The sequence below is a fragment of the Dermacentor andersoni genome, chromosome 1 (assembly GCF_023375885.2).
Source record: "Dermacentor andersoni chromosome 1, qqDerAnde1_hic_scaffold, whole genome shotgun sequence".
NCBI classification, from domain to species: domain Eukaryota; kingdom Metazoa; phylum Arthropoda; class Arachnida; order Ixodida; family Ixodidae; genus Dermacentor; species Dermacentor andersoni.
The window spans coordinates 171,009,712-171,112,262 of record NC_092814.1 but is presented as its reverse complement, the minus strand read 5'-3'; the positions used below and the strand labels follow the sequence as shown (position 1 = coordinate 171,112,262).

At 44.7% G+C, this 102,551-nt stretch overlaps 1 protein-coding gene and 2 long non-coding RNA genes across 4 annotated transcripts; 1 reads left to right on the top strand and 2 right to left on the bottom strand.

Moving 5' to 3' along the window:
• Positions 1 to 4,075: 4,075 nt before the first annotated feature.
• Positions 4,076 to 7,466, bottom strand: LOC129380797 (uncharacterized). Its single transcript, XR_008608982.2, has 2 exons — positions 7,290 to 7,466; positions 4,076 to 4,242 (listed from the first exon to the last, which is right to left on the bottom strand). It is a non-coding gene; the product is annotated as an uncharacterized lncRNA (long non-coding RNA).
• A 38-nt stretch (positions 7,467 to 7,504) lies between these two features.
• On the top strand, positions 7,505 to 91,663 carry LOC126546984 (cyclin-D1-binding protein 1 homolog). Of its 2 annotated transcripts, XM_050194751.3 has the most exons (10): positions 7,702 to 8,209; positions 8,364 to 8,426; positions 13,387 to 13,548; positions 44,494 to 44,581; positions 54,892 to 54,959; positions 65,035 to 65,111; positions 73,394 to 73,511; positions 86,430 to 86,629; positions 89,692 to 89,738; positions 91,437 to 91,663. In XM_050194751.3, the coding sequence occupies exons 1-10, from the start codon at positions 8,143 to 8,145 to the stop codon at positions 91,540 to 91,542; spliced, it is 996 nt and encodes a 331-aa protein (XP_050050708.2). In that variant the 5' UTR covers positions 7,702 to 8,142; the 3' UTR covers positions 91,543 to 91,663. The 2 variants fall into 2 exon arrangements, with proteins under 2 accessions (XP_050050710.2, XP_050050708.2); XM_050194753.3 differs by lacking the exon at positions 86,430 to 86,629 and having other exon boundaries at positions 7,505 to 8,209.
• On the bottom strand, positions 53,127 to 56,462 carry LOC140218179 (uncharacterized). The gene is made up of 2 exons (XR_011894573.1): positions 55,300 to 56,462; positions 53,127 to 54,662 (listed from the first exon to the last, which is right to left on the bottom strand). It is a non-coding gene; the product is annotated as an uncharacterized lncRNA (long non-coding RNA).
• Positions 91,664 to 102,551: the final 10,888 nt, after the last annotated feature.

Below are 102,551 nucleotides of genomic sequence, written 5' to 3'. Positions count from 1 at the left end.
CTCTAGAGCAGCGTGCGCGGCTGCGTATGCGCTCAGCCGCGTCTCGGCCAGTCATGGCCGAGACGCGCGCCAACTCCCCCCCCCCCCCCCACTCCGCCCCCTCGCGCGCGCTTGATCGCGTTATCGCGAGCTCGCTTTCCTTCCCCACTTTGCCATTGCTCGCGGGGAAGGCCGCACTTATGAAGCCACCATCTTTCTTGTCTCACCCTCGCACACTTTCACTCGCACCTAAAGCACAAGTGCGCGGGGCGCGATAGGATCTGATCGCACTTGGACTTAATTTATACGGAACATGATGCGGCTCCAAGCTATTGTTCTTGTCGCGCTGCACGCAGTTTGAGAGGTGCGTTTGCAAGGAGCCGCTTATAATTCAGTCATTTGACTATCTGCGTCCGCGGAAGTTACCATTGATTGTCTCAAATGGCACTCCTCTGCAGCAGAAGCGAAATTTCGTTATATTGAAATTGCACACAAACACACTTCTTTATATTGAGGCTCTAGATGCATGGTGTTCTATGGAGAAGAGGTTATGAAAAGTTAAATTCTCCGTTATGTCGAGAATTTCGTTATACTGAGGTTTAACTGTATAGAGATTTGAATTTATATACCTTGTTGTGCAGCTCCTTGGGTCATTGTTTCTATGACTATGACTCATATGACTCTGTATCTGTTGTGTAGGAAACCTCTCTCACCCCGTTTCCCTACGGTTCTCCTTTTGGAGGAGGCCCCCTTTTGATGCTATCCTTGTTCCACTCTTGGCCCACATCATTTCATAATCGAGGCATCTAAGGCCACAGTTCCTTATGCTATGCAGCTCTGACATCATGCATACCATACAGAATTGTACATGAGCCTGAGCCCATGCATAACCATTCTTCTGATCAAATGTTAATTTTTAGACTGACGTCCTTTCCTCTTGCATGACAGTTATCTCTGCTGTATTGTTGCTGCTCTCTCATGTACGTATACCAATAAATTATCTTAGTCAATTTCTTCGTGAACATTGAGTCCAATCTTTGCCAACTTAAGTGTGTGTTGAATGTTAATTTTTTAAGACCTGCCTTCACAATCTGCCTCCACCTCATCCATTTTAGCATCCTCAATTCAGTCACTTCTCCATCCTGAATTCTAGGTGACTTTATTAAACTTGTTTAGGTTCCATACAGTATTGCTGGTCATGTATTGTCTTATAAGTTTATTAGACAGTGAAAATCTTCAACTTGACTGGAACCTGTGTAACATGAATATCATAATGCATCTTTTCAGTTTTTGCAAACTATGTCAATTCTGCTGATTCTGTGGGCTGTCCAAATTTTCCATGTTGGTGTTTTCAGTTATCATTGAACCAAGGTTCTCTATGGTTTACCCTCAAGGCTTCCCTTTCATCTACTCTGAGAAATTGGCATGCGGCTACCAGATGTGGGCAGCTTGCCTCACAACACATGCACATGCTCAGCTACTTTCATCAACCTTTGTGCTAGATGTCAATCAGCATGAGCGAAGCAGTCAGAATGGGGAATTATGAAATTAAGGCAGAGGTTCGAGCATTAAGGGAAGTCATACTTATGAGGTGAGTACATGTGAAGAAAAGTATTCACAAATGTTGGGAATTTGCAGTTTCCTGTTTATTGGTCTATTAAACTCTCCCTAGCTATTTCAGTTATTTCATCATGTGTTGCAATTTTTAGTTGTAATATGTTTTTTTTAAGTGCTGCCACACTTACTACTAGAAGTTTGAGAACCTATATTTCTTATTCACTTGGTTCATTAATACCTACAAGCAGCAGTCTTTTCACTTTCCATCAGCTATTGAATGCAATGCCCAGATATGTTCTCAGTCTACTTCAGTGGGAGTCACTAACACAGTGAATGATCATGAAGCATGTGTGTTCTTAGAAAGTGCCCTCACGTGATGCAGCTGTAAGTTAAGGTAGGGGATGCTTTGGAAAGCATGTTATGTGGCTTACATGATAATTATTTTATGCCAGAAAGCACACAAATATTCGTGTTTATTTCTGGTGTTCTTCTTCCTTAATTACCTTCTTGATTCAGCGCGTATATATGAAGCAAGAGATCCTGGCTTCTTCTTTCTTTACATTAGCAAATTACATTAATCATATAATAGCACACTTTACATAATTGAGCACACTAAAAGTCACTTGGCGAGCAAAACATGTACTTGTCCTTTTGAATATCCCAGCTTAATGTTTTAGTGTGTGCAGTTTGGACGTGATTCTTCAGAAGCACTACATCTGCTTCAAGTATATGAGGTATAATTACTTTTGCTTAAAGATAATCCTAATCTTCCTTGATAGCTGTCCTTTTTTTACTAGACAATATAAGCATGGTGCTTAATTCCAAGGTAAATATGCCTGCTGTAACTGTATGCATCAGTGTTTGACTATTCGTTACCTACTATTCCTATTAGAAAAATGTATTTGCCAACCTCCAATTATTTGCATTGAAGTAGTGAAGAGTTTGATGGCAGCCTGTCTGGTTTGGTCAAAAGAGGCACGGTAAGTAGTTTAAAATTAGATGCCAGCCATAAAAATGAAAAATAAGAACTGGTTCAACTGGAGCTTTGTTCACAATCTTTGTGAACAAGGCTTTCAAGTGGGAGCCGAAACATCTATCTTGTATGCCCGATCTTCATTTGCTTATTATTATTATTTGAATTCATCTAGCCCTAAAGAGGTGGCAATTTATTTCGAATACTACTCTTTGCATTTTGTTTCCATTGCTGAGTTGTTTTTTTTTTAAAGTAACTTCATGCACCACACAAGTACAACTCAAACATTTTCATTCTTTCAAGGACGTCACAACTAGTGGAAGGTATTCTGCACTAACATAATTATTTTGAGATTTCCAGTAAATATGTAGTCCTCATAAAAAGTATCTAAATAATTTTGGCCTAAGCGGTTATACATTAACCATGTAGGCTTCATCAACTTCTGATATCACTTGGTCTTGGCAAACTTGTAAGCTGACAAGTTTGAGCATGCAGTCACTTCCCTCCATATTTGTTTCGATGAAGGCTTGCCCTTTGGTGCTACTCTGGATCCACCCCCGTTTCCTGTGATTGCCACTACGGGCTTCAAGGCACACACCCTCAGGAAATCTTTTCATGCACAAACCTGGTTCTTTCACACTTTTACTAAGACAGACATTGAAGGCTGTTCTTTAACATGCTCATGAGCACTTATCATGATCAGTTCCCCATATAAGTGGTTTTGCTGAAGAGAATACAGGAATATGAGCAAAATTGACATGGAACCAACATATAGATAACGTCTGCATGATTGCCTATCAAAAGTTATATTTTCTTAGAAAAAAAAAACTGGAACGTGCATCGCGTAATGTAAAACTTATTGCATACACCGCCTTCATTAGGATGATACTGGAATATTTAGCCGTTGTTTGGAGTCATCATCAAGTGACGCTTAAGAGGAAGTTGGAAAGAGTCTGGCGGCGCGTTTTATTTGTTCGACATACCGAAGGAAGGAATCAGTCACGCTTATGTTACAGCGTTGCAACTTCGATCTTCTTGAGGTATGTAGGAAAAAATATAGGCTGAAGGTGCTTTATCAAATAATGCAGGATCAACTTAAGATTGATAAGCTCAAATATCTACATGCTCCAGGCAAAAGATACCCGCGAACTAACCACGACTACGTCATAAAGCCGGACCACACCAACAGTGATACATATCGATACTCATTTTTCCTGGATGCGATAGAAATGAGGAACCAATTGCCAAACGCTATTGTTAGCTTAAAAGATGTCACCGACTTTGAAAATGCTGCTGAGGCATATTTATGGGAGTTTTCGATTTAGTTTTGAAGTACCAAGTGATTTGTGCGACTTGATATTCATTGTACGTATTTTGATAAATGTCAGAAGTGTGCTGAACAGCATTCAAGTGAACATCTTATTAACTGTGAATTGACAAGTGTTAAGCAACTTTACGTACATTGACATTGTCCATATTTGATTTATGTAATTGTATTGTCCTCTCTGTTATGACCCTCTATGAGGGTTGACAGTATTAATAAATAAATAAATAGACAACGAGGAATGTGGGTAAGAACACTTTATTTTCAGCACACATGTTTTTTTAATGAACTGCTGTTATACTGCTAAAATCTGCACATTTAATAAAAGTACACTGCTTTGCTTCATCACTCCATGCTAAGTGCAAGTATCCTGTACCAGGAAGTCAAACCAAGACGTGGGATGTTCAGTCTGTGAAAATAAAAACGAGTTTGAAACATTAACGTGCAAAAACTAAAGCACACTCAAGAAAATAAACACAGCACAGGAACATATCCAATGAATCAGAATTACCCTTGAGAGCAAACATATAGTTTCTATGGCACAGTGAAGAAATCTTATTCCTCCAGCTTTTTTGTGCGCGCGAGAAAATATGAAAGTGCATGCGTTCCCCCATATTGTGTATCTGTCACCTTTTCACACACAACAAAGATGATGTCTCAATGTGCCCAACTGTCTTTGCATATCCATTTCTCTGCTCTCATACCATGATACCTACAGTTAAAGGCTGTAGCAATGCTTAGCTTGAATGAACCAACACAAGCTACATGCACTGCGCTGTTGAACATGGCATTGTAAGTTAGATTCATGCACAGCACATTCATGTGCCATAAACATTTGATTGTGATTGTAGGCGAGATAAATAAAAAGAAGGTATGTAAATAAGAATATTCCCTAATAAGCTGTGCAGAAGTGCTCTCCCTTTTGGACAGAAGCCGAGCACAGCTGCAGTGAACAAGAAGCCAACTTATACAGCATTTAAAATCTAGGTTCTAAATGTGCTACAGATATTTCTGAATTCATGGTCGAAAATCTAGGTGTTAAAGGTGACAAACATTTAAACAGGTCTCTATTCGGACTGGTAATGCTATGTGTCACCTAGTTTGATAAAATATGCCATATCACTGGTCTCCCAAGCTACGGCTGCTGTCCAGTTGCAAGTGCAAATCACTCAATTATGTCTAGGGCACGTTTGAGCAAAAGGCAGCCAAGATTACTGTGCCAATGAGATCTATTTCCTGACATCTGATTTCTTCTCAGAAAGCTACCTCTAAAAAAAAACCTTCACAACAACATAACCCAAACCTTTCTTGAGTAAAGCCATCACACTGGTCCTTGAACACTAATTACACAGTGGCTCTTTGTGATGTAATGTTATGTACGTCAGCACCTAACGAAGTACAGGAAAATTTAATAATGGCAGCGTGACAGGTACACAAAAAAGTAAAGGGATAAAACATCACACAAGCTGCCAACAGTGTTCATATCTCCATTTCAATGTGGATGTTTTTAGCAGTGAATACATGTTCTCATTAAACTGAGTCATATTATTACAAAAGCGAAGGGCAAGGGTCTTTACATTCTAAACTGACAAATGTGCTTTATTGCGATTCACCGCAATACAGGAGGTGTTTTGCAGTGAACCATCACATAAGGTTTTGGCTAACTACGGCGGGCGTGTCCTACAGCGGGGCCTCTTGTGTATTGCGGTAAAGCGTATTATTGTGACAAGAGCTAACCTGGCACGTATGGCTTTAGCCAACAAAAGTTCTCAAGACATCATGCATCCTGCCACGAAAATCTGCTTTGATGAGAGTAGAACATTAGGTTCGTCGCTGACAGAAACCATACATTCCAGATTCACGTAAATCTTTCCCAATATCGGCATGCTTCACCGCAACACACAACTATGTTGCGGTGATAACGGTGGTCGAACAGGCTGGTGCAAATGTTTCGACACTGGAGCATGCCTTCATCAGGACAACTGCTTTCCTTGGCAGTTTTCATATACGTGAGTGCCCCCAACTCCCAACAGGGGAGATTTACCTGGACCTTTGCCAAGAGACGTACCGACCAGCGTTTGGTAGTGGCTGGTAGAGATGCAGGAGTCTAAAAAGCATTGCGAAATTCGGTTCCGTAAGGTTACCTTCACCGCAATACAAATATGTTAAGCGGTTAGACATACAAAATATTTTGCGGTGAATCATAGCAAGGGTATCCGGCCTTTGATGCAAAGCAGCTTTCCAAGAGGCACGGTAATGCCGTGGTTAGTTATGCAGTTCCCCGCATGCGAGTGAGTTCCCTGCGTTCGGCGGTTTCCCAGTGACATACAAAATTACATTGATTGACTGTGTTGTAAATGGGCGACGGCACTATATGCTGATGCAAAAGCGTCGTTTCGCTTTCGAAAACTGCGCTCGGCTAAAGAGAACAACCTTGACTCGCATATGACCAAAGCAGTTGAACAGGAAACTACGAAATTACGTAGCTGTTATGGAAGAAATCAACAGCTCAGAAAAAAATGGCCGTGTAAACATTAACTGGCTTACGAGGTCGACAAACCAACGGTTCAAAGCATCACAGCCACGTCCGAAATAGCGCTGAAGGCCGGCCAGTACACTTAGGCGCCTCAACGCGCGTAATGTAACAGGAGACGACAGGTGCACGCGTACATCATTAAGGAACACATATTATTTATGTCGGTGAAAGCGGTCACTCTTCAGTTCTGACATGCTTCAGCGCGTAACACTAGTCTACTGCGGCGAAGCTGACTTCAGGACCCCGATTTCTTCCAACTCATCTGGCGAGGCAGGTCCGTTTATCACGCTTGGCAACGTTTGACATTTTCTGCCTTAATTTCGTTCGTTCTTTTTTAATTTTCTTATCACAGTGACCCTGTATCACGCAGTAGCAGAGCTAGTGCCGCGTCTTAACTGCGTAAGGAAAGGCAAGCGTGTATGCAGCAGGCACGGCGGCATTGGCTCTTGATTGGAAACTTCAAGAGACGCTCTTCCGCGCAGCGATGTCATTTGTATTACTAAAAGAATGCAGGTGACGATTAAATGAGCCGCAGCAAAGCTGTAAAAAAGCAGTAGTAATGCTGTTCTAAGATCCTCTCGCTCGAGCGAGATGGTCTTAGAAAAAAAGCGCGATGTAACGCGATCTGACGGAACAGCTCGTCATGCCAGTGTTTTCTTACGTCCTCGTTCTTTCGCGCATCCTCCCTGAACCAGACTACTGAATGGTTCTGTGCACGCACTGACGATCCTGACGGAGGCAATACCACTCACATGAGCAGCTTTATATAATATGCCACGGCCCATTCCACATGCCGGCTGCAATTTGACGCGGCCAGGAGGCAAAATATGCGCACAAGGTACTTAATGGTAACGCATCAAACTGCTCACAGCCCCAATCCTTTATTACGCGCATATAGCGTGGAAAGATGAATTACTCACGCTCTAAGTGGGCACGGAATACGGACCGTTTCGCAGCGCAGCCGGCTCCGTAAGACGGCCGCCATGGAAATGAGCGGATGTGACATCATGGGTTATAGCGGACGTGACGTCATGGGTGAACGTAGACATTTCGGGCACCTTTCGTTTGCTGTGCCCCGGGCACAGCAGACACGGCCCATCGCCATGAGCAACGCCAAATTCCGGCTTCACTTTTGCTTCACAAAGAGTGACGTCAGGGCCTCTCCTTAGTTTCCTTCCTCCGTGGGCGTGGCCATACAACAGAAAAAATAAAAAAGCAGCAAAAAAATGAGAACCTACTACGTCATTTCCGCCACACTTTTCTCCTAGTGCGCGGAGGGGGTAGGGCCTCTCCTTAGTTTCCTTCCTCCGTGCCCTGTATCGACGTGTATGTAGCGTTGCTTGAGGACCACGTCGTATTCTAGGCCGAACTGTCCGTGTTGTGCTTGTTGTCGATAGCAGATTAAATTAGTCTCCATTTCTTGTCTCAATCAAGTGTGCTACTTTTGTTCTAATGATAAACGCAGCTACCATACGATCAACTATACAACGTGCGGAACATATGATAAATATTACGCATTACCTCCCATTTATTAAAAAATAGACTAAATAAGTTAAACAAAAAAATGCCGCACAATATTTTAAATAAGATCAATAATTTTGTCAAGAGATGGCGCAACAATGTATATTATTGCACGTGTTTAGCACCGTTTTTCGCATGGTTTTTCGCATGCACTGAGATTACTATGTCTTGTCCAGTGGAGGCGGTTTAGTTTGACTCTTGCGTGCGTTCGTGATCGAGGAGCTTTGTTATTGTTGGCAGTTTCTCGCAATTATGGCTCAGGAAGACCCAGTTAAGGACCTGAAAGACACTTTGCAAGAAATATGTTGCCAATTACAAGGTTGGTATGAAACAAGCATCGCCAATATTGCAATCGATTGTTGAATGCTGTTCATTGCATGGTACTAGCGTTCGCTGTAGTTTTCTTTGTATTTCCGTGTAAGTTAGAATACATGTAAATCTGATTTTATTTTTCTTCAATAAACATATAACAGAGGATCAGGTGCCGCACGAAGTTGTCGAAGGCTTCATCCTGGAAGAGTTCCTGCCGAGACTTGGTACGTGTGGTGCTTCAGTACAGCGGCGTTTTTTCATCGTTGTTAAAAGCGCTCTTAATCATTTATATAACGTAGTTTATGGGTTGCAAATAGTCGAGAACTTGTAATGACACCTTTTGAATTTCGTAGTTTGAAAATCTACTTCGCTCCTCAGCGCCGATTAACTACATTGCATTGATTGACAGATCACCACGTGTAGGACGCCGCTTGCGTCCTGCATAAGCCGATCTCTCTAACGGCACCACTTCATGTTTTACAAGCACCGCTCGTGTACTTGCCGCAGACATTTGCATTGCATTACGTCGAAACAGTTTTGTGACAATCTCACTGAATTATCTCAGATGCGTTGTACAACAGAAAGTGCGCGAACACATAGACAACGTGAACGATCTCCGATGCCTTTCGGTTTCGGCGTGACATCAGGGCGTCTATTTTGTTTTTTGCGAGAACCGCGCCGTAATCCGGGCCACAATATGTTAGATGCTAGCGAACCAACTGGGCTGCGATTTTGTAGCGATGTCTTTTCCCTGTGCCAACGCCTTTCGGTGCTTTTCGCGTTCGTGAGGGGCCGCATTCGACGCTCAGGGGAGGCGTCTCTTGACCACTCAGGAGCGCGAAAGGCAATAGCATCGGGAAAAGGCATCGCTACAAAATCGCAGCCTTGGTCCATCAAGTCGTCCATCAAGTCGAACATGTTAATCAGCTAAGTGTGACAAACGTCCTGCTGTCCAAACAATATTTGGGCGTTGCAGAATTCACGCACGGGTGCGATAGTGCAGCGTCACAAGTTGGTGTCTGGGCATGATTATTTCTTTAATAGTTACTAGTAACAACGTCTCAATATTTCGTGTTATAGGACACCAACGCGGCAATGGGAACACCAATGCTAGAACCCGGGCTGGTCCTTGGGTTGGAGATTGCCGACATCAGAGCGTGCCAGGGGGATATAAGATCGGCTGTCTGCGACAGTGGACAGCTAATTTTCCATGCGAACAAACACTCCCTGGCATGCTCTGGCCTCAGCGGCCCTAACCCACGGACCACCCTGCTTCCAGCTTTGATATTCCCACCTTCCCTGGGTGCCCTGGAGATCCTGCACCGCCTGCTTTATTATAACCTCAGGTATTCTCTTGAGGCCTCCATTTGCCCGTTACATGTGCCCTCCTGGAGCAGTACTCGTAAAAAAATGCAATCTATCATCGTGACGAGAACAGCACCCCGCAAGGGAAAAGGCGCCCAGTGACTTCTGCAGCGTCATCACGCCCATGCGTATAGAATTGTGCAATGCCACTGAGGAATCTGCCAATATTTGTACCATACATAAATGGTCATCATGTCAGATGTGATATCCAAGCCTAGCTGAGTGTCCATATGGCAGTTAACTTACCATTTGCAAAAATATCACTGCTTATGTTCCACGCTTGGCTGAAATAGAGCATGTTGAAAGTGCTGTCTTGCATTAGAAAACAAACATCTGGCTGAGGCTGGCCTCATACGTGCATGTAATGATAATTTGTCATTGTAGTAGTGTCGATTAGCTGCCACCCCTAAGATTTATTAATACAATTAAAAGTTAATGCAACGTAGTTTATTTTGCACATGACTCTGTGAATTGCGCCTTGTCTAGAGGTGGCCAATCTAGTGACAATATAGCAGTTGACGCCTGCTGCCAAAATCTTGCTGCACTGCAGAAGGGATGCACAATGCAATAACAGTGCAGATTTAGCGTGCCACCAGCATAGGACATTGTGCTGTTGCTGAAGAAAAGATAACGAAGGCAAAATAATAAAATCACCACAATTTATATTGCTTTAATTTCAAAATTTGGTGCAGTTAAAAAGAAAGCCCTGGTAGAAATGGAATGATAATGACACCTTCCTGATGTCTTTAGAAGAAGTATCCCACTTCACCCATCACTGTTTTTATTTAGCAAACTTGTATTCTTCTTAAGTGATATTTATTTGTTTTAACAGCATAGGTTATACAGCCCATTAGATGACTTCCCTCTTTTGGCCTCCCGCAAGTCTAGCTGGCACTTGCAATGCAGTGGTAATTTCAGAGACCTTGTCACGGGAGATCCATTGTTTCTGAAGGTACACACTGTTCGCACAGCCATTTATACCCACCTTTTGTAACATTTTAGCTTCTCAGATGTCATATTAGTTGTCATCACAGCCTCCAGAATACCATAATACCAAAAGGCTGAACTGGATTCGGTACAGTCCTGGCACCATGCTGATTGGTTACAGTATCTGCATCTACTCTATCACAATAAAATAGGAATAAAAAAGGGCGATTTTATCAAATCTGTCACGAAACTAACCAGATGCTCTCACCACTCCAAAAAACTGCGAGAATTTCATTGTCAAACCGATATCTTTGAAAATTCATTCTTTCGACGAACTGTGTGAGAATGGAACATGCTTCCAGCCGACGTTGTAAAACACTCATCTTCGGCTGCTTTCACTTCAGCCCTGAAGGCTCACCTGTCGATAGTTTAATTAGTCAGAAGACACTAGTTCTTTTGTTTTCTTTTTTTCTAGATGTAAAGATGTTACTTAAACTCTGTATTTGTACATGGAACCACTCCTGGTATATGATATTGTTTTATGCACAAGCGGCATTATGCAAAATATGTATTGTCTGTATTATGTATTGGTGCATCTTGTACCCCACTCCTGCTCACAGCCTTTCCATGCTAGCAGTATTGCTGAAATAAAAATAAATATGCAAAATTTTGGTTATATTGATTTTTTTTTGATACTGTGGCCAATGCTTGGGACCTTTAAAAATTATACCAGCTTTCTTGGAACTTTTGATGCTTTGTACGCCAAATAACATAGTCCTGGCATTCTATAGCTACTGCAACCTTTGTGCCATTAAGCACTCAGCAGCAGCAGCAGCCTATTTATGTCCACTGCAAGATGAAGGCCTCTCCCTGCAATCTCCAATTACCCCTGTTCTGCACCAACTGATTCCAACTAGCACCCGCAAGTTTCCTAATTTCGTCGCACCACCTAGTCTTCTGCCATCCTCGACTGTGCTTCCCTTCTCTTAGTACCCATTCTGTCATCCTATAGATCCAACGATTATCTAATCTACGCATTACATGGCCTGCCCAGCGCCATTTTTTTCTCTTGATGTATATTAGACTATCGTCTGTACACGTTTGCTCTCTGATTCAAACCACTCTCTTTCTGTCTCAAAGTTGTGCCTAGCATTCCTCGTTCCATCGCTCATTGCATGGTCCTTAACTTGTTCTCAAGCTTCTTTGTCAGTCTCGCAAGTCTCTGCCTCATATGTCAGCACCGGTAAAATGCACTGATTGTATACTTTCCTTTTCACTGATAACGGTAAGCTCCCAGTCAGGAGCTCACGATGTCTGCCGTATGTGATCCAACCCATTTTTATTCTTCTGTGAATTTCCTTCTCAAAGTCAGAGCTCCCTGTGATTAGTGGACCTAGGTAAACATACTCCTTTACAAACTCTAGAGGCTGACTTGCGATCTTGAACTCATGTTCCCTTGTCTGGTTATTTATCATTATTTTTGTCTTGTGCATATTAATCTTCAGCCCCACTCTTACACTCTCCCTGTTAAGGTCCTCAATCATTTGTTGTAACTCGTCCGTAGTGTTGCTGAATAGAACAATGCCATTGGCAAATTGAAGGTTGCTGAGGTATTCGCCGTCGATCCTTACTCCTAAACCTTCCCAGTTTAATAGCTTCAAAACTTCTTCCAAGCACGCAGTGAATAGCATTGGAGAGTTTGTGTCTCCTTGTCTGACCCCTTTCTTTATAGGTATCTTCCTACTTTTCTTGTGTAGAATTAAGGTGGCTGTGGAATCTCTGTCGATATTTTCCAGGGTATTTACATAAGCGGTCTGTACTCCTTGATTATGCAATGCCTCTAGGACTGCTGGTATCTCTACTGAATAAAATGCTTTTTCATAATCTATGAAAGCCATATAGATAGGCTTATTGTACTCTGCTGATTTCTCGATAACCTGATTAATGATATAGATGGGATCCATTGGAGAGTATCCTTTCCTGAAGCCAGCCTGTTCCCTAGGTTGACTAAAGTCGTGTGTTGCCCTTATTATATTGGAGATTATTTTGGTAGATATTTTATATAATACTGAGAGTAAGCTAATCGGCCTATAATTTTTCAGTTATTTAATGTCTCCCTCTTTGTGGATTAGTATAATGTTATAATCTTTCCTCCTGCTCACAGCCTTTCCAGGCTAGCAGTATTGCTGAATTAAAAATAAATAAATAAATATGCAACAGCTTTAGTTATCTTGAATTTTTTTTAATACTGTGGCCAATGCTTGGGACTTTTAAAAATTACACCAGCATTCTTGGAACTTTTCATGCGCTCCATACACCAAATAACATAGTCCTGGCATTCTATAGCTACTGCAACCTTTGTGCCATTAAGCACTACCAATAATAATATTTCCTCAGTAATTTACAACAGGAGTTGCCACACTGAAGCTAAAAAACGCATGAAAGCAACATCCCAAGTGACATGAGTAGCTGTGTGGGTGCTGCCAGCTAGATTTGTTTTCCACTAGGGTGGAAAAGTGCACAATACTTGTTTTTGATGCTAAATGGTGCTTAAAATTTTAGTTTATTACTGACTCCGCTACAGGCATTTGTAGTAAGAAGCAAAACTGTAAGACACCTGTCTCCACAATTTTCCTTCCTTGAGCATTGATTTAGTGCACTTAAGTTATTTCTAATTTTGTAAAAAACCTAACTGTGCAGCACTAAATTTACATAGTCTTAGGCTCAGGAGCAAAGCATGAAAGAGAAAATTCACAAATGAAAATTTGCATGCTTTGTGTCATATACTCTTATCTTTTGGAGGTAGGGTGGCTGCACAAATTTACCTTGTTTCAGTGCCTCAAATACTGCTGAGCTTCAGCAAAAGAGTGATTACTTCTCTTTTCTGTGCAGCCTATGCAGTTGAAAAAATTGGCCTCAATGCCAAGAGAATCTGCCTTGCCTTTGTGGAGCCACCAGCTCCAACCCCTTTGGAAGTGGCTGGCCTGATTGCCCGTATGAAAGCGGCCTGCTTAGAAGTTCTGTCAATCTTTGCTGAGCTGCCACGATGTCAAGGTAATTCTCTTCATTCATTCTGGATCATATGACATCTTCCATCACTTAATAGTTATTCACATATGTAGGAAGCTACTACACTTTTCTGTTTTTAGCCAAGTGTGCCTTTGCTAATAGGTTGTCTACTGTCTCCAATATTTCCATAGATTATGGTGCCAGCAGAAAGGTTGCTCTCGGAATTATTTGGATGGTTTTATATATCAATTATATCTCAACCTTTTCACAAGTGGCACAGGAATCTACTTATGTGGTTGTGTGTTTTTTTTTCTCTTTTTTTTTCTCCCAGAAGACATGGTCATGAATGTTCTTGGTAAAAATTTTAGGTTTTTTTCAAGTGAAACTTTAAAAAGTTCTGGTGGGAAGCACTCCTCCCACTGCCCACTAGCTGCAGTAAAAAAACATTTACTTTCATATCATTCCAAAAAAGTACAGAACATTTGGGATCCCTTTCTATGACTCAGAAAGCAAGAACAAAACTCTTAAACAGCTCACGTTCTCCGATACTGCCTGAAGCAGGCATCTGCACCAAGTGGCACAGCACAGCTGTGGCAAATGTACCACGTTCGCTTCTCTACTACCTTCGTGCTGCAGTGCTGGTACATATTTGCAAGAAAATGGTATCGCAGCAAATTCCAAATAAATGGCATTTTTGTTGCTAGGAAAATTTTTTTGAAAAATGATCAAGCAGACAGCACCGCTGAGATAGACTCAAAGTGCAGGAAACACTGTAGTTTTATTCTTACAGCAACAGAGGGCACTACGGATTTTTTTTCTACGTTTCTGTAATATGGCGACACATTCCTGTGGTGAGATTAATGCTTTCACTGACCTTGTTTACATACACATAGAAGTATACTTCCCACTGAAAGGGATAAAGTGGAACTTATATTTTTAAACCTCTGCACAAACCATCTTGAATAATTGAGGTGTATGTGTGTGTGGTACAACAGTGGACCCCAAGCCCTCACATCATAGCTGTAGCCAACATCGGTGAAAAACTGAAAGCTGAAGCTATAGAAACTGCTAATAGAGGCAGTTGGGCTTTTCGTCCAGCTGCAGTCAATAAACTCACGCTTGTCAGGCTGAAGACTCTTTTGACCTTGCTAAGACTATGAAAACAAACCTCAGCCCATATATGTAACATAATTGTTTTTTTGCCTCCCCCCCCCCCTCCTCATACTATCAGCCACAGTGCAACGTTGCACAAGGGGTAGGAGGAGAAAAATAAAAAGCCTCCAAATTATTTTTATGAGTTTATAGTCATCACTAGCCAATAACCAAGTCAACTGAAAGTGAAATTGGTCCATACTACAAGGACAACAAATTGTCATCTTGTGACCTGGTTTAAATCCAAACAAAAACACATAAGCTGAAAAACAGCAGAGTCAGTGTAATACCTGAGCAAGATTCTGTTTGCTTGACAGGTCTCATCAAGTAAATAGATTTACACATTTTAGAAGCTTTCGGAAGCAGGCTAATAATATAAAATTTTCTTGTAGTCGTACTTGAGACTCTCACCTAAAGTTTATTATGTTATGCACGTTTTGTAGTTTGGAAAGCTTCATGCAGTGTACACATTCTTTCTAATTGCCAAAATTTGCTGGAGTATTAATTACTAATCCTGATTATGCATTTGTTAATGTATATATAAATTACTATATTGTTATGAAAGAAATATTCTGCATAGCATGTGATGTGTTCTGATTGCATACACTGGATGTTTGTTGAGATTTGTGCTAGGCACTGTCTTTTGCCAAACCTTGGGCCTTTCTGTGCTTATCTGATAAGTGTGCATGATGGCCTGTGGGTACTATCTGTTGTTTATGGTTAAAGGAGTATTGACGTGAAAATTGTTGTGTGTCTGTGTGTGTTTTTTCTAGTTAGTGTGGATGCTGTAATTATGGTCCGAAGCCTCATTTCCTTTAGAGCACGACAAATAATTAACTACAGAATTTTTTATACAACCCATTGAAAACTCATATCAGCTGCATCGTGGCCTCTGACATGGAAAAGAAGACTCATCATATCACCAAAAACAGAGTAGTGGTCACATGGTATTGCTAACAATTCAAGGGCATACCAGTGAGTCTGGTGCAGTAGATGAAGGCCATATGATGATCGCGTCGCCGTAAGCTGCCACATCGCCCCTTTCAATTGTTCGCTTCTCTCTCAAGCTCTGGAGGACACACTCTTCCCCTTTTCCTGTATAGTGCTGAATGAGCTCGGCTTTCAGCAGCAGGGTCATAGTGTGCGTGTATGCAAGGCTGTACCCAGGAATTAATTTCGAGAAGACTTTTGCGGTTACAGCGGCAGCCATTCTGAAATATTCAATTGTTTTAGAGCACAGCTCTTAGGCGCCCGTTCCTTCGGCGAGTGTTGGCTGCGTAACCGAGCAAAAAGCACAGCGAACGATGAAAGAGCGAACAAAGAGCGGGAGATGAAAGATGCAAGCCGTGAATGGTGAAGACTAATGAGAATGGCCTCTTCAGTGACATGCGTGCAGGAAACTGCGGTCATGCGGGCCCACCCCTGCTTGATGTGTACTCGTACTTGGTCTCAGCCGGACCACTCATTTCATACTATCGTCTGCTTGCATCAGCTCTTGTTCGTGCTTGTTTTGATTGTTATGGTTTGCAATTGTTTTGTAATCTGATTGTATGCGGGACGCGAATTGTGTAGCACTTTCTGGAAGCCACACAGCACCAGTGATTACACTGGAACCTTTAACGAGTCATGTATAAAAGCTGGCGTGCTTGACCCGCAGATCAGATTTTCGGTGATTGCCAACTCTGCTACATGTCTCTCTCAAATTCTTTGCCTCAGTATATTGCGAACTGAAAACATGTATAGAGCTGCGCTCAAATTTCACATTAGGAAATATTGTATTCATCGGTAAATTTTTTGTGTATGAATCAAGCACATTGCTCACAAAAGTTCTGCGGGTACAGTGGTGGCCATTTTGAAATATACAGTTATTTTAGAGCGCATTGAAGGACGAAAGAGCAAATGTGGAGCACAGCTGGGGATAGAAGATATGAGGAAAGTGCAGCAAAACAATGAGGCAGAAAGCGGAGAAAGAGGGTATGGCGAAAGCGTGAGAAGAAAAGTATAGTGCAGCGATGATGGCTATGACATGGCACCAGTGTAGTGTGCGTCGTTTCGTAGGTTTGTCTGTGGTGGCTGCTGTGAATCGCGCCCATGTATCACCCATGCGCCGCCTCTCGGTATCTCCAGATTAGCGAGGCAGTCGCCCCACACTTTACTGCGTTTGCAATGTGCCGCATGAGTCTGATTGTTCATGCCATCCACTATATATAGGGAAATGAAAACATGTATAGAGTTGGGCTCAAATTTTGCATTAGGAAGTAGGGTAATCGTAGGTGAATTTTTAATGTGAAAGCATTAGTATATGCCTCCTTACGTGAAAATGCAGCGTTGTACAGTGCAGTCCGCTTATAGTGTGTGGGGTTCTTACCCATGCTCTTGGGACAAAGCAATGATAACACAGTAGTGCAAACAATCACAAGGGCATTTATTGCACCTTTCATAGACTAATGCCTGCTAGCCGAGTTGCTATCCACAAAACATGCCGATGGGCGCGCGACAAATTGCGGAAGTCCGACTCACCGCTACCGGATAAAGAGCGAATATGTTCGCCCCATGCTGGACGTTAATGCCTGGTCATTCGCGCGTATGGTTACGCGAACAGTGGCACGTTCGAACGAGGCCTCATGAGACAGTCTCACAGAAGCATGGATCGGCACACGTGCGGAACGTCCGCGCCGCTAGCCAACCCCAAGCCAAATAGGAAGAGCCTTCTGCTTTCTGTGCCCAAGTAACTGCGCTGTTAGGTGGCATTAGCAGAGCCACACTCGCGCCATCTCTCACAATACACTTCAACCAGACCGACTGCCACTTGCACCAAGCGACGCGGTGAAGCCGGATTACAGGAGACGGGAGCTATGCGGGAAAACAACATATCAGGGGACGCGTGAGAGTCGCGCATCCCCACATCCCCCCCAACCTTAAGTCACTACATATTCTGACGAAACATGTCACACGGTCTAACGTCAGCGCGTGCTTCGCGAACAAGGTAGTACATGCAACTCTGGCCGCGCCGAGGAAATGCCCACACGCTGTCCATAACATGCGAGCTGACATTGTCCTTGGGTACACCGCTAGCGTCCGCTGGTCACAGCAGCAGCTCTACTGACCCGACAGCACGATTCCAGACCAGGACTCCGGAAACGGCGACGCAGTAGTCGGTGTGAGCAAGCGTCGCTCATGCCGAATCGCCCTGCTGGCGAGAGCCGCAGTAGCTGTTGGTGACCACCGGCTCTTTTCTCTGCCGCTGAGGGTTGCGAGCGGGATACAGGCGGCCGCCAAAGTCGCTGTGCCGAACTGGCCACAGCATCACCATTGCCCGGCGTGGCTTGATCGTAGTCTGGGGCAGCAGCGCAGACAATGTGCAGGTGACAGCAAACCAGGGGTGACTCCACTCATGCTGCGTACACTCAACGCACTCAGCGAACACTAAAGTAGTGTAAGGGAGAGGAATTCTGCATGCGCATCGCCCACGTGGTACGATGTTCAATTCGGCTAGCAAAAAAATCGGGCGGCTACTCGGATGCTAAGGCTTCCTTGAGTCGAACGAGAAATTTCAATTCGTGCGAGGCTAACTAGAATGAGGGGAGCAAAGTGCAACACCTCAGCGCCACGGTCCACCAGGTTGTATCCCTCCACGTGCGACAGGCAACTTAGGTAAAGCCTTAGGCCTAAAGCGTCGCTACCCTGACAACAACCGGCATCCAAAAAGCAACACCCAAAATGGGCGCAAAACAGGCACCCGTGGGTAGACGTCAGCTCTGTTAGGTGATCCTACCCCACTCGGTGCACACAGCATCCGAGTTAACGGCGCCCACCGTCCCAGACGGTGCCAGAGTGCCCGGTGCCAGAGTGCCCGGTGCCAGGCCGCAATACCAGTCAGCCCGTAGTGGCGCCCGTGGCCACCCGGTTCCCAGAGTCACGACTTCATCAGAGTCAAAGAGATAGAAGAAGCTATTTACATAAGAAATTCGGACCACCCACGAGGCTTCCGTACTCACTTGCTTCAGGCTTGCCAATGCTCCGCAGGCGCTAAGCCTTGCTCTCCCAGGATGTAGACCATGTGGCTGTCGTAGCGACGAATGTCATTTAAAAAAAATCATTTGCGAAAAGGCTTAGCATGTTGAAAAGTTCAAACACACTACAGCCACTGTCGCCTCGCTCAAGAAAGCACGCCGCCGATGCTAGCAATCAAAATCCATGCAAGCCCTACGCTTCGGTTCAAACGAAGGTCTACGTTGGGCAACCTGATGTGGGGTTCTCACCCGTGCTCTTGGGAAAAAGGAATGACAACACAGTAGTGCAAACAATCACAAGGGCATTTATTGCACCTTTCATAGACTAATGCCTGCTAGCCGAGTTGCTATCCACAAAACATGCCGATGGGCGCGCGACAAATTGCGGAAGTCCGACTCACCGCTACCGGATAAAGAGCGAATATGTTCGCCCCATGCTGGACGTTAATGCCTGGTCATTCGCGCGTATGGTTACGCGAACAGTGGCACGTTCGAACGAGGCCTCATGAGACAGTCTCACAGAAGCATGGATCGGCACACGTGCGGAACGTCCGCGCCGCTAGCCAACCCCAAGCCAAATAGGAAGAGCCTTCTGCTTTCTGTGCCCAAGTAACTGCGCTGTTAGGTGGCATTAGCAGAGCCACACTCGCGCCATCTCTCGCAATGCGCTTCAACCAGACCGACTGCCGCTTGCACCAAGCGACGCGGCAGTCGCGTGACGCGTCAGACGCGGCAGGGGACGCGTGAGAGTCTCGCATCCCCAAAAGCAATACCACATATAGCAATGGGTCAAGGTAACAGTGTCATTTTATGCATTAGGTCTATGGGGGGAAAAACCATATACAGTAAAACCTCGTTAAACCGTACCCGCTTAAACAGTAGTTTCGTTTTAAAAGTAGCAAGGTCAAATCCCCAATTCAGCGGCCATTGAACATAATGTGTTTTGTATCCACATAAATTGTACCAACTTATTGCGTACACATCGGTTAACACGTAATGTTTCTACTTTTCATCGCGCAAGCACGGCGGTGGGTCGTCTCCATCGGGTGGCCTAGCAGAACAACAAGCCTCAGAGATCCGAACAACGGCCTCCAAGCGCCCTGTGCGTTTGCATGTGAAGCCACATCAACATCATTTCGGCGCCGTGCGAGAGAGCGTTGTGGCGTCATGCAATCAAGGACTAGCGTCATCCCGAAGCTCAGATAAAAAGGGCACCGGGTGCTCAGCATAGAAGAAAAATTAGACAATGTTCGTGCTATCAAACGTGACACGAAGAAGTCGGCACTGGCGTGTGACAGGGATCTGCTGCTGACTACGATGTGTGGCATTTGGAATGTGAAGAAGTTGCTCGACAGCGCTGCTGCGACCGCGAAGAGATGTCAGGTACGAGGTTCGACTTTTCGTCATCGTTGCCTCAGTTGTTGCAGAAGTGTCGACTAGCGACAGTACGACACAGAAAGCGACAGCTGGGCTATTCAGGCCCGACAGTGGCAGAAGCTGCGCGTTACGTCAGCCTCGTGAATGAAATTGTTGCGACGAGAACAGTACCCCGCAATGAAAAAGGCGCCTCGCGACTTCTGCAGCGCTACCGCGCGTGCACAGAGAATACGTAACGCCAATGAGTAATCTGCCATGCGAGTGTTTGCCGAGAAAAGGGGGCTGGCTGAAAAGCTGGCTCGCAGCTTCAGTAAGTTTGAGGCCGCTGTCGTCGCTGCTAGGCCGCCGCAGCATCAAACGAAAATAACACTTTTGTCACACAAAGTGAATAAATACTACATGTTTTCTTCCCCTTTCATCGCACTCTCTCTGAGTTCCATTTTTGACAGGTAAGTCTGCGATCTCATGCTATTTCGGTTAAGCAGTACTACCGTTTAGTACATATTTTTTCCGAGCTCCAGCCAACTACGGTTTAACAAGGTTTCACTGTATATAACGATGTGTTATTCACCACATATCGGATATAACAATCAAAATTATGCTGTCAGGACAGCGTTTGCTATGCAGAATAATCCTGACATTTGCGTTGCTTGGTTTCCCTGAAACGAACGATGCCGAGATGAGGCAATGTTCACCTACGCAAGTTCGTATCTGCCACCATTACCGTGCAGCACGTCCCGCCTAAAGTCCCTTGATAATTTGAAAGTACCGTCACCTCCTCACCTCTTGCTCATCGTCGTCCCCCCAACGGGAAGCAGTCGTGAGCCCGTTTTTCTGCACGAGGATTGGTCTCCCTGCCGTTGCCCTTGGAAACTGGCAGATCTTGCGTTTTCTTTTTCGTCCACACCATTTTTCTCCTCTGCTCGGCGTAGCGAACATTGTACGCTGTGTTTCCTTCTCTCTTTGGTAGCGCTATGCCATGCTGTTGCGCATATGACTGCAGCAAGAAGCGTGAAGATGGTTATGCAGTTTTTATGATACCACAAAGAAAGCGTGACGGCTTGCGCAGGAAGCAGTGACTGCATAACATTGGCCAAAAGAACTTTGTGCCGACAAAGAACAATGTTGTTTGCGAGGTAAGGCGTATTTCTTATTACTCATATCAAAGCATCCCCTAATGCTGCATTTTTTTTTATTCTTCCGGCCTGCTCACCAGAGTTTTTGCTGCGGCCATTGGTACGTTGCATAAAAATGGGGTTGTGCTCAGTATGTTTAATATTCTGCTGGGCCTCTGTCACCTCGCATGTCGCCAACTGTTGTTATTTAGTGGGAAATGCAGCACTATAAATTCTGCTTTTTGCTGTGAACATTGATGTGCAAAGATAGAGCCTCTCGATCGCACTGTTCGCGATTGTTAGGATTCGTTGCCTGTTTTACTAAAAATTGATATAGCGACTTGTAGAGGAGCTATTATTTTCAGCTTACGTTGATGTGTGCGACAGTCATACAATGAGAGCAGGCTCTGAAAAAATTAGGGGCGAGTATACCCATGGTATTGCAGGTGATGAGCGCTAGCTAGTCCACATTGCATTTTAAGTATTAAGGCGAAAGCCTTTCGATCTGTATAATAAGCCACACACACAGTGATGTGCCACAAGCAATACTAGATCAGACGCACAAAGTAAAGCATCTCATCATGTGGCAGAAAAATTATCTGGAATGTAGAACTCTCCTCAAAGCTCCTTTTACATCATATACCCCGTTCATGCGGCTTTAAGAAAAAAAAACAACCTCCTGATAAACATTGCCTTCACCATTATCAACGCCATTATCAGCATTTCTCAAAATTTTCAACACTGGGGCGCGCAGCGAGCGCGGCCAGCGGGCAAGGAGAATCGAGGAGGAAAGCGCCGTGGGGAGGAAAAGGGTTTTAGTCCCGCCTAAAGCCCCTTAAACTTTGTAAAGTAGCGACACTCTCTTTCTCTCCTCCTCGACAGTGGTTCCGCCTACACTGCTCGAGCGTAGCAACGACGCCAACATGCGCTCCTCGCCACTCCATAGACGCTTCTCTAGCAAAAACGGCGCTGATGCATGGCGCGAGGGCCCACGTGATGTTATTAGGCCAATAGTGATGCGGCGTCGACCTCGGCCAGAGTGCGCGAGGAGGAGGCAGCATTCTTCAAAGCATGCTGCTACTTTACGAAGTTTAAGGGGCTTTAGTCCTGCCCCACCAGTACCGCCACGCACCGGAGAGCATCGTGAGTTGGCGCCAGCTGCTTCACGCTTTTGCGCCTCGCGAGTCGACCACAATCGCACCGAAAGAGAGAGAGAGAGAAAATGAGAAAAAAATGTGAGAAGCAAAGCGGCACGATGACGCCCGTCCCCCAAACCAGTCCCTCTCGCAGCAAACGCGATAGTAGCTTCACAGCTGAAGCCACTGAAGCAGCGGACAGCCCAGTTCGAAGATGGCGCTGACAAAGCACAACACTGTGTCGCTTGACACGAAGATGCAAATTTTGCAGGATTTTTGACACGGCTTCAAGGTGAGCGCCCTTGTTAAGAAATATGAGCTCTCTCAGTCGACAATATCTACAATCTTGAAAACTGGGAGTACTGCAATTGTGAAGGCAGGAAGTATTAGTGGCCATGCCGATCAGCGAAAAAGGGTTAGGGACTGACCCTCTGTACGCCGATGTGAAAGAGCCGCTTTACCAGTAGTTTATCACAACCCCCGCGCATAACGTGCCAATGAGTCGGCCAATACATGCTGCCAAAGCGAAAAACTTCGCTCTTCTTCTGGGACGGCCCAATTTTGAGCCAGGAGGAGGCTCAATTCGGCGTTTTAAAGTGCGGCATGGCATCGTTTATAAAAAAATGTGGTAGGGGAGGTGATGGCCTTGAATACGTAGGCGAAGCAGCAGTGGCTACTGACAAAGCTGCTTGGCGTGCTGGAGCGTTACGCAGACAAGGATATTTACAACTGTAACAAAACTGCTCTTTTTTTTTATGTTGCCGTAGAAGACGCACGCTTTTAAAGTAGATACACCATGCCCAGACAGGAAGCACTATAAACTTAGGGTGACTGATTTGCTGTGCGTTAGCATGGACAGGAGCCATCGCCTCAAGCCTTTCATTATCGGGTGACCCAAGAAGCCAGCGTGCTTCAAGAATCAACACATACCCGCCCGCTATCGCGGCAATAAGAAGGTGTGGATGACCAGCGACTTGTTCGAGGAGTAGTGGCTGCTCGAGTTGGACAGCATAATTGAAAGTCAAGGAAGAAGAGTAGTGTTGCTACTGGACAACTGTAGCGCACACAGCGTTAACCCGAAGCTGACATCGGTCGAATTGATGCTTCTGCCTCCCAATATGCCGGCAGGCCTGCAGCCATTGGATGCCGGCAGGATAGCCAACTTTAACACTTTATATTGGTGGCGCATGCTGGAGTGGCTAATCTTAGTCATTGACCGCACAGCTCCTGGCACATCGGGCAGTGCAGACGGGTCCCCTGACCTGAAAATCAGCCTTTTGAAGGCCATGCACTTCGTCTATGGTGTGTGGTATGAGGTAAAACAGTCCATCATACAAAACTGCTTCCAAACAGGCGGGCTTTGTGCGCCAGGACGAACCTACCCCCCTACTGACAGTGAGACCAATACGGTGGATGCTGCCGACTTAACCAAGCTCTGGGAGCACGTCGCTACTGGTGACAAATGTGCGTCGATGGAGGAGTTCTTGTCGGCAGACAGTGCTGCCTCGTTCTGCGATGAGATCACCGACGAACTCGCGGTCGCCGAAGGTGTGCTGTCACGACAGACGGCAATGTTGTGCGACGGTTGTAAAAATAGGAGGACGATCCCACCGCTGGCGACCAGTTGTAGGGTTTAGACGTTGAAGGGAGGAACTTCCCACCGCTGGCAGCCAGTTGTACGAGTTTGGGTCAGGCATGAAATACTTGGTAGTTGACCCATGTCGTCGTCCAACTCACCCATGCTTGGGAAGTGGTTGTAGGGAGGAACTTGCTCTCATCGAGAACTAGGAGTACGGGATTTATTTACAGTATTTACAATAGGACAAAAGGCACATTTCAACTGTCTAGCATCATTCCCAAACGGAGCCCGAAAGACGAAGCACCAAGCCCAAAGCACAGAGCACACAGCTCCCGAGCACATTCCTAGCAGCCGACAAACTGCAGCTTAAAAACACTCTGTCCTCCCTATATCCCTATTGAGGGAAAACTGCTTTCCAACCTTTGTCCAATCGGACCGTCCACAGTCGGTGGAGGCGTAGTCGACCCGCCTTTGAGGGGGAGGGCTCACAAACTCACATATGCACTTTGGATTCCCAGAACCCACCGAGTGGAGCGGGTCCTCATACACAGGTTGTCACGCTTGACCCCAGCGGGCGCCTCTTGATTCCAGAGCTGACTTCTCAGGTAGCCGCCACGACTTGTCAGCAGACTGTGACGAATTCTGGGGCCCGTGAAAATGCACCGCAAAACACCCTGTTCCAGCAGCTCTCTTGCTGCAAGTAGACCATGAAGTCGACAGCGAATCAAGTAACAATACTCAGTCCGCCGAACGTGGCTAGCCTTGCTGGCGTCGCTGACTCTCCGAAGGAGGCACATGGTTGATTAACTTTGCTGTAGTCTCCAGTTCTCCAAAGGAGTTGGATGGTCGGTTAACTTTGCTGGTGTTACCAGTTCTTCGAAGCGACTTATCGCAGCGGGCCGGGAAGGGTTCGAAGGTTGCTTCTCCGAAGGAAGCCACCCCGCAGGCCTATCGTAACAGCTCCTCCATGGCCCGGAAAATCTCAACTGGCCAGTGCTGATAACCGCTGGGCAGGAAGAGAATGGCTGGCGAGCAAAAATAAGGCTTTGCTCTCTGCAATGACTGCGCCCTTGGAATGCCCTAAACCATCTCACAACAACCGGCACAGAAGAGTCGATCCCGGCAACACAATACCACTCAGCGTGCGAATGCCCAGAATCAGCTGTTAACCCACCAGGCTTCCCATCAAAATTTCAATGTAAGCCGCTCAACTGAGAACCCCAAAGTTTGTCTCCAAAATTGGGACCCCAAAATTGACCCCAAACGTTAACGCCGCCAAAGCGAGCGTTCACGTTCCCCCTGAGTTTAACCAAACCTGACCGTCGTGCTGCACAAGAGTTGAGGTTTACGCAGAACTAAACCGAAAGCTCTCAAGCACCAATACCCGAACTTAACTTAAGCAGCCTAACTTAACGAACAGCCTGTTCTTACTCTATCACAGTGGCGTACTTATTGGACATACTGGTGCCACTGAACAGTCTGGTCAACTCCACAGGTACGTAATCACAATCGCGCTATCTTTGTGGTCCCTATTCAGAACGCGTACTTGCGTCATACGCAAACGTTTCATCACGCTTACTCACGTTTCTTCCTCTACTCCATACAGGACACTTACCTTAAACGAACAACTAAACTTGCGTAACTTACGCACTCCGCAGAACCCTTAAAAAAATTGCGTCTTCCAATAACTAGTTCCATGCACGCTTACTAGAGAAGTCAGAACGCGGCCGCCCTCAACACACGAGCGACCCAGTCACAAACATTCTGCTTCCTCCCGTCCACACAAGACACGCGCTAATGGAACTAACAACGCTCCTCGGTGAAAATCATGCACTTACTGAAAACCTACACGCTTCACCTTAGAAACTTCGAGAACACTTCTAAAAATAAAGAAGGTTAACTAATACCATAGCATTACCACAGGCCTCTCACTGATAACCTTGATGATTCAGGTTACTCACACACACAAAAAAGCCAATCTACTCTTTAATTAACACCTCAAGAAACTAAAGGTTTTCATAAAACGCATCTTTCAAATCTCGGAGCTTCTCAAATGAAAACATAAACAAAGCTCGTACCTTACATATTGAAAGAAACTCAGTCTCAAATCGCAAAAATTTTCAAATTCTCCAAAAATAAAATAAAACAACACGTTTCATTTCCACGGAAGCTATTTGGGTCTCCCGTTTCCAAACGTTTACGACGGACTCGTACTTTTGAGCCGTACTCGAGGTGGGCGCGGTTCTAAAGCTATCCTGGCTGCCCAGGAACAACAAAAGGAACGACACTCTATCAGCTCCTTGAAGACGTTGCAGTGTCTTGCCAATTTGCGTCCTGGCGCCAGGCTTTCATCATCAACTTGACTGGTCACGTTACGATTCCTTACCACCTCGTCTCGTCTTGCCACCTTATAATTGCGTTCTTTCCCACTGCATGCTGCGCCCTGAAAAGATCTACGGAATGACGAGGAACATAACTGCCCCGTGTCCTTTGTCTGCGTAGAACATGCTTCTCGGTCACTTTTTGACTGGTGGCTCGAACATGCTTGATGTGCCAACGTCGTCAACGATGACCGCACCCTTCTTTTCCTCGTGCACTGGCTTTTTGCGTCTGTCGCCGTCTTTGGCTGCGCTACATTATTCACCGCATTCCGATCTTTGCCACGCTTCTTTCTACGGCGCTTTTTCCTTGAACTCCCTTTCATGCCACCTTCTCACGCCTCAAGCTGGCCGGTACACATCTTGTTGGCCCGGATCGCTCTCCTACCCGCACAGTCTGACTGATTTTCATTTAACCCTTTCGCTGTCACCGACGTACCGGTACGTCATCGCGCTTCCCCCCCACGGTGTCACTGACGTACCGGTACGTTCTCTATCGTGCGTTCAAAATTTCGCGCCTGAGCGCAAAGCAGGCGCTCCTGGATTGGCCACGCCATCTGTTGACTCTTTCTACAAGTTCGTATATTCGCCCCGACCTGTGTTAGTCCATGTATTGAAGAGTACGGTGCGACTGCCACTCCCCACTTTCTCTTTGCTGAGTGGCGCGGTGGCTCCGCGTTCGCTGGATCATGCGTCGCGCGTGTGTGGTTATGGGTTCAAGGGTTGTTCTGTAATCTCCGCTGGTTTGAAGGTTTTTATTTTTCTTCTGTTGGTGTGCCTGCTACGGCGCGTCAAGTTCAGGCGCACGTGCCGTTGCCTCCCCAAAAAGGGTGACTCGATTGCTGCTTTCGCTCTCTCGCCGCACCCTCGCTTCCGACTTGCAGCAGTAAACGTAAAGCCCTTCGAACTTTGTTTAGCCTTTTTCCATCTCCCTCTGTCTTATTGATCACGCAACGTCCCATTTCTCTCCGTTGTGCGGGCGACTGAAAGCACATCCTCCCTGCACGCGGTTACTTTCGGATGGCTCGGCGCGCGGGACCTTCGTCTGCTCATGGGAGCGGTGGCTGAATTCCGATTCAGAATACGAGCCGAGCTCGGATTCGGACTCGGACAAAGTCGCATGAGAGGAAGAGGGTTCCGCATCGTCAGATTCGGATGTTGAACGGATTTTATAGTCAGGCTGATGATGATGATGATGTTTACTAACAACAGCTGCAGAACACTGAAATGTGCATATTGCGTTTACTATGTTATTTGTATACCAATCATAATCAAAAATAAATTGCTATGTTCATTCCCTGTTATGCTCGTTCCCTGAAACCAAGCCGACACTGGGGGTGTGTCACGGCCAGAAACGCCCGACAGCGAAAGGGTTAAATCAGCTCTCTCTTTGCCTCGACTGGCGGACAGCTCAACCAACTCTAGAACAATGCAGCAGTCTTTACTCGAGCTATGCAACTCGCACTCCTGCGAACTGCCCTCTACTGCATTGCCCAGCTCACGCTGTGCATTGGCACACAGCTCGTCAGGCTCGATCGCTGTCTCACCCGCACGGTCGGAATGATTCTTAACTAACTCATCCCTCTCTTGGCTACCTAGACTGCGGACAGTTGCACCGATCCCTGAACAGTGCAGTTGTCTTCCCTTGAGCAACGCAGCTCGCAATCCTGCGAACTGCCCTCAACTGCACCGTCCAGCTGGCACTTCACTTCGGCATGCAGATCTGACTCGACATGGGTGCTCGTGTCTGTTGGGTCAGCAGTACTCTGTACTTCGTTAACAACCTCGTTAACATTACAAGCGACGCACACATGCGGTGACTGTGCCAATTCATTCACAGCTGGCCTAGCTGTCTCTACAGTGCTCTGTTGGCACAGCACCTCGTCGCTCTCACTACGGCCTTTAACGGCCTCTGTTGCTGCTAAGGGATCATTAGCTGCTAACACTTTGAGTTCACCTATGAACGTGCAGTCAGTCTCGCAGGTACTACTACTTCTCTCAGCTTTCAGCCAAAATCTGCTATGGACTTCTTCCCACTTTCGCTGTGTCCAGCCTACAGATTTCTCAAGCCGCTGTTGACTTCGTTCGATTAACTGCTCCAAACCTTGAATCTCATTGTTCAATGCAGCAGCGTACTGCCTCGTTAATTCTCTTAGGCCTTCTTCCTGCGAAATTCTTTTCAGTTTCTGCCTAGCTTCTTCCTGTTCTTGCCTAATTGCTTCCTGTTCCCGTCTTTTGCTTAGAATTCGTTTACCTAGTTGTTCAATGAATTTCAAATCATTGTCACTGTGGAAAATGGTTTTACGAATTTCTGAATCCCCTAAGTCGACCTCTACGTCTACCGCGACCTCTTCACACAACCACAACAGGTCAGCTCTTGTCAAACACAATAGGACCATGGTCGCTACTTTAAGCTTTGGCTCTGCTGTCACACAATACTTGCTGCGATACCCACGCAAATCAGAATACAAGTAAAAGATCCCCAGCAATTCAAATCTGCAAACTCAGAGAAATTGAAGCCTGGTAAATTTTACTACCAAAGCCAAACGCTTACCCACTGAAGCAGCACCATATCACCAGTCTTTCTCCGCTGTATCCAGTCAGTTGTAAGAGGTGGTCAATCCCATATCGCCTCCAACTTGATGAGGATACTGGTCGGTCACCATGTCCCAAAGTCCGTGAGATCTCATTGCTGACTACGAGTTGTAGGCCAATCTCATCGCTGCCATCCAGTTGTAAGAGTTGGAGGACAATCCCACCGCTGGCGACCAGTTTTAGGGTTTAGATGCTGTTGAAGGGAGGAACTTCTCATCGCTGGCAGCCAGTTGTACGAGTTGGGGTCAGGCATGAAACACGTGGTAGCTGGCCCATGTCGTCGTCCAACTCACCCACGCTTGGGAAGTGGTTGTAGGGAGGAACTTGCTCTCATCGAGAATTAGGAGTACGGGATTTATTTACAGTATTTACAATAGGACAGAAGGCACATTTCAACTGTCTAGCATGACTCGCAAACGGAGCCCGAAAGACGAAGTACGCAGCTCACGAGCACACTCTTAGCAGCCGACAAACTGCAGCTTAAAAACCCTCTGTCCTCCCAGATCCCTAGGTGAGGGAAAACTGCTGTCCAACCTTCGTCCAATCGGACCGTCCACAGTTGTTGGAGGCGTAGTCGACCCGCCTTTGAGGGGGAGGGCTCACATACGCACTTTGGATTCCCAGAACCCTCCGAGTGGAGCGGGTCCTCGTAGACAGGTTGTCACGCTTGACCCCAGTGGGCGCCTCTTGATTCCAGAGCTGACTTCTCAGGTAGCCGCCACGACTTGTCAGCAGACTGTGACGAATTCTGGGGCCCGTGAAAATGCACCACAAAACACCCTTTTCCAGCAGATCTCTTGCTGCAAGTAGACCATGAAGTCGACAGCGAATCAAGTAACAATACTTGGTCCGCCGAACGTGGCTAGCCTTGCTGGCGTCGCCGACTCGCCGAAGGAGGCGCATGGTTGATTAACTTTGCTGGCATCTCCAGTTCTCCGAAGCGACTTGTCGCAGCGGGCCGGGAAGTGTTTGAAGGTTGCTTCTCCGAAGGACGCCACTCCCACAGGCCGATTGTAGCACGGTGGCGACGGCAGCAGCGACAGTGATGAGATTGACAGTGGCTGCTTGACCCTGACTTCGGTGTCCACGAAAAGTGCCTTGTCGTCGATTGACTCCTTAATTGATTTTATGCATACTAAAGGATTGCCGCCAATGTTCCCGCAGCAGATGGAAGCTATGTATACCGCAGTTGTGAAGCTGAAACTGCCGCGAAAGCAAGTGCAGATTTAAGATTAGGTATTTCAGCATGCCCAAAGCTTGACAGGATCTTTGGTGCTAGAAATAAAGTTTTGTGTTTCACAGCCTACTTTCTACAACATCTATTCTTTAGTGCAAGTGTCAAATTCGGCTTCAGAGCTACAAAGGTACATGTGGTGGCTTTTTCTTTTTTTTTCGGCTGTCCAGATATAGCGATCATCGGTTATAACGATCATATTTTTTCGTATTTCTCGATTTTGTTGTAAGTGGGCTGCACTGTAGTCGGCGGCGTGACTGAATGAGGGTACTAAAAATGGCCTACGGCAAAGAGTAAAACCACATCAAAAAATACTCGAATTGATGTCAAATTTCTTAGGGAGGTTTCTTTAAACAAAGTATATTAATGCCTTTGAAATGAATATTAGGGAAGTTTCAGTCTGGGTGGGAATTGAACCCTAGCATCCGGGATGCGTGACGAGCATGCTTCGCCAACGCCACGGAGGCTCCACGGTTCCCGTTGAATGTGTGCCTAGTGCGTGCGTCATTGGGCACATCACGTCGCGGCCATCTGGCTGAATAAACGTGTGGCCTAGTGCATACGTTGTTGGGCATGTGACGGCGCAGCCAATGGGTAGGAGGTAGCACCATGTCACGAGTGTATAAAATAGAAAGTATTAATGTCCAATTGAACGCCGCTGAGCGCTCCTTCAACTTATGAATTCCTCATGGACAAGCGATTGTGTTGAGATGCTTCGCGGGTTTTCATTTGGCCTTACCAAGGTGCAAGTAAAACGCAAGTGAGAGCTTGCGCAGACAAGAAACGCGCAGAAAAAAAAAAACATTTCACGAAAGCGACTATAATGCTTACGCATTCCCACACGTTAGGAGTTTTAAGTGTGTCTGCCGAATTTTTTTTATGTGTGAATCAAGCACACTGCTCACATATAATAGTGTAAACGTATTGTATTGTTGCGTGGTAGTGATAGTGAAGACAGCAGCAAAACTGTAAATGGCGACACTAGTGTTTTATTGGGTGAATCTGTGGCCCTCAAAAACGGGCTACACTCAAAGCACAGCGATAGCGGCACGAACACAGTCGGCGATCGGCGAAAATCTGATTGGCGGATGAAGCGTGTCGGCTTTTAGAAATGAGCCCATAGGTGCCGACTACAGGGGGCTCAGGGGCCCGAGCCCCTTCCGGAGTTTTCCAGGAGGGGGCGAGACCCCTGGCGATGCCGAAGCCTACCCCCAAACAAACACCTAAAGTATCATTACCAGATTTTTGTCACCCACATTATTTGACTTTCTTTTGACTTAAGTTGCCTCTACCTTCTCACTTAAAATTTTATTGTGGCTAATAGCTTACTGCATCACTGTTGGCGCAGACGTGCACGGCTTTTAAGTGATACACACACACACACACACACACACAGTTTCGCTTTATTTTTGCAAATCCTGACAATAGCAGGACAAGCCCATTAAAAGCACTAGCGAAGGCTGCATCATCCGTATTTTCTCACTTCAACATTGTTTTAAATTTCCACTGTAAATACCGTGCACATACCCAATTTATTTAATTATGTACACAGGACCAATTTTATTATATTTTAAAACAGGAGGAGGTAGCCAATTACAGGGTGTCTATCCACTGGAAGACCGGGAATTCTCAGGGATATTGAATAGTCTGGAAAAACTCAGGGAAACCTCTGGGAATTTGTGTTTGAGTCAGGGAAAATTAGCTGTCATTTTATTGAAAGGAAACGAAATTTGCCGTGCTGCTGGCTCGAGTAGAAGAGAGGAATCGTAACGAATTGTCTCTGAGACCATATCGTCGGCTGGGGGAGTTGCCAGTGTACAGTCAACGACCGATTTTCCGGGCGCCCGATTTTTTTGAAATGCCCGATAATGCGGACGATTTCGCGGCACCACCACGTACCCCATAGAGCCAATGTATAAGAACGTCTGTAATTTCAGACGCAAGAAAACTTTGCTGTCCGATTTTCCGGACTTTTTGCCGCGACCGCAGGTCTGAAACGGCATTAATGAAAGCCAACACCGCCATTTTGATTATCTCGCCGACTGGAACGAGTGCTCTCGCACGCAGGTCCGCTGGCATACGTAGCCACAACCGCGACAATGCTAGGCTTAGCTGCTTCGACGTTCGCTATTAAGGTTCTTGCCGTTTTGTGCTGTGTTTTTCATTGAAAGAATTCGCCGCTGTCTGTAATGGCACGGACTCCGCCTCTGTAATCCTCGCGATTGGCTTTGAAGCTTAGAAAGCATGGCGCGTTGCATAATGCCGGTTTCCGAAAGGCAGCTTCGCCTCAGCGCAGCATTGTTACACGGGGAAGCTTAACCCTTTGAAGGTTTTCGCCGTACATGTACGGCGGCGGTTTTCTGTCCCGCAAGGTCTTTGCCATACAGGTACGGTTCCGACCCTCCGTTTGAAATTTCGCGCCATAATGACGATGCGTGCTCACCGAGAGGTGCTGCCACCTCTAAGCACTTACAAGAAGCGTTTGAAATTTGTGCTACCTTCTTGTGGAGATAAACAGAACTGATTGCTAGCTTCAGCGCATCGCCCAGACTGTGGCAACGCCCCTTTGGCGGTTTCGGTTTCGCCGCGTGATCGCTACGGAGGCGCGCGAAACGTCATTTTCTTTGTCGGCACTCGCTTGCAGGGCGGTGGAAGTTGATTTCTATCTTGATTGGCGCTGCTCTTGGCTTGTTTATCAGCGCCGTTCGCGAAGTATTCTCGCTCTCAGTGGCAACGCGCTTTCGCAGTTTCGGTTCTGCGGCGTGATCGCAACGGAGGCGCGTGAAACGTGGTTTTTCTCTTTGTCGGCACGCTCTCGCAGGGGCGGCGGAAGTTGATTTCTATCTTGATTGGCACTGCTCTTAGCTTGTTTATCACCAACGTCTTAGCTTGTTTATCACCACCGCTCACGAGGTATTCTCACTCTCTGTGGCAACGCGCTTACGCGAGAGGGTCCTGGCAGCCGCACGCAGAGATGTCATGTGTGCGCCAATACAACTCCTCGCTCCAAGAGAACAGACATGCATTTTAGATGTGCAGACTGCGATAAGGCGCTGTGCATAGACCCGTGTTTCAAGGAGTACCACGCTCAGAAATACTATTGAACATTTTGCAGTTCTGAGTGATGCCGACACCAAAATACTGTTCCTAATTATTTTTTAGTATTTATTCCTGACTTTATACATTTTGTACATTCAAGATCCGCAATAAAGTAATTTGACCACCTGGGAAAGTTTTTTTCAAAATAATTCGACCCTTAAAGGGTTAAGCATGGGAAGGGGCAATCGTCATGGGACAAAGTACGTATTCCACAACTATACACGTGTGCACCTGCCGTCTCATGTCACAGTACGAGCACCGATATGCCTAATAAGTGTACTGGCAGGCCTTCAGAGCTTCTTCAGGCGTGCGTGTGAGGATTTGAGCCCTTAAGGACAGTAAAAGACATGCATTCATTTTTTCGGACGTATTCGTGGCCCCTAGGGAGTACAAAAAATCGGACGTTGACTGTACAACTGACCAAGAGGATGCTTCAGATGGTCCGTGGGGTGATCGCTCGGCGGAACGAGGACAAGAACAGAAATGACCGCCGCATTGAGGAATGATCGCGAAAGGAACTGTGCCGCCTCTTCTTTGAAGGAGCTTGAGCTCAAGAAGCAAAGTGTTTGCTGATGCAAAGATGCAGGTGACCCTCATCCAAACCAAAATAAACTATTGAAAGCAGTGAAACACAAAACGGTAGCATTGTGCTTGGGCAGCACGTGAGGACAGTTGAGGTTGACTTTCCAACTGCTGAGAAAATCTCACTTGGGACAAAGTTCGGGCCTAATACCAATGATCTTGCTATCACTTGATAGAAATAGCTCATTTTCGAAAATATTTGCTTCTGTATGCATCTCTTTTTATTCGTATTTGAAAATGTTCGACTCGATTTACGATGGGCTTTATCATTTTTGTTTTTCAAATATATATTATTTGCTGGGCATTTTACTATCCCCTACCTTCAGTTCTCTATTTTGAATAAAATGAACACGACTCCTTACTATTCAAACTGGATTAAGTTTTTTTTTCTTTTGTATGCTTACTTGAGAGTGACAGCATTGGGCAACGTGGTGTTAGCCTCTCTTGACATAAAATAAAGTGCTGTGTCGCTCAGGGAAAACCTGGAAAACTCATGGAATTTGAAAATGTCAATGTGGTATACACCCTACAATGAACAATTATTCCTAAAGGAATGGATAGCCTATTTCTAGAGAATAAATATATTGCTGTATATTCACCTCGCTTCAAATTGCTTTGCTTGCTTTTTTGACCCTGAAAAAAACTTATAGACTTCAGTAACCCCTTTGGCAGAGTCCTTAATCAATGGCATGTGAAATGCATGTGAATGATATGTGTCTCAGTATTGCTTTTCTTTCGAGTAAGCGATAATAATTACTCATGAAAAAAAAACCTCTTCTAATAATTTACAACATTTATTAGGAATGGAAACATCGTCATTTGCATGCAGAGGTCATAAATATATACATAGCGTCCCAATTAACTATGATGCACCAGAAAAAGAAGTGCAATTGAATTACTTGAAGAAAACCTAGTGCATATTGTTTCCAGTACAGTGTAGTAGCCGCCAGTAATTTTTTCGTTACTGAAATTTATTTATGTAATTGTAAATAATTATCTAACACGAGAAGTACTATCCTAATTATAAAAGTGTCAATGAGGCATTTGTAGGCACAGCCAAGGGACATCTAACTGCTGGTATTTTCAGCGACGTATTAATTGCGTACTAATTTTTTTCGACTGATGAATAAACCTAGTGAAATATAAAAAATACCACGTGACAGCGCTCCCACTTGCATCATAAAGGAGCGCCCTTGAACAGGCTCCTTCTGAGTTAGCCAGAACGAAATAAAGAAAATGTAGAAAAACATCGTGATCGAGCTAGTGCCTTATCTGCCACGTCCCAGCCTAAGTAACACGTTGTGTTTGGTGTTAGCTGGAAACAAGCTGTGATAACTGTTGTCTTAGCATAGATGAAGTGCACGAGTGGTTCTTTCTTCTTTTTTTTGCCACGAAAATTATTGCCACAATAGCGAATTCATAACGTGGGTGCAAATATTTATAGGTGCGTTTTGTTTCGTCCTAGTCGCTATGTCTTTAATGAGCAGAAGGAAAACACGATCCTTGCCTTGGGAGCTGTACATGGCAACAAGAGGAAGGCCACAAATATATATCAGTCATGGAAGTGTGGCGGTACATGTATACCAAACGCATCGACTGTCGTCAGAAATTATGAAAACCTGAGACAAACCGGCACCTTTCAGAGACAGCGGCGGAGGACCCTATCTTTGAGTCCTAGCCGACGCACGGATGTTCTAGCATTTATGGCCTCAAACCCTCATACTAGCCTGCGGGATGTGGCTGCTCAGGTATCAATTTCCAAGTCATCACTTTGGGTGATTCTAAATCACTTCGTCTTTCACTCGTACCACCTGAACCAGCATCAATGCTTGGAAGATAGGAACCTGCAGAATCATCTAGATTTCTCGAATTGGGTCCACACAAAAGCCGATGAGTCACCGGACTTTTTGAACAACATGATATTCATGGATGAAGCCAATTTTCACAGAAACGCCAAGGTAAATTTGCATAATGCACACTATTAGAGTGACATTTATGCACACTGGCTAAAGCGCAATCTGCACCAGTGGCAGTGGTCGTTCAATGTGGGGTGCGGAATTAGCGTTGGTGCTATAATCAGTCCCATCTTCTTCGATCACACACTGACTGGACAGCGTTACATGGACGAAATCCTTGAAAGAGTGGTGGACGAGTTTTTCAGCAAAGGCCCGCTGTCATGTCTTCCACTTCTGTGGTATCAGCAAGATGGAGCACCAGGACACAGCAGCAGCCGAGCACAAAACTGGCTGGATGCGACTTTCAATGCGCAATAGATTGGAAGGCACGGGCCTGTAAATTGGCCAGCTAGATCACCTGACCTTTTTTCACTCAATTTCTTTCTTTGGGCTTATGGGAAAGATTATGTTTACATGATCGAGATGACGATGCGAGATGAGCTCAAGGCAAAGATAATGGATGTCTGCCGTAGAATTCCAGCGTCTGTCATCATGAAAGCCACTGAAGATGTGATAAAGTGGACTTAGTGCTGCGTAGCTGCAGAAGGGTGTCTATTCAAACACGCCCTCTAGGCAGCAGCTAGGCAGCAGCTGTTGTTCAAGGGCGTTTAGGAATTCACTGATAAGGGCCTCTGAAATCTGATAAAGTTTTTTTTTTTTTTTTGTGCAGACGTCCAGGTTTCTATTTCGGCTCATTTAGAAGTGGTATATCTACTTTCTTGAATGTATCGGTCTTGCTTTTTCTGTACATATGAGTCGCTTGCTGATGAGTTTATTTCACTTTTATATTTTGCCACGAACCTGTTTTGCAGCATGTATAAATTTTCATGAAAAATAAAACGGTCACTTTAATCTGGCTTTGGTCCGAAGCAAGTTCCTGGCGCGAAATGTACCTGCGCGCGCACTCTTTCGATGCGGTGCGAGCAATGCCGGAATTTTGAAAGTTTCTATGCCTATTACATTGCTTTTCGCATTTGGTGCGTTGTCAGAGCAGTGCTTCGGCTGCGTTATCAAGGGGCTCTTGTTATTAATGTGATCAGTTGGCATTCAGAGACGGATAATGTGTGCAACGTAGAAATGAGAGGAAGAAATAGCTGCGAAACCACAAAACCTGCTGTTGGTGCACCTTCCGTATCGTTATCAAGGCGATGTGCTGTCTCTTTGTTTGTGTTTGAGACAGGCAAAGCAGTTGCTTTCAGTCAGCTTATTTGAGGGCGCTGCTTTATGATGCAGGTTGGAGTGCAGTCACGTGGTATTTTTTATATTTCGTGGGGTTTCTTACCAGTCGGAAAAATTAGTACGCAATTAGTACATCTCTGAAAATACCGCAGTTAGGTGTCCCTTGGCTGCCTGCAAATGCCTCATTGACACTTTCATAATTAGGACAGTACTTCTCAAGTTAGATAATCATTTACAATTACCTAATTAAATCTCCATAACGAAAAAATTACTGGCGGCTACTCCACTGTACTGGAAACCATATGCACTAGGTTTTTTTCGAGTAACGCAATTGCTCTTTATTAACCCTTTCACTGTCGGACCTTTCTGGCCGTGACGCACCCCCAGTGTCGGCTTGGTTTCAGGGAACGAGCGTAACAGGGAATGAACATAGCAATTTATTTTTGATCATGATTGGTATACAAATAACATAGTCAATGCAACATGCACATTTCAGTGTTCTGCAGCTGTTGTTAGTAAACATCATCATCATCAGCCTGACTATAACATCCGTTAAACATCCACATCTGACGATGCGGAACTCATCTCTTCCTCGCATGAGACACTGTCCGAGTCCAAATCTGAGCTCGGCTCGTATTCTGAATCGGAAGAGCCACCGCTCCAAAGAGCAGACGAAGGTCCCGCGCGCTCAGCCATCCGAAAGTAACCGCACACAGGGAGGATGCGCTTTCAGTCGCCCGCACAACGGAGAGAAATGGGACGTTGTGTGATCAAGAAGAGGGAGATGAAAAAAGGCTAAAACAAAGTTCGAAGGGCTTTACGTTTACTGCTGCAAGTCGGAAGCGAGGGTGTGACGAGAGAGCGAAAGCAGCAATCGAGTCACTCTTTTCGGAGAGGCAACGGCACGTGCGCCTGAACTTGACGCGCCATAGCAGACACACCAACAGAAGAAAAATAAGAACCTTCAAACCAGCGGAGATGGCAGAACAAACCCTTGAACCCATAACCACACGTGCGCGACGCATGATCCAGCGAACGCGGAGCCACCGTGCCACTCAGCAAAGAGAAAGTGGGGAGTGGCAGTCGCACCGTACTCTTCAATACATGGACTAACACAGGTCGGGGCGAAAATACGAACTTGCAGAAAAAGTCAACAGATGGTGCGGCCAGTCTAGGAGCGCCAGCTTTGCGCTCAGGCGCGAAATTTTGAACGCACGATAGAGAACGTACCGGTACGTCAGTGACACTGTGGGGGGGAAGCGCGATGACGTACCGGTACGTCCGTGACAGCGAAATGGTTAAAGACATGGTGCATGACAGTTGGGACGCCCTGTAGAATTCAATCAGTAACCGAAATGAGCCCAAGCCAGATTCACTCGAAATCAGGATCAACAGCAGTCATGCGCTGCAGCGCTTATACCTGGACTCACATTAAAACGAAAAGAGAGAGAGAGACTGCAATTTCTCCGGAAAGGGAAAGCAGTATTAGTGATAGCGAAATATGACAATTTCACGAAGGAAGATTACACCACTGAGAGACGCCAGATGCTTGGTGGTGCGACAAGACTCAGGCTGTGAAACTGAATTGTCTCCTACTATGAGGTCTTGTAAATACTCATGTAAGGCTGTCACATCAGCGAACAATTCTTCAAGGTCACACGAAGTTTCTTCAAGTGCAACCAGTAATATATACATAAACAAGAAGAAAGGGCGTTAACCGAGAGGCCCGATTTTCCTTAATAATATCATAAGAAGCCAACAAAGACACCAAAGGAAACATAGAGGAAATTACTTGTACTGACTAATTGAATTAAAGAAATGATAAATTAATGGCAATGAAAGCGGATGAAAGAACAACTTGCCACAGGTGGGAACTCCACCATGCCAGGCGTCCTGAAGGGTCCTTTAAATTTGCTAGCCAACACAACGCGTGATGATCGCTGACGACTTTGAATGGCCTGCCATATAGGTAAGGGCAGAATTTTGCTGTAACCCAAATGATGGTGAGGCGTTCCTTTTCAATTGTAGAATAATTGCCTTCTGCCCTTGACAGTGAACGGCTAGCATAAGCTATCACCCGTTCAAGCCCGCCTTTCCTCTGGACTAAGACGGCGTCAGTGTGGATTTCATTATTGGCATCCTTGTTGAAGTGCGCAAGCACCGGTGGCGACTGCACGCGTCGTTTGAGTTCTTGAAATGCATCGGCCTGCGGCGTTTGCCACTTGAACTCGACATCACATTTAATTAGATGTGTCGGCGGCTAAGCGATGCATGAAAAATCCTTGACAAAGCGCCTGTAGTAGGCACACATGCCAAGGAATCTATGCACTGTCTTCTTGTCGATGGGCGACTGGAAGTTTGCGATGGCAGCTATCTTCTGTGGGTCATGCCAGATTTGCTGATGACGTGGCCCAGGAACAGAAGCTCACTGTAAGCGAAGTGGCACTGTTCAGGCTTCAGAGTGAGCCCTGATGACTTGATGACCTCTGGTACTGTCACAAGCTGCCTAAAGTGATCGTCGAAATTTCCTGTGAAGAGGACGACATCATCCAAGTAGACAAGACAGGTCTGCCACTTCAACCCTGCTAACACAGTGTCCATCACGCGCTGGAACATTGCAGGCACCGCGCACAGACCGAATGGCATGACCTTGAACTCGTAGAGGCCGTCTGGCGGGATGAAGGCATTTTTTTCCCGATCCCTCTTGTCGACTTCTATTTGCCAGTAGCCAGTCTTGAGATCCATCGACGAGAGGTATTTTGCGTTGCAGAGCCGATCCAGTGTGTCATCTATCCGTGGGAGGGGGTATATGACCTTCTTTGCGATCTTGTTCAGTCGACGATAATCAACACAGAAACGTAGGGTTCTGTCCTTTTTCTTCACCAAGACCACAGGACATGCCCTCGGGCTTTTCAATGGCTGGATGATGTCGTTGGGCATCATTTCGTTGACTTGTTGCCTTATAGCTTCACGTTCTCGTGTTGAAACTCTGTAAGGGCTCTGGTGGAGAGGTCGAGCGAACTCTTCGGTTATTATGCGATGCTTAGCGATTGGTGTTTGTCGAATCCTCAATGATGTCGAAAAGCAGTCGTATTGTCGGAGAAGACTTGTGAGCTGTTACTGCTTACTGAGGGGGAGACTTGGATTTATGTGAAAGTCTGGTTCGGAAACTATGGTCGTCGGGGTAGATGTGGCAGAATTAGAAAGGACAAACGCATTGCTTGCTTCCACAATTTCCTGGATGTATGCGATCGTTATGCCCTTGTTGATGTGCTTGAACTGCTGGCTGAAGTTTGTCAACATCACTTTCGCTTTCCCTCCGTGCAGTCGAGCGATCCTTCTTGCAGCGAAAATTTCACGGTCAAGCAGTAGACGTTGGTCGCCCTCGGTGACGCCTTCTACATCTGCGGGTGTTTTTCTGCCGACGAAGATGACAATGCTGGAGTGAGGTGGGATGCTGACTTGGTCCTCAAGTACACTCAAGGCATGGTGACTACAAGCGCTCTCCGGCGGTATTGCTTGATCTTCGGATAGCGTTATTGACTTTGACTTCAGGTCCGGTCATGAACGGTACCGTAATTCTTTCCATGCACATTCCAGTTAACGTTATTAGGTGTCCTCCAGCAGTCCGAATTTGAGGGCCATCTCATGCAGTTTTTAACTTTCTTCAACTGGCGGCGATGGGTCCACTCATGACGGAGTAGCCAGCTTCTGTGTCCACTAAGGCGGTGACTGCGTGGTTGTCGAGAAGCGCATCGAGGTCGGTGGTTCTTTGTCTTGCATTGCAGTTAGGTCTTGGCGTCAGATCATGGCTGCGTCATGTTGACGTGTGGCTGAAATGTCGCATCATCAGGTCTTTTTTGTCGGCGCATTCTTTGCTTCTAGGCTTCGTCGGGATGGCGGCGCCTCGTTTATTATTGTCAAGATAGTCTTTTCGGTGTCTTCGGCGGCGGCAGAAGATCTTCGTCAGTTCAACAAACAGCAACTGCACCTCCATTGGTAGCTGCTTTTAGTTTTCTGGATATGGACTCGCAGACCGGCCCCTGGCTGGGCTAGTGTATGGTCATCGTTGCGGCAACAGGTAGCGGCCTGGCGAAGGCGAACAGGGTGGTCGTTGAGAGCTCCAGCAAGTGGCGGCGAGGTAATCAGCGGTGTCACGAGGGCGCTTCCCAAGCTGTGGATGCACTGCGTTGACGGTGAACCCTCGCATTCCCAAGTTGCGGTGTGGGCATCGGTGGTACACATGGTCAGCTTCTCCGTAATCGTAGCAGAGCAGGCGGTGGTCGGGGACGCGCCAAATGTCTGTCTTCCTTGGGGCATTTCACTGGCTGACAGGTGGGAAGGGTGGCAGCGGCGGCGTATGTCATCACTTCTGGCTGGGGTTGTGGTGATGGCGGCTGCAGTTCAGTAACCCCAAGGGATCGCTGAACCTTTTCTTTGACGATGTCGGCGATTGAGGTCACTTGAGGCTTTGACCTTGGGAAGAGCTTCTGCAGTTCCTCGCAAACGACCGTTCTGATGGTCCCTCGCACGTCGGCACTGACGAGTGCTTGAACGTCGTTGTAGTTTCGGCGGTTATATTGCCTTGTCCGCATATCAAGTGTCTTCTCAATGGTTGTGGCTTCGGAAACAAATTCAGCAATATTCCTTGGCAGGTTGCGTATCAATCCTGCGAAGAGCTCCTGCTTTGCCCCACACATGAGGAACCGAATTTTCTTCTCCTCAGGCGCATCCAGGTCAGCATGGCGGAACAGGCGCGTCATCTCCTCGGTGAAGATCGCATTGTTCTCGTTGGATAGTTGCACTCAGGCTTCAAGCATAGCTTCAGCCCTTTCCTTACACATGACTCTCGTAAAGGTCCACAGGAAGCCGCTACGGAACAGGTCCCATGTTTTCAGGGTCCATGCTCCGGGGGCAGCTATTGCGGTCGGCGGCTTGCTCAATGATCCGGGACGACGGTGTTGTCTTTGTGGTCCGTGCTTGGATCACAGCTTGTCGGAGGCGGACGGTACATGAATGAACTAGCACCTCCACCAGATGTCACATGGTAGTGACGGTGATGAAAGCATCAAAACTGTAAATGGCGAAACTAGTGTTTTATTGGGCGAACCTGTGCCTCAAAAACAGGCTACACTCAAAGCACAATGATAGCGGCGAACACAGTCGGCGATCGGCGAAAATCTGATCAGCGGGTCAAGCGCTTTGGCTTTTGTACATGAGCTTTCGAACATTACAGAGTAATCGCTGGTGTCCGCGTGTCTTCCAGAAATTTCTACACCATTCTCATTGCGCATACATGCAATCGGAATACACAAGTTTGGTGACAACAAACAGCGGATACAACCATCGATAACATTCCAGAAACTTACGATACATGCAGGCGCGTCCTGCACTGAGCGACATTTGATAGATGATGAAACGCGGTCATTTGATAAACAAGTACACACATGAATATATTTTGGCACCTATAATGATATATAAGTAAGTTGTGCTAAACAGTATATATCACAGCAGCTATAATTTGGGAGGGTCTCAGAAACCTCTAATTCTCCCCCTTGTTATGGCCCTGTGTGTACACTTCCGTGGAATCTGGTACCGCAAGACTGCCAGAATAGCTTTCGACAACGTGATGAGTCTCTTTTTTTCATGTCTAAAGCCATGCTGTGCCTGGTGCGTGTTTTGAACTGGTCGCATTAAAAGGTAACATAATTAATTATTCATTGTGCTCTCAGGATCCGCTGCAGAAGCTTAGTGGCTATGGTGTTGGGCTGCTAAGCACGAGGTCGCGGGATCGAATCACGATGTGGGCGAAATGTGAAAAAATCCGTGTACTTAGAGTTAGATTCACATTAAAGAACCCCAGGTGGTCCAAATTTCTGGAGTCACCCACTACAGAGTGTCTCAAAATCAGATCGTGGTTTTGACACGTAAAACTCAATAATTAATTTTTTTTAATTGTGCTCTCAGGGAATTGAGGCTTCATAACTTAATTACTGGGTCAACTGCGAGACAATAAACAATAAAAACAATGCAAAAATTTATCTCAGTACTCCTTCAAGTTTTCTCTGCAACATATATTAAAAGGTTTGTAAATTTTTATGTGTCTATACAGCCATTCACATTCAAACTTCTTTAGAATCACCTCTTGTGTGGAAAGTAACATTGTTTTGGTGCCATTTGGCCTATGTTGCCCTGGTGCCATAAAGCATCCAACTTCACCATATTATTAAGCTAGCACAGAACATTGTGCCAAGGTAGCATTAGACACACTGCAATGGAACATAGTAATGAAATAGATGCTAACGCCATGTTGGCTTAAGTAAATACGTTCACTTTAGCTGCTGCTAAGTGCCTGCTTTTGTTTTTAGTCTACCACCCATTACTCTTTGACTCATGTTGAAAGATAATGAAGTAGCACAGCCATTTTAATGCGAAAGCATTATATGCCCAATTGTGTGAAAATCTATCCAGTCGGCGTGACTGAAAGGTAGTACCAAAAATGGTTGACAGCACAAAGAGTAAAATGACGTCAGAATATGCTCAGATTGACGTCAAATTTCTCAGTGGGGTTCCTGTTAACAGAGTAAGTTTTAATGGTCTGAAAAGAAAATTTGGTATTTCGGTCTCGGTGAGAATCAAACCCGGGCCTCAGAGGTGCGAGGCAAGCTCGCTTCCTCGATGCCACTGCAGCTCCACGGTTCTTGCTGATGAAAGGTGTGCCTAGTGTGTGCGTCACTGCACATGTCACGTTGCAGCAATCTGGCTGACTAAATGTGTGGCCTTGTGCTTCTGTCACTGGGCATGTGACAGCGCAGCCAATGGGGAGTAGGTGGCGCCACGTCAGGCCGCACCACGTCAGGCCACACCACGTCATGACTGCACCTCGACGGAGTTCCCTTTGCTGCGACGCCATGGCACGAGCGCACCTCTATGGAGCAGATCAGGCGAGGGGAACACCTGCTGCTTCAGTAGCGCACCAGATGTTGCGGGAGGGTAGAGGGCATCGCTGCTACGCCAAATCTCCCTCGCACTTGCTCATGGAATCCTGTGTTATCTGCACGTTCCTTGTCTGCACAAGCTCACGCCTGTGTTGTAACTGCATCTCGGTAAGGCCAAATCAAAACGAACACACCTCCATCTCAACATCCTCGCTTGCCCGCGAGGAGTTCATAACTTGACAGACTGCTCAGCGGCATTCAATTGGACATTAATGCTTTCGCATTCACAACTCATAAGCACTTAGGTGTCCTTGAATTCTTTCCTTACAGTTTGAGGAAAGGCTTTGTAAATTTCAGATTGTCCTTTGTTGAAATACTCTGCTGTGAAGAGTTGATATGGGAGGTTGATGTCTGCCATTTTGTAATGATTGCATTTAATGTGCATTATGGGTGTGTAAAAATGTACAGGGATAAAAATGACTTCCTTTGCATTAAAGCACACTGATACTCCTTATTGGTACATGATTGTATTAAAAGTGAATTTTGGTTTCTATGCTTACTGAAGTGGAAACTTAGTGGACACTAGTGGACACTTAGAAAAATTGCTTGTAAAACAAGGAGTTTGGTTCTATAAAAGCTGTATTTTGATTCCGATCAGGTCGGACGCTGAGAAAGGAGGTTGCAGACCATCTGCGTGAACTGTACGATGCTGTTAAGGATTTCGTTTCAGGCATCGGCCCAGAGAGGTGAAGTGAGCCTTTTATTATCATTTTATATACATTGTGTGCATATAGAAATTTTATTGGCTAGAAAGCAGAGCTCTAAAAGGGTGTACTACTTTGGTAATAACATCTGTCAGTCAATTCTCTTCGTGAATTTATCCCCCCGTTTCTGTCATAGACTGCACACATCTGTCGACAGTGGTTGCATTTTCTGAGTAGGATGTGGCATAGGGGATGCCATAGCCAAAGAGGTGAATGGGCATTGAAAGTGGCAGAGAGAGAAAAAGAAACACCAAGAAATTGCAACGCGAAATAAGCTTTTGAAATTTTTTAATTGTAGGTATCATACACCACCAGTGGTAATTTAACCCACAAGCAATTTATGGTATTTGCCTTTCCCTACTAATCGCATGTGTATGTGTGTGCATGCATGCATGTCTGTGCGTGTTGATTTATGTACTGGATAAGCCCTCCATATCCATTCATTTATGCTCAGCCAAGAACCAATGCTTGTTTTTCCCTACATTTCTCCATTATTTGCCTGTGATATCGCAACTTTGAGGCCATGTAATCCAAGGTTTAGATTGCAACTAGCACTTCATATTCAGTTCAGGCTAGTATTCATTAAGATCAAGGAAAGAATATACCTGGATGCTGGTGCCTTTTTGACAAAGGCATGTTAGCATTACTTTCTGCATATTATATGCTAACTAACCCATTCACAAGCATTGCTAAATAGCACTCGCTATAATTGTTGCAGGAAACTTGTTAGTGCACTGTATCCAAGAATTCAAGGCATTGTGTGAATTCTCCTGACAGAGGCATGTTGACTTACTTGTACATGCTTTGTCTCTGGTTATGAGTGAGGACACAGGCTGCATTTGAAAAGTAAATAAATAATAACATCACCGCTATAATTAGTTGGGCATTTGTGGCTTCTGACACCAAGTCACAATTGCCTGTGTAGGAACATATTGTGAACTGTTCTTTACTATATTTTTCAGCAATGCTGTTGTTTGTTGTACAGTTAAAATTCAATATAACAAAGTTGGTAAAATTGGCAATTTGCGTTGGGATATCAAAATTTTGTTCAATTGAAATTTGACCTTTTATGTAAATAAGTACAGTCGCTGCTGGATTTTTCTCACATTGAAAAAGCTGCAAGATTTTCCGAATTTTCGGGCAGTCGGAAAAAACACAGTTGAATGAGAAAAAGTTCATTTTGTTCAACTTGCGAGTCGGCGACCAAAGATAGGGTTTCATGGCGTGTCGACAATACAAAAGGAAGCCAGTCAAGCGTCCACTCCGCCTCCCATGTCTGATAGTGTCGCCCGCAGTGGGCCGACACTATAATGAAAAGCACCGGCAGCGGGGAGTGAATGCTTCGCCTGCCTCTTGCTTCAATGCATCTCCAAAACTCAAGATTATGCAACCTTAAGTACTAATCATGCGGGAAGACAGTGCACATGATGCCATGCCATTTCAGCATGCCCACTCTTTGCTCATGCGCTAAATAACCTCTAAAACCGGGTGCACGGGCTGCCTATGTGCTTAGCCGCACTGACAGCCATGCACAGCCACGGCCGTGCTTGAAAATGAGATGCACACCAACCTGCCCCTCACTCTCTGCCCCCCTCTTACTTGCACAAGGAGACAGCGCTCATCAAGCCACCCTCTCTCACACGCTTTCACTCACACTCAAAGCATAAAGCCTACGGGGCATGATAGGATCTTATCATACTTGGACTTGATGCCGAACATGACGCTGCTCCACTCCAGCGGTCGCTGTTGGTCCCGTAGTGTGCCATTTGAGAAGTAGGTTCACAAGCAGCCGCTTGTAGTTGAACCATTTGACCATCTGTGTCCATGGAAGTTTTGCATTTATTGCCTCAGTATACATTTGCGGGAGCAGCGAAATTTCGTGTAAACAGACTTTCTTACATTGAGGTTCAAGATACATGGTGTTCTGTGGACAAGAAGTTAAAAAAAAGTTCAAGACGTACTCGTGGGCTAGTTAGTTAGTCATGATGGTATGAGGCAGCACACTTCAAAACACTGATGTAACACAGAATGAACAATCACGAGTGCTGTGGTTGTTCATTCTTTGTTATGTCCTTGTTTCGAAGTGCGCTGCCATATTCCATCATAAAAACTCAGTGCCCTTCCACTCTATGAAGAAGGATGACCAGTGAAGCTGTGTATGTGGGCCCCTTAATTACAAATTGCACCTCTGCCGCGGGTCGGCCTGGTATTGCACTATCTTCGGGATCGGCCCACATGTGGGGAGTGCTTAACGCCTGCTTCACCCCTGCCATGGGTCGGCTTGGCATTGCAGTATCTTCGGGATTGGCCCACATATGGGGAGGGCTTCACGCCTGCTTCACCTCCGCTGCGGTTTGGCCCGGTATTGCACTGTCTTCAGGATCGGTCCACATATGGGGAGTGCTAACGCCTGCTTCACCTCCAACGCCGGTTGGCCCAGCATTGCACTATCTTCGGGATCGGCCCACATATGGGGAGTTTCGTGTCTACACATGGGCACGATCCTGGGAACTAGCCCTTGACAGCTTTGCTGTAAAATTGGTTACGTCATTGTGTTTCTTAATTAATTAATTAATTAATGACAAGGACAAATGGGGGAGTACTAGCCCGAGAGCGTTCGCATGGTAGCGCCGAGTGGCACCAACGAGCCATCTCTGGAAGATGACGACGATGCTGGAGCCAATCCTGGGGCCCTATAACGTAAAACTATTCCAGTATGTTTTTATTCCAACCTCCTGAAGGCAAATTTCCGTAACCGCTGATGCAAGCATTGGGCAATCACCCACAGGGTTGTCTGTACAGACCACTCAAACACTCTCCTCATTCATAGGACGTCACTTTTGTTTGCTTGAAAAATGAATAACATTGCCTACACTGAGCGGCTTGTCGTATCTAATTGGCTGACAAAAGGCGAGGAGCACGCTCAAGTGGAGAGGGATTCTATGGGGCCGAACCACTGTACTGAAAATCGATAACCGGATGAAGAGGGTGGTGCCGGCATCTGTGATTGGTCCACATTCCCTTACTTAGCTTGTGGTGGCTGGTTGAAAATCGAGGCAGTATGCAACAGAAGCTTAAGAATGACGTTAAAACAGATCCTCAGCAAAGAAGAGTTGGCAGAACGAGGTCGTAAACGTGCAGAAAGTGCAGAAGCATTACATGGCCATGCAAAAAGTTTTGTTATACGCAAATAAACCCATGCTCTCCGGCAGGTGCGAGTAGCCAGTGCCTGAGCGATCGGCGGCAGCCATCCTTTATTCATTTCAAAATGAGGCAGCCTGTGGCTATTCAGAAGGAAATTCAATTTTGTTCGGCATATTAATGCATCTTTAACACATACACATCACTTTGACATGGTGAGTTTGCACGTTTTTGTGATGTCGCGTAACAGGCAGGTGAAATGGGGATGGTCCAAAAAAGTTTTTTACCAATCGCAGAGGGCTGATGGCAGAATTGGAATAGAAAAAGTGTGGAATAGTTTTACGTTATAGCGTCTCTGATTATGATAGTTTTGTGTTGACACACACACGATCCTGGGAAAAGTAGCCCTTTACAGCTTCACTGTAAATGTTTGTTATATTGAAGTTTAGCTGTTAGCTTTTTGGAGTATGATGAGCATTATTAAAGGTTTTCACAACTCTCACAAGATGAGTTCTTTAGCTGATAAGGCTGTTTTATAGAGGTATGGCTGTTGAGTATAAATGTCTATAGATTTTGGCGAAGTGCAAGAAAATTATGAATGGCTGGTTATTAGCGCAAATTTGTGATGCCTTCTACCTTTTGAGCAACAGTGGCACTGCTGAAGGCATCGCCACTGCCAGGTCAGGTTAAATTTGTTTATCTTACAATAAATCCTGGCGCAGTTGAAGCACACTGTAATGAAGCAGCATTGTAAGCAGAAAACATGTTTTATGTGTTGAATATTTTTAATAGACACGGCAGTTGCGACAAAGCATATAGTATACTTTCTGCCATTATGAAAAGGAACACTTCATATGTCTTGAAACAGCGATTCTTGAAACCTTGCTAGTGTAAACCTCACTTACTGCTATTTATTATATTTTATCTGTTGGAGAATTCTGCTCACGCAACTTTTTCTTATCGCAAACATACACAAGGAATATTACAGGCTTTGAATGCAAATTTAGTGTTCCCTCTCATATTGGCACATGGTGTACAAGGGCTGCTTAGTTGTGAGCAATGCTAACCTTGAAATATGCTTTATTATGAGTTCACCCCATTAGAGCGTAGATTTCACTATAGGTTGCAATAGAGTTACAAAGCACAGGACAGCTAGGTCCAATATTTAACTTGTCAATCAATATATTGTGCGGATCTGTGTGCTGTTTCGTCTCTGGTCTCCATTTGCTTCTGCATGTAGCTTGAACTATGTACAGTGCAATGCTTTTGAAATTGTTAAGTATTGCTTTGCACTGTCTGCCAGATAGAATGTTGTTTCTTAAATATTACATTTTTGGTTTGATTATAATAATTGTAAGAGTAGTCTACAGAGCTTAACTCCCAGCTTACTATGTGAAATTGGCTTAATTATAGAGGTTTAATGTTACGTTTTATTTCAAGATGTATTCGCTGCAACATATACCATGATGCATAAAATTATAGCCTAATCCTTGATGGTTTGAATGAAAATAAAGCAGAAATAATTGCCGAGAGGGCTTTTTGAGAATTGTTATGTGAAATTCCAAAAAATTATGTGAGAAACCATGAATGAAAACAATAATTTTGAATTTTCACTAAAAGTACTAAGGGTAAAGAAAATCTGAAATGTACAAATTATTATTAAAATTATTATGTAAATTTCTACGAGTTGGATGAGACAACAAAATATTGTGCAGATATAAATATTAGCCGTAGTGATGCCTATGCTATGGGGGAAAGCCGTGGATTTGCAAATTTCAATAAGGCTGTGCACCTACTGTACAGAAAATGTTTGCGTTGGCTCCGTGCAGTAAGCTTGTGGTTTTTTTATTTTTAGCATTCTTTAGGTTCTTAATCAATGATTGTCATGTTGGAGACATCGACAGGCCTCCTTATACTCGATTAGCTCCTCTTTGAAAAAGCTGGCTATCATGCTCTTTAAACTGACGCTGAAGCTTTCTCAGTCTTTGTACACTATTTGTACTTTGTTGTACAGTAATTTACAGTGTTGCACAATATTGTACATTGATGCATAAGCACATTTGCACACCCGGTATTCGAAAGGAAAGTGTTCAGACTGCTAGTCAAGCTACTGCAAAAGGTTGGTCCAAAATGGACTGCGCGCTTTTGTGTGAGTGAAAAAATGAATAAAAGCCATCCATCATGAGAAAAAAATTAAGTTGCACTCAATAATATTCAAACACAATATTCAAAACGATGCGCTCTCCTGTGCATGTGCTGGCATTTGCAGCATCTTTAAGCAGCCTAAACGTTGAAGCGAAAAATTTTACAACTCGAGAGAAGCTCCCTGGTTTTCACTGCTGCTGTCATTTGAAAGTTCTGTACCCAAGTCGATAAATATGCAAATTTTACATTATTTCATTGAGGAAATGCTAGGAGTACTGGAGGCCTGTTTCAGCGATAATTGCTGTTGAAGTTTTATTTTTAAAGACTCCCCGGTGTGCTGAAAATTGCTGAGTGTGACCAAAAGTTAAATGCCATACAGTGCATGGCATTCCTCATGGAAGCGTCCCAACACCAATGCACAACTGTTCAGCACGTTAAGAAGCTGTCGATCAAATTGATCAATATTACTGTGCACGGCAAGGAAAGAGTTAAGCATAGTGCAAACAACTTCAGAACAAAACGACACAGAGATACACACATTCTTGCACACACACTTCCATCCGGGGGTTTGTACAGTCAACCACAAAATTTTACAGAACACATGGTCTGAGAAAAAGATGAATATGTGCACAGCCTCTACTGGTATATGTGAACAACATTGCGATGTTGGGTTTTACTGACTACTGTTACAGGCTGCTTGGAAATTGAACATTTTCTGAGATTCCATGGTCCGTAAACTTTTGTGGTTGACTGTACCAGTGTGCCCTGTGTGAAATCTTAGTTGATAAAAGTAGAATTTCATTTAAGGTAAAATATGTTCAGTCATTGTCTAGACTTATTGGAGTGTAGTGTTTGTACACCTCCTTGAAATCCTTGGAAACCCTTCAATTTGAAAACAAATTGAAGGGTCGTTACAACTTGTAAATAAATGTGATCCTTGAACACCTTGAAAACTGGGGTTGAGGGTGGCAGCTTCTGAACATTCAAAGTAACAAGAGAGAGAGAGGAAAGTCATCTCGCATCTGGTTAAAGATGCGAGTTTCAAGTTTGCTACCCTGCGCTGAGGTGGGATAAATAGGATTGGAAAGAGAGAGAGAGAGAGAAAAGAACGGGAACAGGTAACAGGAAAGGCATTCCAATCAGAGGCGTTCACGCAGACCACGGCCTTCAGATGCCATGTTAAGTCCTGTGGAATGTTGTGAAATTTTCTTCCAACAGAGACTCGTACAATTTGTTGAGCACGACGGAAAGCGATGGTCTCTGGACACTGTAGTACAGTGTGCAGAGACTATCTCTTTTCGTCGTGCTCAACCAGTTAACTGTACTGTGGGCAGGTCTGATATAAATGTTACTCTGATATTTATATTGATTGACTTGTTCAAGTGCGTTCCGTTCCCATAAATTTGATAATTATAATTACGAATATTTGTCTTCTTAGTTATGGTCATGAACACTAACTTTATTAAGTTTTACTCCATCTGCCATTCCTCACACCATTTCATTATTTTTTGAAGGTTTGAATTTAATTAACTCTGATCTTGGATTGCATTTATTTTACTGTAGATCACGCAATGATCAGCGAAGAGTCTTAATGGCACAGAATTTGTTTTTAGTATATTTTTATTAAAAGATGAAAAATAAAAGCGGACCTAGAACACTACCTTGTGGTACCCCCAAAATCTACGTATTCACAAAAAGAAATGCAAGAGGAGAACCACACATATATTGATTTTTAAAAACAGTATCAAGTTTATGTAACAGTTTCAGGTGCGACACTTTATCAAACGCTTTTGCGAAATCCAGGTATATAATGTCTGTTTGACCACGTGAATTTATTGTTTCAGCAAGATCGGGAAGTATTTCTATAAGTTGGGTAACTGTAGAGAGTCCCTTTCGAAATCCATGTTGATGACACTAAAGAAGGTTAGGCTGATCCAGGTAGTGCAAGAGATGTTTTGATATGATGTGTTCAAGTAACTTCAAAGTTGTGCTGGTGAGGGAAATTCGTCTGTAATTGTTAACAGAAGATTTTTTCCCACTTTTGTGAACAGGTATGAGTTTGGCTCGCTTCCAAGCACCAGGAAAACATCCGCTACTAATAGATGACTGAAATATTTTTGTCAGATATTTAGAAACCGATTCAGCGTACCTGTACAAGAACTCATTTGCAATGCTGTCTGGGCCCGGGCTCTTTTTGATGCCAACATGAAGTCAGAGGTTCAGAACGCCTTGTTCATCACTTTCTAAATCGGGGATAGGCAATCTTGGATTTTCATCAACAAAAGGCAGTAATACACCATTGTCATGCGTGAACACAGATGAAAAATAAGAGATACAATTTTCAGCACGTTCTTGGCCATTCTCTTCTTCTCCAGCAAGGTGCATACCAGAAGGCGAAATAATGTAACACCAAAATTTACCAGGGGACTCACGAAGAAACTTTGTTAGTGTTGCGTTATAAAACCTTTCTTTGGATTCCTTTAGCAGGAGCTTCAATTCCGTGCTAATACGGGCAATACAAAGTTTCTTTTCAAGGTCAGGGTTTAGTGAAGCCACTTTGCTTTTACATTTTAGTCTCCATTTGACATGAAGTTTGTCTCTGGTGATCCAAGGACTTCTGTTATTAGTGTGTTTAGTTTGTTTCGGAATAAACTGGTTAATGCGCTGTGCTGTCAGTTCAGAAAAGAAGTTCCATAATCGGTCTGTGCTGGTGCCGGAGTCGTAAAGCTGCATAAAATCAGAGAGGGAATACTCAAGACAGTCTATTGCCGCAACATCATCAGCGGCTGTAAAATTAGGGAGAGTTCTGGGGAAATTAGTATTCGTTATCTCTGCTGATGTGTCTTTAGGCACGTGCGTGCCTAACCATCATGTGATCTGATAAACTGTCAAGTATTTCGTACTCTCGGATGGATGGCTTTAGGCGCTCAGATACAAAGATCAAATTGAGAATGGATGATGTTGTCGGACATATCCTTGTGTAGTCGGTTACTACCTGAAATAAATTATAACAGAAGGCAAGATCTAGCAACTGTTTGCAACTAGGCACCTCTCTTGCGCCAGGCAATTTTGAAGGCTCATAATGAGTGCACTTTTTTCTAAAAACATTGAGGGTTGCATTAATTATGTGGGATAACACGTGGAGTGATTTTTTTTTATACAGCTGCCACTAAGCCTTATCTATGGTGCACTAAGATTGCGTCGAAAAACCAGCTGCCAATGAATCAAACATAGGCGTAAATTGCAGGAAAAAGCCAAATTTTATTTTCTCAACTTGAAAACACTCATTCTGAATCTGTCTTTTCCTGAACCGTTGTATTTTGCAACATGTCAAAGTTCAATGGTGTTTCACCTGCATTCTGAATTTGCAAAAGCACAAAGTTCTTGTCTTGCTGCATTTTTTTACCATAAACCAGTGAAAGTCCAAAATGTTTTTCTATGCGGAAAGCAGCCGCTAGCACACGTCATCCTTCTTCGAAGAGAAAGCCTAAGCTACATAAAGCATGTCATCCATCCGCTGCTTGCCTTGAAGCCTGTGCCAGGATGCCCTGCTTCCTTGCAAGTCAGCGAACCTTCTTCTGTATCATTTCGATTGATATCACCCAGTCATTGCTCCAGAGTCTTCTGTCGCATTCAAGCACTGTTTCTTTGACCTGCGTGTAGCATCTGGTTTTTGGTTCATGGAAAGCCTGACATGTCTTGCTAGTAGCCTTCAGCTTTTCATGCTGCTGTCAGCAATAACAGATACTATGTACTTCAACGCCGAAGTACCTTCCCAATCCGTGGTTTTCTTTTCTAAAGTATACTCAACATCTTTGAGCTTGAAGCTGGCTGTGTAACTTGCTTACTGCCCCATTGTGACGGTTGCGGTCTGTCCGATCACTCCATGCACATGTCAACACTGCCAATGTCCCAATCGAACTGACAAGTAAAGCATGGAGGAATACCAGCTTTTGGGAGATAGTGCCAGGTAGTGCATGCAAACATATGGCATCAGCGGTCGGTCATCATCATCATCAGCCAAAATTGAAATCAGGCCACCGCTCGCAGTGCCAAGTTGCATGTGTAATCTTTGTGGGAGAATAAGTTGGAAATTTTTAGGGACCGATTAAAAGAGTGCATTCATTATGCGAGCAAATAGGGTACTTACTGGCCAATTTATCAAAGAATATTGCATACAAGTACTAGCTATACAGTGCCTCTCAATTTTCATGCGCATCTGTCAGTAATTGCGCATTATCCCCCAACATAATATATTGCTCTATGAACAAGGTTTTCCTTTGGTTCATATGCAAGTTTTAAATATTTTTGTGTGAATTAGTAATAATGAAAGAAATGGAAAACAGCTTCGAAATCAGTTCTCAAGCATGAACGCAAAGGAGGTGCAGCTTGAGCCAGTACTAGGACTGTTATTTGGCTATATGCTTAGGAACTGATAGGGCAAGCAAAAGCTGGGCTTGTGAGTGAAAAGGCTAAGAACCATCATTTCAGGCATTTTTAACTTTATTTTAAACTTCTGGAAGTGAGATTATCAAGGAATAAGTTTCAATCTAAATAGCCTCATAAGACCAAGAAAGTTGCATTGACTTTCTGGATAAGTACTGGTCAATTTCATGTACTCATATTGGGTATATTGTGAGTGCAACACATGCCTGACTTTCAACTTCATCATCTCCTCTTATCATCACCAGCAGCACAGCTGGATCCTCGTGGTAGTAGCATGAGCTTGGTTTGAACAAAGCAGTTCCTTACAATATTCAGGGTTTTTGGACAAACTCTGGAGGCAAGAGAGAAAGGCATTTCATGTTTGAAGTACTTCTAGCTACACTGTACTATTACAAAAATATTTGCATTTATTTTTATTACAGTGAACTAGTTTGGTACTATTGGTGCAGGGTGCTGGCATTAAGTTGCAAGGAAGTCTTTGCATTGAATGTTTTGCTGTTATCGCTCTGCTGGTAATTCACTGTTCATACCTCGACTTCCTTCTCCCACTTCTTCTCTAGTGATTCTTGCCTTCAAGTGGCTGGTAAATTGTGGGAAAAATGTGATGCCATAAAAAGGATCTCCAAAGGCAAGAGTATTTCTTGTTGTTGTTACAAGGAACTGCTGTCTCCTTGATTTGGCTGCACTTCATGCACCAATTTTAGACAGTGCCGTGCATAGTGCCATATGAGTTCACAACACGCAAATTAAGCCTCGCACCTGCACATTTAGAGGTGTGCTCAAATCAAGGAGAAAAATGCAGTGATGAAAAAGCTGTGCCATCTGCTGTAAGAAGTTAAGCATTGTTCATGAATGTGCACAGAAATATAAAGAATCCTTCCTTTTCTTCATAGCCCTAACTTGTTTTGTGTTAGCATGGTGGAAACAAAATGTTAGCCTAAGCAATTTGTTCATCAGAAAATACTTACTGTTGTCTTTTGTCAAGTATCTGAGAAGAAACAGTAGAGTCTGGTTTGTTGCTCATGGGCTCAAAACATGCAGTGAAGTGGTGTGTTCTGACATTTACTGTATTTGCACGTAAATAATGCGACCACGAATGTAACATCAGTGGGGACTTTAGGTCTCTCTGAGAAAGAAAAAGAAATATATTACGATTACAATGCAAAGTGATGCCACAATTAAGCAGGAAACAACATGTTAAAACGTATACCCGAAGGGTGTTATTCATCATAACTGTACGCAAAATACAGTGAAAGAACGAGTGCATGTAGAACTTGCACGTTATCAATGCTGACGTCATTGTCACTGTTATGACGTAGTCCTGCATGCCACCATAGTTATTGAACAGGCGGCACTTCAGAAATGCTGGTGACACAATCAAGCATGGCAAAGCCTTTCACGTACTGTTTGGTGATCCACCGCGCAACTTGGAAGACCACTCACTTGACATGCCTCCACAACAGCGCCAATAGTCTTGCTCAAGGTTGTGCTTAATACACCATAACTGCATTGATGCAGCACTAACAGTGTGTTGAATCAGGAGAAGAAAGACGATGACTAATGCACGGTGGCAACGCCCAGCTCGCACTCTTTTGTATGAGACGAAGTGCCAGTGCTAGAGAAGATAAAAGTGGGAAAAAATGTGTTATATTCGTGTCCCGAACACAAATATAACACAAGGCTTGTTCCGAGGCCAGAAATTTCTGGAAAAAGCTCGCGCTATATTCGTGCAAATACGGTTTATATAAAGTGCTCTTAGTTATTGGCATCACAGCAGCACCTCTGTCCACTTGTTTCAAGAGAATAAGAGAATGGTGGAGTAGAGATATACTAGCTATGTGCGTAATTCAATTTTGCAGATGATGTTGATTATAGGGTGATTTTATTTGTATCTTCTAATTGGTCACAGTAAATGCTTACTTGCCTAAACTATGACATTTAGTGAGCAAAATAACAGTTGCTATAAGTAGCAGTGTTTAATGTTTTCGTTGATAGTTCTAGAGAACCATCTATTGTGTTGGTTTACATCTAAATGCCACCTTAGAGCACTGCACAGGCTGTGATTCTGGGCCTGGGCCCACCTGGGCCCAGCACTTGTAAAAGTTTACCCACCCAAGCTCAGCCCGATGGCTCCAAGCAAGACCCGAGCCAGGTCGAAGCCCTTTGGTGGCCCAAAAAGGTCACCTTTTCTACCCTGCCCGGCCCGACCGAGGCCTGCATGTACAGTTGAGAGCAAGATGTTTCAAATAGCAATAACCTATGTAGGTGTATGCTTTGCTAACAATTGCTTTAACCTTCGATAATTTATTTTACAAAAGGGCCTCACAGTGAGTAAAGATGACCAGACATACGGGGTACGAGGAGTGTTCATTCAGCTGTGGCATACTATGCTTATTTTTCTGCAAATACCGCAGTGGGAAGCATGAAGAGTGTTTTCAAGCACATTTTGTAGCAGGCAAAATTATTTGTAGTACCTGTCCTCACTTTAGTAGCAGGTTGTGATAGCAAGAGAAACAAAGGATAAAAGCCACATTTATTGGCTTTGTTGCCAATACACTCGAGCTTGGACATTAGGAACTGCGATTTCCAAGAAACACAATCCGTGATCGGTGTTCACTGTAGTTCATAATAATTTCATCATTTAATTCTCTGCCTGAATGCCACGTCGTGTGCACAGATGCATGACACACATAGAGAGACATCTTAGCTCATAGGTTCCCAGTTGTACGTACACTCGGTCAGCAGTTTTATCTTTGAAGCAAGGAAATTTTGCAGAGAGTTCATTTACAGGGGCGGTTTTTTGTAGACAGGTTTGTACAGTCAGAGAAATCTGGGGACATTTTGCTGGGGAATCTTGCTTCTAAATACGTCTGCCCTATGTCTGGGGCCATCTTGTTGGGAAATCTTAGTTCTAAATGGGCCTTTGCCTAGATACTACAGAAGATTATATGTGCATTGCTTCGTTTAACCGCCACTTAAACTTCCAGCCAAACAGGGTCATAGTGGCTATTACAGAGTTCGTAATGGCAAAGCACAAGGTTTTTTCATCAATGGTTGGCCTGTGTCACTGTGGCACATGTAGCATAAGGTTTGCCGCTTCACAGGGCCAGTGCCATCGGTGACAGCAAGAGTATGTGCCACACAGGCATGTTCTGTGTATGAGCTGCCCAGCCATGAACAAAAACTGCAGTATAACCTGGAAATTAGTATTTTACAATAAAAATAATTCGCAGTAACAATGTGTTATTATTTATTGATTTGCGGCCTCTAAAGCGACCTAAGACCTTCACCTTCGTGCCGCTACGCTCCAGTTGGTAGGAGCCCTCCAGGTAAGGTCTGGTGGTGAAGCGTAGGTAAAGAAAAGTACTGCAGAATTCAAAGAGAAAAATAATATATATAGAAAGAACAACAGTTTAACATGCAATTTTAACTACGGACCTCCCATTGACGGCTGCAGTACTGTGAAAGCTTCACTGCGACACACAAGCAGAGAGAGATCTTATTCCTTAATATACATCCAGGATCACGTAGTGCAGCTCGGCTAGGGAAAAATGGAGTAGTGTGCTTTCTCATTCGTACTACTGTAGTACCGAGGCAAAAGCACATTTAGAAGCATGCTCCCTCAGCACTATGTCCCCAAATTTCTCTGATCGTACAGACGTCCCTGCAAGGAACCAATCCCCTAATTTACCATGTACCTGCACGAGTGTAGCCGTATATGTGTAGCCCCCCTTCCTCCCATTTTCCAAACGTGGTTGTACAGCTAAACAGCTAAAAGGTGGGCATGAGAGTATGTGGGCAGGAATGGCAGCAGGTGGATTAACTGATTTTGATCTTTTTGTTTTAGCGTTCGTTTTGAAGAAGTTCAGTAATAATGGCTCCACTAAGCTTCTTGATGGCTACCAGTTGGGTGCTTATGGTTCGAGGTAAGGGGACATCCCCTGTCATGGAAACTGTAACTGTCTCATTCAAGGCAGAGATGTGACTAAGGGAATGAATATATATATTGTACTGAAGGCACTGGGCAGTGGGCATGGTGCTGGTGTGCTGGTGCAAGAGAAGAAGACGACGAGAAGTGCTTGCTTCCCCGTTATGATATAGCGCCGACCTGTTTAAGCCTAGCGCTACAACCTATAACTAGTGACCCTTCTGCTAGGCGAACACCCCAGTTGCATTTGGTGGAGCTGCTGGGTTTCTCTTCGACATCCTGGAACTCTGCAGCCGAACGCTACCACCAGCTGTTGCAATGGATGAACCGGGACCGTCCCAGGCTGCTGCTCCCGTGCCCCCCGCCATCGTCTGTTCTGGCGTCATCCGGCAGCGCGATCCGGCTATATTTAGCGGCACAGATGACCACGACGTGGAAGACTGGCTCGCCGAATATGACCGTGTAAGCGCCTATAATAAGTGGGACGACCGCGCCAAGCTCACAAACGTCATCTTTTACTTGACTGACATGGCAAACCTATGGTTCTGCAATCATGAAGCAGATTTTACCACCTGGTCGGCTTTCACGGCAACTTTGGCAGAGGTCTTCGGCCGTCCCGCTGTTCGCCGGCTTCGCGCTGAGCAGCGCTTGCGTGGTCGAGCTCAACGCCAGGAGGAGACCTTCACCAGTTATATTGAAGACGTGCTCTCGCTATGCAAGCGCGTCAACTCATCTATGGACGCAACTGACAAGATCAAGCACGTCATGAAAGGCATCGATGACCATGCCTTCCAGATGCTCGTCGCGAAGAGTCCGCGGACGATTGCCGAGGTCATACAGCTCTGTCAGCAGTACGACGAGCTGCGCAAGCAGCGTGCATCAACTCTCGCTGCTCAGCAGGACACCACGGATCTATCTCCGTTGGATTTCGGCGGCGACGCTGCCAACATCTCTACTTTAATGCCGGAGATAAAGCAGTTCATCCGTCGGGAAGTGGCATGCCAACTCTCTTTGGCGAACAGCACACCCAAGCCGTCGACAACCTTGGCTCCTTCGCTTCGCCACGTCATTCAGACCCAAGTTGCTGCGGCGCTGCCATCTGCCCCTCCTCCGCAGCCTGCAGCTGGACCGCTAACTTACGCTGACGTTGTCGCCCGGCCTTACGCTCCTCCGGCTCCTGATGCCTACCGGGACACTGGCACCTTCCATGTGCCGCCGCCACTTTCACGCGCGATGGTCGTCCCTTACTCGGCCGCTGGAGCCCCTGTCGTCAACCCATGGCGTACATCTGACAACCGGCCAATATGCTATTTCTGCCATTTTCCGGGCCACGTAGCATGATTCTGCCGCCGTCGCAGCCCCCGTTTACCTGACAGTGGGGGCGCCTCAATCTACAGGCCTGCTCGATTTCCGTGTCAGGACCCATCTAGCCTTCCTCCGGACTCATCTTACAGTCGCCTCCCTTTGGATGCACGCCGGTCACCTTCCCCAAGTCGCCGATCCATTTCCCCGATGGTTCGCCGACCCAGCCCAGCCCGAGAGGAAAACTAACAGTCGCAGTTCCAGAGGCAAGAACTGCGTTTACGTCGAACATTTCAAGGCCTCATTCTAACCCGGCGAACGAAATTGAACTGTCCGTGGACGGCGTCACCGCACACACACTTATCGACACCGCAGCCGCCATTTCTATTATTAGTGAGAAGCTTTGCCGCAATTTGAACAAAGTGACCATTCCCCTTACCTCTCTTTCTCTGCGTACGGCAACCTCGCATCGCACTCAGCCTTCAGCGTCGTGCACAGCCCGCGTTGTCATTCAAAACGTTATGTATGTTATAGAATTTGTCGTCCTATCTCGTTCCTCACACGACGTTATTCTTGGATGGAATTTCCTATCTGTCAAACAAGCTCTTATCGACTGCGCTCGTGCCGAACTTACGTTATCAGTGCCCTGCTTCGACTCTGACGACCATTCTTCTCCTAAAGTTGTTGCCGCCTCTGACATCGATATCGCACCTTTCTCCGCTGCTCTGGTTCCTGTGTCATGTAACTCGGCTGCGAACTCATCTGTTCTGTTTACACCGTCGGTCACTTGTGCGCGCCGCCGGAACTTTCTGCTTCCGTTTGCTGTCGTCACTTTTTGCGACGGTTCTGCTGCCCTTTACGTGTGCAATCCGTCCGCCTGCCCATCATTCCTACTCCGCGGCGAGTGCCTGGGTACCGCTGAAGCTTTCGATAGCATTCTCCCAGCCACCATGTTTGGTGATACGGCATCACTTCCGGTTTGTTCCGTCACTAATCCCGCCAAGACTGATGCTCCTGTAGACGTCTTCGCTCGTGCTGTCGACGCAGAACTCACACCTGCGCAGCAAACAGAAATCATCAAGCTCCTCCAACGTTTTCAATCTTCATTTGACATTGACCTACCATCCTTGGGTCGAGCGTCCGCAGTCGTTCACCGTATCGACACTGGTCAACAAACACCATTGCGCCAGCGTCCCTATCGTGTGTCGGCTGCTGAACGCCGTATCATCGACCAGCACGTTGACGACATGCTGGAGCGTGGCATCATCCAGCCCTCTAACAGTCCCTGGGCATCTCTGGTTGTCCTCGTTAAAAAAAAAGATGGCTCCATTCGGTTCTGCGTCGACTATCGCCGCCTTAACCGAATAACACGCAAAGATGTCTATCCTCTGCTGTGCATGGACGATGCCTTGGACTGTCTGCAGGGAGCGGAATTTTTTTCGTCGCTGGATTTGTGCTCCGGGTACTGGCAAGTGCCAATGGCAGAGGCCGATCGTCAAAAGACAGCCTTCGTAACACCTGATGGGCTATATGAATTTACTGTTATGCCGTTCGGCCTCTGCAACGTGCCTGCTATTTTCGAGCGAATGATGGACACCATTCTTCGAGGGCTGAAGTGGAAAACGTGCCTCTGTTATTTAGATGACATAGTGGTTTTTTCCACCGACTTTGCGTCGCACCTCAACCGCCTCGAGCAAGTACTTGCATGCCTCTCCACTGCAGGACTGCAACTAAATTTGAAGAAATGCCACTTCGGCCATGTAGTTTCAAAAGACGGTATCCTTCCGGACCCCACAAAACTTAGCGTCGTATCCGAGTTCCCTAAACCAACCACCATGAAAGAGCTTCGCAGCTTCATCGGCCTGTGCTCATATTTCCAACGCTTCGTCCGTAACTTTGCCTCAATCATTGCCCCCTTGACGCAGCTTCTCACCGGCAGGTCTGACCTATCAGCCTGTCCTCGGCTTGCGACGACGCATTCCAAGAACTACGACGCGTTCTCACCTCGCCTCCAGTACTGCGACACTTCGATCCCTCTGCTCCAACTGAGATCCATACGGACGCTAGTGGTGTCGGGCTCGGCGCTCTTCTTGCACAACGCAAGGATGGCTTCGAAGAGCACGTCGTCGCGTATGCCAGCCGCACCCTCACCAAAGCCGAAGCGAACTACTCGGTTACTGAGAAGGAATTTCTGGCCATCATTTGGGCTATCGGCAAATTTCGTCCTTATGTGTACGGGTGTCCATTTGACATCGTGACCGACCATCATGCCCTATGCTGGTTATCTTCACTAAAAGATCCAACTGGTCGGCTTGCCTGTTGGGCATTGCACCTACAAGAGTACGACATCCGCGTTGTTTATCGCTCAGGCCGAAAGCATTCAGACGCAGACGCTCTATCCCGGTCACCCCTACCCTCTGGTCCTGTCCACTCGTCTATTTCTACCTGCGATGCCTTCGCCCTCAACATTTCCGACATGCCATCAGAGCAGCGCAAAGACCCATGGATCTATTCGCTTATTCACTTCCTGTCTAGACAGTCGCCTCCGCCGATCTCTCGGACGCTCCGCCGTCAAGCCGCGCACTTGATCATTCGGGATAACTTGCTGTACCTCCGCAACTACAATTCGAGCGGCCGCAAGTGGTTGCTTGTTATCCCCCGACATCTCAGCGCCAACATCTGCGCCACGTTCCACGATGACCCACAATGGGGCCACGCTGGTGTATTAAAGACATACTCTCGCCTCCAGCTTCGGTACTACTAGCGCGGTATGTACCGTTTCGTTCGCCAGTATGTCCGGTCATGCCTCATATGCGAATGACGCAAGATGCCAACTCAACATGCCTCCGGCCTCTTGCAACCCTTACCATGCTCCACGCGCGCGTTCGACCGCGTCGGCATTACACTATACGGTCCGCTTCCCAACACTCCAAGCGGCAACCGCTGGGTTATTGTTGCTATCGACCACCTCACGTGGTACGCTGAAACTTCAGCCCTAGCATCTGCCACAGCAAAAGACGTTGCCAGTTTTATCCTTCTAAACCTGATTTTATGCCATGGGGCACCTCGAGAATTACTGAGCGACCGCGGTCGCGTTTTTCTCTCTGACGTCCTTTCAGCATTGCTAAAGGAGTGTCGTATCATTCACCACACTACCACAGCATATCATCCTCAAACTAATGGGATGACAGAACGTTTCAACCGCACCCTTGGTGATATGATGGCGATGTATGCTTCATCTGACCATTCGAATTGGGATCGCATTCTACCTTTCGTCACCTACGCTTACAATACCGCCACGCAAAGCACCACTGGGTTCTCCCCTTTCTTTCTCCTTTACGGACACGAACCTTCATGCACTATGGACACGATTCTACCTTACCGGCCAGATGCTTTGGAGTGGACGACTGTTTCTAGAGCGGCTGCTTATGCCGAAGAATGTCGCCAGCTCGCTCGTTCGCTCACGTCCCAGGACCAGTGGTGCCAAAAGCTTCGCCACGATTCATCCACTACGGCTACGTGCTTTGCGCCTGGCTCGCTGGTCTGGTTGTGGGTGCCCTCTACTCCTCTAGGCCTTTCCTCCAAGCTGCTCTCCAAGTACCACGGTCCTTATCGGGTACTGAAACAAACATCTGCGGTCAACTACCTCATCGAGCCACTCAAAATGCCTTCCGACCAGCGTCGTAGGGGCCAGGAAATTGTCCACGTCTCCCGGCTCAAGCAGTGCCATGACCCCCCTGTGTTCTCCTGTCCTTAAGTCGCCAGGGTGGCTACTGTTTCGGTGGGGAGTGATTGTACTGAAGGCACTGGGCAGTGGGCATGGTGCTGGTGTGCTGGTGCAAGACAAGAAGACGACGAGAAGTGCTTGCTTCCCCGTTACGATATAGCGCCGACCTGTTTAAGCCTAGCGCTACAACCTATAACGAGTGACCCTTCTGCTAGGCGAACACCCCCGTTGCAATATATATATATTGCAGCCCACACTTTGTTTAATGGCACTATATTCCTGCACATTGCAACAATGTTTCGGCAGTGCCACCCGAGTCAAGATCGCAGCCAAGTAATACCTCTTCCACACCATCGTTGGCAACCATGAGCCCTGACCTAACGCCTGCCCTGAGTCAAGATCTCCTCGCACTATTGAACAAACACCATTCCTCGTTCGACGTCAATTCGCCCGTCCTCGGTATGACTACCGCCGCTACTCACCGAATACAGAGTGATGGCGTCCGCATTGTTCAGCGGCGCCCATATCGCGTGTCTCTTACAAAGCAAAAGATCATCAAGGAAAACATATCAAACGTGCTTAGACGAAATATCATACGTCCTTCCTCGAGTCCCTGGTCATCGCCAGTTGTTCTAGTGCAGAAGAAAAATGGCTCAGTGCTTTTTTGCATCAATTACCATGCACTGAACAAAGTCACGCGTATATATATATATATATATATATTGCGGCTCACACCTTGTTTAATGGCACTATATTCCTGCACATTGCAACTATGTTATGGCAGTCCCATGGAACACTCGCAGCATATACTCGAATAAGACTAGCACATGTTTTAATGTGAGCACACACGGAGGCAAGCTCTGCATGTCTATACCACATTGCGTGACAACTGGGAGCCGTGATAGAACCCCAACAAAAAAGTTTCTCTAGCGAATGTATGTCATGATAGTCCACACAGATCTTTTGTTTTTGTGGGTGGCACCAGCTTTTATAAATGTTTCCCGTTTTGGAAGCTTGTCATTAATCTTGCGACAATAAATAATAAGTATAATTCTTATACTATTACGTTTATTACTGTGATTATAATATAATAATCAATGCAAATAAAAGCAGAGAAAAATATACTGAGATAGATGCTTTACTGGAACATTTTCACTGTCGGAGGAAAAAATTTAACTGGGATGAGTGGCTGATCCACTTACCTCTCACCTGTTCTGTGTAAATCAAGCAGCAACAAGAAAAACAAATCCATTGTTCCAGATAAATCTTCTCCAAGTGGCTTGTCCCTCACAAAAAGAACAGTTGTTCCAGATAAAATATCCTAAACATATCTCACAATCAACCCGAGCTCATCACCTCAAACCCGGGCCCGATCCGAAGCCCGGAGCTTCCGGCCGAGGCCCGGCCTGAGCTCGCCATGAAGGCTACTTTACCTGGCTGGGCCAGGCCCGAGTTTTTGGGTAGGTCCGAGCCTGTGCAGTGCTCTACGCTGCTTGTCTCCATGGTAATGGAACCTGCAGACTTCTTGCCCTATATTTAGTCAATAAATTCTTAATTTTCCAGTTTAATACATGAAAGGACTAAAATTTTTATTTGTGAGCTCAATATTTCGCATTCTCAGTGCAATTTTAAGTATTAAAATAATTTGTGGGCACTAGATTTTGTGGAATTGGATTGCCAAGTGGTGTGCATTGTGATCTTGTGACTTTTGTTTTTTTGTTTGCTTTTTGTTTTTGTTTTTTTCAGACAACAAAGAAGCTGTTTGTTCTGTTCTTGCAAGCCACTATGAGTTCATTCAAGATGCGGTTGACGAGCTTCGTGAGGTGCGGTTGAAGGCTGCATTTTTGTTCTGCTTTGCTTTCTATTCCTGGTATTCTGATTTGAGAGGCCACTCTAGACTGTTCTGTTGTGTTGTAGGGCTATTTGAAAAGTAGTCAATGAGTGGCCTGCCCATCATTAATCTGGTCTAGGCGTACACATTTCATTTACTAAAAGAGGTTTTCTAAGTGGATGTTGTGAAGCATTTAACAGCAACCTGTGTACCAGGGCTGGGCAGTATCGCAAACACATGTATCTTAGGTACTGTCTTAAGATACTCTGTAGGTATCTGTATCATGATACATTCGGTAAGATATGCATCAGTAGCTGTATCATAAGATCCAAGATACATGTATGAAAAAATCTACAGGGACACCCAGACTTATTGAGGCTCGCAAATGATGGCAGTTAACGTTTATTCGAAAGACAACGCTTATATACTAATTCAATTTCTAATAACCAAACTCGATTGACAAAATTGGATGCTGTGCGGCACTAATTAATAATAATGAAATATTTACCCACTAACTAGCTTTTTTTTTCGTTAGAGACATTTGGTGCTATGTTGCAACTACGAAATGGGAAGTGAAGCCAGTGCTTGTGGCGTACCGTTTTGCTAGAAAATTTGTACTTAAAACCTGCTTTGAAAAATAAGTTTGGAACACATGTTGTAAAATGCACTGCTGTTCCAGCTAACAGTTTTACACACAGCATTTTGCTTAGTGAAGAAATGTATTAGCTGGATCAGCAATGCATTTTGTTTAAAATTTTGAGTACTTTGACAACACTTTACGGGCCTGATCCAGTCACTGCTAAATACCTGCACAGACGCTCCGTAATAGGATTTGAAGCTGCAAAAGCAGGCGCTGCTCGCCGTGGTCATCTGCTTGACATTGTACACTTCCCATTGTCCTCTCATGCTGCTCAGTCACATGGCCTAAAAGACACCATTTGCCAGGATATTCCATGGCAGGCGCACAAAATTAGTTCAGCAGTTCACCATTAGGAGTGATCTGGCCATCACAATTAGCAATCAGCGGGAGAAAATGTACAGGGTGTCAAGTATAGGTTTGCCTGGCAGGTTTGTTTGATTCAACAAAATGAACGCATGAATAGAACTTGTGGCACAAAATGTAACTTCATTAACACAACACAGTAATAATGCAAAGTACCAAAAAAAAAGAACTTCAGAGTGCATATAGTTAAACTGCAGAGGTCTCAGATGGGGATGTGCGAATGTTCAAAACTTTTGAATGACAAATCAAATAGCCACTATTTTAAGATATGAATATTTTTCAAATACCTTACGTAGTTGATTGTACACAATTAAACATGAAATTGCAACAAAAATTTGCTATTTTTGATTCCGTCCACAGTGGACGTAACACATTAGAGCGTGCTGTGTCACTTATTGAGCCATATTTTTCCATCTGAACACGATAACTTACAATAAAATGTTTTTTAAACGCCATTCTGCAATGGGTATTGTTTGGTACTACAGTTATATATGCATCACCAATGTCTCCTCTCATTGGATTAAATAAGAAAATGCTGCTGCGCAGCATGCTTTATACAATAGTGGCACCATCTGCCGGGATAATTCTAACTAGAGAAGAAGTCCTTTTTTTTTTTTTCGCTCTGCCATTGCCGCAGACAACATTCATGTCTGGTCGCGACAGCCGCTCAGCTTCAGTCAGACCTCATTATAATGAAACAGGATATAATGCATTAATGGATATGACTAAGTAAGTGAAGTTCCCTTGAAGTTCCATAGAGATTCATAGTGCAGTACATGCAACAATGGATATAGCGAAGTAATTCTGACTCCCTTTCAACTTTGTTCTAACAAAGTTTTAGTTTATTACTTGGTCTACAAGGTTACTTTTATTAACCGATAATGCATACTACGTATTCTCTTAAAAGTTCAGAGTTTGCAAACAATCTGCTTAATTGTTCCTAATGCTCCCTTAATGCTTTTAATAAAGCAGTCTTTATAATGTGCACTGTAATGGCAGAAACTTTCTATTCTTGTGAATACCAAGATGTTAAAATTGTTAGATATTAGTGGTGAGAAGGCAGTACATTATTCGTAAGCTATTCAAAAAATATTCGATTCAGTCTAAAAAGAGCGCTCTTCACACAGCGCTAGTCTTTTAAGTATTCAAGTTCTGCAAACTATCTTACAATGCAGTGTCTATGAAGAGTAATATCTTGAAATTGCATAATAGTAATGACCTTTAGGGATGTTTATGGTACCACTGAACCAGTAGGGATTGTTGTCATCGGGGGTGTCGGTGGCATCCCTGTGTTGGTGGTAGTTGACTGATGCCTTTAGGACATCACTGTTCAGTATCTGTAGAGCTCTGACAGATTAGCAACCGTGCCAGCTGATGTTCGCATTGCACAGGAACAGCTTTGGTAAGCAGTCAAGAACAATACTGGCTTTGGCTATCTGGGTGGTTCAGGACCAACGCTGTTTCCGGAGCTGGAGATCAGCACCTCGCCGAGCCTGGTCCTCAGAGGATGTCTGGGATTGCCACAGTACTGGGGCGGGACCCAGTGCAGTGCACCAAGGTCGTCATCTCTAGGAATGTTGTACCCTGCCACCTCCATTCTTTGCTGCGGGCACCATCTGCCCATCTGCCAAGATGGCTTCTCCTCCGGCCCTCTTTCTTCTGCACACTGTCTGGTTCTTCTGTTTTCTGTGTTTGCTGCCTACATCTGTTGCTATTTCTTCCATTTGGTCTCTTTTATTCTTCTTCATTCTTTCTTAGAATATTGCTTGTCACACCTGGCAAAGGGAATGCAGATCGTGCTTTCGTACTAGTGTCGTGTATAACCAACTCCAGTCGTCTTCTACTTTTTTCCACAGCAGGTTCATTTACCTTTCTTGTGCTATTTTTATAACTCAAGGCTTTTGATTGGGTAACTTTATCATTATTTACATCTATATAGATACTTTGACTTAATGAAACATGCCGAATAGCTTCTGCACTATTTCCAGAAGCTACAGGTAAATAGTCGTCATCGGCAAATTTTATCCTACAACATCGTATTCAGATAATCGGAAGTCCTTATATGGGTTCCAACAGCAGTGCCTCAGTGCTTTGAATTATCATAAGACTTCTCCCTCTTGGTTTTATTCTTTGCTGTTTGATGTAGTTCCATTGCTGATATCTTAACCATTGCCCCATCCACTATGCTGCTTCTACATCTCGAACTTTAGTTTTAACACCCTTTCCTCTGCTGCTGTCCAGTTTGTCCAGCTGTCTACTAACTATTTACTTGTTAGTTTAATAGTACATTTGCACATAGCATTTTTTTCTGGATGTTTCAACTGAACTGAATGTAGCCAATTATAGTCAGCATGCTAGTTTAGATTAAACATTATCTCCTGTTACTTGATCCTATTGTTTCTTCGTCTGACGGGTACAAAGTGGACTCCACGTCAAACTCTAACCTTCACATAAAGTTATGGCCACTTTGAACATTGGTGCAAACCTGCTATGCCGTTGTCATGATGATGATAGTGTCCCCTTTAACCCTCTGAGGGCTGAATTTTTTCCCAGAGACCGTACCACTGTGGTAATTTCTTTTTATTGTAGCTTCCAGTAAAAGGAAATTATTGAATACAAGACTCATGATAACTCATGGATACAGCAAAAATTTATTACAAGCAATATTTTGTCTCAATATCTGTACTCACACCAACAGTATACACACATATACACTATACAGTAATAAATTGAGAAAAATGTCTAAGAAAATTTATGGCTATCGATTTTTTGTTCAAAAAACATGTTTCATCAAAAGAAGAAATACTTGAGCAGTCGCTCTAAGAAGAGGCATCGCATACAGCCATACCAAAATTGTGATTGCGTGCACCCCAGTGTACAGGAATACACAAACAGCAACAGAAAGGGGAACCGAAGGCAAAGAAAAAGAAAACTTATTAGTATCTCTGAACTTTGGCCACGCAGGGCTATAGCTAAGCTACTGGAAATGCGATAGTGGCAGCTGTAAAAAACAGTAGTATGTATCTGCTCAACGTACGCCTTCGGGGTAGCAGACAACGTGTGTGCGACCATGTGAGCAAGCGCTCGGAAGTAAACATGTCGAGTTGTGTGCCCCAGTGAGCAGAAATGGTATTTCAAATGATTTTTGACAACTCAATAGAGATAGCAGCACCTCTCAACAACCAGTAGTGTCAAATACACGCAAAATATCAAACATAAGATTGGTGCCGTACATGTACGTTAAAGATCATGTGGGACGGATCAGCAGCACCGTGCATGTATGGCAAAAAGCCTCAGAGGGTTAAAATACAGTGGTGGGATGCTGCTCCAATTGCTCCAATTGCTGTGTACCATTTAAATTGCTCTAGGAAGTGCCGTGCCGCGAAATGAAGAAGGGCACAGTGAAGAGGAGTTGTAGTGAACATCAGGTGGTGGTCGAGACCGCCTTATGCAAAGAGTGCCACCACATCTCCTGCCATTCATAAAGCTAAATAACTTAAAGGGCCACTGAACTAATCTAATCCATGGCGAGCTTGCACATGTTCACGGCCAGCCATTTAGAAACTGTATGCGGCATATTCACAGGTCGTGCATAGTTTAGGATGAAGTTCTGCCCATTACGCATTGTTGGTGTGTCTCGCATTTGCGTACCGGCGGTGTGGCCTTGGTGAGAGAGGTGTTCCTCAACCGACAACGTACACTTCACACATTCAGCACGGCAGATGTGTCATGGTGCACTGGGCAAACTGAAACTTATCCCCCTGCATGTTATATTAGCCACTTTCTTGTGCCGCATTTATCTCAGTGTGCTTATAATGCAGTGAATTTGTAGCCATTTTACTAGCTAGGTGCAGCATAAAATAATATTGCTAGAATTTTCATCCTGCATACCACATGGCTGTATTGCCACAATTTTTTGTTTGCTTTACCACTGGGCACACCCAACATTTTCTTTTTCTAGCATGCTAGTTGACTCGATGGTTTTAATTTGCTCGTGAGTGGTTGTGTACATGCATTATCTTCCTCAAGTATATTCACAATGAAGTGTGCCGGTACTCTAAAAACATTTTTGACACGTAGGAATAGTGTCCGATCAGTAATCATTCAGAATCGTCATTATTGACTTCTACAAAATATGCTCCAAGTCATAATTTTTCCTGTTACAAAGTCTGCTCCAAAACGCTCGGCCATTCCCACCACTAGAGGTGGTGGTATATGTCACTAAGCTCTGGTACGTCTAAGTCTTTAAATACCTTCATACCCTAAGCTACATTTACTGCCATTTACTGATGCCTAGAAATGAAAAGTGTATATTGCGATATATTAGTTACAAACATTTTTAGGTCCATAGAACAGACGTAATCTATTCAATGCGTAATATGCAGGTGATACACTAAATCCTAATGTGGAGCAATTACAAAATTATACAAATGAACACATAACAAAATAAGATGCTGACCCACTTTATGATTGAATCGCAAATCAGTATATTGTACCAGGGGCAGTATCCTGGGGTAATCACTTTCAGAGATTGTTTCATGTTTGTGAGACTTTGCGAAACTCGGCACTGGAAGTGTAAAAAGTATACGACTGATGGCACTCTTGACACTGTGCGAAGATAGCAGGCTTGGCACAGCGTCAGAAATGCTGTCAGTTGTGTACATAGATGTATCCGGCGCCAAGTGATGTGAAATGTCATAAAAGTGAAACTACTGTATCTCCGAAAGTGATTGTCCAACAATATCGTCCCAATTGCAATGGAGACATGAAAAAATTGATCGTGCAGGGTACCTGCATTGTCTGATGCATGTAGACTATTGCGGAATGGTGATATAGTACATTGTTAGAATGTCAAAAAAATTCATACATGTTAGTTGAGAAATTTGAAAGAAAGGATGTCTGTTGGCGGGAGATAAGGAATTTGCAAGTGAACACCTGTAAACTTGCAGCGGCCACTAGAGGGGAGCTATAATAGGGAATTAGATGTATTTTATCTTAACTTGCAGACTTGTACATTACAAATCAAACTTAATTATTGTAATCAATTGCATTTTCTGGTAGTTTTGTAATTGATTGAAAATTATTTTACTCGGTAATGCTCACTGTAAATAAATTCCTTTTTTTTTCAGTAGCCAAAGTAACTGCAAGGTTACAACCTTGCAGTTACTTTGACAAGACAACCTGTGGCAGGTGACGCAGCTTTGAGCACCTAAAACGGGCTGGAACTACAGTAAAACGTTCACAATCGTGCCACACAGCAGCCTTGTCGATGCGTATATTCAGACAGGCAAACTCTGCCCTCAGTGTTTGTTTCCTGATCCTAACAGTAGGTCACGCATCCTATATTGTTTGCATAATATATTTGCACTTCTATGTGGCCCGAGCGCCGCCACGTCAATAAGCTAATGTTCAGTAAGCTTGGACTGCTTTTTCCATTTTCATTGGATAGTTCCTGACCTTTGTTGCCTAATTTTCCTGTCTGGTGTTCACACCTTATAACACCATCCTTCCCTCCGGTGTGCATGTTGAGCAAGTTTTCATTGCATCACTGCTGATGTCCTCACAAGAAAACGAGGGAAGATGACCAACGCAACTTTTGAAAAGCAGTTGTTAGTGAAGACAAACAATGCATGAAGGGCTGGAGAGGATGCACTGAAAGAGCCAGGCCATCTCATTCTGTTTACTGTATTTTTGCATTGTTAATAAAGCTTGAAAGGAAAATAACATAAGTAATAGATTACATTAGAGTAATTGCTCAATTACTTTTGTGGGACAGTAATTGGTCCATAGTGAACGAATAGCAGCGCAAAAATACAAGGACAAGAAGGCAACACACACATGCACCGACTTACAGCCACTTTTATTTTCGGAAGTGTACGAAGTATATAGCATACACATGACACATGAAAATAAAGAAACGTATACAACAATCACATGCCCATGTTGGCCGCTTAATCACAACTACATGTTCCTCTAAACATACACACCAAGAAACCTTTTCTCTTTTTCAGTCAGCGTCAGGGACACCATGCTTACACATGTGCCATCCAGTTAATCCATATTTGCTGCTTTGTCTATTAATCTAGTTACCTTGTCAGAGGAGTGGCTAAGCACTGTTGTACTTTCAAAATGTGGTACGCATGCGCAATCTCGGCAGTGTATTCCTAAATGCCCTGAAATTGCTATATTCACGTTATAATAGTGTTCCTTTAATCTTTCGTTTAGACATCTGCCAGTTCGACTTATATGTGCTTTACTACATGACAGGGGAGCAGAACAAACTGCATTGCCTGTGCACTCAACAAAACGTCTGCAGTACTGTGTAGAACAAGTAACCACGGCTGCTTTTTATTCCTTGTTTACATGCCTGCAAGGACCCTGCAGGTGTTCAGAAGCAGGGAACACCACCTGGGCGCCTGCTTTGTTACCTATCTTTTTGAGGTTATGAGAAATGCAATGCAAGTAGGGTACGACTACTACTTTTCTTGGCTTTTCAGGACATACCGTTTGATTGTGTATTCCCACTTTGCACCGTTTCAGCAAATCTTCCACCACCAAAGTCAGTAACAGAACAGGATAGCCAGTCTCAGCCAGTCATTTAGCCTCTCCTAGTACACGTAGACTGTCTTCCTCCCTGCACTCACAAGATCTTTTTAGGGCACTGTCAAAACAAGGCGAAATAACCAATTTAGAATGAGCGGATCCGAAAGGAAGCACAGTGTTTTTCCCCCTCGGCTCATGCCATGTCCCCAGCAGGTATGCTGGGTGCAAAAATGCAGCCCTAAATCTAAATATCTGATGAAGCCCTCATTAGGAACTTTGTGCGTCAATTCTAAAGGATCAAGGCACTTGGGAAACATGGCAATGTCTTTGAAACAAGTGAATTAAAACCTGCGTTGTCAGTGTTTAAAACAACTAAGAAGTCAACAACCTAAAAACTGCATATGTAATATATGTATATATACACACACATCTGTATCATGATACAATTGCAAATTACCTTTGCCCAACCCTGCTGTATACTACACGTTGCAAAAATTTTCATACCAAAATGCTTTGTGACCAGATTGAAAAGGAAACGGCGAGGCATCACTTTTCTCGTTGGAGTTGATTTCTTGATTTGTGGTTAATTTTCATTTCCGCTCAAATGAAGCATACACAAGAAACAAAATGCCTCTGCATCAAAAATATTGGCGCTGGTGCTGCACTTTACTTTATGTTCACATTTTCTTGCAAAATAATAAATTTTTACCACTTCTTTATTGATGCAGTCAATGGATGAAGATGAAGCTCTGGCAGTGGATATGCCACGTATGCCTGTTCGCAATGGCTTCAACCAAACTCGTGCTTTCACTTGGTCTGGAGAGGACAGGGAGTTGCTTATCCCAGGTACTTGCTGTTGTGTATGTGTTCTTTTGAACCAAGCCTCTGTCAACCGTTTACAGTATTCCCCTTGCAGTGACAGCATTTCCTTTTTGTCATATGCAATCTGATTTTGCTTTCTATGTTGATAGACGCTCTGACACAGCTGAGATGACTTGAGAGCAGCTGAACATAGTGTCAGGGAATGCTTTCATTTTCTTTTACTCATTCTTTTTATGCCGTATCTTAAGAGAAATAGCAGGTCTGTGCACTTTTGTTTGCTAAAACATGGGCAGTGTACTGGTATTTGTTAATGGGCAGTTTTTATAGTGCAACAGTTTACAGGTGCACTCGTTAGTTTTCAGGTTTTTGAAAGGACTAGAGAGGGTACCGTTATTTTAAAAATGCTGCATGAGATTGCCATTTAGCCAGAGGAGTAATTTTTTAAATAGCTAATTGCAGCATTCCTGAAAGGAAAATAGTGAGTGCAGAGTGCTAAAGTAAGTAGACACCATCATTGTGGAACAAGATAAGCCTCAAAAGTTGTAACATTTTTTTAGAGTAATTAGTCCTCATGCTGGGACATATGTTCTAAGATCTGCTTAGAACATAGGGCATTAGATGGATTTGTGGATGGCAAATGTTACCTGCAGCTTCTTTCTCATCCCCAAGCAAACACTCATTTTATTGCAATAGCATATGGGAACTTGAGTTGCTACTTAAGGGGGGACGCGGGTTTTACATCGCGAAAAATGACCAAAAAATCGATTTTTTGAAAATCACATTTTCAGTTTCTATCACCCTTTTTCTATCTGATACCCAAATATCATCACTGTAAACCACTTAGAAGTGCTCTAAAAAATTCGTTTTATCAGCCAAGGTGGCGAAAAATCTCGCGGAAATTAAGAAAGAACAGCGTTTTTCACGCCACAATATCTCCGGAACGGCGCGACCGAGCGCCGCCATCTTGGTCTCGTTGGAAAGCGCATTTCTCCGTCTTCAAATCTGCCGCTTCAGCGATCTCCTCCATAGAGAAACAAGCGCACAAAAAGCAAATGATTGAGGGTCGTGCCGGAGTCTGCGATTGGCCGCGCCCGCCACGCGACTCCAGCGCGGTTCGCCATTGGTCCGGCGCTCGCGTCGTCTGCTCGGCTCTTTGCACCTCGCAAGTTTGACGTCTCTACTCGCCGTAATCTCGACGTGTCAAAACGGGCGTTACGCGGACATCGCAGTAGCGTGGCCGATCCCTACGCTTGTGGACGTTTCAGACTCGCGGCTAAGCATTCTGAGCATCGGCGACGCGAACTTCGCGACCAAGATTCGCGCGCGGAATCCTCGGACATGCGGCTAAGCCTTTCAGCAGTCGGTGTTTCGAATTCGTGACAAATTCGTATCGCGCACGTAATCCTCAGAAACGCGGCTTAACATTTCGCGCATAGGAAGTCTCCGACTCGGCGATTATGCACATCGCGCGCGGACTTCTCAGACCTTCACCTAATCATTCTGTGCATCGGCACCTCCGACAGCGCGAATAAGCGCATCGAGTGTCGACTCCTCGAGCCCGCGGCTAGGAATTTGGCGCGTCGGCACGTAGGACTGCGCGAATGAGCGCGTTGAGTGTCGACTCCTCGAGCCCGCGACTAGGCATTTCGCGTGTCGGCACGTAGGACTGCGCGAATGAGCGCGTTGAGTGTCGACTCCTCGAGCCCGCGACTAGGCATTTCGCGTGTCGGCACCTTGAAATGCGCGACTAAGCACATCGCGCCTCGGCTCCTTGTATCTGCGGCTATGCATTTCGCACATCGGCACTTCGGACTCGCAACCAAGCACATTGCGCGTTCACTCTATTATCATATTGTCACGATAGCTCGTAACAATATCTATCATACCACCCCTTCATAAAGAGAACCCCATCATGAGCTCTGTTCACTAGGCCCCTTGGGCTGGCACACACCTGGCTGCAGAAGTGATTGAGGCATCATACAAAAGTAAAATTCTGGAAAGCACCTAGCAGCTGCATATCTATCACTGGCTCTCTGATCCTAAGTTCCACAGCCACTGTCAGGTGAAGATGACTTACTTACACTCACTTACACTTACACTTACTTACACTGAATGAAGGCTACTTACACTCAGAGCCTTCATTCAGTAACATGGTCAATTCTACCAAATGAAAAAAATGCCTCACTGATTGTAATGGAGACTGCTATCAATCAGGCAGCCTGCATGTACAACACTGGAACTATATTCATGCCCACACAGAGTTCTACACTTCGGTTTGAAACCCAGGCACCATGCTCTTTGTACAGCATGGTGCCTAATAAGGTTTCTTGTGCTAGTTCAGTGGCCAGTGTGCTATTATTTTGAGAGTGTGCAGTCACGCATTTAGTATGGCCATTCTTACAAAACATAGAGCTTCAAAATGGTGCCATTTGTATTGCTGTAGATTCACTTCAGCAAAAGCTACATTTGTTTGAAACTTCAAATGCGTTTATTTCAGTTCGATGTTTTTGCACACTGTACTCCGCCTTACGGGTGTTTTTTCTGGGTTGTTTTTGGCCAAAAATGACAAGGATGGTATCATTTTATTCGTATTGAAATGATCTGGGGGGTGATGCTATTTTTATTACTCTTGCACCATCATGAAAATTACATTCAGGTATAGTAATCACTGCTAATTAGAAAAAAATGTTCATAATAAATGCAAGATTGTTTTTTTGTCTGCAAAATGCTTCCAAATGAACAAAAATAGCATCACCCCCTACAGTAGGTCTTTAGCAATGGTGTCATGCATCTAGTTTTTGGTTTAGCAAGATGGAATCATCAAAAAGCCCCGTAACGAGTTTGAAATTAATTTGACTTCAGACCTCAATATTTTTTGAACTGCTACAGCTATAAAAAATCTAATTACAGATCTGAAATCAGCATGAAAAATTACCCCAGGCTGTGGAGTTTATTAAAGATTCACCCAAAAATAAGAAAAAAATTTTTAGGACCCACCTCCCCCCTTAACTGGTGAAATGAAAGTGTATGTCTGGGCTAGTTGGTGAAACATTGCCGAATTGTAGCGCATGGCAAAGACATCTCAATCTGTGCTTGTCAACGGCGAATGCACTGAGACCTTGGGACCCCGCATAGCTTTCTAGGTTCCTCTTGCTTCCTTTTTGGCATCTGGGTGCTTGCGCGGGACCCAGGCATACATTATTGTTCCTGAGACTGTGCTGCAGGGACATCCCCCTCCCTGCGGCAACTTTCCCTCCGACACTGCTATGGCCGCATCACCATCACTTTGCCATGGCATGTCGTGCCGCCATTACAGTGTCGCAGAGGCAGTGCTGGTTTCCAACTAAGTCTACGTCTACTCCCTTTTGTTTTTGACATTGTGCTCTGCTGTTCAGCAGTCATTCCTATTTAGTTATTTAGCTTAGCAGAGTGCCATTGTAGGATTATAGTCCGCATTGTTCGGCCTGCCAGTGGCAGGCCATTTGATGTGATATTCTTTTTCCTGTTCACCTTCCCTGATGCTTAATTTGGTAAACCATGCCCAGATATTTTACCTACACACAATATTGAAACTCTGTATCAATCTCTCTTAAATGTTTCATTCTGTAAAGAACACTAAAGGGCTAATCGAAGTTCACTGTTAACATTTAAAAGAAGTTAACATGGCAACCTTTGTAGACTTTTTCCGCAACCCTTATCAAAATTAAACAAGTTGACAGTGACGCCATCGCACCAAGTGCAGTTTTCTTTTCAGTCTTTTTTTTTCTTTTTTAAAGACATTCAAGCAGTGTTAAAAGCCACAGAAAAAAGGTCCACGCCTCTGGGAAGAGAGTGAAATTTGTAATGTCAAAAGACAGTGTCACAAATTCAGAGTGGGATTTGGGCCTTCAGTTGCACTTTTCTCTGGTTCTCTGATAGGTAATCTCTTTCTATTGACAAAATGCTGTCTTCCAAAAGGTAGTCTACCAGTGTAGCCGTTTTTTTTTTTTTTTGCTTGCCTTTGGTGCTCTATTCAGAATTGAAGTTGCATTGTTGCACCTGCGTTCTTTGTTGTCTGATTTGCAGAGTGAATCTGTAAGAAGGCTCTATAAGTACTTTACATTGGTGGCAGGACTTTTATCTCACCCAGTTTCATACAGCTGCTGCCTAACATTGGTTGATCCAAGCTTAGTTTTGCAGCTCCCCATGCCGGTCAGTGCAGCCAGAAAGTGCGAGCGATGGTTGCATGAACTTGAACTCCTAAAATTGAGTCGAGGTTCCACTGTGGCCTGTCATGAGTGGCAGCTGAGACTCGCAACTGAAGACCTATTCAAATGGATGCAAATGGCAGGATTGCTCTAATTAGTCGAGCACTGCAACTATTTTATTCCCCCTCCCCCGAAATTGAAAAAAAAAAAAAGCAAAACACATGTAGCATTAAACTTAAAAGTTCATAACTCTGCAACAAGAAAGTTATGACTTCAGCTGATAAAATCCTTGGAACAGGCAAAGTCAACGTGAGCATTTACAGTTTAGATAAAATCTTTACTTCAGCTACAAGATATTGAGAAATGTCTCATTCACAAAATAGTGGCATAATTTGGAGTCATATATGTCACCTTTGTCTAGAGTAGACAGTCTAAGTGGGGTCATATTTACAATTTGATATGCTTTTGTTGAGGGATTAGAGAGCTGAAAACTACTGCTCTTCAGGTAACTGCTTTCTCATTTTGCAAAGCAGATGCACATCAGTACTGTGTAAGAGGTTTTTAAATCTTGAAACAGACTTTCCTAATGACTTAGTGCAAACACAAAGGGTTAGTCTGCTTTATTCTACTGTCTTTTGCACTTACCATATTTTCCTAACTGTAATTTGCACCGCCCCCACTTTTCGGGAGTGTTGAAGACAAAATTGGTATATAGTGCACACCAGTGTATAAGACGATGCGCACCTATTTTAACTCAGTCATCAGGATGAAACACGATTATGCTGTCTTGTACACTCATTGTAAGGTGTCGTACTTGCCCATTTCAGGGCACTAAATTTCAGTAAAAAATTGTGAGCCGCAAGTTCTAGCGGAAATACACTTCAACCAGCACTCCTCAACCAGCAGAAAATCAACATTTATTTCACATCATTCGAAGCCATCGAGTGCCTCATCCTCTGATTCACTCAAAAAGTTCAGCCATTTCAGCCAGCAGCATTGCTCAGTCACCATCACAAGTCACCATCACCATCGCGAATACCTTTTGCAAGACATTGTAGGCATTTTGCTGGCATTGCTTCTGCGGCGTAGTGTATTCGGGGAAAACAAAGGAGCACTCATATTGCTTGTGCCAGTGTACATAGTTTTTCATTTCATTTCATTTATTTACTCTCAATGCCGTACAGGCATTACAGAGAGGAGTGGCAATAGAAAAAGAAAAAAAAATGGCTAATGAGGCAGCGCATGGTCACAGATAGCTGACTCGAACACATCATGATCTGTGATAGTGACGATGGATGCGGGAAGGCGATTCCAGTCTTGGCTTGTTTTCGGGATGAAGGCTTCGAGGTATACATTGCTTTTCTTCATTCGATGATCAATACTGAATGACAAATGGCTCAGTGGCGAAAAAAGTGTCATTTTTAGGTCATTATTAGTGTAGTATATCTTTAGCACATACAGAGTGCGCCATTTTATGCATATACAGAGTGCACCATGAGGTTTATGCCTAATATTTTGGTTGATCATACAAAATTTCAGAAAAGCTTTTGTTGAGCATTTGCCTGATATTTTGGGAATGCAATTCAAAACATTTTGTAAAGTATATTAAATATCTCAGCTCTTGGCCTTAATCACAGTGCACAAGGTATCCCCAGGAGAATTTTTCTCCATGGGCCCTGCAGCAATTTTTCAGAGCCACCACGCTGGTGTGCTGATAGACGCGGGGCCTCTGCTTCAAGAATAGACCACATACAGAACTCCATTGGGTTTAAGCCGGGGTATCTTTCCGGCCACTCTTCAGCTGGAGTGAAGTCTGGCATTAGAGCATGACACCACTGCGGTGGTGTCTATTAATTTGTTTATTTGTGTGCTGGGTCTTGGTATTACTGCAAAGTTCAAGACACTGAAGTGGTGCTAAGACCAGGGCAGCAATTGAGGCTCTAGAATTTTTTTAGGTTATGTGTCTATATCGATATCTGGGCCTTATGGCAGAAAAACAAGAGGAATGCAGTCCATGGAGGTTACCCCAGTTCACACCATGACATATTGATGATGATTGTGTGGTGTTTTATGGTGCAAGGGCCAGGTTTGACAAAAGAGCGCCATGACAAGTGGTAATGTTCATGATGTATTATGGATGGCGTGCACAATGAATTCCTCATGGTAGATGTGACATGGCTGTAAAAGGGCCTAAAACCAGTCGCTGTAAGTGCCGTAGAACATATAGGTGCTAAAATAATGACGGTGACTAGGCAGTGATGTGGGCTATGGCAATGGGCTTTCGTTAAAACATGATGCAATAAAACATAACACTGACACCAGAGTTTCAAGAGAGCCCTTGAATGCAGGGCTTTCCATGACAGATTCCAGATGGGAGCTTAGGAAAACTGTCCAAGTGGCTGCCTCACTAAGCTCTGACATCAAAACAAGCACACAAGAGTTCAGAGTGTTGTGACGGACATCAACCATGATAATTTTCCCGTTGGTGAAAGCAGTTGCCGTGTGTTCTTTCTTGCCGCCCATGCTAGCAGAAACTGGCATTTTCTCCACCACCCTTTTCTCTGCACTTTCGTCAGTCCATTCCTTTTCTGAAACCTACAGAACGTCTTGAGGTCCCTTCACACGGCTCTTCTAATTGTTCTCGCTGACACATTAAGCTCCCAAGCCCAGCTTTCTGATATTCTACAGTGGCTAGCATAGGATCCTCTTCTGCAAAATTTTCTTAAGGTGACAATGCGACCAGCACTGGGTAAATCCTTAAGTGTGCACTGCTTAAGAGCCCAGTACGTAATTCTGCGGTGAATTTTTAGAATGTTGGCAATCTCAGAAGGGGTATTCAGCCTCACTCAATGACGAGATTGTGGGTCGTTGTGGACTAGGGTGTGCGATTTCCCAGAAAATAAACAAACTTGCACGAAACACTGTCAGTATACAGAAGAAAGATTACAGTAGACTCTCGTTAATTCAAACTCGAAGGGACCCCAGGATTTTGTTTGAATTATCAGGAAGTTTGAATTATCAGAAGTTCTCGCATATATGACTCTGAGCAAGATTACAGCGCACATTACAATTAATTATCCACTGAAATCATATTTTAAACATTTCACTCTTTAATTACACAGTAAAAACAGAGCAGAGGTGAAGGATCCAGAACAAGTTTAATGGAAATCTATGGCTGACTAGACCGTTTGAAGAAATCATGAATTGTTGATTGTTTTTTCTTTACATGTGCATTTAGAACAAAGTTCTCTATTCCATTAAGAGCAGCCAGTTGTTCTTGAGAATTTTCTTCTACAGTCAGAAATTTGCGGACCTCGGCAAGGTAGTGGAAGGCCTGTGCTGCTGTCACAGAGGATTGCTCTTCTGATTCCTCTTCACTTTCGCTGCTGTACTGTGCTGGCAGCACCTCAGCCACCAAGTCGTCCAGGGTGTCTTCCCTGCACACGCAGAGGTTATCATCGGCAGCCGCAAATTCACTGAGGTCAGCAGCTGTGTTGTGTGCTTGGAGTGCAGAAAGCACTAGCCTTGCTTCATCGCTCTCCATTTGGAGGCAGTCTTCACCTTCATTTCGAGCGCAGTCAGGCAAGGTATCACTGGTGTGGCCTGGTATGCGGAAGGCATGCTGGAAGCAGTTCCGTATCGTTGCCGATGTTACTGCACTCCATGCGTCAGCTAGCATTCCCACAGACGACAGCAGTGTTACGCTGTACGACATGGAATTATCCATGCATATTAGCATCCTCTTAAGGAGTAGCTTTCTGTAGTTTATCTTCAGACATTTGATTACCCCCTGATCCAGAGGCTGGAGGACAGCTGTTGTGTTTGGAGGGAGGAATTCAAGACGAATTGCCTCCAGCCCCTCCACGTCACCGTGAGCGAGACAATTATCCACTATCATCAGCACTTTTCTTTTATCGCGCTTAAACCGCACGTCAAGTTTCCGCAGCCAATCCTCAAACAAAGATTGCGTCATCCATGCACGTGTATTTGCTGCATAAGAAACGGGAAGAGTTCGGACGCCTTTAAAGCATCTCGGACGCTTCGATTTGCCAACAACGAAAAGTTCGGGCTTGTGACTACCATCCATATTGGCACAAACCATGACTGTGAGCCGCTCTTTGCTCAGCTTTCCGCCGGTGCAACGTTCCCCCTTGCGACACAATGTTTGCTGAGGAAGGCACTTGAAGAACAGTCCCATTTTGTCAGCATTATAAATGTCAGCCGGGGAGTATTCAAGCAGTAGGCTCTGAAGACGCGTCTGCTGCCAGTCGGTAGTAACCGCCTCATCGACCGCTGCCGCTTCTCCACTTACTGTTTTGAAAGTGAGGCCATGTCGCTCCTTGAATCGCGACACCCATCGATCACTACACTTGGAAGTCTTCAATTCCAAAGCGCAAAGACAGTTGTTCGGCCTTCTCTCGCAGGATTGGTCCACTTACTGGTAGACTGCAGCTCCGAGCGCGCTTCAGCCAAAGAAAAACTGCCTTCTCAAGCTCCGGATGCGCCGCCTCCCTAAGCCTTTTTCTGTCGCGAGCGAAATGGCCTGCGTTGTTTCGCAGCTTGTCTTTCGCTTTCACAATCGTTGTCAGCGTACTTTTTGTGATTCCATACTTCAATGCCACAGAAGTCTTCTTCGCTCCAGCCTCAACTTCTTCTATGGCTGCCAATTTTTCTTTCACAGAAAGGGTTCGGTACTTCTCCCGCGGAGACATGATGCTACCAACGCAGGCGACCGACCAGGGAAAAAAAAGCGCGAGCGGTCACGTGATTCGGAATCGGCCGATGCTACTCGCGTCACTTTCGCACCTTCTTTTTTTTTTCCGTTTCTCGTGCTCTTTGTTTTTACGTCAGTTTTGAGCGTTTTGACAAACGCAGGTGGACAGTCGTCATTTCCACAAGTTTTGAGGGTTATGTGTTTTAATTTCGAACTTCCTGCTTTGAACTGGCTAGCAAGCGTGCTAGCAAGCCACGGAAAGTTGAGCAACAATGTGCCCTTCGGGAGGCTTTTGTTTCGAACGTTTGTTTGTTAGGCTCTTGTTCGCTTTCTTTTATTTTTTTAGGCCATAGTGCGCTTATTTTAACATTTTCCGCTGTTGTGGTGATATAAGAAGTCAGATTTTTCACCAGTGGTGGCAACGATAGCCGATAATTTTCTGGTATGGACAAGCAAAAAGTACGAATTAACCGAATTGCGGTGTTTGAATTAAGCGGCCTTAAAATACATTGAAAACATGGCGAACCAACCAAAAATTTCATTTTTGTTTGAATTAACCGAAAGTACGAATTATCAGAGTTTGAATTATCGCGAGTCTACTGTACAGGAATGTTTGAAGCAATGATGTGGTGAAATGTTAAAAATTAGAGGCATAATTATCTATAAAAATGTGACAGTAATTACGGTGCACCCTGTATAAGTCGCACCATTGTACTAGATGTACCAACAAACATTTTTGGGGAAAACCACGACTTATAGTCCGGGAAATACAGGAAATAGGTTGACAGATTCGACAGGTGCAAGAAAACAACTATTTGTGTTTAATCTGCTCTTTGCCCTTTTAATTTAAAAGGAGGGCTATATATATATGTGTGTATATATATATATATATATATATATATATATATATATATACACACACACTATATATTATGGCTGTTCCTTTCTTTCCCAAAGTGGCAAGTTCTGGCAACATGGTAGTGCATGAAAGATGCAATCAATTTGCGCTTATTCTGTACTCTTACTGCTAGGGTGGCTCTCCTCTTTCACTCTCACCTGCTTTTTCTACATCATTGAATTAGAATTGGAATTGTTCTTTTTGATGCAATGGTCCTCAATCTGCGAGTCATGCTTTGTCATTGTAGTAGCAGTTTAAGTACTCTTAGATTTTTTAATGAACTTGGAGATTTGAAAGTGTGAAACCAGCGGTAACCCATGTCCCTCTAACTGGGTAAATTGTGAAGGCTGTGGTGATTCTTCCAAAGGTGCTGCTCCTCACGATGCACTGGACCAAAGCCGAAAGGATGATTTGCTCAAGCTCTTGATCTCTTCATGTGCTCAGCTGCATTTTACACTCAACACAACATTTAGGCAATGTTGCTCATGAAACATTTGTTTGAATAGTGTGCTAACCTACTGAAAAGCTATCACTCTTTTAAAGAGAAACACTAAATCAGCTTAGACTGACAGACTTCTAAAACTCTATTGTTAATTTTGCAGTAGTAGGTTGATTATAGTAGGAGAGCAAAGGAAGGTCAAATATCTGTTTTTTAAATTTTGCACTGAAACCTCAGCACCAGTACATCACTGATGTGACAGATTTCAGAGTATTTTCTGATATTGGGCTGTTTTAGCTCTTTTAGAATAAAAATGGTCCATCTTTACTGGTAACAAGTTAACTAGGCCTGAGCACACATAATCAAAATCCATGGCGTCGGCGATTTAGTGTACCAACTTCAAGACAGTCTTTCCATCTTTCATTCTTGCTCCTTAGCTGGCTTACCAAGCCTCTTCTCACTGTAATAGTGGCTTTTTTGGTATTGTAGAAGGATAATTTACTAACACAGCTCAACTAACTTTTCTCTTTAGTGTTCCTTGAAAGCTCTAGTAGCAGTCTCTAGATGACATGTAGCAGTTTCCTTTCTATTTTGGTGTATACTTAAAGGCAGATGGCTTTGTAAAACTGCCTAAATACGAATTACATTAAGTTCAAGATGGCCATACAAGAATATTTCATAATTAGCAGCTACAATTGTAAAAATGCCATTGCTTAGAATAAATTACTCTTCAAAAGAAATTCAGTGGTGCTTTACTGGTAAGTGTGAGAGAAATGCGTTAGGCATTACGTTGCACCTCTTTGAGGTAACGGATCCGTGATTTAATTAATTCGTGTTAACCACATTGCAAAGTGTTGTCCAGGAACTCGCTCTATACATGTCCTGGTCCTGCCTCTTCGAGGAGTGAAGTGCAACTGACGATGGTCCGGGGCAGACCACCATCAATTACACTATATCTATATATATATATATACACCTCTACCACACGACTGGTTTCCAACACTTCACACACATTTTTTTCCACTTCAACACTCCTAATGCTAAAGCATTAAAAGGATAAATTTGCACAAGCAGCATTATGGTGCAGAGTACTCTGTTTTAATAAGGTCCCATAGCCTTCCTTCATTTGCCAAGTTTGAGACAGGTAGAAATCACTATCACACCACGAGCAGCACAGTAATGGATCAGCATGCAGTGTAAAATGGATCTTTTCCAGGTGTGCCTTCAGGGCATGTGCAACTGTGATGCCATTACTACTGGGGGTTGCCTACTCTGCCAATGCAGTGGGTGCAGTGGAAATGCTGTGAATATAGGCTGGTGACCCTACCAGTGATACATGTTGCTCATGATAAACTAGGACAATTAAAAGCAGCTGAAAGTTGGGTCTAGGTGTGGCACCACATCTCCCTCTTGTCCTCGTGTCCCTCTTGCTCACTGCCTGTATCAGACGAAGTAGGCACTGTTCCTTGTCAACACAAATGGATCATGGCCATCTAAGCAGTGCTGAACCAGTTCGAACAAGCAAGTCACAAGAGCGTGTGTGCGTACGCACACACACACACAAAATGGGACAATGCACGACTTGAACGCTCACCGCGACTGTCAAATATTGGTGGTAACGTATTCGCACTCTCCGAGCCGGAGGGGATGGGGCGACAACAAACCCACCCCGTGTGCATTTATTGATGGTTCGACTGCTGCCTGATCGACCGTGAACCAGAGGCATGAGATGGGAGGCAATGAACAAACGTACACTCAATTTAATAAAGGCGTGCGAGTCACACACAACACACGCCCTGACGCGACGCACGACACAAAGCCCACCACGTAGAAACTACTAACACTCACGAAATAACAAAAAATATGCGCGACAATAAACGCGGTAAACACTACACTAACAGAACATGCAAGAATTAACACGCAATGAATAATTAAATTAAAGATGAAGCACTATTAAAGAAAAGGGTCCAGTGGAAAGTTCTGAGAGCGTTGGAACGCGAGGCTTATCTGTGCCGTGTTTGCCGAGATCCCGATCTGAAGAGCGTCGGGCTGCTGGTACCTCGCTGCCGAAGATCTTGACGGACCTGCACTGTCTGTCGATCGACCGGTGAAGACTTCGGCCTGGAGATTTCAGCCGGCCAACCACATCTTCAGCTGTCTATCGGTGCAATACCACGCTGTTCCCTCTTCCAAATCACTGCTCGCTCGCCGAGCCGCCTCGTCCCTCGTCACACTCTGGCAACCCACGTGACCAACCATTCCAGCAAGCTCAGGAACAATAGGGAGCTTTCCTCCCTACCACCATTTAAGCGGCACTGCGGCTGCGGCGGAAATGGCAGCCATCTCGAGAGGGGCGCAGGCACGCACTTTGTGACACCAACTGAAGCACGCAGTTGGACCCGTCGAACTGCACCATCTAGACCCCCAGTTGTATTGTTGGCAGTCGCCACTAGTAGCACTCTACCGACCCGAAAAAGGTCCATTCAGTACCTGCTACCAGTGTCAGCTAAGGCACAGGAAAGGGCTCGACAAGAAATAAATATACTAGCTTTTATTGCAATTTTGTGTGGATATGTTAGTTTTCATTTATGTAAGTTCGCTCAGTTGAAATATTTTGCTTGGCCATTGCAAGTCATTACAAAATGTAGTTTCTGCTTTCTCTTGATTTTCTTCATGATTTCTCTTTCAAATATTTTTGTGGCAGGCATGGGACTCGTGAAGACAGTCCGCATTACTATGCGCAAAGTGAGCGCTGTTGTGAATTCTCGTGGCCGGTGCATAAACATGCAGGAGAACACAGACCTGGACAGAATAGCCGATCTGTTTCAGACATCTAGCTCATTCATGGATGACTTCATCACATCCCTCTACCCTCCTCTCTTTGCAACCGCTGTCCAAGAAAGCGTAAGTATAGAAGCACGAAGCACCATTACAAAATGTGTTTACAAATTGTTTTCAGCCGTTGTGATGACATCTTCCATGGTTCCACAGATTAAGAAGTCACACGTAATTAAGTTTTCTCGTGTGGTATTGTGCTTGGACATTCTGTTTTTACATGTGAAAAGATCAAAGCATAACTTAAATGAGAAGACAGGGAAAAGCACATCTAATGCTGTCACAGTGGCTGTAGTAAAACCACATCGATATGTTCCTCGCTCTTGCATTTTCCCAGCTACTATGTCATGTTCTTGTGGCCTAGACCTTAATCCCAATGACTCCTATGTATTATGTTCCCCTTCGATATGTTGCCATTCTGTAATGAACACGGTGGTCACGTAAGTTTAGTGATGTAGCCAGCCAGTACATTGCAACAAGCTACCGCCACTTTGCAGCATGAAGCATGTTACAACAAGCGATGAAAGTTTGCACTAAGAACCGAAGTTGCAGGAAACAGGCGATGCAAGAGCATGTCAGTATAAAAGATGCACAAAGCAGTTGGTGAAACACCCGAAGAAGTGTGCATTGGCTAAGACCATCCGGGAACCATGCATACTGTGCCAGATGCGTTGAGGGCAAGATACATTGATTTAGTGGCCGGCACTGGTCTAATATGTGTTTCATAAACACTGGTTCTCTTTAGTCAGCTTTGCCGCAATAGAACCGTGTTATCTGATGAAGCACATGTGAAATATTGCCTTGAAGCATATTAAAAGTTGAATGGGGCCACTGTCACGAAACATTGTACGCCTCTCTTAATTACACATGCATGCACATGCAGTCACCGGTCCCAGTAAAAGGGCTGAGACACCAAATAACTGTACTGGCAGCCATTCAGAGTTCTTTCTGATGTTGCTGTGCCGGTCTGCAGCCTTCCTCACAGTTACGTTTTCCAGGCTGTTGCATTTTCTTTTTTTCATGGTTCCCTGAAAAACTTATCAACGCCGTTGTACACTGCATACCTCTACTGTCATGCGTCAGCATCCACTCTCTGACCCTCAGGTGCCATCGACACCACAACTCAGAGGTGTAGAGAAAGCCTGCCTACAATTGCATGTATTTTTGTTTTGTACGTTTAAGAAAACTCCAAAAAATTATGCACTTTAATATAGCATCTCATAACTACACTGTACTAAAATCTGTTCCAGTGAGCTTACCATTTGTGACAGCTGTGGTGAGAATCTTACAGTACCCCATGCATTTATAGAATTTTCTGAGGCAGAAATGGAAAGAAAAGCATTTCTACCCAGATTCATAGCACAGCCTTTGATGGAGATTGTAGCTGCAACATTTACATATGTATTTTACTGGTCTCAAGACTGTTGTAATCATAGCCCTGGTATGTCGTAGTTCTCCAATGAAGGAAATGTTGACACGCCAAGTTTTGTTTAGCCTATTTTCTAACTATATTATCTTGCAACGTACTTCACAAAATGCATGCTCGTATTTTCAGGACCTTACTTTTAGGCCTTTTTACGTCTGTGTTATGTCTAGTGTCTACTGCATTGATGGTACAATATCATGTTTTTGCCACTCTGACCATAAATCGCTCTAGTACCATAAAACACCACATATCACCCAATTTGTTATTGTTTTGTTGCGATATTGCTGCAGTCCTTTGCATAACTTAAATTGCCTTATTCCCAAACTTCACATCTGTACCTTCTCATACTCCTCAGTGTGCATAGAGTAATTATCTCATCTTGTTTACAGTATATTTACTAAATTTGTATGGCAAAAAAAAAAATTTGTCAGGCAGGTTTGAAATAGTAATGCAGGATGTTTTAACTTTCTCAAACTTGCAACCCTTGTAGACAAATTCTAGCTTGTACTTAAGGATAAGAACAAGTTTTGAATTATAATCATTTCATAAGATTTGCATATCGCATAAATGCAGTTGTGCCTCAAAGAAAGAACTTAATTCATCCTATGGCCGGGTTGGTTCTGCAAGATATTCATTCTTTGGGACGTGTTTCACAATTTTTTTCTAGGGGAAGCCTAATAATTTGTTCCCGGGCCCTGTGGTAATGTGAAAATGCAAAAATTGTTCCGCACAACACATTGAAAAAAAAAAAAAAATGTTTTCAATGTATTTACCAAGGAATGAGAACATTCAAGATCGAGAGAGAGATGGTCAAAGAAGGTAGCTCTTGCACTAGTGAAATTTACACCTGTCTGCACATTTAGAAATATTTCTCAGTTCAGTGAGACAGTCTTCCTTAGCTGGATGAGATGGAAGGCACTGCTGTGAAGAACTTCTGTCTCTGTCCCACACTTTTTGAAGGATCTGGGATGGAGGAACTAATCCAGAGTCGCCTGCCTCTGCTGTTTCTTCAGCACAAGAGGTGTGACAAGAGCAACGTGAAAGCGAGGCTAGGCAACGAAACATGACCAGAAAATAAGCAGGCACACCTGTACGCAGATGCTTCTTGTTCGTTCAGAGAAAGCAGGTTCGCTCTGCCAGTTAAATATTGTGGGTGATCCCGGGTCACTCTGCAAAATGTTTGTTGAGCAAGGTGTTCACTGAGTGAGGCACCACTCTAGTAACGTATGGTAAAAAAAAAGGAAGGCTTTTTGCTCTTATGTGGGATATAAAAAAATGAATGTTGCATTAAAACAAATCAAATTTTTTCACAAATTGGACAGGCTGATTGTCAGTATCATTGCCCTAGCAGGCTGCTGTGTCCGCCACAGCTTCTGTATGCTCCCCAGTGCAACATAAACAGCAGTATTTGCTTTTACTTACCTTGCCGGAATGTCTCTCATACCTGGAGTGCCCCATGTATAGTTCATAGTATGAAGGGAAATCACATATATTTCTGGATTATGAAGCCATCAGTGGTTTCTTAAGTTAATTAGTATTTTACATTTTTTCTAACTGTTTGGCAGATATCTCTAAGCAGTAAAGAAATTGTGTGATCATTACAAAATGAAACTTAGCTTTGGTATGTGTTAGCTATTTTCAATTGGTTTCTTTTTAACCCATTCATGTGCACCTGATGTACACTGTTTACTTTGTCTTTTTCCAGGGCACTGCACTGAAGGGACATGTACTTGCCATGCTGAAGGCAACAAAGCAAGTTTATTCTTTTGTAGGACATTGTAGACAGACAGCTGAGAGTGACTTTTCTTTTAGAACTGGGGGTGCCCAGCAAAGGAAGATGGCATTCTTAGTGTAAAAAAAAAAAAAAGGCTGGATCTCGCTTCTTGAATTTAAGGCCCACACTACAAGTAGGGATAATGTTGGGGTGCACCATAGATTTAATGCTGTCTTTGCGTATTTGGGTCTTTTTTATGCACAAAGGCGATTGCCATGCTGATAATTTTATTTTTGAATATATTTTCAATATTTTTTGCGTGTAACTAGCAATTAATTAGTCTTTGCCAGATGTTGCCATTATATTACATCAAGGGGAAATGGTGTGGGAATTTTGTAGTAGCACCAGCACCTAACTTTTACATAATTTTGTGGCTTACCAAGCCGGTACTCTTGGTTGAAGCCACTACAGCAAGCTTTCATCATCTAGGACATCTTGACCTTCTCTAAATGACAATAGGGTACATTGATGCAATTTTTGCTGTAAATGCTGATTCCTTTCTGACTTGCTCTTGGCAGCATCTCATCAGAGGACTTATCAACATCAACAGTGGGTGTGGAAGGTTGCAGTGCCTTGACAAACGAAGCCCAGCAAAAGCGTAATTTACAGTTTAGCCTTTAAAGGCACAAGCCTTGGAGATGTTTAGCATGTCATAACGTGAGGGGTAGCCAAAAGTTGCTGGAATTTCTTATTGTGTGTGTATTCTTCATGATGGCTGAGCACCCTTCTAGGGTTTTGAATTAGGCACTCGGTTATTTTACAAGATGGAATTTGCAGTAATAAAAACTGTACCATTGTAATGCAATTAAAGCAGACAAATTTGTCATATTATACAAAGTGCTTTGTGAATGCGACTTCTGCTAAATTCCTATAACTGAGGTAACAAATGCATGTAAATTGTCATGTAATTGTCATGTAAAACAACTAGCCCAGTTCAGAACCCTTTTGTAATGTAGTATGTTGATTTTTTCTTCTTTTAATCTCCATCAGCTGCAGACACAGAACTATGAAATGAATTTAAATTGCTGCTTCAATTTGTTAATTGAAAAAGAATCTTTGCTTAATTTTTGTACAATTTCTGTAGTGTTAATCAAAATTCTGAGGCCATCAGTCACTAGAATGTAACTTTTGTTTCTAGCTGTAACAAATTTTATTCATATATGTTTTTCAGTAGCCTGATGAAAGCATTTACACATTACACATGCATTACACCTGAGGAATCATTCAGTGTTTAAAAGTTTAAAAAAAAAAGTAGATGATGGAACTGAATAAAAACCAGTATCCTTGAGGATGATGCAGCTTTCTAATCGGAAGTATTCACTTATAAAATGTTTTCATTATACTTTTTAGTTATGGAATATGTTAGAGAACTGATACCTGAACATAGTGCAAATGATTCACATGTCTGGCATTTCCCAAGCCTGGGCATGGCCTTTTTCATGTCCACATATCAGCCCCGAACCTTCACGGAAGTGGGACTTGCCAATAGAAGAGTGAAGTGCATTGCAGTTCACTTAACTATATACTAGACTTTTTAATTACCAAGCATTAACAATTTGCAAACAATGTTTGTTCGATCATTGGCATTTAACTTTGTTACTAAGTGTAGGAAAAATCACATTGCCTTTCATGTTTGCACATTTGTTCAGTTCATCTTGTCTAATTTTAACTTGCAGGGAAAGCCATTTCTACAATGATGCTCGAGAAGACTGGGTTGGCTTTCTGGAGCATGCCACAGAGCACAACTACCAGAATCTGCTCTCACGTATTGCTTTACTTTGAGTGTTACAAGTGAAGTTTGCAATAAGTTTTGCAAGTTTTTGACGTTGCGGCTGGTCGTCGTGTAAATAAAGGCAAGAATGTAACGCCTGATCGTTGTGTAAATAAAGGGAAGACAACTTTATCAGGTGTGAAACATATTTTGTGTGTTATTGTGCCTTTTTCTAATGGACAAGCATGTTCTGCTCATTTTTAATTTGACAATTATTCTAATGCCACCGTCGCTTGCACAAGCCATGAAACTAGTCTTGTGTGTGTGCTGGATGTTCACAGCACTGACAATAAGCTTGAAGTATAAACATGAGCAGTCTTATAAATTTTTGTCTGTGAATTACCTTGTGCAAATAGGAGCATCTGTTAAATGTTATAATTCAGGCTATCAAACCACTTTTTTCTTAAACATTGGAGATGAATGAACAAACATCTTGTTTTGAAACATGGCGGAAAATTAAAGGAATTACAGAAGCTCTCTTTACGGAAACAGTCTATATTTTTAAAAGTTTATATATTGATTAGCAACATAGTCTGTGACATAGGGCTCTTGTTTGCAATATCTCGCACTTTTCTTGCTGTGCCACAGATAAAGCCTCATAAATTTGCTTGCTAAACCATTGTCATGCCTACTCATACACAGAACTCTGCCATACAAAAGGCTACAATCTGACACTGTTCATTGCTTGAATGCTTTATGGACAGCGGGAGGTGTTTAACATTACTGTCAAGAACTGTCGCTAATGCTGCTTATCTTTTCCCTGGAAGTGGGCGGTTCTGCAGTTTTTATTTTTACTTAAGCAACTTTCGTGACATTTATTATATGGTATGTTGTGGTGTAAGTGTCGCATCCCCTTATTCGAAGTGTTGGAATAAAAATTTCTTAAATTTATAAATGAAGGCCTTCATACACTATTGGGCAATTGCGTGAGCTGCATTAAGTGCTGCCATTTGATTTAATCAAACTGTCGACTCGTCATTAAATGTTTTGGCATGCTTAAGTTCAAAATACTGCATTTAAAAAGATGATGGAAAGAAATAAATATGTTAAGTTGCTCGCCCTCTCTGTCTGTCTTGTAGTTAAATGTTAAATTCAGACCGAATAAGGCAGTCCGCTGACCTTTTTGAAGCGCAGGATTTAGTAAACAGTCTGTGATAACTGAAGAAAGAAATGGGAAGGCTCATTCGAGCTATCGATTGTACAAAGGTTGCGCCTCGAAACAGCGGTACTGCAGCTCGCTGGTGCAGATGGGCGCGAAGTTTGAACTTGCATTGTTACGAACCGCCGGAAGTGTGTGCTGCCGACGCGCGTCAAAACAAAGCCTACGAAACTTCTGTAGCAGCTTTAGTGAAGCAGACGTGCTCCTTTTTTTTTTTCCGTGGCACGTTGAAGAAGACGACGAAGACCCGCGCCGTGATTGCTTGAGTGCATATGTTGCTGGCTGACACTCGCCCTCACAGACGCAAACAGAACTTTCAAGCTTACACACCACACTCCAAAGTCAGCTTTTTTCGCGAACAAGATGTGCTGCGAAAAAGACACCGGTGTAAAAATCTTATCTCACTTTTCAGAGACCGAAAGAAGCAGCGAAAGCTTCGTGAGTGCGGTTGCTACGGAAATGTTGACATTTGGGGTACCCATCCCAGTGCTCCTTTGCGAAAAACAGCACGTAACTTCTGCCACACTCTCTCCAATACGTTCGTGCTGGTCGGGGCCTCTCCTCGGTTTCCTTCCTCTAAGTCGGATGCAATAAAGGTGTGCGAAATCAATAGCATGCATTTTTTTTATTCCTGCGTTCCGACATACGAAAGAATGAGTGCGACCACTCTAAACACGCATAATCAAGAAGACTATTAAAGGGACACCAAAGGTTAATGTTAAGTCAACGTGGACTGTTGAAATACCATCCCAGAAACCTCGAAACGCTTGTTTCATGCGAAGAAGAGACTTATTTTAAGAGAAAATGCGTTCTGAAGCGCCCGCGTACCTCTAGCGCAGTTCAAATCGCACGCCCTCCGATCGAGGAGTGGTGATGTCATGGTCTCATAGCGACGTTGCACCGTCGGCGAGTAAAACGGCGCCCGCAGACGGCGCTACGGCTTTTCTGCGCAAAACGCAAACGCGCGGCCAGAAACAGCCAAGGCAGAGCCGACAGCAGCGCGAAAGCGGAACTATGGTGGCTAGCGGAAGGGAAAGCGCGCGACGATAGGCTGGTTCTTTATTTTATGACGTCGCCAACTTTGACGCTCGTTGCAATGGACGACCCTGACAACGACACATTGGCTCGCGATGCTGGGCTCGACTTCAGCGATTTAAGCACTGATGAACGTGACCTGCTGCTGAGGGCTCGCGCTGCCGGCGTCGTTGCGTACTACTACGACGGCAACTGTATCTCATGGCTGTCTGTACATATTCGCACATTTGTAGCTTGTCCTTCGTGAAATCCAAATGCCGCCCTAACCGCCCCGTCGACCTGCAGTTGTTCTTGCGCTTCGGAGAATGCAGGCAAGACCGACGGAAGAGCACTACGGGAAAGCATTGCTTTGAAAGGCACTCCACACGACTTCAGTAAGTCGGCGTTGAACTCGTAATCCTCTGGACGAAAGTGCAGCGAGCACACTATGCGATTTTTCGGCTCTTTTCCAACGCGTTGTGGCAGAGGTACGGCACTTAACCACTTCAAACGGAGAGGTTCACTCGTTTGCACATGCACAGTGATAACTAACGTTAGATTCGCCGCTGCAACTGCCCTTGGCCAAGTTCCGCGGACCATTCCCGCATCCGAGGACATCACATGGACATGGCATTCTCGCTGCTTGTTCCAAATGCAAGTTTCGCGAGCCAGCAGAACCAGCGCAGCACGACGCGATAACGAAACAACTGAAACTCGAAAGGGCGCGTGGCGCAGAGTCGAGCGCGCAGAGTCGAGCGAAACCACGACCGGCTTTATTACTCAAGCCGGTCGTGAGCGAAACGAAACCTTTCGACCACCCACACTACTGATTGGTAACGTCAAAACGTTATTTTTTCTTAGAATCGAACAGAAGTAGGCAAGTAGCATTTTCTTCCGTCTTATAACCTAATGAAATAATCTTTTTCATACGAGTAGTTGAGTACTATAGTGACAAATTATGATGGGGAATGCCTTCGTCATCGGGCTAGTACCGGAATGTCGCTGGGGGGTATCAAATCGTGTCATGCATTTGCCTCAATTTCTCGGTTACTAAAGCTCTGTTCGCGATTATATTGACGCCTTAGACGTCCTATAGCATTGCTTTATCAGTTTAACTTGACTTCATAGTAACCTTTAGTGTCCCTTTAAGTACAACCGCGAAGAAAAATATCTGATATGCCCTTATTCTATAACGCAAAAGTGACAGTCAAAACAGTACTCCTCTAGGCGGATCTGGATGAGTCTTTCCACGCTTCAGCATATATAGTCTGACTTCTCTGGCAGATATCACCAATAATGATGTATTGCTGATGTCTTGCTAGAGCCACTACAGAAATACATTGTAGCTGTAGGTACGAGAAACATTTGCACTTGAAATCTCCCTCCTTTCATTTAAAGCAATTATTATAGCCTTTTAATGCCTAAGAGACGTCATTATTACCTTATTCTGAACATTGCTGCAAGAAGGCCACCAGGGGAAGTGCAAGCATTGAAACATACTAGGCTTTGTGTGAAAAAATATAATGCATCTGATGAGCATAGGAACGCGTTTTAGGATTATAGCCGCAACCCTTTTACAGTCGATAGCTTTTACAGACGAGCCTTCCCATTTTTTTCTTCAGTTATCGCAGACTGGATAATAAATCTTGCCCTTCACAAAGATCAGCGGACTGCCTCATTCGGTCTGAATTTAACATTTAACAAAAAGAAAGACAGAGAGGGCGTGCAATTAAATGTATTTATTTCTTTCCATCATCTTTTTAAATGCAGTAGTTTGAAATTAAGCATGCCAAACACTTAATGATGAGTCGACATCACTCCTCTAACATCATTGCCAACATGGTCGCTAAAACACGATTGTGTTGGCTGATATTTGCTACATATTCGCCGTAATAAACCAACAGATTGTTTTCTTATTCACAATGTTTTCATCCATTTCTAAATCTTAGTGTACCTAACTGCACTCTGTACTCACCTAACTAACAATTCAGCTATTAACAATTAACTAACATTCCAGCTATTACGAGCAACATTTGTTCACCATAAAGGTGGAAAAATTATCGATGACGTGCCCTGGGCAGCCAATCGAATAGCTCGCCCTACTGACGTCAATTGGGTGATTTACATCATATGGGTAGGGGTGGCTGAAAATTCCGCCGAGCAGTGTGCTGCGATCGGCTGCGATGTACATCTTTAAAACCTTATAATAAATTACACGCTTTACGCGGAGCACTTAGATGTGTCAATTAATGATCAGAAGGACCTACTCTAACGACTCAGTATGTTTGTACAAAATCGTCAAAATCGTTTCAGGGTCCCTTTAAGGCTAACTTTATCCAAAACTCAGAAGAGCACTAAATAGCTAATGCATAAATCACTTGATCGTCCTGTTTTAAAGTGCGCTTCGTACGTGTGTCTGGAGTCCATATGTGCAATGTAACATTCACAAAATTGAATCCGCAAATAGGGTGTCCCAGTTAATGTTAGCCAAGTTCTTCAACAACAAAAATTATATATATATATATAGTTAAACCTCGATATAACGAAGTAGGTAAAATCGGCAATTTGCTTCGTTATACCGAAACTTCGTTGTATTTAAATTCGACCTTTTATGCAAATAAGAAAGGTCGCCCATCGATTTTTCTTACACGGAAAGTGGCCGCAGAATTTTCCGAATGATCTGGCAATCGAAAAAAAGCGAATTTGAATGGGAAAATCCATTTTGATGAATTTGGGAGTCTGCAAGAAATGATACGGTTTCATGCCACGTCGACGATATCTTCACATAGGCGGTACGAATTAAGTGAAGTCAGCTACGCTTGCGCGTGCACTCCGCCCCCGCGGCTGACGACGATATCACTAAAAGCGCCGGCAGCGGGGAGCGAATGCTTCCTCTACCTCTCCCTCCAACGGGTCACCGAAATTCGAGATTACGCAACCTTCAATACTAAACGCGCGGGAAGACATGCTTACATGATATCACGCCGTCTCGGCACACCCACTCTTTGCACGTGGGGCAAATCACCTAAAGCAGGGTGCGCGGCTGCGTATGCGCGCAGCCGCGCTTACAGCCGTGCGCAGCCACGGCCGAGATGCGTGCCAACTTAATACATAAATAAATAAATAATCAACATCAGACTCAGCCGGCCTCAACCTAACTCACCAGTTCACAGACTCAGACTTAGTCGGACTCACTTCGGCTCACGAAATCAGACTTACTCCTACTCAAGCTCATTGAGGCGGTCAATGACGTTTGCATAGAACGTGAAACTGGGAGGTGCGCTGACGCATAGTGTGTTCTTTCGTAAGTATTTTTTCTATCTTTTTTTTAAGGCTTCTTGAATAAAGAGCGTATGGGAACCGGACGCACAAGCCTTCCGTGACGACAGCAGCGCCAGAGAGCACATAACCTTGTGAGCGGAGGAATCGTATCTTACAGGAAACGTTATGCATTCACTATGCTCTCTAACCAGCGTTCATATTGAGGCAAGCGTTTCCACGTTTTTCATATTATATATACAGGGTGATCATTTTTAAGTTCTACGGAATTATTTAAAAATCGCCTGTTGCAGATAACATAATTCTAGTCCTTGAGCTGGGTTGTTCACAGAGGCAGACATAAATTGTACGAAAAATCAGAACACATGTTAACTAATTAAAAACATCATTAATTAACTTTATAATTAATTACTTTACAGCACATAGTGCAATTTACTGATTGTAGCCGGTGAGTTAGTCAGGCGCATCCACTAGAAACAAATTTCCAGGATGACACCAGTTTGGAGATGTGCGCCATCAAACTCGCCGTAAAAGTGCACTGTGGTGCCACTTATTTTTATAACAAAACACTCTTTTATGCATTGAAGAACAAAAGTAAACTGGAATGTCCATGTATTTCGTCTTACACTTTTGGAAATAATATCGCTAAACCGGTGTCATCTTGGAAATTCATTTCAAGTGGATTTGTCTTGCAAGCACACCGGCCGCAATTCGTAAATTGCAATATTTGCCGTAAAGTAGTTCATTAAAAAGTTCATTAGTTCATTTTTTTTACTCAGTTCGTTTCGATTTGCGTGCTAGCAATGTCCACCTCTTCGAATAATCCAGCGCAACCACAAGAACTATGCTAACTGCCGCAGGCGATTTTTATTCATTCTGTAAAATTTTAAAAAAGATCACCCCGTATACATGTATATGTACAACTGTGCATGCCGTGTGCATTCTAACGCTCCCGTCGATAGCTGCTTGTGATAAGAAAGTTCGCTTATCAGGTTCGAGTAATGCCCCAACCACTGGCACGCGTCGGAAAGCTTCGGCACGCGCCGAAGCGTCAAAAGCGTCGGTCGAGAACACGGCGAAGCGTGACGACGCGCAGCGATTATGTCTACTGCCGATGCTAGAAGTTTGCCGACGCGAGGCGAAGCTGCGCCGGCGTGCACCAATGAGAGGTTGCGACGCGTCGCAGGCGTCAACCAATCGGAGGCTGCGAAGCCTCCGGCTGCTATGCCTATAATGGCCGCCCATGCGAAGGCACCGGCACCAACGATCGTCCGAGTTATTTGGACGCGCTCGACAGTGTTCCTGAAAGACAGTGTTGTAATAGTAGGCCGACGACGACACGACCGATGACCGTGGGTTGTGGCAGTGCGACGTGGATCCGAAGCGACTTGGAACGACGCCGACTAATCCAACCTGCCCACTGGGTTCCGCCGGGCTCGGTGCGATCGTCTGCTAAAACATCCAACCGAATCACGATTGCCGCAACGTCTGTGGTTGTTGTATGTGTATTTTATTGTGCTCAAAACGAACGGAAACATGTTTACAAACTCCGAAGTCTGGATAATTAGCACTCGCCTATCGCCGATGTTGTTTACGTTACGCGTAGGCCTAGCGCGTCCACCGAGTTCGTAACTGGCGAGTGAACGAGCCCAGCTGAGAAACTATGTCGAAGGGAATGAATTTTGGGTTCGGTTTGTTGCTGCAGTGATTTTAAATATGGCACTCCTGACTTCGTGTGATGTGAGATGTGGTGAATGAACCGTGTGGAACTCGGGGTGGTCAACCGCGGCGTGTTTTGTGTGGTGTCGGGTTACTCAAGTTTAATGGGCAAGCTCTGCGCTCTTTCCAGTGGCAAAGATAACTTTCGAAAGGGAAAGACACTATAGTAGCCGAACAATGGGAAGTACGTACATCATCAACCATGCCGCCCGTTTCAGTTAACAGTGCGCATTTCTATTCGGCACGTGAATCCAGTTCAGTACAAGTTCACTGTACTCCTTCACTCACTTCTTTCAAGTGCATGCGTCTTTTGGGCTAGTTGGGGATAAATCGCTCGGGCAGCACAAGAACACTGAGGCACTGAAACATACGTGACAGCGCAGTCATGTTTGAGTCAGTGTGTCCTTATACTTAAGCACTGCAAAAAGAAATGATCTTTTTGCAACGTGTGCAGTGCATATCAGGACCTGTATCATGCAAGACCTATGCATGTAGCAGCGTATACCAGGATTGCTTCGATTCCTGCTTCAGAAGCAGCAAGTACTGAGTCAATGAAACTGTAATTGATTTTTTATATCACTTTGATTTAACCCGAGAGACTCGTAACGCATGCTCAGCCGTCCTACTCCGTTTTTGTGCGCATGCATATATTTGTTTCAATTCAATAAAATTTTGCAGTTGTGAGTAAGCGCTTCGTCCTGTCCACTCTCTTCGTTTTTCGTCTTTGTGCGCGTTTACAGTTTCAAAATGCAAGTAAACCAACTAGCCCAGTTATCCATTCTGTTACATGTATATTCATTGCAAATTGTTGCATTTATAACGCAATATTGTCTTTAGTGCGATAGCAATAAAATAAGTCGCAGTTCCGCCCGAAAGGCGGTGCATTGACAGCGATAGCAAATTAATAAACAGTTACACGAAGTGGTTCGTAGTTTTATCGGCTGTCTAAATTGCAGTAAACATTCGCTTACTAATTAAGTAAACAAGCATGGTGCCACGCGCACAGGCAAACATGAATAGATATGACTCGATGACCACGAAACGAACAATGGCTGTTACAACGCTGGCGTGATGAGAGCGCAGGGAGGGAAAAGCAAACGCTTCGGAAAGTTATTATGCGACCTCGAAGAGTTCGCGCACGAATAATAATAATAATATTTGGGGTTTTACGTGCCAAAACCACTTTTTGATTATGAGGCACGCCGTAGTGGAGGACTCCGGAAATTTTGACCACCTGGGGTTCTTTAACGTGCACCTAAATCTAAGCACACGGGTGTTTTCGCATTTCGCCCCCATCGAAATGCGGCCGCCGTGGCTTCGCGCACGAAGCCACCAGCCATCTATTTATGCTCAGCTTTCGCACTTGCCACAGATTACCTACAAGATACAGCGCGTGGGCCGCATATGTGCAGACGCGCGCTTCCTCCCTTTCCGGCAGTGCACCGCGTCGCAGTGGAATGAGCCACATTTAAGAAATACGCGACTGTACTCACTTGATCCCACACTAAGTCTTCGAGCGCCATCACAGCTTCGCCGTAGAGACGCCACGCTTTTATATCGACTTTGGTTGGGCGTTGCCTTTACCAAAGCCTATGCATTCCGCATAGGGATGACCGACACCCCAACCTGTGACCACTGCGGCCATGAAGAATCAATTGGCCATATTTTGTGCGCCTGCCCGCAGTACAGTCCACAGAGGGCATGCCTTCGCCACGAACTTGACCAACTGGACGACCAACCGCTATCCGAAAAAAGAATTCTACAACATCGAAAGGACCTACCGTCACAGAAGAAGCCCGTGCAAGCGCTATTGCGCTTTTTGATATACCGGCCTGTGTGAACGACTTTAACTGGAACGTCTTTTGTGTGTGTGTGTCCCCATGTGTGCGCGTTCCTCTTTTTCCCCTTTATTTAGCGTTTTCCTCTCTGTCATCTTTCTAACCCCTATCCCGCATCCCCAGTGTAGGGTAGCAAACCGGAGACTCATATCTGGTTAACCTCCCTGCTTTTCCTCTTCATTCTCTCTCTCTTCCTCCCTTTCCTCCCACCGCGCGCTTGATCACGTGACCTCTAACATTGGGTGAGTGGAAAATGGCGCGCATCAAGCGACCATCCTCCTCGGTTAGCCCTGGCACACTTTGTCCCGCACCTACAACACAGGGCGCGCGGGGCGCGCGATATGATCTTATTGCACCTGGACTTCATACGGAACATTACGACGACAACGTAACACTCCAGGCGAATTTCCGCCGTCACGGCGTGAGGTTCCGTATAAAATCCAAGTGCGATAAGAATGAACAGCGCGCGCGCCATATGCTGCTGGTGCAAGGTTAAGCTTGCGAGGTTGAGCCGAGTAGAAAAGTAGTTCGATGCACGCCGTCTTGCTACGCGCCCAATGTTGGAGGTCACGTGATGGAGCACGCGCTAGGGAAGACGCGCGAGCGTCTTTTCGTCAGCCAGGCCGTGACTGCGCATACGCGGCCCGCGCGCCGCTTGTTGGAGGTAATCTGCGGCAGGTGCCAGCGCTAAGGGTGAACTGATATGCTTGGTGGCTTCATGCTCGCTAGGGTACCTCAACGAACTCCCGGGAGAGGGATGTTAAGAACGTGGAGGCGCTGTTAAGAACGGCCCAGCTCATCAACCCCCGGCCACCAGCCGTTCTCTTCCTGCCCAGCGGTTGTCAGAGCCGGACAGTCGAGATTTTCCGGGCCATGGAGGCACTGTTAAGAACGTGGAGGCACTGTTAAGAACGGCCCAGCTGAGGTGCAAGTTTTGCCAGCCAGTTGCGACAGCGGCGTCAACTTTCTTGGAACGCCACCGTTCCGCTCCAGCCTCGTCACCGTTGTGACTGAATGCGATCAGCGGACTAACTATTGTTTCTGAGCCCGCCACCGCCGCCCTGGTCTGCCGCGAGCGGGAGAGTGCTCGCGGGAACGTAGTTCGAGGCTCCTTCCCACGCGCCGTCCAAGACGCAAGACAATGGGCACCCGGCCGCGCTGCGGGGGTCAGCTCGGGAAATAAAAGGCACCTTTCCTGACACAAGCTCCGAGTTCTACGAAGTCCGTCTAACGTCGGCTCCGGACCGTGAACCTGTGCGGAAGTGTGCGTGTGTAAGACGTCCCGCAGAGAGGCGGCTTGTTTACGATGGACACTGGACGAACGTTTCCGTCACCTTGGGATCGAGGGGGGACCGAGTGTTTATAAACCGCTGTTGTGCGGCTGCTAAGTGTACTTTCTCAAGCAGTCATGTTAAACTGAGGTACTTTCTCAAGCAGTCATGTTAGACTGAGGTACTTTCTCTCGCAGTCATGCTAGACTGATGTAGATACTGTAAATAAACCCATATTTCCTCGTTCTCGATGAGAAGCAGTCCTTCCCTTCATCAACGTCCTCAGCGTGGATAAGTTGGACGACGGCATGGGCCAGCTACCTTCTAATTCATGCCGGACTCCAATCTTGACAACGGGTTACGAGCGATGGGATTGAGCCCCCAATCCTAACAACTGGATGTCAGCGCTGGGATCGTCCTACAACCCTTACAACTGGCTGACAGCGGTGAGATGGACTTTGCGACGCGGTGCTGTGTCTGCGGTGACTGCTTGGTCCTTGCTTTGACTCTCTGGGCTTCATTTTGTGGTTGTTCTGTTTAGAACAGTAGAGAAGCTAGATTGTTGAGTGTTAGCTAGGTTGTGTTTTCCTAGCTAGATTTACCGAGCAGGACCAAGGCAGTAAAGCAGCAATCATGGAGTTAAGGAGACTGCTGAGAGACGAATTGTTGATTGTTGGTGAGGAACTGGGCCTAGTTGTACGCAAAGAAATGCGAAAAGCGGAATTATTGGAGATAATTTC

Bases quoted from the DNA above. Each gene is read 5' to 3' on its own strand.
- LOC126546984 (XM_050194751.3), top strand. From the start codon at position 8,143: ATGGCTCAGGAAGACCCAGTTAAGGACCTGAAAGACACTTTGCAAGAA. The intron at 44,582-54,891 runs GTGAAGTGAGCC...CTTCTTCTCTAG, and splicing joins TCAGGCATCGGCCCAGAGAG to TGATTCTTGCCTTCAAGTGG. The intron at 86,630-89,691 runs GTAAGTATAGAA...GTCTTTTTCCAG, and splicing joins CAACCGCTGTCCAAGAAAGC to GGCACTGCACTGAAGGGACA.